We start from the raw sequence: 144,179 nt of genomic DNA, 5'->3' as shown, positions 1-144,179 counted from the left end.
AGTGTCATCCACAAACTTGTTGAGGGTGCAATCCATCCCATCATCCAGATCATTAATGAAGATGTTGAACAAAACCGGCTCCAGGACTGACCCCTGGGGCACTCCGCTTGATACCGGCTGCCAACTAGACATCCAGCCGCTGATCACTACCCGTTGAGCCCGACGATCTAGCCAGCTTTCTATCCATCTTATAGTCCATTCATCCAATCCATACTTTTTTATCTTGCTGGCAAGAATACTGTGGGAGGCCGTATCAAAAGCTTTGCTAAAGTCAAGATATATCACATCCACTGCTTTCCCCATATCCACAGAGCCAGTTATGTCATCATAGAAGGCAATCAGGTTGGTAAGGCATAACTTGCCCTTGGTGAATCCATGTTGACTGTTCGTGATCACCTTCCTCTCCTCCAAGTGCTTCAAAATGGATTCCTTGAGGACCTGCTCCATTATTTTTCCAGGGACTGAGGTAAGGCTGACTGGTCTGTAGTTCCCCAGATTCTCCTTCTTCCCTTTTTTTAGGTTGGTTCTGTTAGGGTTAGGTTGGTATAACTACGTTGCTCAGGGGTGTGGATTTTTTACACCCCTGAGGGACGTAGTTATGCCAATATAGGTCTGTTGTGTAGACCTGGCCTGAGTCAGATCCTTATACCATCATGCTGACAAGACAATTTAAGGAATGGAAAAAGAAGAAGAAAAAAACCCACAATTTGGAGAATAAACCTAATTTTGTTAATCCAAGAATTTTCCAAACTCTTTAAAATTAGATCTATTATAGCACAGTAAAACCTCTAGACAAAATGAGGAGGTGTTCTATAAATGGGGCTCACAGGCAGAGTCCATGCCTCACTGTGAGGCTGCCATATCATCATAATTCTTTACTGTTTGAATGAACTGAAATATGTAGACAGAGCTGGACAAGAAACACCAGGAATAGAGCACCGGAGTCCCAATTCCTAACTACTAACCTTTAATGCAAAGTGACCATAAAAGGCAAACAGATTAGGCAAATTCTGCTCTCTGTTATACCAAATGGGGCTTCCATGGGTGAATACTGGACCTTCATTTTTAAAAGCTCAGTTTTTCTTTTACTTATTCACATCGGGGAACAATGAAAGACGGGATATCACTGAGCAGTCTGATTTTTAAAAGATTATACTAAAAGGTGAATTTATGTACAATAACATTTGCTTACATTTTAGCAGGTTTTGCAAGTCAGTGAGCAGATACCCACAAGCCTGAGTGTCAGAGATGGGCCAAAACAGAATCTTCAACTTGAGCCCCTTTGAATTTCTGGGTCATTTGGAAATGGATCCCTAGATTCTAGATACAATGCAACACTGAACAGGCCTATCTGTCCAGTTTCACTTTAGAAATGGTCAAAATCTCAAGGGAACAGCTTGCAAAAATTTCAGCACCATCAAATCCAAACCTCAAGTTCTATCCCCGGTTCTTCCTCAATACCAAACCATGAATCTAAACTGGAGCCAAATGTCATTTCCTCAGCCCAGATGTATTTAGCATGAATGAAAATTATAAAGTGTGCAGAGAATATTAACATGTCTCTTATATCTCTGAGAAAACATTCAGTAACTGATCTCTGAAAAGAGCAGAGCTCTCAAAAACCTCCCATTCCTGCCACGCAGAGGATCATGTGCCCTCAGCATTAAAGGGGGTAAACACTCCTTAATATGCAGTGAAATCCATCCTCCCCCATTGTCATCAACCAAGTAATAAAATTCACACAGCTAAGTGAGAGATTGTTAATTATTTTATATGGTCATTCTCTCTTGTGCAACACTGAGGTCGGTTACGTGCCAAAGCTTGCTCAATACTTCACCCACAAAATCATGCACGTGCAGAGCAGAGAAGGACAGACCGACCGGTGGATTTCTTCAGGCCATGCCAAGCAGGGCACGTATGCCAATCGATTTATAACCCTAGCAGAGATCAGACAGCGGCGATTGGGGAGAAGCGAGATATTGTAGCATGCAGCAAGTACTGAGGCTAATTCCAGACCAAAGGGGAAGTAGGATAAGAGGAAATTTATGAGTAAGCTCTTGAAGTAATGAAACGAAAGTAATGTTGATTGGCCTCATTTACAGCAGTTCAAAAGCAGATTGTCACCACTGCAGCAGTGAAGGATCGAGGGACAATCATTTCTACGAGAGAGAGAGAGAGAGAGAGACAGGAGTTACCTTGAACGGGTTGAGAGAGAAGCTCCTTAGGCCCTCTGGCGACAACATGGCCTAGCAGTGTAAGCACATGACTAGAAGGCATTTAGACCTGGCTCTGTGACTGGCCCTGGGCACATCATTTAGCAGAGCTTAGCACACAGAGGCCAAATTTATGGGTCCCTTACAATGCTTAATAATAACAGTGACAATAACGGGCTCACTGCCTCATGTTCTCCCTCTGTAACATGAGGAGAGTAACAGCCACAGGAGTGGTGAGAGGAATAGCTGGTTGGTATTTGGAAAGTTCACCTGAAGATAAAAAGCACAATATAAGCACTAAGTGTTGGTATTATCACGGTTGTTAAACTAAGTCAAATGTTTGTGGAGGCAACTATTGTTTCTCCCTTACGAAAGGTAAACAGAGAGATCTGTGTCACATCACACAAAGTGAATTATTTAAATTAGTGCCTCTCAACTGCATGTGGCCAGCTAGGGCCCAACACTGCTCCCACTCCCACGGCTGGGCACCCACCACACAGAATCATGTACACCAAAACTAGTGCCCTTCCCCACTAACCCATCCACCCACCACTTAATGGAGATCATGCCTATTCCACCTCTTCTGGGGCTCTCAAAACCCTCTAAATGCACCCCTTTTCTGGACTCTCAGGAGTCCTCAGGCTTCTGGATCTTTCATGTGCCCTCATGACTCCCACCTGAGTATCTCAGCCCCTGGGTCCCCAACAGCCACGCTCTGGGTCCCTCAGCCTCCCCCTCTCCATTCCTTGCCCCAGATCTCTCAGAATCCCTCTTGGCCCCTTGTGGCCCAATCCCCTCTTTCTAGATCTCTCAGGGGGACGCTCAGTTATCCCTTATGGTTCCCCCCATGTCCCCATCTCTTTCAAGCCTCCCCTCCACTCACTCTGTCTCTCTTCTTGAGGTGGCTGCAGGGGGAGAAGTAGAGTTGGGGACCTGGCCTGGAGGGCCTCTATGGTCTGCCTCCCCTGTTCACAGAGCCCCGCAACAGGGCAGGCAGAGATGGCAGCAATTCCTCCTCTAGTCCCCTTCAGCCTGTGCTAGCACCATGGGGGGTGGGATGTGGGAGAAACTTTGGTGGCTGACGCAGGGGATGGGGCCAGAGAGTGAGGGGGGTCCAGGAGAGTTAGCGGGAGGAACAGCATGAGCCACAAGAGTGCAGCTGCTCCCCAACGAAAGGGCTGGAGTGCTGCAGGAGGAGAGGAATGGAGAAGGACATGTGATGTCTCATGAAATTCTCAGACTTGGCGGCGAGGGTGGCCCTAGGCATTTTGCCAGCCAAGGTGGAAAACATTTGTGATGTGTACCTCCACCCATCCCCAACACACCCAAAAGAGGCCACAAAAACCAAAAACAAAGCAGGTAGGCCCAGTGGGCACTCACCTATGAAGCCACCCTTAATATCCACCCCAGCTTCCCTGAGGTCTTGTTAGGCACAAGGATGCACTATAGTCATAGCTTAGATACTGAGAAATGAACATGACCAATTGACTTTAATAGGAGCAAGACTGGGCCCATAACTTTCAAATAGTCTCAAAGTCGTGAGCTTCACTGAATCTTTACTCCCACTTCAAGAAACAGACATATCCTGCAGCTCATTCATCTTCTCCCAAGCACAGCATACCTAAAGTCTTCAGAGAGCTGCTAACACAAACCTTTTAATACTGCCCTCTAATGCAAGGCAGGTGTTACACTTTAGTAGAATGACATGTCCAAGACCATATGATCACCATTCTCTTACCCCAGTCTGAGTAAGAAAGACCATTCTAAAGTACAGCAGCTAATAGAATCAACAGATCAAAATAAAACCTAGTGCATCACCTTTATTCTATCAGTGGTTCTCAAAGTTTTGTATTGGTGACCCCTTTCCCACAGCAAGCCTCTGAGTGTGACTCCCCCTTATAAATTAAAACATTTTTTATATTTAATACTATTATAAATGCTAGCGGTGAAGCAGGGTTTGGCGGTGGAGGCTGACAGCTCGTGACCCCACATGTAATAACATCCCAACCCCCTGAGGGGTCATGACCCCCCCATTTGAGAACCCCTGTTCTAGATCCTATTTTTAGAATGTAGGACAATTGCCTCCCAGATACTGTGTAATACACTAATCCAGAAGCAAGACAGAGGGAAATAATGCCACTAGGTTGAATTGATCACTATTGTAATTCCAATGAAGCCACTAAATTTGCCCTATTATGTTTATACATGAATTATACTGGAATACATTATTTGAATGTCATTATGTTGAACTATTTGGAAAACATTTGATACTTTTGAATTTGAACATAGCCATCAAACCAGTTTGTCCAGAAACATTCATAGCCAAATACCAGATAGTACTCAGTTCTGTGAAATCTTTTGTCTCTTCCAGGCTGATGTATCATGTTGTGACTAATTTTGCAGGTCACACTGCATTATGTCCTGAGCTGTAATCAAAGTAGCATGCCTGATAAAATCACATATGATACCATTCAGCACAATACATAAGATTTGAAATTATGGATGGGGAAATGACAATTTCCACATAAATACTGACTTAATTAAGAATGCAGCAAAAATTCACTCTATGTAAACACTTGTTGTTCAAGAATGCAGTATTGTAGCTGAATTCCTACACCTGAAAAAGTAGGTTTATTTCTTTAAGGTTTAAATTTTAATATTAAAAACAGATTTTTTAAATTAATCCTAATCTACAAATTATGACACAATCGGTTTATAATAATAATATAGCCAGGCTTATGTAAATTAGTGATTTCCTGTGTAGATCCCCATCAGTAAGCAAAATGAAGCCTAGAGCTGTGCAACACTTGGTGATTTTACTTTGCTGACCATTGTTTTGTTCAGTTCATGTGGGTTCGTTCCTATGGTGTTTCACTTTGAGTTTCAGGTTCTAGCAAATCACAAAACTCAAAATGAAATCCAGCTGAAATGACCAAGATTTGCCTGTGCTCATGTCAAAACCATCCCAAGCCAAAAGGAGTCAATCGCCTCACAGGTGGCTCTCAAAGTTTTGCAGGATTGGACCCTTATATTGTAAATTCTTTAAGGTAGAAACTGGTCATTTTTATTTGTCTGCAAAGCACCATATACATATATGGTGTCATATATATAATACCTAATAAGAATATTCAGAACACGGATGATGTTCTTTTCCAATATGTTATATTTGCATAAGTATATACTTATCCACAAGATGGCAGTAGAATCTTTGATATATCCTAGTTAGGTGATCAATACCTACATGCATTTTTAAATAAATGAAAGTACAACTGTTTGGTCTCAAATTATAACATTTAATATTGTAAGGTGAAAGTAGATTTATTCTGAAACAAGCACAGTAAAGCTAAACATGTTTGGAACATTCTTTCACCCACTTCTTATAATGAACAAAAGAACAAATCTAAATAATTTCATGGGCTGGTTATAAATCTCAATCAATTAATCAGAGCTTTTCATTCCCAAATTCCCAAACACTCCTCTCTTGATAATTGTCATCCCACCCAGCACATCCACACATGCTCCCTCTTTCCCTAATGTAGGTTTAGAAACCAGGCACATGGGACTGATACAACATGCAGATAGTTTTTTTAAAAATGAAATAAAAATAATTGAAGAGCAACAGTAAAGCAGTGGTCTTCGAATTCCACTGCTCCTGTAGAAGCGTTTGCTACTTCATTGCATATAAAATAATAACTAAGTTACCCAGAGATAACCTTCTCTTCTCCTTCACTGTATTGATGCTAGAGACTGGGCCAAACCAAAGCCCAACACCTCCTAACTATAGGAGAGTTTCAAAATTGATCAAGATCTAGGTCTCAGCTTTGTGACTCAGATCCATCTCTGAGGGATGCTAGGCCCTTAGGATAGTCCTGTTCACTCAACAATACCCTTACCTTATTTATTCACACTGAAAGTAAAAGTCCAGAGGTTGCCTGTGTAATGAATCTCCCTCAGTGGGATTTTATATAAGGTAGGATATCCCTTTTTATCTCTCTGGAGGGGATTATAGAACGCAATGAAAGTATCTCTAGAAGGTAGCTTAGTTCAGCCTGACTCCCTTGGTTTAGACCTGATGGGCAAGAGACCAGGAGAAAGCAGAATTATTATAACCGCTATCTTTATAACAACATCCCTTTCTTCATCTTATCAGGCTCTAACAGTCTCGCCATATTAAGTGCAGTTTGTTGTGACTCCAGCTTAGAAAGGCTGGAGTCTTGAATACTTGAAATGTTGTTACCATCATAAAAGGAGAAACCTTTTTCTTAAATATTTTTACAGAACAGCCCCCATCCAATCAGAGAGGAAATGCAATAAATCACTTGTAAGCAAGTAATATTCCTGGAACACCAGGGCACAAAAGGGACTCTTTCCCCATCAAACATGCTAGACATTAGGTTTGGGGAGAAGTTTCTTCCCTCCCCAGGCTTTGGAAAATCAAGTCACTTATTAAGGTGCCTAAATATGGACTCAAGGGCCTAACTTTAGAAACCCACTTTTGAAACATTGAATGAGACTTGGGCCCTCCATGATTTCATAATCAAAAGCAGAGTCAGGCTGGATAGGCCTTGACTTGCGATGAATGGGCCATGGCTGCTGCTGCTGCCAGCACAATGGACTGGCCAGCCATGACATGAGGCACTAGACAAGCCAGCCAGTGGTTAGATGTAATCACAAGGCATAATCACTGACCTGCTTTCAATATGATACCATAAAAATTCAACCTAAGGTAAATACATCTTGGAGGGTTAAGGGGTTTTTCCATCCCAAGGTTGAAAATATTAACACAGAAGCTCTGTTCACACTGTGATTTTTTTCCAGACAGCTCATCCACTAATAGAGGCTGCTATACATCTCCTCAATTAAGCAGTCAAGACATTCTGAATAATAAATGAGTACAGGAAGAACTCAGTGATGCAACTAGAACCCAAATCCCCTGGTTACCCTTGCAAGTGCTCTTCCAGTTGAGTTAGTGGAACAGTTCTGCAAGCTCAAGATAGGAGAAAATACTCCAGCTTTACAGTACATTTCTGTACTCACCCCATCTGGGCAAGCGAAACATTTTAGCGCTTTCTATACAGCACCATGTGCCCTTTCACTTGCTCTACCCTCCCAGCCACTGCACAGCCCAGAGGGGCTGATAATTAAAGGATCCAGTTCAGTAAGAACTGAGACATGTTTATATAAACATCGAAACCCCCACTCTTAGATGCCTCTCTTCCTTCTGCTCACAGCAGCAGTCAGTTCCTTGCCATCTCTGCAGCTGAGGGAACAGTCTTTAGGATGGCTGGTAGAAAAGCACTGAAAACAGATCGCTGAAAAGTCAGAAAGGATAATCAGCAAGAATAAGGTGAACGTGGCTAGTATAATAACCTCCACCTGTGCTTGGTGACTTTGTAATGTAACAATCCTCTTCCTTTTAATATGGGGGAAGAATATGGGGGAAGAAATAAAAAAGGAAAGAGAATCAACTTAGTTAACGCATCTGTAAAGGACTGTGCCATCTTATGTGCCTGCATGCAGCATGTCATCACATGCACCATGTGAACATGACTGGGGCCTTTGGACACTGCTGTACTAATTAACTTCCAGTTAGATCTGTGCAAAACAAGCTGTGCTTTTTGCTAGAGAGATTGTCAGAGAACAGCTATCAGAAAGGAAGTCTGTTTAACTTTCATTTCTTATTGAGTAGCAAAAAAACAGATAGACTACTGCCTATTGTACATGCACCTAAGGGCAAAGGGCGAGATAACTATGCAGTTTACATATTAACCTTATTAATGAAGCGATAACCTGATACAGCCTATTAGTGTGCATTTGATACATAAATAAGGCTAACGTAAATGTCAGGAAGGACAACCCATGTACATCAAACAAGATCAATTTTTTGTTTACAAGAAATTATGGGTCTTCCCCATTTGAGATGTTTTCTCAACATTTACACCTGGGCAAAGTGGATGTAATGGTAGAATTTTACACCCACTTTGGGTAACATTTTACACGTGCTTAAAAGACTACACAATGTGCCACACAGTGGAGACCCAGGCCCAATGACTACATCTATTTAGGACAGTGTTATCAAACAGTTCATTGTTTGGGTGGGTGGAGGGACAATAAGCAAATTCAAAACATTGGCTCTCAGAAGCCTGTAGAAGTAGCTAAACCCAGCAACTAGTCAACTAACTGTTTGATGATAAATGCAAATGTACTTAAAGTAAAACATCATTGTACCTCAGACGGGGGGAGGGGAGTTTATGACAATGGCACTCACATTTTGCTATGTGAAAGCAACATCAACTTTTGCATTGCAATCCACAGTTTATACTGAGTGTCCTTAGGAGATATAAATGGTGAAATTTTCTGCCTGTTTAAAACTCCATTGAAGCCAATGGAACTGCATCACTACAATATCATTTGACTGCAGTGAATGAGACAATTATGTAAATTAATACAAAGAATCCTGTTTTTTTATCCCCTTCTCATAGAATGATGGAAGATCTCTGATCACACGTATTACACGTCTTTAATGGCTTATCCTACTTACAATGCTGGAAGCTGCATTTTGCACTAGCTGAAGGTCCCAGGTGGGAATGCTACAGCATGACTCTCTTACAGCCTGGGGAGTGCAGAGAAACAGGACACAGCAGCTACATGCGCAGAACAGAGGCTGGAACTAAGTAGTAAAAATGTTAAAATTAGCCGATCAACCCCATGATGTGTCTACCTGATGGGAGCCCACTTTTCAAAATTGGGGTGTCAAGTTTGGTACCTACATTTATAGTTTCATAATAAAGTGCTACTCATTACAGATATCTACTAATGGTGCCTAAATTAAGAATTTTGGTGACTCTGGTGTAGGTACCTAACATTTAGCAGACAAATGTGAAAGTTTAATCTGGGTAATTTAGAAACAGGAATGTTTAGAATGTTTGCAAATAATTCGTCTATCCAGTGTGAACTCTGCATGCCACAGGTAGCACAAGGACCATGTGATGTGGTAGCTTCTCATTTTTTGCTTCAGTAGACTCATTTTTTATTGAATAGCAGAGTAAATATTTAAGTAAAACTAGTGTAAACTGTTGGCAGGTGTGCCATGCTAAGGAGCAGTCATTTACTTTTAAATAATTAAAAGTCAATATACAAGCACAGCATTCTTGTTTCGGTGCGGAATGTAGCACTGCAGCTCTGTCTACTCTATATGCTCTTTCAGAGCCTGATTTACTAGCAAAACATTTAGCCCAGCTAACTTTACAAAACCGAAGTTTTTAAAATTAGCCTACTTTATGGAATGATCTTAGGTGTTTTGGCTGAACAGACCCATTATTTCTATGCAATGCTAAATTTATGCTACTTGATAAAAAGGGCCCTGATTTCTTTTGCATTATGCATAGTGGAAGTGTCAGGATGACTTTGATGGTATTTAATTAAATATTTGGCAGTGTTTAATTAATTAAATATTTAAACATTAAATACTAAATATGATGTGATATCTGCTTGGTGGACATTATGTCTCAATAGCCATTAGTCATTTAATAGAACTCAAATTGGCCCTACAAGGCTTCCCCCAGCTAAGTGAGGCCTTAAGTATAGGCACTTTTGGATCCTCGTTAATAAGTAACTGAGGCTGGATTCACACTAAGTAGCCACACAGATATCCCTATTAACTGAAATGTTAATGACTCTAGCTGAGAGGAGGCTCTCCAGTCAAGACAGCAGAGGATGTACTGAGAATAAACTAATAAGATGCGTTGCTTTTTAGACTACAGCAAACTTTCCCCTCCCACCCCTGCTGCATTGTTAAAAATAGTAACACAAATGCTAGTCTACATAACACATTTGTGGCACTCCTTGCTAACCCAGCATCAGCAGGGACCGGCTGGACACCAGATGCCCAATGGAAACCATCTGCATGATTCACAAGGAAAAAGGTCCTTGTTACAAGCTCTTCAGTGCCACCTGCTGGCCTCTAGCTGAAAGAGCCACCGTTGGATGACTCCTGCCCTTCACATGAAAGAGTGGGAGCTCATGAGCAGAGAACAAAGGTGTAAAGTTGTATAGATGCGTGTGGTTTCCCAGCACATACAAATAAAATACCCTGCCTATTTTTAGGTTAGCTTCAGGGAATTTTACACCAGTTACATGGTCTAGAATTCACATACCACGCCGGAGCCATGTAAAGTGGCTGTTGTGTAAATGGGAATCTGGCTCTCTATTCCTACCACCTGCCATATTCTCCATAACCATTCGTTATGGCTTTAATTTATCAAAGCACTGATGCATGGGCCTAGCTTTAAGCATAGGAGTAGTCCCATAGAAGTCAACAGGACTGCTCAAGTACTTAAAGTTAAGCAGATGGTCAAACGCCTTGCTGAATCAAGGTATATCAAAAGAGACAGACTCAGGCTTTCAAACTGTTATGATATTCCCCTGCTAGAAATAATATTTTAAAGGCTTCTGTGGTCTTGCATTTCCTATTTCATTATTGTCTATTCCCAAGACAACCACCTGGGGTGAGGATTCAATGTTTTTTCATCCCAGTGATATTTGTGGTAACATTTATTATTTTTTGCCACTAAATCTGCATATTGGGCAATAGTACCAAATTATATATTTTCTGTTTCCTTCCTCATTGCAATTTCATCAACACTGCTTGCGTGGCAATAATTTCATGAACGACTCATCTGGCATGGGGGAATCCTGTCTCTATACCACCCCCGCCTTCTGACCCCAGCATAAAGAATGAGTTGGGCCAAGTGTGTAGCCCCTGCACACTGTGCTCCAGCAATCCCAAGCCAGCATAATGGCCTTTGGGGGATCCACTATAAATGAGTGTAATTTAGAAAAGCCCGGAGACGGTTCTGAGTACACTGTCCCCCAAACCTATTCCCAGCAACACCAGGAATTGGGGGAGGTGAGAGCACAGAGGTAGCTTAAAGTCACCTTTGCCCATCCCCTTCAGCAGCTTTTTAAGGTGTATTCCTTTTGGGTGAAGTTTGGTCCTGTGCCTAGGCCTTATGAAGGTCCTTTGCACAGGAACAAATTAAACTCTTAGGGAGGAAGCCATATACCAAGAAATTAGGCTCCTGGAGGCACTCACCTGTGTTTTAAACTTGGGACCAAATCCATATTGTTGTCCTCCAGTAGGGAATCCTGTCTGGTCTCTGTGTAGCAATTGTTCGATTATAGTCTCCTCTTTGCTGCCAGCATTTATCACAAAAGTGTTAACTTCTACAATTTAAAAGGAACTTGATTTGTAGGATCCACAATTATCTGTGAGTTCATCCTCCTTGGAATCAGTGCAATTAACAGTAGCTTGTTGCATGCTTTTCAGGAAACTACTTTTTTCTAAAATTTCAGCAAAGACTCAACTTAATAAGGGAATAAGTTCTTGCCTAAAAGTTGTTAAGAACTTGGCTCCCTAGACTTTCAGCCCTGGGTTTCTCCCAGACTTTGCTGTTTATAGTCTTTTCACTCTTCACCAACATATGTGCTCCTCTAATCTAATTGCATCTTTCTCTCCTAGAACTGGCAGTTTTCATTTGTTTTAAATACTGTTGTGTCTGCTCCTGGGATTTGCACATTGTGATGTACATAAATTTGTATAGAAATCAGATCCAGGTCTTCCATTGCAAAGATCTCCTTGATGGAGTTATTTATGAAAGAAAGGGCATCTCCTCCTCCCTCTCCTGCTATAAGACAAACCTCAGATTCAATTTTCTTCCTTCAGACCCTGCCAGTTTCTCCTGGATCCTGGAAATCTCTGTTTGATTTTTACTGATCAAAGCTTCGGCTGCAGATCCTCTGCTGTCAATACTCCCAGTCTAGTGCTCTGCTTCTGAGATTCTGTCTTGGAATCCTCCTCCATATCAGTAATATCATTTACTGTTTTCGGCACAGAAATCATTTGGCCAGTAAGGAGAATATAATTCTATAATATTTTTATTTGTGGCTTCAGGGTTTCCAACACCTGCCCTATGTCTTGGTCTAGAGGGTCTGATTCTAGATCAGAGCCAGCTGGTGAATCAGTCATTTTACCTTTGTATTTCATCCCTGCCAGCTTCCTGGGGTTCTTAGAAGTTGCCATCTCAGTACTTTGGCGGGGGGTAAATCAATCCTGGTGGTGGATTTCTGCTGAGGTAGAGCAACCCTCTGCCATCTTGGTCCATGTGACCTCTAGTTGCATCCATTTACATTTCAAGAAATTGAAACAGTGCCTGGAGCCACTGGGGTAGGCCCTTTAAAGTAATCTAAAGAATATAAACCATCAAACGTTAAGCAGCACATTCACTTTCCAAATTACTAGATAGCTGCCCAGTATGGATTTACTTTTCAATTTTAGTGGATCTTGTTTTGCAATGTTAAGTTGTCAGAAGATACAGTCTAAAGAATACAAAACAAATAGAAGTGCCACACTTAGTAATCATTCAAGCAACTAGCTCCTTCGTCCCATATTATCTGCACAGCCCACAGTGGAGTGAGTGGGTTTGAATTGCTCACAATCTGGTCCGCTCCCCTGAATTACTGCTATCCCAGTTCTTTCTTGTAGTAGCTTTGTATGCTTGTTGCTTGCTGTTAAAAGGCTTTTCATTTTTTGACAATTTATAAATATGTATTGGAACTGAAGGATGCGGGTGAAATAACTGCTGTTTCTTTTTTAAAAGAAAATTAAACATGCCAAACTTAGTTATTCATGCAAACCATCAGTCTGTTATCTCTGATTATGCAGGTGAATATGAGTGAATGAGTGCATTCATCAAAGTAAACTGTCAGAGGCAGGAACACAGTTTTAACCTACCCTTACCTATTTTCTTTTGTACTTGTATTTCTTTATCTTCAACAGGCAGTTCAGTTGCCTAATACTGAGAGTACCTATTTCTCTACAAGTGTATTTTAAAGGGATTAATCAACCTCGAGAAATTGGTCGAGAAAATCTGCACCTACACTATCTATTGCTTTAAAACATCATTTCATCAAGCTATTTTAAGCGCAAAGCCCGGAACATATGGTATTTCAAGAACAGAAGCTGAAAGCACAGTACATATGTATTCCTTCACACATGTATTCGTTCACGCAGAGAGCATTCAGAGAGTTTAAGTATTTCGGTAAGCCTCTATATGTGTGCATATATATGTATGTGTGGAAGAAATAAGCAGAAATAAACTTCACACAGAGAAATAAATGACACAGATTTATTTTCATCTCTGCTCCAACCTGCCCCATAGCAACAATGAAAGATTGGGATATGTAAACTTGAGAAAACAAGAAATATTTTATCAAATCATCTGAATTTATGGAAAGTGCCAAAGTTTACTCTCATTTTTTAAATCAAGAAAATCCATTCCAGCTGGTAGTAAGGCATGGCTTCAGCTCAGGGTGATGACCTGTTCTAGCTCTTGGCATTAATGCAACTCTCATTTCAACAGGAGGCAGCTACAGGCCATGAGACATGGCGGAGGGCATTTTGGCGGTGGCTTGTCACCAGGGCCGTCCTTATCCATACGCAAAGTACACAGCTGCGTAGGGCACCACATTTCCTGCTCCAGCCGCTGCTCCAGCTCTTCCCACCCCGCCCTGCCCCTTCCCCAGCCCACTCCACTGAGGAGTGCAGCAGGGCCAGGCCTGCACTCACTGGTGGTGGGAAGTGCAGCAACCTGGCCCACAGCCACGCTGCCGGTGAGTGTTGGGGGGCGGTTCCCCCCTGCTCCCCAAGCCAGCCCCACCGCCCTGTGGAGGCCTGGGGCCAGCCCCCTGTTCCCCCCCTCCTATGGTAAACTACACCAGTGGTTCTCAACCAGGGGTACATGTATCCCTGGGGGTATGCAGAGGTCTTCGGGGGTACATCAACTCATCTAGATATTTGCCTAGTTTTACAACAGGCTACATAAAAAGCACTAGCGAAGTCAGTACAAATTAAAATTTCATAGACAATTATTTGTTTACACTGCTCTATATATTATACACTGAAATTTAAGTACAATATTTATATTCCAATTGATTTATTTTATAATTTTATGGTAAAAATGAGAAAATCAGCTATTTTTCAGTAATAGTGTCTGGGAACACTTTTGTATTTTTATGTCTGATTTTGTAAGTTTTTAAGTGAGGTGAAACTTGGGGGTACACAAGACAAATCAGACTCTTGAAAGGGGTACAGTAGTCTGGAAAGATTGAGAGCCTCTGAACTACACAACATATGTGACTACAAGGGAGAGAATGTGAACCAGGAAAGGGTCCATGTCTGTTCTTGTTTATGGGCCCAATGCAGGTAAGCAGGAAGCGCACCTTTGATCACTGAAGCTGGGTCCAGTAGCCAAAGGGAAGAAAAGGATTACTTGTATGCTCACATCCTTGCTTTACAGGGGGCATGCACGGGGAAATGTGGTGATGTGGAATAGTGTAATTCAGCCATACTACATGTATCAATGTGTCTCGTGTTGTTATGAGCCTGTATTAAAAGCTTTGGTTTAAACTTCCTGCCTCTTTATTGTTTCCCAAGCACTTACGCGCCAATGGATTGTGTACCCAAACACTTACATAAGAACAAAACAGACGGCCCTGCTGCCACTCCACAGAGAGTGCAGATGTTAAGAGGAGTGGAAAGTACAAAGTAAACCAACAAACAATAAAGCAACATCACTGGTAATGGAGCTGCACATCACCACTGCACTTGTTCTCCTTCCCCCACTGTTGCATGGGAGTCGAGTGAACAGGAAACATCTGCCCATGCACATTTACATACTTCTATTCCAGGAGGGCATGGACTGGCTCATTGACCACCCCCAATTATCCAGTGGCTGCAGGATGTAGTAATGTGGAGCAGTGTTCATTGGAGATTGCTGCACCAGAGCAGCCAGTCTGCAGAGGCAGGTACTGGAGTCTGCTGCCTTCTGGCCATCAGGCTAAGCAGCCTCTCGAACAGTTTCCTCTGCTGTTGTTGGTCCTGCTCCTTCACCATCCTGTCATTTTCAGTGTACTTCACCTCATTCTCTCCTCCCTCTCCAGCATGTCTCTCTGCACTTCTGTGTGATACTCTGATCTGTGGCCAAAGTCCTTCTGCGTGTCCTGCAGCCAGTCATCCCTGAGCCTTTTCCAAGAGATATTTCACTGCCTGATGACTCATCAGCAAATTACTGGAGAGTAGAACTGGCCAAAACTTGTGACTTTTGGTTCATGAGAAATTTTGTTTTTTGGAATTTGGGTTCATTCCACATCAAAACTAAAGCAATTTGCCCAAACGTCTCTGAGAATCAAAAATTTTGTTTAGGAAACACTGAAACATTGCCTTTCCAAAATGAAATGTGGAATGGACATTCCTGTGTCTGTGGCTCAGGGACAGCTTGTTACCAAAGCTGCCTGACTCTAGTAAAAGCCTGCCTGTGGTTTGATAAAAATCCTGTCAAATCTGTAATAGATTTGGTGAAACATTTTGCTTCAGTGAATCGCCATTTTCTGATGAAATTCAGAACTTCAACCAGCTCTAGCAGAGATGTCTAGTAAGCTAGATAGAGGGTAATAGAAAGTTTGCCCTGCCCAGTAATCTCAGACCATCTTGAATTTCTCTTCTATGAAAAGCTCTCAAGCATCATCAACCAGGAATGGACTAAAATTTGGAGGAACAATAAACAGGATGCTGAACTAAGATGCAAACGCTTCATTACAACAGATGTGGCTTTTCAAATCACCCTGCATGGACAAAAGACTGGCAGTTACAAGGAGACTTTAAACTGCTCTGCACTTAAGACAGCTGCAGGTCATACAGTGGGACATACAATCTAGGCTATCTTAGACAATACTTTAATGCTAGTGTCACTGTGAGAATAAACAGACTGCAGTATGTATACAAATATGCATGTATGCTTATGCTGCATGTGTCCCTGCATCTGCCGGCATAGCTCAGTTTAAAATCCCAGCTTTGCACACACGCAACAATGTGTAATAGAATAAATCAGTAGTTGCATGTTTACATTTCTTTTCTCTGCTTGGATTCCATCTTGGATCATGTGTCCAGGAGGAAAGGAGAGGAAAGGGGGCCAGGAAATGGCCTCATTTCCACCTCAACTGAAGCAAAGGCCATCCCACAGCGTAACATCCTCCATGGCAATAATTACATTGGTCATAAACCAGCAAACCCCTCCCACTTATGTTGTAATTTCTCCCCATACAATAACAAAGATGGCAGCGGTGACTTAACCAGCTGCAGCTGTGATGGGGATTCCTCCCTGCTCCGTTCCCAACCTCCTCCCCAACAGATCCATGGACTCCAGGCCATCATTGTCCTCCAGTCCCCCTGCACATGGGGTCTCCAGACTCTCTGCCACTAGGGTCTCTTCTGGCCCCTCTGGTCCTGCTGGCCCTTTTCCAAAAATTAGCTCATTCAATGTCCAAAGCTCATCCAGCATGACTGTGGGCGCCGTACGCAGTGCAGAGCTGAGCACCTGGTCAAACTCCTTGTAGTCAGGTTAGGTTGAGGGGGATTTTCCTGACTTGCCATTGGTGTTTTCTTCTTGCGGTATGAAGTCTTCAGGTTTTTTAATCTCTCCCTGCATTGAATTGCCATCCACTTAATCCCTTCCTCTGCAGGCCTGGTGCTACTATCGCCCAGGTGATGATTTCAGGATACATCTCCCCAAACTGTGGACCTTACTGACCTCACACTAGATGTCCCTCAGAACCTTGGTGGGAGCTCTGGCCAATGAGAAGCATGCTGGGAGGAGGATCTCCCATATCACATTTCTGTTCAGGCACTGTCTGAGTGCTGTGCAGAAAAGGAGCAGGCACATGGAATGTGGGGTTTAAACACCAGCTAGCTACATATCAACTGGTAGGTGTCTTCTGGTGCAGATGAAGGGAGTAGGTAGAAAGGCAGGAAAATACAGTCCTTGGGAACTGTGGAAAGGCATTGAAGGACTATCAGCACCCGAGTTTTGTAACCTGGGTTAGAGCCTTCATCCACACTGCAAAGTAGGTGGGTTAGAGCCCAAATTAAATAGCAAAACTCAGGCCCTAACCTATAAGAACGTCGATACTGGGTCAGACCAAAGATCCATCTAGCCTAGTATCCTGTCTTCCAACAGCGGCGCTTGCCAGGTGCCCCATAAGTAATGAACAGAACAGTTAATCATTAAGTGATCCATCCCCTGTTAGCCATTCCCAGTTTCTGACAGACAGAGGCTAGGAACACCATTCCTGTCCCTCCTGGCTAATAGCCATTGATGGACCTATCCTCCATTAACCTCTCTAGTTCTTTTTTGAATGGTTATAGTCTTGGCCTTCACAAGACTTGGCTTACCCCCACCTGGCTAAGCTAGTCTGGGTTCAAAGCACATCTAAATCCGGGTAAAAAAGGTTTGTTGTGTGCGTTGACAGTATGGGGGAGGAGGGGAGGGTGATTAAAGCTAAAACACAGGTAAGAGCTGGGTTAATTCTGAAGTGAAGACACACCCTGTATGGGGGAGGTGCTCTTATTTCAATCTTTGTCCTAGGGCGAATCTGGAAAGAGTGATCCCCCCCTTCAGATGTTTTGAAAATACATGCTAGTTACCAGGGCTGGTCCTAGTAGGGGTCTAATTGGCACTGCTCTGCATTTGGAGAGGCCCCAAGCACTGAGAGCCCTCCTATGAGCTCCTGCCCTTAACTTGATGATCTCCTCCCACACAGAAATCCAGGGATCCAAATCCAGAGGGATCCAGGGATCCTCAGACTGTTAAAATGAGAATGGCCCAGTCCATTCTGAGTAACAGTATTTGGAAAGAGGAGTCTTAGTCTGAGCCCAACAGGAGGGAAAACCAGGAGGCAGAACATAGCTAAGTAGCACCTGTCACAGTGTCAGGGTAACCTCACCTGCCCCCCACCCCACCTCTTGGTCCATTCCAGGAGTGCCTAGTCAGGTATCCTAGCATCACCTGTCTCTGGGCAGGGACCTGTGTCCCACTCCCTTTTGACCAGGGGTTTTAAGGCTGAACAGCTCCCTGCCTTACACTGTGATATCCCCAGCATCTGTGTTGCTTTCTCTCCGAGGGCAACGAACAATGTTTTGCCCACAGTTACAAGTTACCAGACAGCTCTTTCTAAGCAAGCACATTTATTTTAAAGTATACAGAGAAATTATTTTTTTAAAATGTTCCTACACTCATGCAAAAAGCTTGCCAGCCATCACCCATCAGTCTCACGGGACCATAGTAGGTCAAAGTCTTTCCAATCCTCCTGCAAAGGTTGGGACTCCCTTGGATAGAAGGTCCTGTCCATTTGCTGGATCAAAAAGGCAGCCCTGGAGGAGCACAAATGCAGCCTTTTTATACCCAAACCTTTTATACCCAAACTCCTTTCTTTGTTTCCTACTCTCTGGAAACCCAGCTTGTAACAGTATATGCAAACCACTCCAGGAGCTGGTACTTCTCTAGAGTTGTTTAGCCTCAGTGACTCGCCTTAATCATCCTCCACTGTTTTTAGTTCTGGTAGGATCTGTGGTAACCCTTCTCCATGAAGAAGAACACAGTCATTCACAAACCATTCATAAATTTAATACAAAGCCCCATAAGATATTGCATGGGGTTGCTATGTCTGTCACGGTACCCTCCACATTACTTTTCAGAGGGTCTTTTGACAGCTGAGAGTGACTCTGTGGCAGGGAAAGGGGGATTGATGGCCTAGGTAATGCAGGAGAAAATAGGCCCTATTGGCTACCCTCTTACCCTTACCCTCCACCCAAGTCAGAGTGGAATCAGATTGACAGTGCAGCATGTGGGTAGTGTGTAGTGCTTCTGTCTATGCCCTACTTTTTCTGTGGAGCACTCTGAAGAGAATTACAGTCTCCAAGGTCCTGCCCCAGAACCACAGAAAGACAGACAGATTTTCTATTCTTATGCATTAACCTTGTGTCATGTACATTTTATTTTTCAGCTCCTTTATAAAAAAAGTCAATCAATCTGCCCCGAAAGACCTTTGACCTCTCCCTAAACACCCCAAAGTTACACACGTGAGTCAATGAAAACAGATGGCCTGGCCTCCATTTCATTTATTATTTGTGTCCTATTCATTTTTAACTGAATCTGAGGCGAGCACGGTCACCGCTTTTTATTGTGCATCGCACCCTCTGGCTGGTTTCATCAATGTCCACGTTAAAGGAGACTCAGCACAGGATAGAATTATTTCAGGCCCACTTGTTTTAAATAACCGACAAGGCAAAAATAACATTTAGGCAAAAAGTCAATCTACCATGATGCCTAACTGGCAAGAACGTAACTGATTTGCCCAGCAGTTTCTGCCTGAACTGTAACAGCTTGCAACAGAAACCAAGCTAGAGTACATGATCATAATAAGAGGCCTCTACCACCCTGGCTGTGAGCGTGTAACTCCCATTAATGTTTTTTAATACCTTTGTCTTTATCTCAGGGTGCACACACACACTGGGAAGGGCTGATTATTATTTAATGTGACACACTTGGATCATCTGTGCAAAATTTGCAAGTTAATTAATTGGTTACAAATCTTTTTTTTTTTTTTAAAGAACATTAATGTTGTATTGAAAAGTACTTCCTGCTTGGGTAATGTCAGGAGGCTGTCGACGCCTTCCTGCCTCCCACTGTCTCATGCCTTGCGGGCATCACTTTCACCATTGATTCAGCTCATTTTGGTGGAAGCGGAAGAGTAGAATTTTAAATCTTCGGTGGCATTCACAGTAAGCCACTGTCCCTACTGTGCTGCTGAAAGCATGCGACTCATGAGGAGTGTAATTGGCCAGGCACTTTCAGGGTGGAGTGGAGGGGAAGGAGGACTGTTTGTAATAGAAAAACCTCACTGTAATACAATATGACTTTTTGGCATTGGAAAAAATCCACACCATTATACCATCCATGATTTACACACTGGCTGAGGCAGTCTGACATGAAATTATTTAATGTTACCCTCCTCCCCCATTGTTGCAATGATTTGAACACTGCATATGTAGTCACAGTTTCCTTTCCATTCAAATCCTCTTTCTGACCTTCTTCTCTGACTCATTTCCAAGGTGCCCACTGACCTTCATGCTAATTTATGATTACTAATAGATAAGGATAATGTGACTTCTGAACTGTACTTTTGTGTGCACTGTACTACTTGATTGGCATATTCTGCATTTCTTGACTGGACTGAGATCATTTGAAATTGAAACAGATCCTGGTAGACAACTTTCAAAGCTGTCAAAGTGCCAATGAGTGTTTAGAATTGCACTTTAAGCACGGCAAGCCACTGCAACGTTCTATACACCTGTGACCAAAGCAGACTGAAAAGCACACATCACTCTTTTTTACCACAGACATATGCTACACGTCTCTTATTAGCTATTATAATTAGCCTTAATAGTATCACAGTATACTTAAGCATATTGTTGATATAGTAATTCTTTACATATTGTACTTGATGCAAGGACCTCACAGCACTTTACAGACATCCGCTAATTAACTCACACAACCCCTGTAACATATGTTTGTGGTGAAAAGGAGTTCTATTTTGAGCTAGGCCTCTGACTCTCCGGATAGCTTTTGAAAAGTCACTTTAAATCATTGTGACTCAGTTTACCTATGGTGGGTAACGTTAATCTGGTAATCTGAGTCACTAAGAATTAAAATGAGTTTTAAAAAGCTAGCCAGAGTCAGGGGCACAATTCAGAATAGAACTCAGGAGTCCAAGTCCTCATTCACCTGCTCTAACTATCAGAAAATACTACCTCTCTATGATTCAGTAATAATGAACAGCATATTTCGTACAAAAAATGGATTATTATTGGAATCTCATACATAAAGTCATTCATCCTGTAAGGACCTTGGGAATTGGAGCAGTTGACACATATCAAGACAGTGAGAGAGACAATAGCAAACATGCAAAGACATGGTGAGCAGAGAGGTATATGGAAATGTCAAGAGGGAGAGAGGCTAAATGGAGAAGTAACTCCTTACCTGATACACAGTTCTTTATCATTCAGAAGATGTGTGTACCACTACACGTTCTAAGCCAGTTTTTCAAATACCTTTAGAACACAGGGTGAGATTTTCAAAAGTATGTTAGCGAGTTAAATAGCTAACTCCCACTGACTTTCAATTGCTTTTGAAAATCCCAACAATACAAGTGTCCACTTTGGTTATTTGCATGCATAATTATCTGATTTGCATGCACAGTGGCAGCAATTTTGTTTGTAAATTAGGCACACAATTGCACAAAGATTTTGGACACACAGTTGCATGCCTAAATTATTTGAACATCTGGCCCTATAGTCTTTTGCAATGATTGAAGGGAAGAGCAATATTCTTTAGGCCTCATATCTAGTAAGTACTCTGGTGCCATTATTATGGGTACCATATAAGGATCTGATTAGGATATAATAGAAAATCAATAATGAAATAAATGAAGTTGGGTCCCACATCTTAGTGTAAGCATACTCCTTTTACAAGTTTTCTGCAGTGGGTTGCTGTATGAAGATTGTGTGAGGCTCACAGCTGGACAGAATACAAAGCACTATGTAAACTTTTCTCGGGTTATACAGAAATTGGCAACAGGCAGTAGTAACTGGTTATTCCTTTCATTCTGAACGGCTCATTCACTCCACCATCTTATTTAGTCACTGGTTTTTTTCCTAGAGTGACAGATAATATAATTGGCAATCGTTGTACAGACCTTGACACAATTACAGTTTCCATGTCATTAGATTAGAAAATACCAGTAAAAGTGACCAGAGGTTTTTCAAAGGGTAGTTGGAAATGTTGACTGCATGTATATGGAGAGACTAGGTGTTTCCACACACACAAAAGAGGCGGGCGGGGGCAGTCGGAACGCACGGCCAGCACACACTCAAAAAAACTTTCGGAGTATGAATATGCATCTTATCCATAGCAAAATAAGACAATCTTCAGCAGTGTTACCAAACATTCAGATTAATGACAATGCTTCTGTGAAAATGGCCTTGCTGAGTCAGAACACGTTGTTACGAGATGCCAGATTTTGTAAGTAAGCAAAAATGTTGAGCTGTCTGTTTGCTTTAAACAATTATGTCAGCTCTGCAAGCAAAATACATTCCCAATTGACCTCTCCACAACTGCTAGGTGGAGCAACCTCTCTGTGTCTCTTGGGCTATGTCTACACTATAGCTTATGTCAGCAGAACTTACGTTGCTCAGGGGTGTGAATAAACTACTGAGCAACAAAAGTTACACTAACTTAAGCGCCAGTGTAGATAGCGCTATGTCAGTGGGAAAGCAATACTTCTGCTGCTCGCAGAGGTGGTTTTATTATGCTGATGGGAGAGCTCTCTCTCATCGGCATAGAGCATCTTCACCAGACATGCTGCAGCAGCACTGTATGTGTAGACATGCCCTTAGTTTAACACAGATACCCTGGGCCAGCTGGAGATTTCCAGTAGGGAAGGAAGGAAGAGTGCAGCAAGACAGGGGTGTAGGATATGGATCCACCTGGGATGCTACTGGATTATTACAGTAAAGAGGAAAGCCTACAAGGCATGTTATTAATTTGTATTACACTGGCACCCAAGGCCTCAAGAAAGATTGGGGCCCGATTGTGTTAGGTATTGTACATGACACACAGTAAGAGACAGCCTCTGCCCAGAACAGCTTGCAACTGAAAGGCCAGATTTTCAGATGTATTCAGCATTTAGCAGCTCCCATTGTTCCCAATAGATTCTTCAGCACTTCTGAAAATTGAGCATCTTTATAAAGACCCTGATTTCAATAGGAAAATTCACACTGGTGTAATTACCTCAGTATAGTTACACAGCTGGAAGTTTCTCTAATGTAGACAGAATCTTCGGTGCCTAAAAGAGAGCTGAGCTATTTTGAAACCGTGGCCACTTACATAGATGCCTAAATGGGAGCTGTGGTCTTTTGAAAATCTAGTCCTAAATAGGCAATACAAAGGTTGGGAGAAAGAAGGTCATTATTAGTCACACTTTACAAATAGGGTTCTGCTGCAGAAAGAGATTAAATTACCTATCCACAGTCTAAAAGGAAATTTGTAGCAAAGCTAAAAATTGAACCAACATCCAGAGGGTTGCAGCCCAGTACATTAAGCACAAAACCAACCTTCCACTCAATGGAAGAAAATTAAAAGGTAGGAGAAATAGTCTGAGACACTAAAACAGACTGTCAACATTTGTTAGAACAAAATGGTCAGCTTTCATCACCATGCTGCTGTCTAAAGAAATATCTGCTGTCAATTACAGCAGCAAGTTTATGTCGTAGGTATCCAAGACAAACACCCAACCACTTTCTAAGGACTCTCTTTTGGATTTATCCATAACAGCCCAGGGCCAATCTTAACATAAGGATGTTTATATTAAGCCTAAACTATTTTTACAATGGCATGAAAGATATGGAGGAATAAATGTTTACATGGGGGAGTTATACCAGCATACTATAGTGGCATAATTATACTGGTAAAATTTGGCTGGTAAATTTCCTTATGCAGACAAGCCCTAAGAGCTTCTAAAGCAGGGGTCAACAACCTGTGGCCCGCAGTTTCCTGCAGCTCCCATTGGCTGAGAACGGCAAATCGCGGCCACTGGGAGCTGCGGGGAGCCATGCCTGCGGATGGTCAACATAAACAAAACGTCTCGAGGCCCGCCAGCGGATTACCCTGATGGGCCACGTGCCGAAGGTTGCCGACCCCTGTAAAGTATCTTTTACCTTGAGTTAACTGAATCAATCGTTCGTAGTTTACCTTTTAGGCTGATCCTTGATCCCTAGGCTAAACCATAACATTTCTAACCTGGGACAAATGTTTGGGGCATGTTCAAACAAGCCTTTAGAAACATGATAACTACCTTGAGTGAACTGGTAAACTAGAGCGAAACTTTAGCGTAAACATACCTTAAATATTCCATTGTCATTATCTTCACAGCCATTTAAACAATATGGTGGTATGTGGCAGATCATGCAGGGTGCAAAAGACTAGAATGCCAGAAGCCTCTTGCCAAAAGGACTGATTATGGCATAAAACCTTTTTGAAACCGAGCAAGGAGTGGAGAAAGTTTCTTCATTTCCACCACACCACAGCATCTGCAAAGTTCTGATCAGGAGGAAAAATGTATGACCAACCTAGGGAGTCGAGGCTGTTTGTATCTGCTGACAGAAATAAGTATTTCTCATTGTGAGTTTTCAGGTTTCTTTGCGGATTTCAGCCTCAGGCTAAGCTGTCTATACCACGGTAGTACAGCCATGTCAGGTTATGTGGAGAAACTAAATATCATTTATTTGACAGGGAAAGTTTCGAGTTTTAACTTTTGATGACAACACCTTGCAGCATGCTAGTAAAGGTCTTTCTAATGAGGTGCTCTACTTCACCACTAGGATTGCACCTCCTCTTGGTTGCTCTAGGGAATAGCTCCTGAGGTTGACGCCCCTTCCCACAGTTACATGCCATCCTCTGCCTCTCTCTCTCTCTGAGTCTGCACTCCCTCTCTTGCTCCAGGCACTGCTATGGTCTCTTCGGGACTCAGCCCTCCTTCTTTCAAACATACTCAAACACTGAAGAATTCCATTTTTTAATTACTGAAATTTGCAATAATAATATTCTTCATATTAGCTCTCCTTCTTTCAAACAACCTGGCCAGGCTACTCTATGGGTTTCCCCCTTCTGGGATACCAAAGTCCCCTTCAACGCTCCCGGGCAGTCTTCCTGTTCACTGCCTCATAGTGCCACTCCCGCACTGACTGGCAGGGGAACCCAGGCCCGCCCTGTACTTTGGGTTCCGGCTCAGGGCCCCTCTAGTAGTCAGGGTCTGTTCCCTTCTAGATCTTACTGCCTTTCCCTGAGCCCTATCCTACCTTTCTGCCTTCCTTTCCTCCTCTCCGGGTTTGCCAGCACAAACACACCTCCCTTCCCTCAGGGAGTGACTGCAGACTTTCCCAGCCACCCCTTCGGTTTCCATTTTCCTGTCTTTTACAGAATCCCTGCCTGTCTCTCACAAGTGAGCTTCTCTCTAATGAGCTTCCTCCAGCCTAAAGCTCCCCTGTTTGCAGTCTGACTAGCTGATTGGACTCACCTGGTCCAACTCAGCTCTTGCAGGGCCATAGTGTATTTTGCAAACGTACTGAGGTCTTAGTAACACAAGACTTCACTGCACCATTCTGCTAACCGTAAGAGAATGAGCTTCTCATACTGAAACTGTACATAAAGCCAATAGTCATTTAAGTTCAACCCAGAAAAAGAAAATGTGGATACATGGATATTCAGGGATTACTTAGAACATTTCCAGTGCTATGTTCAGGTGAAGAGAGAACACCGAGAAAATTACATAACACCTACATTTTGATAATCCTTTAACTTCTGGTATTTCAACCTCCCAACTATCATCAGATGAGAGGGAAATATAGTTTGCCATTGCCAGTCTTGAGCGAGTAGTATAGTTTAGCAGCATCCAAAAATTGTTCATAATCATCATAGTCCAGGAAATAGATCTAATTTGCTCAAAAATATTTTGGCAATTCACTGGGTAGAAAATTGCTATTTCTGCTCCAACATTGAAGAATTCCATTTTTTAATTACTGAAATTTGCAATAATAATATTCTTCATATTAGCTCTCCTTCTTTCAAACATACCGTTAGCTTTTTCATCTGGTGTAATGCATTGAGCAGACATAGGTCACTCTTGTTGCTCAGGGTCAGTCATTGTTACCTTCGGAACCAATTTCAGTGTATGACAGAGGATGAAGGTTTATGTATATTCCAGGACAAGTTGTTACCGAAATCAATAGCTTTTGGTAGCAAGAAATACTCACTCTAAATCTGTGCTCATCAACCTGGTTATACTGTAATAATTAAAACAGGGGTTCTCAAACTGGGGGTAGGGACCCCTCAGGGGGTCACCAGGTTATTACACGGGGGGTCGCAAGCTGCCACCTCCACCCCAAACACTGCTTTGCATCCAGTGTTTCTAATGATGTTACATATATAAATGTTTTTATATTATAGGGGGGGGTCACAGTTAGAGGCTTGCTATGTGAAAGGGGTCACCAGTACTAAAGTACAAGAACATGTTTTAATATGGTTAAATGTACATTTATATATCTAGGAACAAAGAATATAGACCATACTTACAGGATGGGGGACTCTATCCTGGGAAGCAATGACTCTGAAAAAGATTTGGGAGTCATGGTGGATAATGAGCTGAACATGAGCTCCCGGTATGACACAGTGGCCAAAAGAGCTAATGCGATCCTGGGAATCTAAAGTAGGAGTAGAGGGATTATTTTGCCTCTTATATTTGGCAGTGGTGCTACCTCTGCTGGAATTATTTGTCTAGTTCTGGTGCCCACAATTCAAGGATGTTGATATATTGTATGAGGGTTAAGAGAAGAACCACGGGAATGACTACAGCATTAGAAAACATGCCTAATAATGATAAGTGAAACAAATTGAACTCTTTTAGAGTCTAACAAAGAGAAGGTTAAGGAGTGACTTGTTTACAGTCTATAAGTGTCTGCGTGGGGATTAAATATTTAATAACGGGCTCTTTAATCTAGCAGGGAAAGGTATAACATTATCCAATGGTTGGAAGCTGAAGCTAGACAAATTCAGACTGGTAATAAGGAGTAAATTTTTAACAGTGAGGGTAATTAACCATTGGAACAATGTACCAAGGTTCATGGTGGATTCACCATCCCTGACCATTTTTAAATCAAGGTTGGATGTTTTTCTCAAAGATCTGCTCTAGGAATTATTTTCAGAAAGTCCTACAGCCACTGTAACACTGGAACTCAGTTAGATGATCAGTTAGTTGGTCCCTTCTGGCCCTGGACTCGGAAGGTAGAATTTATTGTGAAAACAAAGCAAATTGAGCATCCAATTCCACAAACAGACATACGTGGCATTCCACTAAAGAGAATGGTATGACACACAGGTACCAAGGGGTCCATGCTAGTGAATACATTTGCAAATTCAGAAACCTAGACAATAATGGAAGAGTGTCTTGACTCATAGATTAGTAAAAGCAAAGGCATCCTTACGCAGTGATTAGTCATCCCATAGAATTCATCATCTCAGAGCATTGACTCATTTCATAAAGCATAACAAACTACTCTCCAAGGGCAACAATTTGCGATGTCTGGCTCAAATCAATTCCGGTTAGAAACAGCTGAGAAGTAAAGGACTCCAAATACACACATACTGGTTGAGAGCTACATACCCAGGATTATCAATGCATTTTTAAAAGATACACAAAGATAATAAATTAGCTGCTTTAGAGTAATCTGTTGATGTTTTATACAGATTGTCTCCAGAAGTTTAGTGTCTCCTTTTTCAGTTCCTACTGGAATGCAATACCTTCACTGATCCGAATCAATAGCCTTAATAGGTAGTTTATGCAAGGTGCATCAACATGCAAGGTGCATCAACACTGATGAAAACTGGGTGCATAATTATCGACAGGCGCAGCTCCATCAAAGCAAACCAGAGTGGAAGGTATAACACAGACAAGGCCCACCCCACCACCTGTGGGCAGAAGGGGGCACTTGGGCTGTCCCATTGTGGGCAGGAGGGGGAGGATACACTGATTGGTCCTCTGTGCATGTCTGGAAGAGAAAGGACACATTGGGTTGGCCCACAGCTAATGTGTGTGGGCAGAGAGGGCATGTGGGCTAACCACCTGTGTGAGTGTGCGGGGAGCCATGTGCATGTGGGTGAGGGGGTCTATAAGACTCAGCTGTGTGTGTGTATGGTGGGGGGCGTGGAATATGAGGATATGGAAAAGTGATGGACTCCTATCTCCCAAATATAAATCTCATAGCCTGCTTCATGGTTTTAAATGCATAGAATAGATTTCCCACTCCTGCAAGAAAAGGCCTTATTCATTACATTGGCCCAATACAAAATAAAGCTAATACCTCAAGGACCTATCTTGCAGACACATGGAGACATTCTGAAAACAAGGACAAGTGGCAACCCTTCAATGATCTAACTAGCTGAAAACACTTCATTACTTTATATCGTAACATTATAATTCATGAGAGCAAGCCTCAAGCTAAGGCCCAGCACCCTTCTTCTTTTGAGCAGAGCTTTCTTGGCTTTTATTTTCTAATACAGACCTTTTCAAACCAATCCCTTCAAGTCCAGACCTTCCTCTCCTTCATTTATGATCCCTGTCTGTCTGCGTTCAAAACTAGTGCTGCTCTCCCCAGCCAGGATCTTTGCTGCAGCGACAGCCATTCCATTCCACTAAAGATCTGCTCTGGCATCTGCTCTGACAATGTTCCACTGCTCCTGAATAAAAGATTACATTGAAATCAAACAAAACAATATCCCCCAATTAAGCTCTTTCAATATAAATCACAATTTAAAGCAGCCCCCACATGTGAGCACACTGGAAACCCTTGCTAGCCAGCATTTGAAGCCTCCAGCCTGTCCACATTTCCCTTTGAAGCATGCCTGCTGGCTGCTCACTTGCAATTACAACTCTTTTCAATTTGTCTCTCTTTTTTTTTTTCATTTAAAAAGATTGAGAGGAATTTAAAAAAACCCTCATCCATCAGATTTATCAAATACAATTTCAGAGGTAAAGTCAGCTGCAGCTACACACTATGAGACTACACAGACAGCTGCAGCTATGAAAGGAACTGTAGTAATTCACAGCTGAGGTGCTCTGTCCTAAGTCTAAAGGCTCAATCCTACAATGAAGTCAATGGGGCTGCTTATATGCTTAAACTTAAGCAACAAGCTTAAGTGATTCGCTGGATCAGAGCCACAGTACTCGGCACTTCACGGGATCCAACCCTGATTGCACAGGTCTTGACCAGTGGATTTGGGGGTGAGTAGGTGCTGGATTTGTTATTTGTGTGTGCACATGTTTCTCACACTTCTTTAAATGAACCTGACATTATCATTATTATTTATTATTTGTATTGTTGTAACAGGCCTGTTAACTTTGTGTGAGGCTAGAATCTGGCAGATTTTCTGCCCTTCTCCTTGGATAAATAGCTAATAACAGAATAATAGAAAACAAAAGATTGAAATTATTTTTCCAAGGGGGGGGGGTCCAGACAGAAAATAATAGATAAATAAATAAATAATAATAATGACATTTGTGTGAAAAACCAATGTGTATATGAGCAGCATGGCTACTTCATTCTCCTGAGATAACAGTCACATGTCATTCAAGTTGGACAAAAGCTAGGATGAGAGAAAAGGACATAGGGTGAAATTCTGGACCCCACTGAAGTCAATGGCAAAACTTCCATTGACTTCAATAGGATCTAGATTTTACCCACTGTGTCAATTTTTCCCCACAGAGAAAATTTCAATTACACAGCAGTTCTCAAACTGTGGGTCGGGACCCCATTTTAATGGGGTCACCAGGGCTGGCTTAGATTTGCTGGGGCCTGGGGCTGAAGCCTGAGCTCCACCACTCAGGGCCAAAGCCAAAGCTCGAGGGCGTCAGCCCGGGGGGCAGAGCTGAGGTTACAGGTCCCCTGCCTGGGGCTGAAGCCTTTGGGCTTCAGCTTTGACACCCCACCCCGTCCGGAGCGGTGGGGCTTGGAATTTGGTCCCCCACCCAGGGCAGTGGGGTTCAGGTTTGCTCAGGCTTCAATCTCCCATCCTGGGGTTGTATAGTAATTTTTGTTGTCAGAAGGGGGTCACAGTGCAGTGAAGTTGGAGAACCCTTGAACTACACTATTGCAGAAACTGTGCAATACCATCTGAATGCATAAGCTGTTACACTATTAAATTGCTTATTTCTAAAGATAGAATTCTATAAATGCTGTGAGGGTTCAGTCCATTAACAGCACCCAACATGATCAGTTCTTTTTTTATATGAACGCTGGCACATTCCTACTTTGGGTTTCTTATGATCCAGCACATATGACAATTCTAATAAAAGACAAATGGGTATCTGTGGCAGCTATTGTTATAGTGTTCTTTAATTCACAGAATGGCAGTGTTAAAAAGTGATGTGTTTAAGCTAGGTTGCATTAAGAGCTGCTAAACAAAATATTTGCCGTGTACAACAAGAAGTCTTATTGGTCCTGCTTAACCCAGGTTCTACACTGCATATTCGAAAGCACTATCTATTGGCACCTTATCTATTTACATATATGCAATGTTGTTGAAGCTGTCTCAGTCCCAGGATATTAGAGAGACAAGGCGGAGGAGGTAAAAACTGGTTACCTACCTTTTGTAACTGTTGTTCTTTGAGATGTGTTCCTCATGTCCATTCCAAACAGGGTGTGTGCACCACGTGCACGATCGTCAGAAGGTTTTTCCCCTAGTGGTACCCGTCGGGTCGGCTGTGGAGCCCCCTGGAGTGGTGCCTTCATGGCTGTGTATATAAATCCCCGCCAATCCGCCACCTCTTCAGTTCCTTCTTGCCGGATATTCCAACCGGGGAGGCAGGTGGGTCTTGGAATGAGCAACACGTCTTGAAGAATAACAGGTATGAAAGGTAGGTAACCGTTTTTTCGCCTTCGAGTGATTGCCCATGTCAATTCCAAGTAGGCAACTCCCAAGCAGTTCCTCAGAGGAGGGGTCGGAGTTCACCGAGTTGTAGACTGAAACACAGCTCTACCAAATGCAGCATCATCCCTAGCCTGCCGTGTGATGGTGTAGTGCGACGTACAGGTATGGAGAGATGACCACGTCACCGCCCTGAAGATGTCCTGAATGGGGACCTGCACCAAGAACGCTGCAGATGAAGCCTACACTCTCGTGGAGTGCGCCGTCAACTCTGGGGCTGGAATCTTTGCCAAGTCATAGCACGTCCTGATGCTGGCCATGATCCAATATATATTTTTTGAGATGGGGTGACCACATCTGCACACAATATTTAAGATGTTGGTATACCATGGATTTATATAGAGGCAATATATTTTCTGTCTTATTACCTATCCCTTTATGTTTCCCAATATTCTGTTTGCTTTTTTGACTGCCGCTGCACATTGAGTAGATGTCTTCAGAGAACTATCCACAAGGACTCCAAGATCTCTTTCTTGACTGAGAATTTAGACCCCATCATTTTATATGTATAGTTGGGATTATGTTTTCCCATGTGCATTACTTGGCATTTATCAACGCTGAATTTCATCTTCCATTTTGTTACCCAGTCATCCAGTTTTGTGAGATCCTTCTGTAGCTCTTCACAGTCCGCTGTAGACTTAACTATCTTGAATAATTTTGTATCATCTGCAGATTTTGCCACTTCACTGTTTACCCCTTTTTCCAGATCATTTATGAATATGTTGAATAGGACTGGTCCCAGTACAGACCCCTGGGGGACACCACTATGTACCTCTCTCTATTCTGAAAAGTGACCATTTATTCCTATACTTTGTTTCCTATCTTTTAGCCTGATACTGATCTATGAGAGGAACTTCCTTTTATCCCATGACAACTTACTTTGCTTAAGAGCCTTTGGTGAGGGACCTTGTCAAAGGCTTTCAGCCCTGTAAAGTTCTTCATGTTGCTCCAAGGCACATGTACCGTGATCCCTAGAGATCACCTTTACGGGAGCAGAGCACCTGCCTATTCACTCCTTCCTGCTCAGACCTCCAAAAAGACTGCCAGTTGCCAATTCTCCACAAGAAACAGAACTGTGTTGACCAACTCGTTTTGTACAGGCTACCAAAGCTCTGTCATATGGTAAAGATTACCTGTCATTTCTCACCAGAGCTAAATCTGAAATAGCAAGCTAGAGCCAGAAAATATTTTAGGCTATTTGACAGACCCTGAGACATCCAACACTCTTGATCTGCTGCTTTTAGTATGAACAACCTCTGCAAAGACAAAGTGTAAAGACAAACAATACTTCATTATCTTTTGCCTCTCTCTGCAAATTTGTGCAATTCTGAAGAAAATTCGGTTGTATTTAAATTCAGATTTACAATTATTTTTCATGCTTTAGGTACCACAGGGAGATCTTATAGGATTTATAGAGGAAATAACATATTTAAATCGTCAATTTGCTGAAAATTTAACCATAACAGTAGATTAATGTTCAATCGATTCATATTCAAATATATTACCTTACTTAAAATCTGTTTTAGACCCTTCATGGTATATTCTCTTCAGAATGCATGAAAAGCATATACTCTTTACTGTTGATATTTCCTACGTTATTTTATTTGCTTTTCCTTTCATTATAAGCAAAAATGATGTTTGGCCACGCAGCCTTTTCCAGGACAAATGTCATAATTCATGCTTGCAGAGGCAATGAAAAATTAAAAGAAATGATGTTAGATGCCAACATTAAATGTCAAAAAATGATTTTAAGTGATTACTAATATGCTGGTGTGAATGCATTTTATTCAGAAAATCCCTTTTAAGCATATTAATCTGGGAATATTCAAATTTATTATGTAGAACAATATGGCATTAACATGCTAGCTCCTATTTAATGCTTTGGTTCATAGTGACAAAGATACCAATGGGAAATCATTAAACCAATATGTGATTTTTGCAGTATAATAGGTCTATGTTTGGAACTATTGGAAAAACTCACTGAGCTCAAACTGACAGAAAAATTGCAATGATCAGGCAAAGTACAGCAACATTATAAGTGTTAATAGATTTCAGAAAGCGATTTTATGTTAATTCAAATGTTAATGTTGTCCACAGCAGTTGAAAGGAATGCAAGTCTGTGAGACGAGATAGATAGTGTAGTCAATAAGAAAGCAAAGGGCACACAAAAGGCTAGCTTTTTGGTGCGGGATGGTGAGTTTTATTAATTATATTTCCTTTATAAATGTAACAATAACATGTCAGTAATCTACACAGAATGTATTTAATTGATGTTAATGATTTCACTGTTCCATTGTTTTTGCTGGTGGAATCTCTCCATGTCCACTCCGGCCAAAATTTGGCTAGACGGGTCCTGAGAATCCTTGCCTTTTAATGCTCTTCTCTCTTAGGGCCTTATCACCCTCCCAGTTAAGTCACTGAGTTTTGCCATCGAGCCTATAATACTCATACCATCTCCATACTCCCCTCTTTCATCCAAGTCCTCCCACGGCTACCTCCTCCAACCTGCTTTCTGAGTCTGTTAAAATCACTCACTAACCATTCAGCAGAGGCCACAAAGGATCAATGGATTTGCCTTTTCTCCCTCTTCTCCAACCCAAAGGGCTAAGCACACAGCCCCTGTAGACTTGGGAAGGGAAATAAAGGCAGTAATCAAATCTGTCTTCTAGTTTAGAGTGAAAAATTCTACTAAGGCCTTAGGGCAAGCCTGGACTCTATTGTCTGTATTACATATAACAGACTGATGGGTACAAACGCACACACATACACCCGAACACCAAAATGTTTGTTCTCCAACATCCAAGATTTTTTATGTATAAATCCAGAGTAGGATGATCTCAGTAAGTATAAAAGGCCAGCTCACCCTGTGACAAAAACAAAATCAAATGTGCAATTCTGAAGGCTAGATAGAGGCTGGAACTACGTGTGGGGGGCACCTCCTGACTTAAAGTGGTTTTCATTATATATAGGGTTTAGAGTTTGGTTCAATGGCTCTCAGCATCCCCACTATACAAATTATTCCAGCACCCCTGGATTGAGGTCCCTTAGAAAATATGACCCTTAAGAGTTCTTGTCCCTTTAAACTTTGCCAGTCTCTCAACTCCATTCACAGAACACCAGGCAGTAATACATGTTACTCTGAGTAGTAATACGTACTGTATGCACACTCGTTTTACGTTATCCAGGGTGGAGCCACTCCAACACCTCAGACCCAAGTAACCTAGCTTTATGAAAATGATCTGCAGGAATGTTATGAAACAAAATCCACTTTGCAATATGAGGCCTGGACACAGACCTGTAGCACAACTATATACAGGCTACAGTAGCAGCCACTATAGCACTTGCCTGACCTCTCAGGACCCTGCATGGCCCTAAACAGCCCTGTGGATGTATGCTCCTGTGTAGTTTGACTATTTAGTATGGTCCTAGTGTGCATACAGCTTGTGGTGCTCACAAGGATAATGGGTTTTAGCTGCTTAAACTAGGTGGCTTCTTTCTGTCATTTAACAAATAGATCTTTCACACTTTCCTAGTGTAATCTGAAACATAGGATAGCAAATGATGTGTAGAAAATTAACCTCTTCTTTGGTACCTATCTTGTCTTCTTGTCATACAGAACTCTGGGACAATCCCATGGGATCCTTTGATGGCCTGAACATTGTTCCATTTCCCTGGAGAACAGAGGTGGCCCAGACATTTAATAAATTGTTCTGTCACTGGTGAGGGAAAAATGTTTAAATATAACAAAATGAATTCTGAGAAATCTCAGGTGTATTTTGTTATGTTAGTAACTGTTCCCAACTGTTCCCTTTATGTTAAAGGCTTGACTTGTTTTCAGTTTGGGTGAGAAGACCATTTGCTTTTACCTCACAGTCCTTTTGCACTCACCCAAACTACTCATGTGAAAACACTTACATATGAAAAAACCGTTGTCTGGAGCAGTCATTAATCTACCGTTTGAAGCACAGAATACTAATAAAACAACTGAGGATAAACCAACCATTTCTCATTCTGCAAGATTTGGGTCCAAATTAATACCTCTCTCTCTGGCTGATTTGCCAGTCTTCGGAGACAACCACACTTCACGAATTGTGATTTAAAACAGAAGTTTTTATTTTTTGCTCCACTTTGCTAAAAACTATGCTCCAGTATGTGTGTAACTGGGCTTGTGGGAGACATCCCTAGAAACGTTAAACATTGAAAAAATAGAAAATGCACGATCAACAGAGCTGGTTGAGAGGACAAATGGATTTGCCGACTTTGAGGGGCCTCAAAAGGATATCTCACAACTGGACCTTACCAGGAGCTCAAAAATATTACTTAGACAACTGATAAGTACTTGGAAGGTTAATATTATATGAAAGAACGATTACCTGTTGAACTCATCGCTCCCAATAATTATTAGCATACACAAACGTTGGCTGGAGGAACACCTGTTTGCAGCAACTATAGCCTCTAAATCTTTGTAAAGTAGCCAATTAAAAAAGCAACAGCTCAGTAAAATACTGTACTGCAGTGGTACTCAACCTTTCCAGACTACTGTACCCCTTTCAGGAGGCTAATTTTTCTTGTGTACCCCAAGTTTCACCTCACTAAAAAACTACTTGCTTACAAAATCAGACAATACAAAAGTGTCACAGTACACTATTACTGAAAAATCACTTACTTTTGCATTTTATCATATAATTATAAGATAAATCAATTGGAATATAAATAGTGTACTTATATTTCATTGTATAGTATATAGAGTGCTATAAACAAGTCATTGTCTGTATGAAATTTTAATTTGTACTGACTTTGTTAGTGCTTTTATTGTAGCCTGTTGTAAAACGAGGAAAATATCTAGATGAGTTGATGTACCCCCGGAAGACCTCTCCATACGCCTCGTTGAGAACCACTGCTGTACTGTATTACTCATTTTGTCTTTCTTTTTGATGATGTAACTCTAGGACTCAGGTGAGAAATACTTTTTTCATACTATTCATTCTAGTTACCTGATCAGTATGTGTGAAGTGCACACAAGTGGAATCAGACCACAATAACTGTAGACATGGTAAGGCACAGCTGTTGCTGCTTCTCAATTTTACAAATGTATGGAAAAATAGAAAAGTACTTCCTGCAGTTTTACTGGTCCTATACGGTCATTGCAGTGGGTGCTTAACTTCCAGCCAACTTCCTGTATTTTTGGTTCATTAGGCTCCTCGCATGCACATTAGAAAGAGTTACGGGCCCAGATTCAGAGTTCAACTGATTTGCTCTAGAAGGGGTTGCAAAAACTTAAACTTGTGCAAGTAACTAATTTATTCCAGCTAATATGTTGCAGTTGCAGATTCGCAGTTTCAATTTTTCAGCTCTCTTTTATAGCTTCCATTTCCTTGCACTATCAAGGGGAGTCAGTTGGCTAATGAACGTTCTTAATTGTGCAAGAAACTAATTTTGGTGGGGGTGGGGAGGAGAGAAGGGAGACAAGTCTTGGAATATCTAAGGTTTTTCTTCTAGTTACACAGAAACTAAAAGAATCTATTTCTAATATAGAGCAATGCATGTGATGTTGAGCAATGTGTACATGGTCTTGGCTTTTCGTACTAGGAGCCTAATTTCTGTGATAATGCCACTTTCCTGAAATACTTTCCTTTTTTGGGATGAATACAACATTTCATATTGTTAATTAAGGGTTTCTTTCTATGTTGGTAAAACAGACTCAAGGCTACAAGCATAATTTACTTCTTAACCAAGATGTGGCATAGTTTCAGTGTCAAGGTTGGCTTTTTAATCTCAATTTGTACAAATACCCCAGGCCATTTTACTATACTTTTGAAATTCAAGAGACAACTCATTGTTGGCCCAGTATTCAAGTGTGTTTATTTTTTAAAAAAAGTCTTTTTATAAAAAGCTAAGACCCCTTGAAATATTCCCATGAGGATTTATTTTTTTAAATTGAAGTGGAAGTTATTTTTAAACAATTCAACATTCCCCTACTGTATGTGAAATAACAGGCATCAGGACAAAAAACAAAGTATTGCGGATTGTAATTACAAAACTTATTCTTTTGTGAGCCCCATAGCCAAACTTGAACAAACTTATCCAAGCAATCTTGAAATATATGGGAAGGGAAAGTCCTGAGCAAGTCATTGTGGATCGTTCTCTGAAAACATCCACTCAACATGCAGTGGCAGTCAAAAAAGCAAACAGAATTCTGGGAATAATTAAGAAAGGGATAGATAATAGGACAGAAAATATCATGTTGCCTCTATATAAATCCATGGTACGCCCATATCTTGTGGTCGCCCAATCTCAAAAAAGATGAGGTAGAATTGGAAAAGGTTCACAAAAAGGCAACAAAAATGATTAGGGGTATGGAACAGCTTCTGTATGAGGAGAGATTAATAAGACTGGGACTTTTCAGCTTGGAAAAGAGACAGCTAAGGGGAGATATGATTAAGATCTATAAAATCATGACTGGTGTAGAGAAAATAGATAAGGAAGTGTTGTTTACTACTTCTCATAACACAAGAACTAGGGGTCACCAAATGAAATTAATAGGCAGCAGGTTTAAAACAAACAAAAGGAAGTATTTCTTCACACAAAACGCACAGTTAACCTGTGGAACTCCTTAACAGAGGATGTTGTGAAGGCCAAGACCATAACATAAAAGAACTAGATACATTCATGGAGGATAGGCCCATCAATGGCTATTAGCCAGGATGGGCAGGAAATGTGTCCCTAGCCTCTGTCTGCCAGAAGCTGGGAATGAGCAACAGGGGATGGATCACTTGATGATTACCTGTTCTTTTCATTCCCTCTGAGACAGCTGGCACTGGCCACTGTTGGAAGACAGGATCCTGGGCTAGATGGACCTTTGGTCTGACCCAGTAGGGCCTTTCTTATGTAATGTTTACTGTTTTGTGCTTGACAAAGTTCTTTGAGAATGAAATGGATATTTCAAGAGATTGAAAAGTGACATTTTAAAAGGGGGTAGGGTGCTGTCAGAGGCAGATGTTTAATTTAAAACTTGAAGGGAACAATTATATGCAAAGTGAAGCAAATATTTAATTCAGACTGTTTGCTGATGTATTCCAGATAGTATGCAGAATGATCTAGTTACCAAAGCTATACTAATGCAAGAACCTAAAAGAGTTAATGTTAAAAGTGTGTTTTTATAGGCACTTTACATAGTACAAAAATTCAACAACTATTAGAAAATTCAAGTGAAAGGATCCATCAATCACACTTACTCCATCCAGCCTACTCCTCCCTCCTAGATAATGTTGCACTTTGAAATCTGAAGGGGGGGGGGGGCGCGGCAGCAGAGAATGAAAGATATACTTTCATTTCCTATTCAAGCAATCAATTTCTAGAAATCTGTTATTTTAACTTGTTATTCAGAAAGCTTTCCATTCCAAGACAATGCAACATAGCTCATTACCACTCAGTACATTGACTCCCATCTTCTACCCCTCTCTACATATAATCCATGCCCAAGTCAAATGAATTCAAAACACATTCCAAAAAAAATGTAAACTCTGCTTCATCTAACTCATGAAAACAGCTGTGTATTAGCATGGCCTAAGCTGTAGTGGCAGATAGAGGGGCTTGAGGAGGGCTATGATTAAGTGCACTCTGAACACAAGTCTCCTTTCCTCAGAAATAAGGCATTTTAAACTTTTTTCGAAGTTACCACCACTTATAGTTAGAACCTAAAGTAGGATCAGTATATAAAGTCAGGCTTCATTTTGGCTAGACACAACTGCTCATAGAAATTGAGTTCCGTGAGGTACAACTTACTTCTATCCACGTATCTTTCCATAGGGGTATAGAACATTTGCATTTATTCTCAAACATTAGGATGTCAAACCAGAAAGATTTTTTTCCTAATTGAAACTGAAAATTAGTGCTTGTCACATTTGCTGTGTTTGCTACGGTCTTCAATTTTTCACAATTGGAGAGGGCAGACTATTAAAGTCCTAAATTAAAAGTGTAAACATCCTATTATAAGCAGTCTGTCAGGGTTCCCTCCCCCCTCCGAGGTACAGATGGGGGACTCACATGAAAAAACCCCTAAGCTTATATTCCACCAGCTTAGGTTAAAAACTTCCCTAAGGCACAAATTCCTTTCCTTGTCCTTGGACAGTATTGCTGCCATCACCAAGTGATTTAAATGAACATTCAGGGAGGGGCCACTTGGAGCTCTATCCCCCCCAAGCCCCTTCACCCCCTTTCCTGGTGAGGCTTGAGAATAATATACCAACCAATAGGTTAATAAAGTGAGCACAGACCAAATCCTTGTTTTTTAGGACACTGAAAATCAAATCAGGTTTTTAAAAGAAGAATTTTATTTAAAAAAAAAAAAAAGGTAAAAGACTCACACCTGCAAAATGAGGATGGAAGATAACTTTACAGGGTAAACAGAAATATTTAAAACTCAGAGGATCCCCTCTGACTTTGCTTCCCAGTTACAAAACAGGAATAAAATTACCTCTTAGCATAGGGAAAATTCACAAGATAAAATGAAAGATAATCTAATGCATTTCCTTGCTATTACTTACAATTTCTGTAATTTTAGATGTATCTTTTTAGGAGAAGTTTTTTTCCTGCTTGGTCTCTCTCTTTGTCCTGAGAGAGAGCACACCACAAAGAGAGCACAAACAAAAACTCCCCGCCCCAGAGTTGAAAGTATCTTCTTTCTCCATTAGACTTTCTGGTCAGGTGCCAATCAGATTAAACTAACTGATTAACCCCTTACAAGTAAGTACCTCTGGCCAGGAGGGATTTTTGTTACTGCATACATAAAGGTTGTTACCCTTCCTTTATATTTATGACACAGTCAAATGGGGGTTTTGTATATGATGCTCATTACTTAATACTGAAGCTTTTATAGAAAGCATTAGAAATAATGACAGGAAGGTTTGCATTAAAAACTGATTTCTCATCAATTACAAGGTAAGAATTCTGAAATACCTTTTGTTCAGGTTTTAAATGAGTGTGAGGATATTTAAGAGTAGTACTAAGCTACATGCATTTTCACCACTCATGAGCATTTCTAACATTCCTTCCAATAAGGTCCAGGCCTCACTGTCAGTCATATCTCTGCCAGAAGTAAGAACTTCAAGTTGGTAGCTGCCAAATTGTTCAGCTGACATTTACACTTGTTCCTTTAACGTCCAATTTACAACCTTTCAGAGAAGGATCTTTCAAGAGACCGAACAGCATCATGAAGATAAAAATGAATTGTTTAACCATAAGCAGCATTATTTAAGACTTGATCAAGTCTATGCTTTTTTCAATGTATTAGGGCTTTAGATTTTATCAGATTCCCCCCCACCCAACATGCTAAATTACTTCCAAACACCAGAGTTACCAGCAAGCTTTAGTTTGAACACCAGGACGTTAATGAAAACCCAAAACAACTTGTATTCCATTCCTCAGTTTCATGCTGCTTCTGCTTAGTTTATGGGAAACTAGCATGAGTAATGCTGAAAGCCTCCCAGAATTTTCAGCATTACATTTGCAGTAGAAACTGCTCACTGACATTTTGAAAAACAAGTGCCAGGACGAACTGAAAAGCTGGTTTACATCTCCTCCTCCCTGCAATATGTGGAGGCAGAATATCAGTTTCCAGAAGTAGTCATTCAAAATATTTGAGAAAAAAATACACAATATGAATAGTCCCTGTTTTCAGTTGCATTCACAACTTCATTCTCTGGATGTTCACATTTCTGTATCCAAAAAGAGACTTAGTTCGCAGGGAAGCAGTTGGTGGTAACAGAAGATATCCTTACTTTCTTAACTCCCCCATGTTTTCTGTTTCAAAACAGCTACCTTTTACCACACTGATACAACAAATACACATAAAACCAGCTGTCTTGGACAGCATTTTTATTTAAAAATTGATATACAGAGACATAGCAGCATTTACGTAAAGAGTTTTTAAAAAGTCATCCAGTTGTAAGCCAATAGCTTGCAAAGAGGCTCTAAAATGTAGTCTTCCGCAGCATTCTCAAGCCCATTTGCCCCCACAAGGTGAAATGACCCCGGGATATCCAAAGACAGACACACAGACACACACACAGTTGCAGGTTTTAACTTCAAGCCTTTTTTTTTTTGAACAGTTGGTCACATCAAGTATTACCTTCCTTAGCAGCATTTGGAGCACTCTTCGGCGTTCTTTTAAGTGGCTGGTGTACTTGATCCATTTATTTAAAATATCAATAGTTAATAAAAATTTTCATATAGAAGATTCTTCTGTCACAAAAAAATGCAAGTTTCTTTTTTAGAATCCATAAAAGCTTATAAACTTCACTGGCAGCATTTCCATAATGGAGCAGGATTCAGAACCAGCAAAAACAGGCACTTCAGCTAAATTGTCTCTGATGTAAACAGTTTGCAGTCATATCAGCTTCAGCCCAGTGGACTGTTTCTTACTACTCTGTGGTGGTGTGAGGACACCACTGGGTAAAGGAGAAGTCCTATTTTGCTCAGCCAGCATGGCCTGATTTGCTTGAGCTTTGTCCTGAACAAGTAAAAAAGGTAATATTTAAGTTAGCGTGTTACAAAATCAACTTTGATATTCCAGCCATGCATATTAATAAAAGATGCAAAAGACTTGAGGTATTACTTAAATGCCCATTATTTTTCCAAAGCTATCATTCACACATTTAAACCTCTCTAGTTTGTTTTCACCAACCTATTATCAATTTAAAAATTCTTACACCATAGCACTGAAGTTGCTTCAAAGCTAAGACTGCCTCTGAACAACCAGCTGATAGCAGAATAAGTCTGAGTGTAACGCAGCAGCGCTAATTCTTCAATTTAGGTAATTTTCCAGTGTGCAGCTTTGCCTTAAAAGTATTACCAATGTGAGTCCAGAGTGCAATTTGGCAGGTTCCTATAGAGACCTACCAAACAACTTTACTGTAATCAGATGTATGTATTATATTGCTAGTCAGACACTGTAAATCAGGATAGATCTAAGTTAGCAGCATTTTGAATTCCCTTAACCACTATTAGATATAGACCTTACCAGGGTGTAAGAAAGCAGAATTTCAGTTGCTACTAAGCTTTAGAGGTGTTTTTATAATCTACTACATTTTAATCAAAACCTTTTTAATATAAAAGAATTAGTGAATAAAAAGTTAACTCCAGTTTATGATACATGGAGCTGTAATTGCATCAAGCAAATATATTCTGACATTTATTATATATTATAATTGCTTAAAACATTATTGCTTGACTTATTCAACTAGTCAACTGCCAGCAAACCTTGGGACCATAAGATATTGATCTTACTGGCCTATAGTGAGAATTTAGTCACTGACGGAGAAAGAAAAAGAAAAAGAAAAAAGAAAAAGAAAGAAAGCATTGAAAAATAAATCAAAAACAGTCATCCAAATTGGGGACGTGTTTTCTTTCCTAAAATTAGACTATTTATCTTTCCAAACATAATGGGGAAGCTCTATGTTCTATAATCCTTATGGAAAAAATAAGCCCAGTATGCAACATCTGAAGCATCCCAAAGCTGATACCAAGTTAGGGGAAAACCAAATTAGAGGGGGTTTTGTTTCTTTCTTTGACAAGAATTTGCAAGACGGTAGTATGTTTCTGACATAATATATACAAATTACTTTCAAGTGCTCTGTGTATTACACCATCACCAAGAGCCCACAATCTGAAGAGTGGCCCTTTTGTGCGAGGCACAGCACAAAATATGACAGTCTCTGCCTAAAGGAACTTGCAATTTAAGCTCAAGTTTGTCATCAGCTGCACTCTTAAGTATAAGTCCTTCAGTATATACTGGGTATCACTTTTTAAAGGCATTTAGTTTCTGAATTTGCTCTATCACAGAGGTGGGCAAACTATGGCCTGCGGGCCACTCCTGCCCGTCCCCTGAGCCCCTGGCTCCTCCCCTGCTGTTTCCCCTCCTCCCGCAGCCTCAGCTCACTGTGCCACCGGTGCAATGCTCTGGGCGACGAGCTCCTGGGGCAGTGCAGCTGCAGAGCCTGGCCTGACCCAGTGCTCTGTGCTGCGCGGTGGTGTGACTGGCTCCAGCCGGGCGGCGCGGCTGTAGTGCTGCCAGCCACCGGTGCTCCAGGCAGCGCGGTAAGGGGGCAGGGAGCAGGGGGACTGGATAGAGGGCAGGGGAGTTTGGGGTGGTAGTCAAGGGGCGCGGGTGTGGATAGAGGTCAGGGTGGTCAGAGGGCAGGGAAAAAGGGGGTTGAATGGGGGCAGGGGTTCCGGGAGGAGAGTGGGGGGGGGCAGTCAGGAAGGAGGGAGGGAGGCAGGCAGGCAGAGGCAGGGGTTCCAGGGGCAGTCAGGGGACAGGGAGAAGGGGCGGTTGGATGGGGCAGGGGTCCCGGGGGACAGTCAGGAATGAGAGGAGGCGTTGGATGGGGTGGCAGGCAGGGTAAGGATACTGGGGACGGTCAGGGGACAGGGAGCATAGGAGGTGGATGGGGTAGAAGTCCCAGGGGGTGGGGGGCACACCTGACTGTTTGGGGAGGCACAGCCTCCCCTAACCATCCCTCCATACAATTTCAAAACCCTGATGCAGCCCTCAGGCCAAAAAGTTTGCCCACCCCTGCTCTATCAGGTCACAAATTTTAAAAAAAGCCTTAAAATTCCTATACTCTGCAAGAGAATATGTAGTTTTTGCCTCTAGAGATTACACAAAGTGAAGATTAAAAAAAAAAAAAAAAAAAAGCATACCAGCAAATCCAAGCTGTTTATATGTGTTTGTATATTGTGCAAATCTTCAGAAGCTATGCCTCTGAAGTGCTTGAGTTTGGAGCTTCCTGCTTCCCTGATAGCTATAGCAAATGGAACCATCCATTTTACACACTCTTCTATATCATACCAGTCATAACCTGGAAGGTAAAGATACTTATGTGAGCTTTAGGTTAACTTACTTGTCAGACAAATATTTGCAACTAGAAAGCGTTAATTACCCGAAACCTTCTGCATCAGTTCAGATGAGGAGAAGTGGTACAAAGCAGAAGCAGCAAGTACTCCATATGTATATTCCAAGCAGCCAATATCGAGCACACAGAGATCCAAAAGCTATACAGGGAGAAGACAGACTCCTAACATGTGACAATCTCATATTACAAATGACAAGTCTTAACATGAGATGCATGGTGTTTGGGGACGAAGTCACCCTTACCTCTGCTATCTGTACAAAGATTTGCTGGGGATATTGTGGCAGCAACACCTCATAAAGCTCATTTAGATATGCAACTTGCATGTAAATATTTAGCCACGATACAACTGTCAGTGGATTTAAGTTCCAATTAAGAGCCTAAAAAAGACAGATATAAAGTTGACAAAAATGTTGACGAAAATGTTATTAGAATATGCATCTTACTCTTTACATCATTACCTAGTGTTGGTGGGAGACTGCATTCCCATTTATGGTAGCAGTGCAAAGAAAACAATGTTCTTTTTCCCAGTGAACCTGAACTTTCCCATGCAAAAAAAAACCTAACCAAACCACTTTATCTGTAACATTTGAGAAGTATGCAATTTCTACATCTTATAAGGCACTAGTTTTAACTACAGGAAAATATTACTCTACCAGAATATTACAACACTAATTGCAGATCTCTGCTGAAGTCAATCACACCATGTTTTGGTCCTTACAGAAATGTAAACGATACAATTTTATAACTACCTTCATAATGATCAATTCCATGCTGAGGATTTCATCTTCTGCACAAGCTCCATCTGTAACATAAGCAAACTGGTGCAACTTTGGTGGATAGATTTCCTGAAAGATAAAAGATCAAAAATATAAGTCAAGTAGAATGTAGATATTCCACATGTAAAAAAACTGAACATTTCAAGTTGTGTAAAACTAAAATCTCATGTTTCAGAGTAGCAGCCGTGTTAGTCTGTATTCGCAAAAAGAAAAGGAGTACTAGTGGCACCTTAGAGACTAACCAATTTATTTGAGCATAAGCTTTCGTGAGCTACAGCTCCACTCCATATGGCTAAATGCAGTGCGGAGCTGTAGCTCACGAAAGCTTATGCTCAAATAAATTGGTTAGTCTCTAAGGTGCCACTAGTACTCCTTTTCTTTTTAAAATCTCATTGGAGCCCAAGTGTTTGTTGACTCTCATGAATCATGGTAGTGATAAAAAATGGCTTCCCAAATAGCAAATTTCTTGTTCATAGTCTTCGTTTTCCATTTTTGATTTATCAGTCCAAGTCCAAAATAGAGTTTGACTGCAAGGGATACAATGCATATTCTCAGAGCTCACATCAAGATCTTCACGTCAGTTATTCCACCACCTCACAAATTCGCCTCTGTATTCCTACTGCATACATGGAGAGATAACACCTGCATATTCCTAAAAATGTTTATTCAGCCTTTAAAAAAAACCAAAAAAAAAAAAAAAGTGTGCCACCACATTTTCTAGGGGCCAGGTTCCAATCTTAGCGCGGGGGTGGGGGTGGGGGGGTGGTCTATTTTTGTGTCACATTACAAGAGGATTAGCCCTCTAGAAGAAATATTAGGAACAACACGGCCAATGACCTATTCTAGTTTCCCAAATGTAGGATTATAAACCTGGTGCCCAATGCAGATGTGGTATGAGGATGTATCTCTAGAGGTTATGGGATATATTTGGTCTAAATTTGGCTTGTTAAAAGAGGCAGTGGGGAGAGGAAGAAACGGACATTAACCCCAATTTAGCTTAACAATTTAAATGCTCTTTTAACATATCTGTTTTTTCAGACAAGTTGGCTTCCCCAACCTTCCACTCAATTGACAGGTATAAACTTTACCTTACTCACACTTAAAAATAAATAAATAAATATCTGATGAGGCCTTATGATTTAGAAGCAGAGCAAGGATGTGTGCCGAAGAATACCTTAAAGAATCAAATGCATTCCAGAGATTTCTATTCATCTTCACCTTTAAGAGTTAAAACCAGGAGAAAGTCACTTATTTTAACAGTTGAGTTATTCAAATAATTGAGGGATAACTCCTGAGTTAGGTCATCTTGTTCCAATGTCAGTTATGTTCTTTATTGGTAGAGTACTTAGAAGTGGTCTCTGTATCCAGCGACCAACCTTAAAACCCAAGGTAACTAACTTGACCTCAGTTTTTGAATTTCCTAGGAGTACAAAGGAATGGCATATTCTGATGTAACCTTATATAGGGTAAAATGGGCCAGAGGGGAATTGTAGCAAGAGTGGAGTCTTCTTTCTTCCTACAAACTCCTCCAAAAATTCTTTTCCCCTCAATGACTTCCATAAAGCAAAGATGTGCCTAGCACAGAAAAGAAGCAAGCATTTCCAAGCCACTTATGTTTAGGTAGAAGCTAAAGACTTTTACCTCAAGCTTTGCAGCTATGAATAAAGATGAAATGCCAATAAGCTGCAACAGTGTTTTTACAACATTTTGTTGTGTTGCCATAAACCGATCAAAGAAATCTTGTGCCAAGTAAAAAGTCTCTCTGTGAAGTTTGTAGACCTCACAAACCTGCAAGAGATAAACAGTAATGCATATTCATAAGGAAAGCACAGAGTACATACAAGTCCTTGTAGGTATCAAACCACCTCATGTACCTACAATGGGGGTTTTGTCTCAAGCAGCGTATAACATTTAATAAGACAAATCTAGGGATATATTTCATACAGTAGTTTTAATATAAAAAGAGCTGAAATCAAATATGGGGTAAGAAGGGTGGTGTCATGTCCACACTACAGCCGTAAGTTGACCTATGGTAGGTCAACTTACAGCCACCGCAGTGATGTCTTTCCATGGGACATCTGTGACCCTTCAATCCTAATAATTACTGCGGTGGCTGATGCCAGCTGAAGAGGGGCAGCATGAGGGGATGAGAGCCAGGGCTCTCAGCTTCATGCAGCTCTCTGCTCGGAGCCCAGCAGCCCCCCAGGCTCTTGCCTCCCTGCTCCCAGTCAGGAGTGGAAGAGCAGCTATCCAGGCTTCTCGGCTCCTTAAGCAGGGAGCCTTTGGGCAGTAGCCCAACTGGGAGTGGGGAGCCAGAGGCAGCTGGGCTCTAACTGCCTGGCTTTCTTGTCAATTTTCACACAATGTCTGCACAGACACTGCATTGCCCTAACTACACTGCCATGAGAGCGCTTATATTGGGCTTACGTAAGTGGAGTTATGTCAGTGTAGTATGGCACATCCATCGGTGGGACAAGGCTGTAGTGTGTAAAACAAAACAACCAACAAAAAAAACCACACACACACACGGGAAAGCATGCATGTTACAAGACCAGAGCATCAGGTCTTCATTTTCAAAAATATGTAGCCTCCCCAGAGTTCGTAACGGAAAAAAAAATTCTCACAAGTTGGTTGTGACTGAGAAGAACTCTTCAGTCTTCTAAGCCAGTAGGTGGCCAACAGGAAGATACTGTGCAACAAGAATGTTTAAAAATAGCATCTTTTCAATTCTAAGATTATCATGTTAGAAACAGTTGCATATCACGTAGTATACGCTGAAACTATTAGAATTATGACACATTAAGCATTACATCAGGGTTCCCAACTTCTCTACACACACCATCACTTCCCCTCCACCATAATTTCATCTTCATTTGTTTTGCTTTAGTCTAGAACACAAAATGCTGAAGTAAAACGTTTCATGTAAGTTCCAGGCAGAAGTAGGCATTCACATTCACTGAGTATAAGTTTGATAAACTATCCTTATATTAGATATGAAATTATCAAACTGCACACTTGAAACTTGGAACCATTAAGTTCTACATATTTGGTGCCAACACTCTGGTAAAATTTCTTAGATGTGCACTGAGTAAACAAGTTCCACTAATATTCTGGTGCTTTATGCATTATGTAAAGTGCATGAAAATCAGATCATACTAGGTTTTTAGAAAAATTCATGTTATTCAGGGCATCTCTATACCTACCTACAGCACACGTAAAGTGTTAACAAGAACAGCAAAGCTCACCTCCATTAGCCAGTCTAGAAGAATTGTTCGCATTTTAGGTTGCAAGAGAGGGTGCTTTTGCATATAATGTTTCTCTCTCACATACGTCTGTTCTTTGTTTAGCATGTTTTTCCATACATCATCTCTATTTGCCCAGCTAAGGAAAAAATATAAACATGTTAAGTATCAACTGTTAAGTGGTGAATGGGACAGACAAAGAAGGGGGAATGAAATACAATTACCCCAGAATTGGTAGCGGTGAAGTTCTAGATGGACTAAGTCTGAGGTGTACAAAATGAGAAAAGCCAATATTAACTGGCTCATCTTTATCTGGTGTGGGAATCAGCATATGGGGACTTTTCTGGACATCCTTATTCCAAGATGGCTATTAAAGGAAAGAAAAAAATGTTGCACTATAACTGGTTTTATAGTTTCTAGGGCTATTAATGCACACAGACTCCACACAAGACACATTAGGTCAGAGAGGTGATCACTCCTGTAGGCAGCTAAAATTCAGAACAAGTTTAAAGGTGTATTTTCACACGAAGAAAGACTTTCAATTGCTGAGCTTAAAACAAGTCATTTACCTTTCATATTTTGGGATTGAAGGTCACAGATGTCCCACAGAAAGACAAGTGTTCTCTATAAAGAGTTCTGTCGCGATGTTTTGGATGGAAGGAGATTTTGTGTGAAAATAGGATTTTTGTCTGGGAGTCGCATCACTTATTCCCCACCTGAAGTTCTAATCCTTTGGTTTATGGCATCACAATCCCAGCCAGATTCCCTGGCCTGGGCCAGGCACTAATGATCCAATGCCAGCAGACCAAATTCGGTGATGAATGCTGGTCACGTGCCACATGAGGCATGTTGCACATATGCTAAGACGACAATCAAGGATTAGGACTCAGGTGAGGAATAAGCAAATGAGATTCCCAGACAAAGAGGCTGCTTTTGTGCAAAATTTCCTTGGTAATGAACACAGCAGAGGAGGAATGCTGATTTTGTTTTGTCTTTCAAGATTCAGAGGTTATTGACTGCTCATCTTGTGAAGTTGGTTAAGCAGAAAGCTAACCTTTTGCCATCACTTCAGATATATGAAAATGACTTTGTATACATTTTATTTGCCCTAGGATGTTCCCTCTTAGAAAAGAACGAACAAACTCATAATAGCTAGTCCATTCATATACAGAATAGATTACTAACAAATCTGCAAATGGTAGACACCTGACATTCCAGCTATTATAACTTGTTATTTATGTATTTGGAACAGGACACAGACTTAATGCTACTTTTCTTTAAAGAAGGCTTATCTTGGCAAACTAGATTTTAAAAAAGCAAGACATTGGTATAAAGTTATCACACCAGTTCCTAAAGAAAGACAGAACCCATTTTGCTTAGCCCAATGTTCTGAAAGTTCACAAAGAAAGAAAATCCTATTACCATGAATAAACACATTTATTTTTATTTTTACTAAAACTTGGCATTTGACCTAGTACTGGAGGCAGCCATCTTACTGAAAAAGGAATGCAATTTGTATCAGTGGCAGGGTCAAAAAGCTTCAGCAAGTCCTCAACCTGCTTTAAATAGAAAACACTTGTTTTTACAAGTTAAAAATAAAAAGACTTATGAATCAGTTCCAAACCTGGGTTTTTAGTCTGCCTTTGTCACAACTAACAACGCTTTCCAGCACTAGATTCAGAATGCTCATAACCACGTTTTGGTTTATTCATAGTGAAAATTGCTTTGTACTATTTGAGCCACTGACTGAAAAAGCTAGGCAGTTTTCCTCTTCAAAAAGGAGGTCTCAAAATTGTGCATGCAAATCTGTCACAGGCATGTGCATAGCTATGTCTAAGATCCCAGTGCGGTTTGTGTTACTATTTAACTGGGGGGAAAAGATGTATCATTCAGAGTAAGATGGCAGTAGATTCCCTATGAACTGAAAGTTTAAAGTGTCACATCAGCACTTAATTTTTTGTCCTTCCTCTAAGTTACATTTTAGGTACACCTTGTTCTCCAATTACATGGCAGGCATGGATGACAGTCCTTTGAGTGCAGTTAATCAAACAGACTGTGGTTTGGATAAGAGTTAAGGAAGGAGAATTATACACTTTCTGTATAACGTGGCACATGCTTGGCACCTCAGAAAGACAAGGCCCCTGCCCCTGCCCCAGAGAGCTCACAATCTAAACATGTAGACAAAATGAGGGCAAAGGGGAACAACAAAAGGCAATGCAATTCATCAGTGCACTGAAGTACAGCAGGTGTTTTTAAGTAAAAAAATAAGTAAACCTCAACAGGATTGGAATGAGAGGACCTCTAAGATTTAAGAGCAAAATGATGTTTAAGAGTGAAATGATAGGTGAGGGGCTAGGTGTGGTCAGAGCAGCAAGCAAGGTACATTATCATAAGAGGCAGCATTTTAAATAGGCTAAAGAGAAGCAAGATGACCATCTAGCAAGCTAGTGAGGAAGAAGAGGTTATAATCATTGAAGTGAGGGATTATTATTGCTTAGATAAGGGTTTTTGCAGGGGAGATGGAGACAGCTACAGATTTTGTGACAGCACCAATTTCAGATGAGGAAATGTATCAAAAAAGTTGTATTACATCAACTGAGTGGACTGTCAAGTTGCCATTTGTGGGGGGGAGGGGGAAATGGGTAAAGGCTTAGGTAGAAAAACTAGTTCAATTTTTGCCAAACTTAGTTTAGGTTTGCATAAAGTAACTAGTCCCCAAATCCTGGAGCTGCAATCGGCTCCTCTGCAGGGACCCCACCCTTGTACCCAGGATGGCAGGTGCAGCTGAAAATCTTGGCAGCGTAGCAAAGGAAATCCTATGGTTCGTGGGCTCCTCCAAAGGCACTCTGCAATGCTGGAGCAGGAGCTGAACTGGGATGTAAGCCAAGATCAGGATTCAGCAAGAAAGGGAAGCCAAAGAATCTAGTGTGGAAGAGGAGTGGTTTTATATGTGAGGTCCAAGAAGTTCTTTGGCAAGGCTCAGATACTTCTATGATGGCTGCGGTAAAAAACCTGTATCTATATCAACAGGAAGGAGGAGTTGGAGAACTCAAGAAAGTTAATGGCTTGGCGGTAATAGGACACACAAAAAACAAAACAAACAGCAAAGGCAGATGAAGAAATCTAGCCATGAGTGAACAAGCAGCAATGTACAGCACCAAATAAAGTCTAGACCACGGCTGTATGTAGGAGGTTGACTCAGAACTACTGAGGGAAAGAGGAAATAAGAAGCAAAAGGTTGGATGGATCATCAGCATTGAAGCTGAAGTTACCAAACATGAAGGTGGGATCGGAAGAGAAAGAGGGATATAAACTTAGCCCTCCCCAACTCCGCAAAACCCAGCATGTGCTAGCAACTAGTGCCTGAAGCTGAAGGAATAATGCTGTTCTCCTGCAATTTGCCTATAGAAAGTGACACATAATGTAATTCTAGTTAGTTTCATTCACTGAAGGCACTAGGCCGTGGTTCTCAACCTGCGGGCCCATGGGCCGCTTGCGACCCAATCAACATACAGCTGCGGCCCATATGACATCCTCAGAGCTATACAGGCAGTATTGGATGTGGCCCACAATGATAAGTAGGTTGAGAACCACTGCACTAGAGTCAAGTATTATGGCACAGGAAAGATAGACAAGACAGTTCTACCAGCCAGCTTCAAAAAATGAAGAGAAATGTTAAAGAAGTCAGACAAGGGAAGGGATCATTGTGATTAATGCTTCAATTCCCAACCCTAAATTTGATAGTCAACATAATTTATAACCAAGATAACGTTGGCGACTAAGCTCATCATCCGGGTCTCCCTTTGGTATGTTGTGTGAAAAAATAATTTCAGTTTAAAGGACCTTTGTTTCACAAAACATCCTGCTAATGTATCAGCACGCATGTTAGTTACGACCAAAATCAGGCTGAGAATTGAGAACAGTGCCTGTTATCTTACTTCAAAACCAAATACAGAATTCCTGCAGTACTTGGCTTCCATCAGCCTGATATAACCACCCTTTCATTACATAAAGGGTAACATCATCCTAATTAAAAGCTCGGGCCTTACGTTCAACAGAAACAAACTAATGAATTGGGTATTAACATGCCATAAGTGGGATGTGAGAGTGATACTTTATACATGGAGCAAAATGGAGCTTCAACTAGTATACAATAGTTTATTTAATGCAATGTATTTATGTAATGCAGTGTATGTTGCACAGGATTTAAGGCTACTTGCACACTGAAGTTTGCTATGCTATTATTGTGCACCATCTTGCTTTCTCACTAGCAATCATACAAGCTTGCTCTACTCCTGGTGGAACTGCACACAGTCTCATTAGTGGCCTATGGCAATTTATATCAGAGAATAGCTTGTGTCACACCACATACCGAAGAGCTGCTGCTGTGCAACCAAATGTTAGCTTCATGGATTTGTCAAAGGATAACTGTTATAACAAAGTATCCACAGAATCCTCTCAATGTACAGACTGATACTCAGGTACCTCTTATTTATGAACTACAGAGTTGCAGGGCCTTATCAACGCCAAGTGGGTTTACAGAAAGCTAAGTCTTTAATTTACACTTCAGGAATTGGTGCTTTAACTGTATTTCAATAAGTCAATCATTCATGAAGGAATTGTCCCAGCATCTATTTTAAAAAAAAAAATCTAATTTTCATGTTAAGACAGGACTGTAATTCCATTTCTAGTTCTGGAATAAGAAGAGTTACAGTAAGAGCATTTTATACTAAACATTTCAACTTTCTTTCTACTGCCATTTTCGGGAGAGGGGATAAATATCTGGGTACATGTTATTAGAGCTTATTAGTAAGTAGCTACTGTGTAATATATATTTAAAAAAACACCTCAAATTGAGGGATGCTTTTTAGGGAGGGTGGAGAAAAGGAATTGTAATGAAGGACAGACAGCTCCCCCTTGTCAAAAGTGAGAAATTAGTTTAATATACTGCATAAAAGGAAGACAGACGGGAAGGAGAGATCCCCTCATTAAACGCTCACCATTTGAGCCCTGCTTAATATGTTGAGTGATAACTAGTATATGTGGTTGCAACAAGCAGAGACCATTCCAAACAATGATGTCCATCTGTTATGTAGCACTTCAGTCTTCAAATTTGCAGTTGCCACTTCTGGTTAGATGCACCGCATTATGCATAAGTAGGGCCCTACCAAATTCATGGTCCATTTTGGTCAATTTCACGGTCATAGGATTTTAAAAAGAATAAATTTAATCATTTCAGCTATTTAAAACTGAAATTCACTGTGTTGTAATTGTAGGGGTCCTGACCCAAAAAGGAGGTGTGGGGGGGGGGGGTCGCAAGGTTATTATAGGGGTGATTGCACTACTTCTACCTTTACTTCTGCATTGCTGCTGGCAGCAGTGCTCCCTTCAGAGCTTGGCAGCTGGAGAGAGGCGGTTGGTGGGCTGGAGCCTAGCTCTGAGGCAGAGCCACTGCCACTGCCAGGATGGCACGGTATGGTATTGCCACCCTTACTTCTGCACTGCTGCCTGCAAAGCTAGGCCCTCATTCAGCAGCCACTGCTGTCTGGCCACCCAGCTCTGAAGGCAGTAGCGAAACAGTAAATGATGGCATGGTATGGGATTGCCACCCTCACTTCTGCATTGCTGCTGACAGGGTGCTGCCCTCAGAGCTGGGTGCCCGGACAACAGCCACCACTCTCTAGCCGCCCTGCTCTGAAGGCAGCACAGAAGTAAGGGTAGCAATACCACAACCCCCCTAAAATAGCCTTGTGCCCCTCCCCCACAACTCCTTTTTGCCTCAGGACCCCCAATATGAGAAACACTGGTCTCCACAGTGAAATCTGTATAGTATAGGATAAAAGCACACAAAAGACCAGATTTCACAGTCCGTGACGTGTTTTTCATGGCTGTGAATTTGGTAGGGCCCTATGCATAAGTAACCTTATTACTGAATGAACAGGGTACTGTATTCCCCACTCATGACTTTTGTAGTTTAAATATCCTCCTACATGTGCATTAATTAGCTCAAATCCTAACAAGGAAGAGCATGTATGTATATTCTATTTCTTCATGCCTCAGCCAAATTTAATCTGCACATACCTTAAAGGTGTACAGTGAGTGAAACCTCACAAACTCAGTACACATCTCATATCGTGTATGGAAGTGTGGGGCAGTAACTGATAGCATACCCAAGTTTGTGAAACAAAGGAAGAATGGAAGTGGAATGGAACAAACAAATGAAGTTTAGAATACTAACGGTTAAAAATCAAAATTAAGTTATCTTAATATTATCACAGGGAGATTTAGAAAGCTAGCACTGCCTGCTAAGACATTGTTTCTCCTCCTAATCTCTACCTCTCCTAGGCCAGTTACTGCTGTCTATCTGAACAACCCTTAGTGCCTTTATAGAGATTACTATGCCTTACCTAGAAGCTTCAGTCCCAGCAATGCCACGGAAGTGTACATCCCCTAGTATACAACATAAAATTTCCAAATCCTAACTGTGCACCTTTTGATTTTTTGGCACTCAGAAAACATTCAGTGTCACAGCAACAACAAACCATTAATGGGCTGGAGGAGGAATACAGATGTCCTCTTTTCCACATTCATATTTAAAGTAGGGAGACAGCTGCAAGAGGGTCCAAACTGCCAGTTATATGGAAGTGGATAGGACATGTGTCCTAACTCTCTAATGAAGTAAATGGGGTTCTGTGCAGCTATCTACCCATGCAAAATTAAGGCCTTAATACATGAAGCCCATGCAAACCAGGACATTTAGTCATGCTATAGTAATACCACAAGAATTCGGACAGACCTCATCTGTTTTATGAGAATGTTAAAGATCCCATGTCACCTTGTGTAAATTGGGAGGGGGTTTCTCTTAGTGTCCCTGGACAAAAGTCTCCCCTCCCCCATTACCATGCAGCATGCTAGTGGTGATGTAGGTACAGAGTTGATGAAATGCTCTACGTTCCAAGAAAACTATATAAATTAAAAAAATTACAGTAGTATCAGTAACTATGTATCCACAGCCAAAGCAATTACCTGGCTTTCATATTGCTTTTTCTTGTTCATTTCCATTTTAGCAATTTCTTCATCAGGATCCTGTAAGAACTACAGTTGGGGGGGGGGGAAGAAAAGAGAGCCATGTGCTAACAAGAATACAGACTCCAGGCCAAACGCTGCCACTCTGAATCATACTGGTGTAAATCCAGTTGCTGCTCCGGGCACATTACGCCCGTGTGACAGAGCACAGCACTTGACCCAGTTAGTGTACACTCCAAATGCCACATGGACATTCACAATCCAGCAAGGGCACCAGAGGCCATGGTCCAAATAGTTCAGCAAAGAGAATCCACATTTACACTGGAATGACAGAGCAGGACTTAGCCCTAGAGGATCAAAGTGAGCCATTTTGTACTTACAGTGGCCACATCAGCTTTCCTCTTTCGGGCTCGCATGGCAAGATCAGCAGCACCCTCACCCTTGGGGGGAACCTTCTCATCCACGTAGTCACTGCCAAGAAAGAGAGATACAGGGCCATAAACCCCTCGAGGGAGTCTCCTCTGGGATCTGCCTAATGGAGATCGTGGCCTACCCCACTTATACCCCCCACACGCCCTGCAGGGGGCTGGGGAGAGAGACTCACCTCTCCCTGCGCATGGTGCCTGGATGGGACGGGGCGAGGCTGGCTCCGACCTTAGGAGGAGGGAAAGGCAGAGGGTTAGGGGGGGCAGGTCACTGCCTCACAAAGGCGAAGGCGGCAGCAGCTGCAGCTCCCCAGCCCCACAAAGGGCTCCGGACGCGCGGGCGGCGGTGGCCCTCATCGCCGGGCGGGGGGACCCGAGCGGAGTCCGCCGGGGTCGGATGGGGGGTGCATGGGGGTGGGGGGGATCGGATAGGGCCGGGACCTCCCCACCCCCCCTCGCCTGCCCCCTCACTGGGGCACCTCCAGGAAATGGCCGAGGGGGAGCCCCGGGCACAGGCACCCGACCCTCGCCGCCCGCCCCCGCCTTACCCCGGGGAGAGGGTGCCCTGTGCGAGGCGCTGCCCGGCGGCTGCGGACGGGGCGCGGGGCAGGGCGGGCGGGGAGCGAGGCGCGGGCGGGCTCCGCTGGGCGCCTCCTGCCTCACAGCGCGGTCGCTCCCGTCCCTGCGCAGAGAGCGGCCCCGGCCGAGCGGGACATTTAAATGAGAGGGCGCGGGGCCTCCTCCCTGCCCGGGAGCCGCACACGTGGCCCCGCGCGGGGCCCCGCCGGGAGCCGGCCGGGGCGGGGTCTGCGCGGGGAGGCGGCGGGGCGCAGGGGGCTTGGCCCGGGGGCAGGAGAGGAGGCGCGGGGGCCCAGGCTGCGCGGCCACCCGGCTCGGCGGGCAGCCGGCTCGGGCGGGGCCTGCGGGTGCAGGGGCGGAGCCGCCGGCCCCGACGCGGAAGCGGGAGGAAGCAGCGTGGCTTCCCCTGGATGTAAACACGGCGGCGGGGCCGGGCCAGGCCGAGGGGTCGCGCCGCGGGGCTTCTCCGGGAGGCCCTGCCCAGGTAACGGGGAGCGGCCAGGGCAGGGCTGAGGGCCGGACGCTCCCTGCGTTGGGAGGGGAAGAGCCTGGGGGGAGCTGCCTGGGGCGCCCGCCTGTGTGGGCTTTGCCTGCCCTGGGTCAGGACAACCCGACTTTCCACTTTAAATCGCATCTCTTCCCTTCCCTGGGTTGCCGCCGTCACTCGGGGCTGTACCTCTCAGTGGTGAACCACAGGAGCGTTCAGAGCTTGCCCCCCCGGGACTGACTGACTGACACCCCCTGTCTGTTTTCCCATAGGTCATGAAGTTTCTGAAGCTCTTTGGGCGATTAAAATCAGTTGTCATTGGGATGGTGCATGTGGGGGCATTACCAGGTAAAAAAGAGGTTTTATACTGATTGCAGCTCAGATAAGCCTGTGTCCAGTGAGTCTGATTTAATACCCCACTAACCCATGTTTGCTATTTCTTAACATGCAACAAGGTACAGAAGAGAAGTGGGGTGGAGCTAGCATATTGACATTCTTCCACATTGTCCAGCTTGCTGCCTCTTGCCTACCTCCATATGTCTGTAATCTAGCAAGGTAGAAATGCACTATGCACCATATGATCACAACATAAGCAGGTGCTGTTATGTGTAACCAGATCCAGCCTTTGCGTAGGAGTGCGCTCCCTGGACTTTACTTAAGTTGCACAAGTTTGTTGGCTGGATTCGCTCTGCTGTCCAGAACGTTAGAGTAGGTGACATTTTATGAGATCCCCATGTAGCCCTGGGTGAGCGGGACATTTAAGATCCCACAACCTGAGCTCTTGGGAAGGGAGCCAGAAGAAGTGCAGTCCCTGTTGTTGTGTGGGTTTTTTGCTTGTTTTCTTGTTGTTGTTTTTAGGGAATATTGGAAGTTAACCTTGTCGCTGAGCTCACCATTCCCATGGAGGGAAGGTGCTGGAGAGTGGCTGGGGGGAATTGAGAATTTATGGGAGGGAGTGGGAGACAAAAGATCAGGGTTTCTTGTCAGGATACAGTGACCTAGCTGGAAACCTGATAGCTGAGTTGAGCATGCAGGTTTTTCACTGGGACATTTGCCCTTGACTTCACAATGGAGCATCAGTAATATTAGCTAGTCAGTGTCAGGCAAATTCTTCAGGCCCTGCCCAGAGTGATCTTATGGCTGTGGCAGACAAATTGAAGGTGGAGCACCCACTAGGCTCGGTATTTTTAGAGTGGCTTCTGAGTTTGGTTGCCCAATTTGTGACATCTACAGCCTGATTTTCAGAGGTGCTGAATGCCTCTTCTGTTGGAATTGTGAGTGTTCAGCACCTCTGAAAATAAAGCCTAAAGTTAGGCACAAAAATATCAGAGGACACTTGAAAGTTTTTGGACTTCATCTTACCTTTAGGGAGAACAGACAGAAAAACAGCAGACTTCACTGCTTTTTGTCCGTTACTCATCAGTGAGTTATTTTGCAACAGTTTGCAATTGTAGTTGTATCTCTGTGTCTTGGATACAGTCCTGTGTAGTGAGAACCTTCCTTTTAGCACCAGTGCAGTTTTTAAATTGTCTCCTGTGCATCATTCCTGTTTGTGTGCCTCTGGGAAAACTGTCATGCAAGATTTAAGCTCCACTTCTCATGAATCGTTGGAGAATCCCTACCAAGCATCCCTTCCTGTCAATTTCTTTGGTCTTCTTCCTGTTAATTTCCCATCACTGGTGCAGAGTAGTTGCCTGTGACATTGCCACAGATTGAAATACATGCTTTGTCACTGGTAAAGAATGAGGTGTGATCACAATTACAGGCAAGAATGACAAGCTAGGTGCTGGTCTGGTTCAGTGTAAGGTTACGTTTGATATTCCTGAAGTATGAGGGCTTTTAAACCAGTTTTAGGAACTCAGTAGTCAAACCATGTCAATCAAGTTCTACTAGGGACAAGATACCATTAAGGTATGAGACATTATGCAACAGCCTACTACTCACATTATTTACTCTGCCAGTTTGTGCCTACTTTGGCAGTTCTGTCAATGCTTGCAATAATCTTAATCTAACTCTGACTTTGTTTTGATTTCTGCTTGTATCATGGCATATAACATTATTGTTCTTTGCAGGGACACCACAGAGCAGTTTGCCATTGACCCAGATCACTGATCAAGCCTGTCATGAGGCTGAGATTTACAAGGATGCTGGAGTTGTAAGTTTCATTTTTCTTCCTTCTATTTTGATTTTTGCATAAAGATATTGCTATGTCAGAGTACGACAAATGTTGGTTCTGTGGAGTTAATATTTTCAAGATCACATTTATGTTAGAGTTCTTGCCAAAACCTGGATCCAGACTGACATACAGATTGTTAGAAGGGGTTTGAAATTCAGTCCTAGATCCACATTTTGCAGATTGCCTCAATTTTTATAATTTTTATAATCTAGATCTCAGTATTCCTGAGCTTTGGAAGAATCTGGATTGGCACTTTGCAGCTCAGGGCCAATCACTTAAGCATGTCTGCAATCAAATCCTAGAAGAATCAGACCAGTTAAGGAAGTTAGATTGTCTTCTCTTGTTTTATGTTTGTACAGTGCCTACCACATGGGTTCCTGGTCCATAAATAGGTCTCTTAGGCACTATGATAACACAAATAATAATTAATATGATTAAGATAAGTTGGTTATTGCCAAACATCTTGTCAGCTTTGTTCTTTGATAAAATTGCTCAACCAGTCTGACAAAGCGGTATATTTGTTTGCCCTACATATTGTATTTTAATATAATTAAAGTGCTCTGTTTTGTGGACTTACTGGAGAATGGAGTATGCCCAGGCAGCAGATCAAGCACCTCCATTTCCCCTCTAAGCAGATTCAACCTGTTCTGGTTGTGCTGGCCCCTTTGTGTATATTATGCAGGGTACAAAAAGCACGTGTCCATTTCTGCTAAGTGTAACCCTCCCATGATATACCCCTGGCAGTTAGTGCTCTTCTACTTTACATATCTAGAAGAGAAGATATGAAAGGCCAGTCTCAGCCAAAGGCAACAAAATGCAGGTACTAGTGACTGAATTTCTGTGGACCTCAGGTGTTGTAATAATTTCCATAGTTCAGCAGATTTTTAACAGGGTGCATGTCCTTTTAAAAGGTCAGGGTATGTTTTAAACATTTCATTGCACTCTGTATCTATGTGCTGCTGCACTTTTTGCTTTGACTTGACTGGAGTGCAAGTTTCTGGCATGGCAATGATGCAGGGTCTCAGTGATTGGGCTTTAAACAGGGCTTAAATGAATAAATAGTCACTCCTGTGAAATACTTTTATTTTCTGCGTAACATTTTGAATATGTTTATTTTTATATAGTATCATAAATTCACATGGTACTTTACAGGCAGAGTAAAATTGAATCTAAGAGCGTAATCTTAAATTACAGAAAGCTAGAAATGAGATGCAGAACAACATTTAATGTAAAGGAGAGTTTGCACAGTATTGGATGGATAAACCTAGAAGGAGTCATGGTAAAAGTGGGGAAGGAGAGCCGGGAGCATGAAAGTGAAAGAATGAGATGAAAGAGAGTATTAAGAAGAAATCTGTGAGGAGCAGGAGACATGTCAGTTGTAAGAGGGCATGAGGTTATGTATGGCCTTGGAGGCAGAGACCAAAGTAGAATCTGAGATGTTAAAAACTTACACCCAAACCAGGCGAACTGCTCCATGGAGGCAGACCTCTGTGCCTACAAAGAAGGCCATTGGCTTCACAGAGTTTACTCATGCAGAGTTTTCTGGACTGATGCCTCAGACTGTAAGATAGTTGGGTCAGGATCTATGAGTTGTTGTTGTTTTTCGTCTTCTACAGCAAGTGTTCTGAACCTTTTTCTTTCTGAGGCCCCCCAACATGCTATAAAAACTCCACAGCCCACCTGTGCCACAACTGTTTTTCTGCATATCTAGTAGATTAAAATATATATTAAATTGATAGTTATACAGTTAAACACACACATATAATATTAAAAAAAAAAAGATAACATAGGCACAAAAATAAAAAACTGAATATTATTTCCTTTGTGTAAATCTGACAGGGTGCAGGTTTTGGCTTGAGGCCCACGCGGCGGGACATAGGCTTTGGCTCCTTAGTCTCTCTGCCCTGCACCCCAGTGAGTCTAGCGCCGGCCCTGAAACCTGCTCGTAGATCCCCAGTTGAGATCTGCATTCTACAGCACAAACTGCTCTGAGCACTTACTGAAAATACAACAGGAAATAAGTGACAGAATTAAGGCGACTAGAGTGTGATGTGGTTAGAGTGGCAGGAGAGGATAAGGACTAGCCGTAGGGCTTTGTGTAGAATGGCTGGGATAGGGAAGCTAGAGATTAACATTTTGGTAGAGGGATCGGGTACAAAAGTAATCTGTAGTTCTCTTAAAGCCACTGTCAAACATTCCGTTATTTGACTATACTGGAGCTTAAATGAATATTTAGCAGGGGGAATTTTGTTTCCTTTGTGTAAGGAGTTATACATTGAAGCCTTTAGGGATAAAACTGAAACAGCGTCACAAATACATTTTAAAAAATCTGGTGAAGAAAATGTAAACACTTTAATATAACTCCCTTCATTGGCGTCAGTTTTAGAACATCTTCAGCAATTTTAGACAAGTCACTAATATTGATATATGAGTTTGTGAAAAAAATTTTTTTTTGTTTTTGCCTTTCCTTGCTGGATCCTCAGTTCCCTTTCTTCAATTAATATAACAAATCCTGTACTGACTGGGCTGCCATAATTTGCAGTATCAAAATTGCTAAACTCTTCACTTGCAAGCTTAAAACTCGCTCTGTAGATAGATGAAAGGTTAATGCAGTAATTTCTCTGCATATTAAATCTTATATTCACTCGGAGTAGAAGTAATAGCACAAACATTCCACATAGCATTCACAAGTGTAGTAATAGTTACATCAAAACTATCTTTAGTTCCAAAGTTGAACACTAGAAATAGGCTTTACAGTTGAAACACCTTATTGCATTGTGATTGCAACACCAAACACGTGAGAACTCTGAAAAACAATGAAAACCACACACCTGTTCTTTTGATAACGAGGGTCAGAAATAGCTGTGAATATCAATAAGGAGGTTGTTATAAAATTTGTGCTGAGAACCCCGATAATGCTTTCCTTCTGCTACCCTGTATCACTTGCACCATTTTCTCTAGCACTTCGAATGGTATACTGGTTCTCATTACACTTCAAAGGATTGCTGGTTTCTGGATATTGAGAGAGCACTCCTCCTCCAAATTCAGCTTCTTCTGCGGAGGCAAGGAATCTATTGTCTCTCTCCCCATGGGGACTTGAGGTGAATGGTTAGACTGCCTCTTTACTTCTCTTGAAGGGTCCTGATGGTTCTCCTCTCTCACTAGAAGACGGATGTTCTTTAGTGTCTCAGACACTTGAAGTGTTGCTCAAATCTACCCAACTGCTGTCTGGCAACTACTTGTTGATAATTACTTGTTTACATAGGCAAGAGTGCCCTGTGTACCCAAGCCAATCAAGAATTTAGTATCTATGAGATAGAATCAAAGTCCTGAACAATAGCTATGGGTCTTCAGAAAAGGCCTTCCCCGCCTTTGATCCCCTACATCATTTGCATATAACTATTTCCTCCATGCTAAGAACCTTCACAATATTGTAACGTTTCTCTGGCTAAGTGAATTGGACATAACTGCTTTTGAGCTAGCTTAGCTTGAAGCAGCACCATCTATCGTAGGCATTCCTAATGTGGCAATTACCCTGGTAAGAAATTGACAAGAAAGCTGGCAGGCTTTACCACTGAAGTGACTCTTCCTCTTTTGGAAGAGGCACTTACACAGCAACAATGCCAGGCCCCATCAACCCTACTGCAGAAGTTGGATTTTAAGATTCATACTTTGGTCACCCACTAGGAAACACAGGGTGTTACCACTATTACTTATGAACTCTATCTACAATAGACCTTTATGAAGCATTTCTCACTAGGGCTATCACCGCTCCCACTGAAGATAAGGTTTTCGTGACTTCAAGGCTGGGAATTGTTAAAATTGCTTAGTGTAGACAAAGCTACAGACAGTTTAAATTTTCAGAGCACTCTATATACACAGCATTGATTAAAGGAAGTCCTGCATCTTTAGAAGGTAACTTGCCCAGTCCATTAGCAGTTTTTTAACATAATAAATATGAAGGATTTATAATGTTGGAGCACAATAATGAAGACAAGTGAGTGCTCAGATAGGAGGCCATCTGTGCTGAAAAATATCAAATACCATGTACTTGTATTGCCAAATAACCAGGTTGCCTACACAAGATTTTATAAGTGACAGATTCTGAGACTTTAAGTTCTCTGCAATTTTTCCAGTGTTCTGCTTTCATTTTAAGACAGTGTTTATAGCAAAAATACAGGGTTCACAATGTAAATCACTGGACTTATGTTAACTCAGCCTCACAGAAAGCTTCTACATTGAAACAACAAGGGTTCAAGTTTTCCTCCTTCACATCATTTACTTTAATTAACATTTACTTTCATCACCTAGTTGAGACTATTTAAATACTACAATGAAGTACAGGCAATTTAAAAATACAGCAAAATACTCCGCTAGCATGAGGACATTGCTAAAGAAACATTGATTATGTTGTTGTCGTCATGCTTTTTACCCATATAGTTTCCCAAACAAGTCTGTCTTGTTGCACTGGCTCCTTGTAAAGAATTTGGGGTTCTCCCTACCTCCTTTGTACTTGGAAAGTTTTACAGCTATGTGCCTAATTTGCATTAGTTTTTTGGCAGTGAAAAATGAGCACCTAGACATATTTTTAACTGCTGGTAAAAGCTGTTGCGTGGATATGGCAAGGAATGGTGGTTGGAGTCTAAGTGTAACCTGCACTTTACTCCTGGGAGAATTTTCACCCCTGCACATACGCAGAATTCATGTCCCTTGCAGATTCCCCTTCCCACCTTTTAGAAAATAGATTCTGCCAGGGAAGTGCTGCAGTTACTCCTTTTGCCCACCAGAGACTGCTGTGGCACCAAAAGAAAGGGCAGATGACTCCAGGCCGAGCAGCCAGCCATGGAGAGGGAGGGGGCAATGGCTGCCTTCCTCACAGCGCCCTGCCCACAGGGCCGGGTGAGGAGGCACAGGACACTGTGGGGAAGAGGGGCAAACAGACTGAGGCACATGGTGCTGCTAGTGGGTCATCTAGACTGGGGTACAGAAGGGCTAGTGGGGGGTCACAGGAGCTATTTGGGTGACACCATTGGGATGGGGGATAAGGGGTGGCTGAGTGGGGGTGCAGGGACACATGGGGATAGGGAGAGGGGGGGAGCAGGGACACACAGGGATGGGGCAGATGTGCCTGACTGAATGGGAGAGGCTAAGGGTCAGCCAGGGTCTGCATGGGGGAGGGTCCTCAACTCCCTAATAATCCCCACCCCAAAAAAAACCCCACCGTGTTCCATACTTCTCCCACCCACACCTAACAACCCTCCAGGTTCGTTCCCAGGCTCCTTCCCAGCAATTACTTCCCTCTCCCTCAGCTCCTCTGTTACCGCTGACACCCCCAAGCCTTTTCACTGCTTCTGAGAGGTGTGGGGAATACATTTCTGTACTGTAATTTAAATGAATTATTACTCAGAAGTCTATATTAATATGTCTAGTAAGGAATCAATTTTGTCAAAAAACATTTTCTGAATCTTTTTGGTTGTCTGTATTGTTACAGATATACTTGCTGGCAGGTATTTTGAAATAAATTGTCAAAATAATTGAAACTGGCATGATTATATTGTGTTATTTTGACAAATAAAATATGCAGAATTTTGCAGAATTTTAAAATATTGTGCACAAAATTTTTAGGCACAGAATTTTTATTTTCCCCAGGCATAATCCTTGTTTCTTAACAGTTTCTTAAGTCCCATCCACACTATAGTGTGGTGGAACCTTGCATAATTATTATCTGATATACCTTGATTTAGTAACAGAGTAGTACACAAAAAACCCCTTACATATCTAAGATAAACAAGAAATCTTTTTGTTCAAGTAGACCTGTTGAAGGAAAGCTGGTCTTGTGTTTAGGGTAGATGATTCCTACAAACAGAAAGTAGATCTTGTAGGACAGTGGTCTCCAACCTTTTTACGCACAAGATCACTTTTTGAATTTAAGTGAAACCCAGGATCTGCCCCACCCCTTATCCAAGGCCCCGCTCTGCTCACTCCATCCTCCCTCCCTCCGTTGCTCACTCTCCCCCACCCTCACTCATTTTCACCCAGCTGGGGCGGGGGGGTTGGGCTGCGGGCTCTGGGCTGAGTCTGAGGGGTTTGGAGTGTGGGAGGGGGCTCTGGGCTGATTCTGGGGCAGAGGGTTGGGGTGCAGAAGGGGTGCAAGTTCTGGGAGGAAGTTTGGGTGCAGGAGGGGACTCTGGGCTGAGTCAGAGTGTTGGGGTTCAGGAGGGGGTCTGGGGTGTCAGCTCTGGAAGGGGGATCAGCATTGGAGTAGGGGGTTGGGGTGCAGGAGGGCGTACGGGATGCTGGCTCCACGAGGGGGTTCAGGGCTGGGGGTGTAGGAGGGGTGCGGGCTTCCATCAGGTGGCATTTACTTGGCCGGCGACACAGCAGGGCTAAGGCTGGCTCCCTGCCTTCCCCGACCCCACACCACACCCAGAAGCAGCCAGCATGCCCTTGCAGCCCTGGGGGGGGGGGGCACGTGGCCCTATCCTCCATGACTCCTCTCTGCAGGCACTGCCCCCACAGCTCCCATTGGCCGCAGTTCCCCATTCCTGGCCAATGAGAGCTGTGGGAGCGGTGCTTGCAGGCAGGAGCAGTGTGCAGAGACTCCTGTCCCCCCGGCGTGCTGGCTGCTTCCGGCAGCGGCGTGGGGCCTGCCTTAGCCCTGCTGCGCCACCAGACTTTTAGCGGTTGGAGATAGCGATCGACTGGCAGAGGCTCCAGGATCGACCAGTCGAACGCAATCTACCGGTTGGTGACCCCTGTTGTAGGACAATGTGCCAAATGATTTCCTTTTATAGGGGAGCGGCTGAGGCTAAGCTAGAGGCATGGATTTGTCCAGAACACACCTGGGTGCTGGAAAGGAGATATAAAATGATGATTCCTAAGTGAAAGTTAGATTTCTTCTAGACTGTTGTTTGTGTAACTATATCAGCATTAAGGGAAATGGTAGACTCCCCTCTGTAGTTAGAAGGGTTGTTTTTTTTTAAGAACAAATATCCAATATCTAATTGTAACAAAAGGAGAGCTTTTTGGTATTATAATATTTTGCACACAACACATTTTAGACACGTGTACACATCACTCAGAATGAAAGGGGTTACAGGAAATATTTTATATGAGAAGGAAGGCAATTGTCTGAATAAAGAAGATGTAAATAATCTTAATATTCAACTAAAAAGAAATGCTAGAGAAATAATTACAAGAGTTTTATCTGTTCCTATCCAAATAAATTCTGTTTTGGAATATGTAATACTGTAACTGTTGCCATAGATTTCTGCTCTATAAGCTTAAGTTCCAAGAACTTTAATTCAGCATAACTGTTTTCTCTCCACCATTTTAATTAGCTGTCTGATAATGAAATCTGTTTTATACCCATATGAATTCAGTAAAAACACAAAAATCTGTGGTAAGTGTTATAGTTTTGACACAAAAATAAGAAAGCAAGCTTTGAGTTAATGTATCTGTAATTCAGCTCACTGTATTGCAGAACATATGTTCTCTTTTTTCTAATTAAACAAAACCTAATGTGCAAAAGAACACAGTCCTATCTGATGGTACCCAAAGAATAACATGTTATTAAAGTAATACCCAGAGCCTGTTGCATTGCCCAGGGCTGAGGGACACTCTGGTTGAGGAACAGATCTACTGAAGTGTCTGGGTATAAGTGTATTAAGGGGAAAGGGCTCGATGTTTGTGCTTTTGATTGGAGCTAATGTGTTTTAGTATCTTGTGCTGTGAGCTGTTATAATAATGGGAGAGGCTTTCATTTTTAGATTTTAATGAATAAATGACATACCATTTTTTTAATGCTCATAGAAAAATTTCAAAAGTTTTCATAAATAATTTTAATGATAATTTTCTGTCCAGACTGTTATCAATATAAAATATTTGTATTCTCTAGGTCACCTAATCTGCTGTATGTCTACAAACCACACAATCAAAAATTACCACTTGTGCTATTCAGTATATATATTTTTTCTATCATGAAGCACAGTGTGGACAGCATTAATTTGAGGCCTAGACATAGCCCTCTATGACTTCCCTCTCAAACTGTGGGTCAGCACATAGTCTGCTTCCTCACTTCTCAGAAGCTACTGTGAAATGCCAGCAACACAGTCCAGTCCCTCAAGTCTGCTATCTTCATAGGGGCAGCCATAGACACTGTTCTTCCTGATTGTTTTATGGTTCATGAGAATGATCTTGTGGGGTGGATTGAGGCTGGCCAGTGCATACACAAAGCAGTGCATCTTCCCAGGCTGTTTGTTGGTGGCGAGTATATTGTGAGACTGGCTAACGGATCTTGGGTGGAACTGAGAGGGGGATAGGAGACACTGATGTTGGGCTCATTGAACTAATGCTTCTTTTCTTATTCCATAGCAGTGGTCAGGACTTGGGAACCCATTCCTACCACAATAGCAATATGGGAGCGGGGGCTTCTTACCCTGGGAGGATAGGAGTTCTAGCACTTCTCCTGTAACTCTGAAGTGAAGAGGAGACTTTCCTGTAACTCTGGGATGAAGAAGAGAATTCCCATCTCATGAGTTCTAAGTATCTATAATATTTTTTAATTATAAACAAAAACCCCACAAACAACCACGGGCTTGGGTCCTTTTCGCCTCTCAAATGATGCATACACACACAATAAATTATTACTATTACAGCTCTATTAGCTTCTACTTCCTGTACGACGGTATAAACTCTTAACATAAATGGGGGTTGGTTTTTGCCTTTGGGTTGTAGGGTCTTTTATATTAGTTATTCTTAAAACTGTGTGGACTTTTGCCCTCCTACTGCTCAGGCAAATAAAAATCTCATAGGATAATTTCTCCCTCCGTGGTGATAATTTTTGTTGTGCCCAAGGTTCTGGCAGGTGACTTGAATCGCGCAGTAGGCAGCCACCTCATTGCCTGTGATCCAGGAAAAGGCCTTCTGTGAGATTGGAGGGTTTGGAAACTGCTTGCCCAAGGTGACTGCCTAACCATTTTTGCAGGGAGATATGCTGCCAGTGGGAGCAAGGAATCCTTCTACATTCTATCTGTTGTTCACCTTCTGGTTCCTCTTGGTGGCTGTTATCTGCTTTGTGATGGATCAGAGTTTAGTGCAAGGCTGCATTTCATGTGTGCAGATGATGCAGCCCTTGTGGCTCAGAGTGTTGATGCCCTACATCTTATTACTGAGTTCTCTGTTTCATGCAAAATCTTTGGGCTAACAATGAGCTTGAAGAAGACCTAACATGCACCAAGGCTCTTCAGAACCCATTCCAGATATCACCTTAAATGGTATTCATCTGGATGTTGTTGACCAACTTTGCTACATTGGCTCTACTGTTACCAGCAGTGTAGATCTTGATGCTGAGCTGACCAGTAAAATCGGCAAAGCAGCCCAGGAACTTTGGTCTTTTGCAAGACAGAGCCTGGAACAATAACAAATTGTCAAACTATAGTGAAAATCTGTATTTCTGAGATGTGCTTTATCCACTCTTCTGTATGGATTAGAAACATGGACAACTTACATCAAATATATCAAAAGACTAAACAGTTTTCATATCAGATGCCTGTATAAAATTCTTCAAATAAAATCACAAGACAGGCTGATAAATATGGAAGTGTTAAATTGTGCTGGTATGTCATTCATGGCAATGTTGATCAGTAAAAAAGATGAAGGTGGCTTGGACATGTCAACCGAACACCGGATAACTGGATCCCAAAGCGTGTGCTGTACTCTGAAGATTGCAAAGGGTCTAAAAAGAGAGGCAGACCGCTGCATAGATTTCAGGGTGCTTGCAAGGATGATTTAGTATCCTTTGAAATCTCTGTGGATGATTGAGAAATGCTGTTCTGGTTGGCTTGTAGACGGAGTGAGGCATTGTGAGGCGGACTGGATCGAGCTTTGTGATGACCAGCGTAAGGGGAGGAAAGAATCTGCTGCTCTGATTCAGAGCATTGCTAGTGTGTAGGTATGCCCTACGTGAGGATGGGACTGTCACTTGCGCATTGGACTGAGCAGCCATCAAAGAACTCAGCAGCGTATACACCATGCTAAGCAAAGAGCGACAGTGCCAGTAGCATTTCAGTATGAGAAGTTTTTGTTTCATGCACAAGACCCTTTCTGCCATGGCCAGACTATTTTTTTAAAAAAAAAAAGTAAACCGACCCATAGAGCTGGTCAGAAGTTCTTTGATGGAACATTTTTTGGTCAGAGAACGCCAATTGTGAAAATTGAAAAACTTTTTGCAGAGACTTTGACAAATTTGCAATGGAGAAATTTCTGGTTTCCTACCAGCTCATCCACCTGCTTTTTCAGCAGCCCAGGCTTCCAGGCTCCTCTTTTTTTCCGAGAACCTGTAAGCATTGGGAGCCCCAGCTCCTAAACTCCCAGGCTCCTTGATCCTTCCATAGCTTGCATGGCAGAGTACCATGGAATGAGTCGTCTTCGGGTTTTCAAATCCCAACTTACGAGGTTCCTGGCTCAGCAAGGTAGACTCAGCCAGGGTACCCGAGCTTTCAGGGTCTGCAGCTCTGGGACAGCCCACTGAGAAGACTGCCCCAGAGTTGGGACTCCAGTCTGTTTTTGAAGAGAGTTTTGAAATTTGAATAAATCCAGGTCAGAACAAATCCAAATTTTGAAATATCTTAAATCCTTTGCAAATTGGAGTTGCACAGCTCTACAAATGAGGGACTTTGACGTATGTGTGTGTGTGTGTGTGTGTGTGAGAGAGAGAGAGAGAGAGAGAGAGAGAGTTACCTTTCCTTTGACATCAGCTGGGTTCAGCAGGCTTTCTTGAATGAGTAGACTAGAAAACATTTGATCAAGTTGGGATTTCTGGAGCAATTATTTGCTGCATCCCAGAGAGTTTTATGGAATGTTTTAATTGTATAATTCTGAGAGTCCCAAATGGTGACTGATGGTTAGTCAGTCACCTTTATCCCACAGTGTGAGCACAGGATGAGAAGTGAAGGTGCTAAGCTGTTTAGTTGTGCAGTTGAATTGGACATGATTAAGAACAGATTTGAGGTTTCTTTATCAATACCCGTACTGTTTCTCATGGGAGATTAGGTGGTTGGGGGATCCTTGACTTGCAAAGCTGAGTCCTCCCAGTGAGGAAGCATCAGATAGTGAATGGCTCCATTAATTTGTTTGAGCTTTCAGACTAGGTCCATTGCTGAGTAACCATTTGTTAGCCAACTAATAAAAGTGTGACCTGTTGCCTCTAAGGAGATGTCTCCTATTTATCTAGGTATTTAACTGTCAGTCACCTGGGGACATCAGCAGTATCCTATTATGTTATTCTCCATCATATTTATTTTAGTATGGTGCAGGTATATGGTTTTATCACACTGTTTCAAGAGACTGTTTAAATGCTCAAATTTGTTTTCCCATTCCTTCATTTTAGGTGTCTGTTTGTGATGTCGGATGTTTAGTCTTTAACTCGGCCATCACATGCTGGCTGCACATTTATGATATCGTATCTTTTGTTTACAGAAATAGCTTCTGCATTAAAAAATACTGTCAAAATGAAAAAAATATACAAATGTAATATTTCCTTAAAAATATTTGTCTTTCTTCCTGGTTCTACATTCTTAAGTTACCATTAGCCGCACCATCATTGATTATTATTTCACTTGTTATCGTCCCTATGGTAAAATTTTCTTTGTTGAAATGCTGTCTCTGGTGCTTTCCAAACACGTTTAGTTCGGTTAAGACACCCTGATAGGCTAAGATCTCTTGGGAATAATCTCACTTTCCCCTAATTATGGAATTATAAAGAAAATAGGAGTTATGTATTTTTTTTTCAAATGATTCCCTTCTGTACTTTTAGAATTAAGTGAAGGTAGGTTAAGAAGGTCCAAATTCTTTTAAGAATCCTTATGTGAATGCAAAACATTAGATTTGAATGGCTCTTTCAAGGATATATTTTTAAACTTATTAGTCCTGGACATAATTATATATGATTTTCAGCTATTGAAAATTTTCTAATGTATACCATACTGATGATTAAAAAAACAACCACTGTCCCATATAATGTGCAAAGATGTTTGATGAATCACACAGGTTGAATCAGCAAAATAGTTTATAGCCACTCCATTGTTTACCAAATATATGTTTCTACCAAATGAGACATATAGTAGACAATAAAAAGCCAACATCTTCCGTTAAGCAACCTTGAATCCAAAATATGAGCAGTGTTGAAGTTTAATAACAAAGTTATAGGCACCTTAAAAATACTGTACATAGATATTTAACTCCTCCTCTTCTCCCTCAAATTATAGTCATTTGAAAACATTTTCACTGATACAGTAAAAAAACAAACCCCCAAAAAACCCCAAAAGAAACCTTTGTTTATCCAAAATAACTTTAGTTTCTTGATATTAATTGATTTGAAAATTTTCTTGATTATCTAAAGATGCAATTGTCCAGACTTATTGAATATACTCTATTCCATCTGAATAATTGAGGTTTGACTCTACAGTATATATTTTAAATTGGATTTATGATTTAACGTGTTCCTCTATAGTTCGCATTGTAGCACAGATTCAAAGGAAATCTAATTGACAAAGTGTGTAATTGAAATCACATTTATTTCATTTTGTGATTACAGATATGATATTGATTAAAGCATTTTTGCAAGTGGGTATTTGCATCAACAATTTACTGTAGATAATCCCTTCTTTGAAAAAACCCTTTAAATATAGTGTTTCTTTTTAATATAAGCCTTTGTCTAATATCAAAATAGCTATGATTTATTTGAAATGGCTCTTCTCAATTTAATCAGATTTCTCTATAATAATCTCCACAGGATGGCTTGATGGTGGAAAATATGCATGACCTTCCTTACACCGTTTATGTTGGGCCAGAAATAACTGCAGCAATGGCAGTCATTAGTGCTGCAGTGAAACACACCTGCCCACGTCTCCCATTGGGTATCCAGATTCTGTGTTCTGCAAATCAACAGGCTGTAGCTGTTGCTCTTGCTTCAGGTAATAGAAATGACTCATCATTTGGTACTGGTAATTGATGTGATATTTCCTCTCTGAAACTTGTGTGCTAACGTAGACACCCTCAGGAAGGAGACAGGAAGGGCACAGATCCTTCAGTACTCTCTCTCTCTCCCTCCCTCTCCTGAAAAGGCAGGAAGAGGGTTGTACAAAAGATGCCAACTTCATATTGAGATGGTCCCTATTCATTGCTCAAGTGAGAGGCAAATAAAGATTAATTTAATCCACAATGGTTAAACATCTGATTTCAGTTATATCTTGGGATACTCTTGTTAGCTACTGTAACTGAATTTTTGTAAATGAATGTTTTGATGGGGTAATTAATACGAAGATTTTATTCTTTGAGTGATTGCTCATGTCCATTCAACTTAGGTGTGTGTGCCAGAAGTTTTTCCCTCAGCAGTATCTGTAGGGGACTGGCTCTGGCGCCCCCTGGAGTGGTGTGCATATGTCGTGGTATATAGGGCTTTGCCAGTCCCCTCCACCCTCAGTTCCTTCTTTCCGCCAGTGACTGTGCATGGAACTGGTGCTGCTTCAGCTAGAGCTGTTGCTTTTCGTTCGTTCAGACTCTTTTGCCTCTTGCAAATATTACTGTATATAGTTTCCCTCTAATTTAGTTCAACCTTTTTGTTAAGTTAGAGACTTAGTAGGTCCCTAAAGGGACTTCGCCTCAGGATGGGGCATGCCCCAGTCCCCAGGCTTTAAACCTGCGGTCACTGTAAAAGGCCCATGTGAGCCAGCACTGGCCTCCTTCTGTGGCTCCAGCCAAGAAGCCCAGGAAGATGGGGTAAGGAAGATCTCCATCTTCCCACAAGGGAAAGGACAAGTCTGGGGTGGACAAAGGCCCTGTTTCAGGCACCTCCTCACCCCCTTCGGGATTCTGGGCCCCAGCTCAGGTTGAGTGGTGTAGCCCAGCCTGCAAAGGCAGAGGTCCTCGTCAGCTCCAGGTGCCGTCCACATTGGAGGCCCTCCAAGCAGTGCAAGACATTATGTCCCTCCCGATGCCACACACTTCAGCCCCTACGGGGTCCCGGTCCCAGGGTAAACCACCACAGTCTCCACCTTTCCGGCAGCGCTCCCCGTCGTGGGGGACATCCTCCCAAAGGTCGCCCTCTCGCAGCCGACACGCTTCTGACTGTGATAGGCAGAAGCTTCATAGCCCCATCCGGTCTCCGGACCTAGGACGAGGGCAGAGAGGCTTGAGGCACAGCTCGCCAGTAACCGGGAGCAGACCTCTGGAGGCACACACCTCCCGGCAGGAGTTTCGCAGTCGGCGCCCGGAATCTCCGTGGCACTGGTACCGTTCCAGGGACAGGTCAAGGGACCAACGGTACCGTTCCCCAGACTGTCGCCAATCCCTCAGGGTGGCATCACCGCGTGTGGCTGCATCTAGTTCCCAATCCCTCTCCACACTCGTGAGGCATAGATCGCCAGCCCGGAGTCATTGCGGATCCGCTGCGTGCCGCTGGTCGCCAGGGCCCCAATCCAGACGCTCATAGAGGTCAGCCACATCCAACTTTGGGATGGGTGACCAGTACCAGTCGGGACAGAGACACCAATCAGCCCTGTCTTGGTCGCAGGGGAGCGACCACTCGGGCTCTGGCTCAAGGTTCCCTAGTGGTGGGAGCAAGGTTCCCTAGCTAGGGAGGTAGCCGGCATGATCTTCCAAAGGTGGGGAACTCCCCAAGTGGATTTGTTCACCACCAGGCAGAACAGGAGGTGCCACAGGTTTTGCTCCAGATGGGGTCTGGGCAAGGGCTCCCTCTCTGATGCCTTCCTCCTTCTGTGGGCAAGAAGCCTGATGTATGCGTTTCCTCCGATTCTGCTCATCAGCAAGGTCCTAGTGAAAATCAAGAGGGACAAGGCGCAGCTTGTCATGATTGCCCCGCTGCGGCCTCACCAGCACTGGTTCGGGATGCTATCAAGCTGGTCAGCAATCCCTCCCTGGCTTATGCCGAACTGACCGGACCTGCTGTCACAGGATCACGGCCACCTCTTGCACCCCAACCTCACGTCCCTCCACCTCACAGTGTGGATGTTGCGTGGCTGAACCCAGATGAACAGGCCTGTTCGGACGGGGTCCAAAAGGTCCTCCTTGAGAATAGAAAGCCCTGGACTAGGCAGACCTACCTGGCATAGTGAGCGAGGTTCTCCCACTGGGCGGCCGAGTGGGGCATCTCCCTTTCTCGTTCTTCGGTGCAGTCGATCTTGGACTACCTGCTTCATTTAAGGAACCAGGGCCTGGTGCACTCCTCTATCAGGGTGCACCTGGCGGCCATTTCGGCATTTCATCCACCAATTCAGGAGCAGACTGTGTTCTCCCATGACATGACGGTCAGGTTCCTTAGAGGCCTCGAGAGGCTCTTTCCTCAAGTCCGGTCCCCAGCCGCTCAGTGGGATCTCAACTTGGTGCTGTCCAGCCTCACGGGCCCACCCTTTGAGTCTTTGGCCTCATGCTCCCTTTCCACCTATTGTGGAAGGTAGTTTTCCTGGTGGCAGTGATGTCAGCAAGGCGAGACTCCGAGCTATGAGCCCTGATTTCAGAACCGCCATACGCGGCCTTCTATAAGGACCAGGTCCAGTTCCGGCCCCACCCGGCTTTCCTTCCCAAGGTAGTGTGTATTCTCCACATGAGCAAGGACATCTTTCTTCCGGTCTTCTGCCTTAAGCTCCATGAGACTAGTGAAGAGAGGCACCTTCACGCTTTGGACTCTGAGGAGGGCTCTGGCTTTCTACCTGGATTGGACAAAGCCTTTCCGTAAGTCGACTCAGCTTTTCATCTCTACAGCTGATAGAATGAAGGGCCTCCCAGTGTTCACGCAAAGGATTTCTAACTGGATCACCTCTTGCATTCGAACCTGCTACGAGTTAGTGGGAGTCCTCCACCGCCAATCGTCAGAGCCCACTCGACTAGAGCGCAGGCAGCTTCAGTGGCCTTCCTGGCATGCTTCCCGATCCAGGACATCTGTCGAGCCACGACATGGCCCACAGTACAGATGTTCATGGCCACTATGCCATCACGCAGCAGATTGGGGATGATGCTGGATTCAGCAGAGCTGTATTGCAATCTGCATGTTTGTGAAGTCCTTTTACTTGCCTCCATGGGTATGGCTGGGAATCAGCTAAGTTGAATGGACATGAGCAATCACTCGAAGAAGAAAAGACAGTTACTTTTTTCCATAACTGGTGTTCTTCGAGATGTGTTGCTCATGTCCGTTCCACAATCTGCCCTCCTTCCCCACAGTCAGAGTTTCTGGCAAGAAGCAACTGAGGATGGAGGGGGCCAGCAGCGCCCTATATACTACAGTATACACGCGCCGCTCCTGAGCCAGTCCCCTACGGATACTACTGAGGGAAAAACTTCCAGCACCGGTGCATGAAGCGAGCGCACACACACCTACGCTGAATGGACGTGAGCAACACCTCTCTTAACCAAAATATTAAGCAATTTAAATTGTGCTTAGAAAAGTTAAATATAAATTCAACTTACCTTGCTACATGAATCCCGTAAGAAACAGCAAGGCTAGCAAGAGTTGTACAGTCTCCTCCTCCCTGCTGGAAGTTTGGTTCAGACAATTTGTGTTCCACTCATTTGTTTCTTGGTTTAAAGCTGATGGCTGAATTAACACTGAAATCTTGCATTTCGTATCATTACCTTTAAGTAGTGACAAACAAATCTCAGGTTATATCGGCATGCTCTTTTCTAGCTTACAAGTATATTTTCCGTGATCTATTTTATCTTCTTGCATTGCTGTATTGCCTTTTTCTTCCATGCTTCACAACCCACACTGTTGCAGGTAAGTTCTCAGGCTCCTTTGAACCACTGGAGTCTTTTAGTTACAGAGTCATGGTGAGTGGAGAGCAGATGCATCTTCTTATAATATCATACCATTTAAATGGTTATTTTTACCAGTTTTTGTTTCTAATGCTTTTGTAATATTTTAGAAACTTTCCCCTAATGATTTTATCCTTTTTGTTGAGAAAACACTGTTCTTTTCTCCCAGTATTTTGAATGGAGTTCATCTGAATATCATTGTTTTAATTTTAATACAAATGACAGTAACTTTGACAAAGATTCTTGTCATATCAGAATATTTTTATTGGTGATTGAGCTTCTCTGATTTTTTTTTTTTTTTAAAAGCTCAGCTCTGTAAATAATATCTACTGCTGCAGAGCAAGGCAGGCAGCACGTACCATTCCATGTCCATGAATTGTGTGCATGCAAAAATATGCACACACGCTTTCTTTGATGCACTTCAGATCACAGGACTCCCATGTAAAGGACCATTTAAACTGCTCTGACTGGTAGTTTGCACATGCATTTACCGAGATTGCCCAGGCAAGAGCAGTATATTCACATGTTTGTGCATGTATAGTTTTAAAAACCTGGCACTTTCTTTTGTAAGACCCACAAAATTAAAAGATGTTTAACTTTGTGTTTTAAAAATATTAAAAATACCATTCAGAAAATGTGGACTTGTCTATTAGAATGACAGCTATGATTTGGTTGAATTTCTCTCTGAAAATCTTGAGTCTCTTTCTTAAGAGAGTTTTTATTAATAGAAGTGTTTTGAACTGTGATTTCTTTTCAACATTTTAAAAAGTGAAACTGCATTTTTGCTGTTGATCTGGTTGGTAAACTAGCAAGCTTAATCTATTTTCATTGCTTCCCTAAAGCTTATAGGAAAAGCTATGGCTGCAATAAAAAGTAACTAACAAAATCCAGTTATCTTTTAATTTTTAGGTACAGTTTCCATATAGGGATACTTGGAAGTGCTTAAGTGCTTGCAAAAACGTCAATTTATTGTATTTCAAAAAATCTGAACTGGATGCTTTAAATTAACTGGGGTTCATTTAGGGACATGTTGCAGTACCAAAAGGAGAAGATATTGAAGGAGCAATGTATTTCTGACTTCTTAGTCATTGTTAACGAGGGAGAGAATTCCTGAAGGTACTGTTAGAGTTCTGTACTACTTGCTGTGTAACTGGGGGACTGGAGCTCTGAAGGACCTGTGTTTAATGCATTTCATTCAACTACTGCAAAAATGATTGTATCAAGCTCAATGAACAGGAAAGCAAGAAGAAAGAGGGAATCACTGTAATCTGAAGAGCCCCTTTCAGCAACTCTTCATTAAAGTGAATGCTGCTTGTAGATCCCTCATCTTTGGTCAGTATTTCTGTAATGATGACTGGATTGTGTAATGCTGCAGTTTTAATGGTCAATAGAGGTGACTATTAATAATCAGAGCATTGCACATTTTAGTCTTTGTTACAAAAACACTTAAAGATGTGGTACTTGAAAAAGCAGATGCAGCAGCAGCAACATCTCCTGCTATTATGCAGCCGTTTCATTCCCTTTGGGGAATGTGTCTGTCTAGTCTCTGTCGGTAATAATACCTTTGAACAGAATTGTGTTGGAAAACAGCAGTTGGCTTCTGGCTTTTGAGAAAATGTAAGGAAATCAGAAGAAGCACCAGCACTTTGTCACTCATACAAACATTTTGTCTGTAGGTGAGGAATGAAGCAGAGATGAACTTCTCAATTTCCCCCCCAGTATTTTAACTCAAAGGAATTATCAGATAAATCTGACATTGGCAGTCATATGGTGCTACATTTAAGAAAGTAAAAGGAAAGCACCTCCTCCCCTTTTTTTATTGTGTAAGAGTAATGGTCACAGAAAGGAACATGGACTAAAGGAAAAAAGCCTGTCATAAAATACACCCACTTGGTGGAACTTGGTTTCCTTACAGACCTATATATTTATTAATTCTACAACTCTTTAAAAGAGAGATCAAGGTGCCTGACAACATGCATCATTTTCAAGCAGCCTCAAGAAAATGCAATGGAGTCCGCTGATTATGCAGAAAACAATAACAGTTAGGTAAACAAGTGTAGACATCAGACGTGCCAAACCTGTGGGAAAAAATGCAGAAATTGGGCTTGTTTTTGGCTTAATTGGCTTGTGAGTTGCTTGTTGGCTAGTTTTTGGCTTGTAGCTTGTTGCTTTTTTTTTTTCTTTTTTTTAAATCGGCTTCTGGCAAGCAGGGGCCAGTGTGGGGGAGGAAGAGAGTCAGGGGTGCATATTGGGCCTGCCACCAGGGGGATCTTGTCACATGGGGTATGTCTACACTACGAAATTAGGTCGAATTTATAGAACTCGGTTTTGTAGAAAGCGGTTTTATACAGTTGATTGTGTGTGTCCCCACACAAGTGCTCTAAGTGCATGTAGTCGGCGGAGTGTGTCCACAGTACCGAGGCAACCATCGACTTCCGGAGCGTTGCACGGTAGGTGGCTATCCCACAGTTCCCACAGTCTCCGCTGCCCATCTGAATTCTGGGTAGAAATCCCAGTGCCTGATGGGTCTAAAACATTGTCGCGGGTGGTTCTGGGTACATATCGTCAGGCCCCCGTTCCCTCCCTCCCTCCCTCCCTCCCTCCGTGAAAGCAGGGGCAGACAATCGTTTTGCACCTTTTTTCTTGAGTTACCTGTGCAGACGCCATACCACGGCAAGCATGGAGCCCGCTCAGCAAACCGATACCGTATGTCTCCTGGGTGCTGGCAGACCTGGTACTGCATTGCTACACAGCAGCAGTTAATTGCCTTTTGGCAGCAGACAGTGCAGTATGACTGGTAGCTGTCATCGACGTAGTCCTGGGTGCTCTTTTAATCGGGTGCCTGGGCAAACATGGGAGTGACTCAGCCAGATCATTTCCCTTTTAAGTTTCGTCTCGTGGCGATTCAGTCCTACCGGTAGTGCACTGTCTTTTAACCTCCAGCCAGCAGAAGATGATGGCTAGTCGTCATACTGCACCGTCTTCTGCCAAGCACCCAGGAGATGATGACGGCTAGCGGTCGTACTGCACAGTCTGCTGCCAGCAAGATGTATAAAGATAGATGAAGCGGCTCAAAACAAGAAATAGACCAGATTTGTTTTGTATTCATTTTCTCCTCCTTCCCTCTGTGAAATCAACGGCCTGCCAAACCCGGTTTTGAGTTCTATCCTTGAGGGGGCCATTCAGTTTCTCGCAAAGCCACCCCCTTTGTTGATTTTAACTCCCTGTAAGCCAACCCTGTAAGCCATGTCGTCAGTTGCCTCTCCCTCCATCAGGGCAACGGCAGACAATCGTTCCGCGCCTTTTTTCTGTGCAGACGCCATACCACGGCAAGCATGGAGCCCGCTCAGACCACTTTGGCAATTAGGAGCACATTAAACACCACGCGCATTATCCAGCAGTATATGCAGCACCAGAACCTGGCAAAGCGAAACCGGGTGGGTAGGCGACGTCAGCGTGGTGACGAGAGTGATGAGGACATGGACACAGACTTCTCTCAAAGCAGGGGCCCTGGCAATGTGGGCATCATGGTGCTAATGGGCCAGGTTCATGTGGTGGAACGTCGATTCTGGGCTCGGGAAACAAGCACAGACTGGTGGGACCGCATAGTGTTGCAGGTCTGGGACGATTCCCAGTGGTTGCGAAACTTTCGCATGCGTAAGGGCACTTTTATGGAACTTTGTGACTTGCTTTCCCCTGCCCTGAGGTGCAAGAATACCAAGATGAGAGCAGCTCTCACAGTTGAGAAGCGAGTGGCGATAGCCCTGTGGAAGCTTGCAACGCCAGACAGCTACTGGTCAGTCGGGAATCAATTTGGAGTGGGCAAATCTACTGGGGGGCTGCTGTGATGCAAGTAGCCAACGCAATCAAAGATCTGCTGATATCAAGGGTAGTGACCCTGGGAAATGTGCAGGTCATAGTGGATGGCTTTGCTACAATGGGATTCCCTAACTGTGGTGGGGCCATAGACGGAACCCATATCCATATCTTGGCACCGGAGCACCAAGCCGGCGAGTACATAAACCGCAAGGGGTACTTTTCAATAGTGCTGCAAGCACTGGTGGATCACAAGGGACGTTTCACCAACATCAACGTGGGATGGCCGGGAAAGGTACATGACGCTCGCATCTTCAGGAACTCTGGTCTGTTTCAAAAGCTGCAGGAAGGGACTTTATTCCCAGACCAGAAAATAACAGTTGGGGACATTGAAATGCCTATAGTTATCCTTGGGGACCCAGCCTACCCCTTAATGCCATGGCTCATGAAGCCGTACACAGGCAGCCTGGACAGTAGTCAGGAGCTGTTCAACTACAGGCTGAGCAAGTGCAGAATGGTGGTAGAATGTGCATTTGGACGTTTAAAAGCGTGCTGGCGCAGTTTACTGACTCGGTTAGACCTCAGCGAAACCAATATTCCTACTGTTATTACTGCTTGCTGTGCGCTCCACAATATCTGTGAGAGTAAGGGGGAGACATTTATGGCAGGGTGGGAGGTTGAGGCAAATCGTCCGGCTGCTGGTTTCGCACAGCCAGACACCAGGGCGGTTAGAAGAGCACAGGAGGGCGCGGTGCGCATCAGAGAAGCTTTGAAAACCAGTTTCATGACTGGACAGGCTACGGTGTGAAAGTTCTGTTTGTTTCTCCATGATGAAACCCACCGCCCCTTGGTTCACTCTACTTCCCTGTAAGCTAACCACCCTCCCCTCCTCCCTTCGATCACCGCTGTCAGAGGCAATAAAGTCATTGTTGCTTCACATTCATGCATTCTTTATTCATTCATCACACAAATAGGGGGATAACTACCAAGGTAGCCCGGGAGGGGTGGTGGAGGAGAGAAGCACCAGGAGGGGTGGTGGAGGAGGGAAGGACAAGGCCACACAGCACTTTAAAAGTTTAAAACTTTAAAACTTATTGAATGCCAGCCTTCTGTTGCTTGGGCAGTCCTCTGGGGTGGAGTGGCCGGGTGGCCGGAGGCTCCCCCACCGCGTACTTGGGCGTCTGGGTGAGGAGGCTATGGAACTTGGGGAGGAGGGCAGTTGGTTACACAGGGGCTGTAGCGGCGGTCTGTAGTCCTGCTGCCTTTCCTGCAGCTCAGCCATACGCTGGAGCATATTGGTTTGATCCTCCAGCAGCCTCAGCATTGAATCCTGCCTCCTCTCATCACGCTGCCGCCACATTTGAGCTTCAGCCCTCTCTTCAGCCTGCTACCTCTCCTCCCGGTCATATTGTGCTTTCCTGCACTCTGACATTGTCTGCCTCCACGCAGTCGTCTGTGCTATGTCAGTGTGGGGGAGGACACCATGAGCTCAGAGAACATTTCATCACGAGTGCTTTTTTTTCACCTTCTAATCTTCACTAGCCTCTGGGAAGGAGAAGATCCTGTGATCATCGAAACACATGCAGCCGGTGGAGAAAAAAAGAGGCAGTAGTATTTAAAAAGACACATTTTCTAGAACAATGGCTATACTCTTTCACGGTAAACCTTGCTGTTAACATTACATATACAGCACATGTGCTTTCGTTCCAAGGTCGCATTTTGCCTCCCCTCACCACGTGGCTAGCCTCTCACCCACCCCCCCGGCTAACAGCGGGGAACATGTCTGTTCAGCCACAGGCAAACAGCCCAGCAGGAACGGGCACCTCTGCATGTCCCCTTAAGAAAAGCACCCTATTTCAACCAGGTGACCATGAATGATATCACTCTCCTGAGGATAACACAGAGAGATAAAGAACGGATGTTGTTTGAACGCCAGCAAACATACACTGCAATGCTTTGTTCTACAATGATTCCCGAGTACATGCTACTGGCCTGGTGTGGTAAAGTGTCCTACCATGGAGGGTGGAATAAGGCTGCCCTCCCCAGAAACCTTTTGCAAAGGCTTTGGGAGTACATCCAGGAGAGCTGCAAATGCCAGGGCAAATTAATCATTAAACATGCTTGCTTTTAAACTATGTATAGTATTTTAAAAGGTACACTCACCAGAGTTCTCCTCTTCTCCACCTGGCGGGTCCGGGAGGCAGCCTTGGGTGGGTCCGGGGGGGACTGCCTCCAGGTCCAGGGTGAGAAACAGTTCCTGGCTGTCGGGAAAACCGGTTTCTCTGCTTGCTCGCTGTAAGCTATCTACAACTTCATCATCATCATCTTCCTCGTCCCCAAAACTTGCTTCTGTGTTTCCTCCATCTCCATTGAAGGAGTCAAACAACACGGCTGGGGTCGTGGTGGCTGAACCCCCTAAAATGGCATGCAGCCCATCATAGAAGCGGCATTTTTGGGGCTCTGACCTGGAGCGGCCGTTTGCCTCTCTGGTTTTCTGGTAGACTTGGCTCAGCTCCTTAAGTTTCACGCGGCATTGCTTCGGGTCCCTGTTATGGCCTCTGTCCTTCATGCTCTGGGAGATTTTGACAAATGTTTTGGCATTTCGAAAACTGGAACGGAGTTCTGATAGCATGGATTCCTCTCCCCATACAGCGATCAGATCCTGTACCTCCCATTCGGTCCATGCTGGAGCTCTTTTGCGATTCTGGGACTCCATCATGGTCACCTCTGCTGATGAGCTCTGCATGGTCACCTCTGCTGATGAGCTCTGGCCAGCATGGCAAGCTGCAGGTGACCATGCAAACAGGAAGTTGAAATTCAAAAGTTCGCGGGCCTTTTCCTGTCTTCCTGGCCAGTGCATCTAAGTTGAGAGTGCTGTCCAGAGCGGTCACAATAGAGCACTCTGGGGTAGCTCCCGGAGGCCAATACCGTCTAATTGCATCCACAGTACCCCAAATTCGACCAGGCAAGGCCAATTTAAGCGCTAATCCACTTGTCAGAGGTGGATTAAGGAAATCGATTTTAAGAGCCCTTTAAGTCGAAAAAAAGGGCTTCATCGTGTAGACGGGTGCAGGTTTACATCGATTTAACGCTGCTAAATTCGACCTAAACTCCTAGTGTAGACCAGGGCATAGAGTGTTGGGGTTCTTAAGGATTGGCTTGTTTTGGACTTGTTTTGAAATGGGATTAGCTTGATTTTTGGGCTTATTATGAAAGTCAGGGTGCTTATTTACTGTGTGAAAGTTGGCAACTGTGGTGAACATCTGTTCTAAGAGGTTTCTGGAAAAATAACTATAGTAGTAAGAGAAAGTGTGGGGTGCATACCCCATCACAGGAGATAATAGCACTTTCCTACCTCACAGTGTAAATACACTAAAGATAGGGAGATTCTCAGATACCACAGTACTGGGAGCCATATAATTACCTTAGATTCATCTTATTCCTTTACTACCTATTGTTGCTTCTTCTTAGAATCAAACACTATAGTTGATGCAAGGCAAATGTGAGTTTGGTACACTGGGAGGGGAGAGAATGTGGGGGAAAGGGAGAAATGAAAGTCATTGTCTTAAATAGTGCCCCACAGTATGCAAAAGTTTGAGAACTGCCATTTTACTGGATTACCCAATAATGTTCTAAATTCACAACTGAAAATCATTTTTAATTGGGGCCTGATTTTGCACTCAAGCAAAACTCCCTTTCTATTTTAATAGGCATTCAATCTCTATAAGAATTGCAGGGCCGGATCTCTAAATTTGACCAATTAAATAAAAACTGCAGAAAGTTTTAGAAATTTATTTTAAAATTTGAAATTTGTACATCGAAATCCAAAGATTGTATCTTAGCTGCAATTAAGAGGTAGCTCACCATCCAGCTTACGGTTTTTTCCTTGTAGTGGGCCTAGGAGGTATTGGGGGGGGGGCTGTTTGTGGAAATTCAGTTTGTGTTGCTCTTGATGTATGCCTTGCACCTAGAGGCCACGGTGATGGGTTGCACTAAAAATCTTTAACACATGTTTTGACTAGGCTTGACAAACTACTTATCAGCAGAGACTTGCTTTTTGCGCTAGTGTCTGAGAACCTCTCAATACTGTATCAGAATAGACTTAAAATGTAATTACAGGATGAAATTTAGGAGAAATGTAATTTCTCTTTGCAGTTCAATTTCATCTTCAGATTTCAAATTTCTTTTCTAGGTCTGGATTTTATCCGAGTTGAAGGGTTTGTTTTTTCTCATGTTGCTGATGAAGGGATTATAAATGCCTGTGCAGGTGATCTGCTAAGATACCGAAAACAAATCGGAGCACAGCATGTTCAAATTTTTGCCGATATTAAAAAGAAACACAGGTAAATATGCGCACTGTTTACATATGTGTTAATGTAAAAATAATCTGATGTTCATTTTACATTCATCTTATTAATTACTCAGAAAGTGAATATTGGGAGAACTTTACTGCTCACGCAGGGTCTTGCAAAACTATTAAACTTGCACCTATAAACTGCAGCTTTCTGTATCTGTGTAATTTGCAGTTGTTTAACTTTCAGAATTTGTAAATGTCTTGTGTCTGACATAAGGTGATGCTTTATATCAGTTAGATGTATCTCCTTATTATGTTTACAAATAAATCATGTTTCATGAGGTTAAGCATCTAAAATAGCTATTTTAATAGCTAAGTTAATATTAATATTTTAATAGCTAAGTTATATGAGTGGCTACCAAATGTGACACAAATAAATCATGAGATTTTTGCCACATTAAAAGCTCTTATCCCTTTCCCTCTAATATTGGTTTCTTCAATTTTAAATCAGTGCTGTATGTGGATATGGAGTATGTTTTATGATTATCAGGCAGCAGCATCTTATGACAGCTATGTGAATTCAAGCTGACATTTCATCACAATTGTCACACAGTCCTTTCTGTTATTAGATGTTTCTTTGAAATTTAATTCAGAAAAAGAGAGAACCAAAAAGCTGTGTATTGCGCATATCAAGTAGCTTGAATTCAAGAAAGATTTGTGTGTGGAGTGTGGGAAAAGTCATGGAAATAGCTAGGTTTGGGGCATATTTAATATCTGGTTTAAAAAAAGAAACATTTCATTATAATAAATGAAATGCAGCATTTTCAACATAAGTTTAAAGGTTCCTTCAAAGCATTTACTTTCTAACTTCACTTCTCCATATTCTGAACATCCGTACAATGATATTTCTTCTTCTCCTGAGAAGTCCCAGAATGTGGTACTTCATGCACATATTCTCATCTTTGTCATATGAGACACTGATATTTAGAATGTACACTGAGTTGTTCATAGGCTGATGCAATGTGGTGTTTGTTATTTGCTTAGTTAATAGTGGAAAGGAGAATGTCATCTAACCAGTTTATGGGAAACAAATATTCATGGGATTATTGAACTAAAGGGCAGGGGTTAAAAGGCTGTGGTGGTTTCTCTAACAACAACAACAAAATGCCTGGCACCAAGAATTAGCAGTGTCCAATTCTCTAACTTGACAAACTGTTTCCCAGGTTATCCTCCGTTACTAGCGTTAGGGATTTCCGTTTCCTTTCACTCTGTTTTTTCCCTCCATATTTTTACATATGCACAACTTCATCAAGGCCCTGACATCACAATGACTTTCTTCTGGCTGCAAAAAGTTGTTTGGTATTCTTTTTTTAGCACAGTCACACTGCTGGAGAGGGTCATGGCAGAGTGAATATGCCAGAAGAGGCACTGCCTCTCAATATGACTGAAGCAAGTTCCTTCTATTCCATTCCCAGATCTGGTTGGCCCAGAAAGAAGGACACTAGTCCCAGGACTACTGGTCTTTTGTGGTTAGTGCTCTGTACTACCATAACAGGGTATCAGGTTACTGTATAATATTGTCTGTCTTAAATATTGTATTTTCTGATTCTATTGTGGAAAAGATAGGGGGAAATTATAAATGTAAAAGTTGGTGTTTCAAAGGCTAAAACTTTCTCAAATTTTTGAAGCTGTCTAAAGCTGAGGTTGCTGTAGATGTAGGTTTCAGAAAAAGAGGCTAGCTTACACATCTTACTGACAGTTACTGCTTAAAATTTGAATGGTACATCTTTGGATGCATGAAGCAACTACTGTTTGAAGATGATAGCGGCTCTCATTTTTTCCTCCAAAGACAGATATCCAGGATATAGTGCTTGCTAATGACTGAAAGTTAGTTCTTTTTGTTGGCCTTTATGAAATGAGATGATGCTCCTAGTCCAGTTCCTAGAGGACAAGGACCTGATTTACAGAAAAGCCGAGCACCTACAAATCCACTTGAAATCAGGGGAGTTCAGCATCTATGAAAATTAGGCACTCACTACAAAAGCTGCCAGCTCAGTTGGTACTCCAGGGTGACAGTCTAGCACATTTAGCAGTCACTGTGTAGACAGGGTGAGACCCAGACAAAGAGACAAGTGGGTTATGGGTCTAGGATGACCAAACTTTTTTTTTTCCCCTCACATTGTGTTTTTAATGTCAACTGTAAAAAAAAAAAAAAAAAAAAAAAAAAAGGGCACTTAACACTCAAAAGTCAATCTTCAGTTGTTCTGACAGCAGGGAATTGAAATACAATCATGAGTTGTAAGAAAACAAGGTGGATAGCAAGTATGTATGCTGAAAGTAACAACAGGTTATGTTTCTGCTGTTTACAGCGCTCACGCTCTGACAGCAGATGTCAGTATATCAGAGACTGCTAAGGCTGCTGAGCTCTTCCTTGCTGATGGGATTGTATTGACTGGAACAGCTACTGGAATGCAGGCAGATCCTAAAGAATTGAAAGGTGAGAGCTGTCACACGAAGGTCGGGCAACAACCAGTGAATCATTTTCTGGATTAAATATAGAGAGAAATCTATACATTCTCTGTTCTAAAAACAGAGAAACTTTCTTTCACCGTAGAGTTTGATTTGGTCTCGCACAAACCAGAGTGATTTGGGTTTTGGTTGGATGTACAGTAGCATGTTTATAAAAACAATTTTTATGGCATAAAAGTTAAAATTATTGTAAGTATTGGGAAAGTATGCTTGGTAACATTTAAGTGTTACTCATACTGGCATCTTGTAAGAAAAGGAAGGCTCAATTTCTACATGATTTTAATTTAAGAATGAGATTCTCCATAGCCTTTTTTTTTTTTTTTTTTAAAGGCTAATAACTAGACTAGTTAAAAATACTTACCTATTAACATGGAAAGACTATTTATAATTGGATTTCTCATTGTGAAACACATATTCCAGCAGCAAGAGAGGAACCTGCCGAGATTTGGACATTTCGGTGCAGTAATACTAGGGGAAGTGTAGCCTTTAAGAGTTGAAAAATAATTCTCTTTCTCTGATAAGTGGAAAAGTATGTGACATTTAAATTATTTTTAAAGGCGTATTTGTTTCTAAGAGAGATAACTTGACCCATGAATTCTGACCTGTGTAGATATCATGTATGGTGCCTGATGTTGCTATATTGGCACAGGTTGGAATTGTCTTCAACAAATTGGATTGCTCCTTTGTTACAGTTCATTGTGCTAAGGACTGATATTCCCGTAGATGAATGGCTTGAATCTGAGAAATGCTGAGCACCTGCAACTTTCATTTGAAGTCAGCTCCCATCGATATGACTGGTGTTCATCACCTCCCAGGATCAGGCTCTAAAAGTAATCATCATATGCTCAACCAAGACTGGGAACATTTTTACCAAAAATCATGTTTGAAGAAACAAGAAGGCTGCTTTTGTGGGTTCCATTCTTGCTGCTTTAAACATGGTTCTTTCTGGTCTAAAGACAGCCAGTCATTCATCCTTCCTTATTACAATTCTAAAGAAGAAAAGGCAGGTGATAAACATACTACATGTTTTACGCAGGTCTCTCTGGTAAATATGTATCAGACCACATTCAGAATGTTACATAGTTAGTGGAAATTTCCAATATTTATCCATATAATACAGGTTCAACACTATGTTGTTACAGGGCATATTAAACTTGACAAATTAGGTTTTCATGTGCATATACAGAATTAAAACAAAGCCCTTGCCAAAGAATAGATGATAAATGACTACATTTTAGCCCACCCTTAGGTAAACTGCAGTGGAAAGTTGGCTATGTATGAAGATAGGCCTCTTAAAGTAATAGATTTTCTAATTATTAAAACAAAAATTGTTTCATGAAACAGAACCTTCTGAAAACAATGTGACTCTAAAGTTTGACAGACTTAACCTTTGTATCATCCACACCCTTAAATTAGTTTTTTGTTTCCCCCTTCTTCAATGGAAAAAACAAATAAGTCTCAAAAAGTCGTAAAAAGCAGAAGGCAAAATTCTGTTCTAGGATGTGTGTAGCTTCCCTTGACTTTGGTGGGTGCCAGCTCACGCATCAGAGAGCAGATTTTGTCTTATAGTTTTTTACAGTGGGATACCAACCAAGCCAAACCATGGATTCTAGAATTTATGTATACATGCCAGTTTTATTCTCTTTCTGGCTCCAAAGAACAGAGATCAGAGAAATGACACAAAGTATACCCATTTGTGTGGCTCTCACTTTTGTGTCATGAATACAACAAACCTAGTATTCTGGGTTTGTTTTGGTTGGGTCACACAGCTAGGTGCTGAGATTTTATGACAGTGTGGCAATCCCTCATTTAAGAGGGTTGGTAGTTTTGAGTTGTTAATTGGGGAGGGACCTCTTGAAAAATCAGTATTCTTGGGTCGGAAATGACAGTTTAAGCACATCAGTGTTGGTAATCTCTCTAACAGAATCAGACCTACGGTCACAAAGTTGAGCGTTGGTGTGAGTGAATTTTTGCATTTCACAAGTTTCTGTGTTGTTAGAAGTACTGTGTTACAATGAAGACGTTAAGTGTAGACAAAATTGGACACTTTTCATCATGTTCCAAAATATATAATTTAAAACATTTTATGCCAACTTAAGCTTTGATCTGATCAGCTGTCTCTTGAAAGCAGAACTGAAAAGGCAGTTGAGATTTTGCCATATCCTTCTTCAGATTTGTTATGCAGCAATACAGAAATGCTAGTGCCTTTGTCTCTGATGTATTGAATTGACTGTGATTTGAGGTAGGAAAGAAGTGTTTCTGTCAAACAAGGAAACTGTGTGAAGGGGCTAGAATTTTGTTTAGATTATGTTGATACCTTAATTCAAGCCTCCTAATTGTGGTGATACTTTGCCATGACCAGCCCTGACCAAAGGTCTTTTCACATGATATTGTGAGGATCTCTCAAGTATTATTCTCTGTAAAACTTTTATAGATGACTATAGATACGTCGCTTTTTCTCTGTTTATGAGTGCAGGCAAGCAGGCTCCTCTGAGGCAACTACCAGTCCATTCCACACAGCAGCTGGCAGGCATTGCTTATACAGTCAGTGACTATTGGCCTCTCTGTAGTACCCAGCTACTTCAGTTCTACAAAGTACCTAAGCAGCACTGGTCTAGGAAGTGAGGGACCCAAAGTCCCTTGTGCTCTTGCACTCTGCCACTGTTGGGCCATTAAGAAGCAGGCATTAGAATGCTGGGCTTATGTTGCACTTAATTTCTTAGCAGACTATATTTCCATTTGAGAATGTGTTTATCTTTCAGATAGGCAAAATTATATTACAAAAACTTCTATGATGGGAGACTTGTCCAAGTCTAAATAGCTCAAGGCTTGCTTTTGGAGGATAGGTGCTTTCTTCTTTAGATCTCCAGTCCATATCCAGCCTAGGTTGGAAGTAACTAAAAAGTTTTTACTATCTGATGACTGTTTGTTGAACTGTGGGAAAATGAGTTAGTGGTCGCAGTCCAGTAACCGCTGGACATGTACCCATGTCACAAAAACCACCAGAGTAGATAGTAATAATTTGGACCTTTGTTGGCATTGTTCACAGTGGGGACATGGAGACCAATTTACCTTTCTGCACATGGGTGGTTCGCTTATGTTGGGTACAAGCACATTGCTGCTGCCCATGCTGTACCTGTTCTATAGATAAAGAGAGGACATCTGTCTCTAATCTGCACCTTTTACAAGCACTAAGCATAATGATGAAAAAAAGCCCTTTGAATTAAAATAACTAAAATGTGTTACAGTACTGCATATACCATAAACACAGTGGTGTGTATGGTACAATGATTATTGCATATGAATAAAATGTTAAAGAAAAGTATTAGAGCAAGTTATTGGGGCATTGTTTAGTTTTACACTGTTTACCTTTTTTTTTTTAAAGCTATGAATTGTTGACCTTTATTTCATGCAACTTGTGCATATCCTAGTTCAAAAGGTTTCATTATGCTTTGCTATTTCATCTGATTTTTATTAGACATGTATGCAGATATACTGTCACAAGGAAGAACACAGTGTCCTCTAGTTATAGTTTATTGAAGCAGAGGAATGTCTAAGTATAATTGTATAAACTTTGAGATCTTGTCACATAGAATACATAGTCACAAAATTATCTGAAAAAGTACAATAGCTTGCGAAGAGTTGGCTTAAGAGTTATAAACAAGGTTTTGAGTTTAGAGACAATTAACAAATGTAGTGATTACTGTTAAATTCTACTATGCAGAAACATCATACTGCACTGATTCCCATAATGCTGTTGCCTATTTAAAAAATAAAAAGTTAGAATTTGGGCAGTGATATAGTGCAAGTCTTATTAAACAACACCAAAATGTAAACCATTTGACCTGGATCAACATTATGTCTTACTGTGTGAAAGTATCTGTTTAAAATAATTTGAGTGACTTTACACTCAATTTGGTAACCAAATGTAATGCCAAAGTGGGCAGTAAGGATGATGTATGTTCCCTATCCTGGTACTTTCTGGCTGGCCCCACCTTCTGCACAGGAAAGGACAGATCTGTGTGTGGAGGGTCCAGTTCACACACAGATTACTGCAGGATGCTTGGGTCCTTTGTTATTTAAGGAAGCCTTTGAAATAGCACATTTCAGTTTTCATTGTCTTAGTCTTTGCTTCTTAGGGATTCTCTCGGGCCCATATGTCAGCTTAGATATTCTACTCTTCCTGCATGATCAGTTTACTTATCGACGTAGTATAATTATGTAGTGCCAGCAATGTGTCCTGTGCACTTTTCATAAAAACAAATACAGACTTTTGGCCAAATGCTCCTGGGAGAGCAGTTGAGCACTGCAACGCATATCTGTGAAAAGAATGTCATGTTAAATCTGTATTTGAGCCTAAGTAAAGCGGATATGGTACTCTTAATAGATAGGGCATTGTATAAATAAAATTCTGATTTTGTTTTTGTTCAGTAATATAGTGGAAAGCTAATGAATCTATTATTGTGAGCAGGACTCCTGTCAGGATATAAAATAGGCATGAAAAGGGCTATAGCCCGACTCATCTGATGTGTCTAATTCAGGGCAAGGCTTTCCTTAAAATTGTCTTCCACTGTAGGATGGTCTTATTCTTCTGTGTTTACAGTATGTAGGGTGACCAGATAGCAAGTGTAAAAAATCGGGACGGGATGTGGGGGTAATAGATGCCTATATAAGAAAAAAAAAACAAAATTGGGACTGTCCCTATAAAATCAGGACATCTGGTCACCCTAACATTATGTGACAAATGGTGTGTGTTTTAGATGGAAGAATGCTAGCACATCTGACCTAGAGGAAGCTTTAGTAGCATTTGTATAGGTAGTTCTTCTCTTGGTGAAGCAGAATGGAAGTAAATAATTAGTCTTTCCTGTAGCATCATTAACAAGTCACAATTCTTATGAAACTTTAAAGTAAACAGCATTTTCTTGCAGAGTTATATTTTACATATGTATCCTTCCCCTGACGCTGTAACCACCCACGCCAGCTTGTTATCACCAAGTAAAGCAATTTTTATATGTCTGTAAAGGTCAGAAATAATGTTCTACACCATTTTCTTTGAGGAAGCAAATAGAGCATCCTGCAAGGCACCGAGTCATTTTTGTGAGAACCAATTTGAAGTTAATGGTGATGAGGAAGTTCAGCACCTATTAGAATTGAGTCTTTATTTTTTCATAGCTAGATATTGACTTGTGCCTTTCAGAGACTTCTGTTAATCATCTGTCCTTTCTCCATAAAAGAAACTGAGCATAATGATAAATTTGTGATCTGAACAACAAACTACTTTCTCTGGACCTTGTATCAATTTCTGTCATATTAAAAAAAAAAAACCAAAAAACCTCAGAATGCTTACATCTCACAGTGAACACAGTCACTTGAATAAATCTTAGGGAAATTCACCCTTGTGCACAGGGACTGCACAAAGCCTGAAGAGGGACTTCAGTGTTGCATAAGTCTTGTCTTGTGCCCTGGGGTGAATTTCACCGTATGCAACCTGGTGAAGGTTCGACTTGTTAACTGATGTGTTGTTTCTAGATAAAATAATGTGCTGCTTTTATGTCCCACTTCCCTTTTAAAACAAAAATAATATTTACTAGCACTGCCTTTGGCCTGCAAATAAAGTAGATGGAGTTGTCCAAATAGTGGTCATAAGGACTGTTTGCTTCTCTACTTCCCTTCCCCTAAATTACAAGATCAACTAGAGAGCCTGTTTTTCCTTTTCCTTTCATGGGGAATAACACTGTTTTGCTGCCTCTTCCCTGAAGATCTTGTTCTAGTCATCAGTATAGCATAAATTCAGCAAAGAGACCTGGTAGAAATATACACTGCTCCAACTACCATTATTGTGATTTAAACTGATAACTACAGAATTGTAATGAACACAGCACTATTGAATAGTTCTGCCATTTTAATAATCTCACCGCCTCCACCCAAAAAAACCCATCTGTGCTGACATAAATGGAAACAAGAATAACGTCTTATTCTTGTTGCTGTTACACTTTAATTACCATCTAGAAAGATTTGTTTTTATTGTTTTCCTTTTGGGATGAGAGAGAAATTGATAACACAGTTAAGAATCCTTATTTTTATATTTAAGTAACTCCCACAGGAATAAATTCTGTCCCCAAGACACTGGGTTCTGACTTGAGTGATCTGGGTTCTATTCTAGATGCTACTGCAATATAAATGACTGCCTCTTTCTATGTGTTTGTACAGCACCTCGTAAAATGAGGCTCTGATCTCATTTGGATGCTAGGTACTGCTGTAATATTACTAACAAGGGAATCCAAGATGCAGAAGAACCATTGTACTTCTGCTGCGCAAGGGAGCTCCCTCAAAAGCTTAGTTCAGCAGAGGCTTCTTGGTAGGGTTGCCAACGGCCTAATCACACAAACCCAAACACCTTTCCCCTCCTCCTGTCCTGCCCCTTCCCCAAGCCCATGTCCCTGTCCTGCCACTTCTCCGAGGCCCCGCCCCCACTCACTCCACCCCCCCTTCCTCTCTCTCCCCCACCCTCACTCACTTTCACCAGGCTGGGGAAGGAGTTTGGGATGCGGGGTGTGGGCTGGGACAGGGAGTTGGGGTGTGGGAGGGGGTTGGGGTGTAGGGTGCAGGCTCTGGGAGGGAGTTTGGGTGCAGGAGGGGGTGCAGGCTCTGGGAGGGAGTTTGGGTGTGGGCTGGGGCTGGGGGTTGGGGAACGGGGTGAGGTGAGGGGGATGGCGCTTATCTCGGGCGGCTCCCAAGAGCGACCAGCACATCCCTCTGGCAGCGGCTCCTAGGCGGGGGGGGCCAAGGGGTCTCCACACGCCGCTGCCCCTGTCTACAGGCACTGCTCCCGCAGCTCCCATTGGCTGCAGTTCCTGGCCAATGGGACCTGTAGAGTCGGCACTCTGGGTGGGGGCAGGGCGCGGAGACACACACACACCCAGGAGCCAGAAGGACGTGCCGGCCGCTTCCGAGAGCAGTGCGGAACCAAGGCAGGTAGGGAGCCTGCCTTAGCCCCGCTGCGCCACCAGACTGTCAGTGCTTAAAATCTCCCAGTTTGGGTGCAGTAGCTCTGGGAGACAGATCGTGATTCCGGTAGACTCTCGACGAAACCAGGAGGATTGGCCACCCTACTTCTTGGGCATCTTTGTGCAGCGTGGTTTGTGGGGGCAGGAGAAGAAAGGGCTAGTGCAAGTGAGGCCAGAGGATTCACTGCCAAATAGTCATTGCCCCATGTGGAGTGGGGGTCACAAGAGTGGCCGTTAATTGTTTCAGTCCCAGGCTTTGCCTCTTCCTCAGCACTGAAACCGCCCTGTGATGCATGGCCAATGGTGGTTTCGTGTGACCCCAACTCTTTCTTTTGCTTGAATAGTGGTTTACAAAACAAATGCAGCATTGTTGTAGCCATGTTGGTCCCAGAATATTAGAGAGACAAGGTGGGTGAGGTAATAGCTTTTATTTATTCTCAGTTGGTGAGAGAGACAAGCTCAAAAGCTTACACAGAGCTCTTCTTCTTTTGTTAGCAGTCATTACAAGTGGTTTCTACAGACAAGCCACGTAATTCTTTACCAGAGAAACCAAGACCAGGTGTTGCTGACAGTCAGTATCATTTTTTAGCAAAGTATCAGTTGGAAATTGGATAAGTCAAGGCTGATTAATTTTGTGTCCCTATAATTTTAAGGGTGGGAGAAGGGAGAACGATTCTAGACTGGGCTTAATCCTATTGTTGGATTTACATATGTGGCTTTCTTCATCTTAGAAGTTGAACATGCTGTGAAGATTCCAGTGCTGATTGGGTCTGGAGTGACGATGGAGAATGCAAGGAACTACTTGGATGCAAATGCTTTAATAATTGGTTCATATTTCAAGAAAGAAGGTTATTGGGCAAATAGTGTTGATCCTGACAGAGTAAAGAAATTTATGGATCATATAGGTAAACTGAGAGAATGAATTTATCATCATATAGTATTGTGTTTGTGTAGAATAAGATTTGGCCACAGCACAACTTCTGTGGGGTTACCATACAAATCCAATATGATATACAGTACCATGCACAAGCAACCTCTATTAGCATTCATGGGAGTTGCATGGGAATTGGAATTGGTTAATACAATATTAAATGAGGAGAAAAAATCTTCTCTGTGGCTAGCCAGTAAATCAGGTGGCATTTTAAAGAAAATGGGTGTTCTCGGTTTCATTTGTAGACGGCACATTTCTGCAGCTCTCTACTCCATGTTCCAGTACTAAATTATCTCTTAGACGTTTTCAGGAATATATTCTTTCTGACAGGTAAAGAATTTGTGCAGCTTAAGAATTAGCTGAGTTTTGTTTTACATGTGGAATACAATAGGACACCCTAAGATTTCAGCCACCAGTACTGTAAATTGGGCAGGTCAGTTAGCCGCTGTGTGCCTCAGTTTCTCCATCTTTAAAATGGGGATAATAATACCTATTTTAAAAAATGTTGTAGGACATAATGAGATTTTGTAAAGCAATTTCATCTAATAAAAGTTACTATAAAAGTACAAGATATTTTTTTTCATTCAAACTCTATTTGTCAAAAAAATACAATAAAAATGCTGTAAATTAGTAAAGTCCATTTATTCATGTCTGAATACTGGTGACATTGTAGCAGAATTTTTGGAAGTCTTGATCCATCACTAACTTCAGACACTCAGCAGCTGCCCCTCCCAGTTTTAAGTGGCACCCCATCTATTTATCTCCTTGTTGGTCCTTTACTATGATGACCCATCATGAACTCCTTCCGTGATAACTTTCTCAAGATTATTTCCATCTCTATGGCTGATGTGAGCAAACTACATAAGTTTGTGCCTGTTGATTTCTGAGAGCAGAGAGTCCTCTTTTCTCCAATAATATTTCAAACATAAGAGTATATGCCAGCACCCCATTTCAAAGGCTTCAGTTTTCTTCTAGTCATCCACATCAGTTCCCTAAGATTCACTTCCATAAGTCGCTATGGAAAAAAATTATACTTTTCACCAGTTGAACCTTTGTATGTTTCGAGAGGCCACGGTTTTTCCACACTTTTATAAGGGAGGCCACGACTGAACAAGCCATCCCTAGTCTTCTTCCGATTTAAAATAGCCTCCTTGGTTGGACTATGAATGATCCCAGGTAATTAAATCAATCTACTTCCTCTACAGCTTGACCATTAATCTTGTTGTCCACTTGCATCCTGACATTAGTGATAGTGTCAAGATACATGCATTTTCATTTTTGCCCCTTTCAGTAGTACATATTTCTCATTAACTGTTTTTAACAGACTCCAACATTTGTTGAATTCCATTGATGGTTGCAACAAAAAGCATATCCTAGGTCAGTAAGAAGTGTTCACCAATGGAAATCCTAGTTCCTTCCACTTTATCAAAACCTTCAGGGCTTGTCTCACAAGAAATTCTGCATACATGTTAAAAAGACTTGGGAGGCAAAGGAGCATTCTGTCTCCATGTGCCAATGGAAAACCTCCTGCTGTTTGCACCATGATCTGTTGATGGTGGAGACTTGTCATTAATTCAGTTAGATGCTTTGGAATCCCCATGTCAGCCAGTATCCTCCAGAGACTGTCATGATGGATGATATCAAATTCTTTGGAGTAGTCAGAGAAACGCCTAATCAATGGATTGCTGAATATTTGCAATTTGATTGTATGTGCCTCGTCCCTCTCTAAAATCAGCTTGTGGTGATGGTAGTTCTGCTTCTGTCATTTGCTTCGTGCTGTCCTGAATTATACAGAGGAACACTTTACTCGCATGCTATATCAAGGAGATGGTACAATAGTCACTGTACTGTTATAGTTCCTTTCTTTGGTAAGAGCAGAAAAATTCCCTTTGTCCAATCATCCAGTCAATTTCTAGTCATTCATGCATTGTTGCAAATTTTCCACATGAGATCAATACCACCATCACCGATCACTTTTAACAATTCTGCTGGCACATTATCTACCCCTGGTGCTTTCCCAAGCTTCATTTTCATAAAAGCACGCACCACTTCCTCGCTTAGGATTGATGGCTCAAGCTCTGTACTCTCTTTTCTGTCATCCTGTATTGTAAGTGGCTCTGATGAGGCATAGAGGTTGGCACAGTAATCTCTCTGTGTTTGAAATCACCACCTTCAGTAAAAACACTACTGTCATGATCTTTTATTATGCTTGGTCGCAGGGAAAACTTCTTACTAAAATGTCTGACCACTGTGAACATACCTTTTGTTTTATTATTTTAATTCTCGAGTTCCTCACATTTTGCTCTAATGTATTTGCTCTTATCTCCTCTAGTCTGCCTTTCAATCTGTCTGCTCAGTTCCTTACAGCGTATTTTCTCTCCTGCATTCTTCAGTCTCCAACCTTAACCTTCTCTGTTAATTATGGTGCGGTCTGACACTCGCTTTTTGGAATGTGTGCTTTAGCGGCTTCAAGCATGATAGTTTTCATTTTATTCCAAAAGTCATTCAGGTTTTTTCTTCTCTTTCACATATGATAGTGACTCAAACCTGTTCTTTACAGAAGTCATGTAGTTTTCGTTGATTTGGGACAAGTGCAGACGCAGCGGACCTGCCAAACATCCTATCTTTTTACATTTTAATTTTATGTTTGAGGGTAACAGTTGATGGTCTGACCCACAGTCTGCGCTCAGGGAAGTCTTTGTCCATTGGACGCTTTATCTCCAGCATCTCTGTATCATTACATAGTTGATCTGGTTCTTTGTCACATCGTCAGGTGACCTCCATATATGTAAACATATAGGATGTTGGGTGAAGATAGTGTTTGTAATGATCAGATGATTACAGTACAGACTTCGACTAAACATCTTCCTCTCATATTGTAAACCCAGACCACTGTTTCCCTTTATTTCTTTGAGAGCTTACAACTCCAACTTTTGTGTTCAGATCTCCAATTACAAGGGTGATGTCTTCACTTTGTGTTTTAATAAGTGTCTCTTCAAATCATTCATAGAATGCCATAAATTGTTCGCTCGTCAGCTGCATAGAGGCTTAAACCTCTATGATCAACCTTTTAACTGACTTTGCTTGAAGGCAAATTGTAATGGTTGTATTGCTGATTGTATTATATCCAAGCACACACTTTGGTGTCTCCTTGAATAAAATAAATGCAACCCCTTTTCTCTCACTTTCTCAGAACCTGAGTATATACCACATACCCATCCATCATCATGAAGTGACCTCTACCATTCCATCACAGCTTAGATTCCATGTATATCTATCTTACATCTTTGTAAATGGCAAAGTTCCCTTCATACATATGCCTCACAATCCATGTTCCTGTTCTGATCATTCTTTTATGAAGGTTCAAGTTATTCTTTTCCTTGGTGCAAACATCAGGTACTGTACTTCCCAAAGGATTTGGTACAGCACCATTGTAACTGCAACTGGTACTCTTGATGGCCAGAACCTCCTCCCCAGGATAATTTGATGAGCCTTTTGACGTGGGAGGTATCTCACCATCCAGTGCCACACATGGATCATGTTGCCTTTGTTCTGCCATGATTGGTCTCATGGGAGAAAATACACGGGGTGGTTTCCTATTGCCTTCTCTCTGGTTTGTGGTTGCTGTTGCTTAAATCATGATTTAATAACTCTTCTCCCTGTTGATGGCATTTCCTCCATTGGAGGTCCCAATATCCTCCCCAGGACCTCATCTGTCTGAAGCCATTAGTACTTCCTGAGGTTTCAGCCAGTTGTAGGTGGTACAGTCTACTGCCATTACAGCATCAGGCTGACTTGGAAATGCTGTACCACAACCAAAATTTAAAAAAAAAAATTGGGAAATGGATTCACTTTCAGTACTTAATGAAGAGTAAGTGTAAATATTTAAATTATTTTAAATAGAGCTGCTTGACATTTTTGGGGAATTTTGACAAAATATTTTAGTAAAAAACATTTGAAATGAAGATTTAATGCTGTTTCCAGACCAGCTAATTCAGCTCTGCACCTCTCAGGATTAGTATTAGTGATGTTGCAGACTGCCAAGATCCTTCCTAATACACACAGGGATAATTATGATGGAAGCCTTTCTTGTTGTACTGAGAAATTTTCATTTTCACAAAGAATTCTTCAACACCGAAAACAATAGTGGATAGATTCAGCCATCTCTTAAAACTAATAAATTATCACGAATAAAAAATGATTTTCCTTAGCCAAAAAAAGGTCTAGAAGTCATTGTGTGCTTATGTAAAATCAGAGAATGATAGAAGTACTAAAAGATTTTTAAAAAATCTTTTTTGTTATTTTGGGTTCATAATGTGAAAATCTTGTGTGATGTTTTAGTGAGAATGATGTGGACACAGACATGTTCTACATGGATATATTTCAGAGAGGTGTTTCTATCTGAGCACCCAAGTGAAAGAGAAGAAATTTTGCATGATAGTATTTATTTATTATATATTTATAATGTATTTTGCAGATTCGTTGGGTTGGAAATGTATTTACTTCATGAACTATCATGTGAAAAACAGTCAAATGTAAATAAAAATGACAATTTCTGATTATATTTTGAGATTTTACTCTTTCATTTTTGATAGAATGTATGTGTGTTTTCATTCTTTGAGACTGTGAGTGAAATCTGTCCTTTGGAATCTCTCTCTTGACATCTGTGCATAGCTTCCATTGATGCTAATGTAGATTATGTTGTGTATATCAAAGGATAAATGTAAACCCTTTGTAAGCTGGTGGAGACCCACCCATCTCCAAATAAAACGGCACACTCATTGTAGAGCAAAAACATCATCTCCCAGAGGTTTTTTTTGTAAAGATAAAGGTAATTCCAAAAAACACAGCGTGAAACTCAACGTAAGCCTTCTCCCATGGTTCCTTCTCCCTGGACTTACCTGTCTGTCCCATGGTTCCACCAAAGGCTGTTGAGTCCTGTGACTTGCTGTGGCCTGTAGAAAGCTTCAGAAGCATGTGTGTCATACACGCACAGAGTTTCAAATCTTCGGAAATGATGTGTTACAAATGTCTCTGTCTGCAGTAACTTGCACTCCTTCCCCTGCAATTTGGTGGGACTGGTTGGTGTGTTCCCTCCAGAACTACAGAACATCAGCAGGGAAGAGTAGATAATGTCCTAAAGACGATACTCTTCCCTTTTCATACATCCCCAGCCCCCAAGCAGAGTCTGCATACACGGGCTGTGTGCAGAAGTATTGGGAAGCATGGGGTCCTTCATATGTTAAATTATTTTTCATCCATTTACACTCTACATATTCGCAAAAAGAAAAGGAGTACTTGTGGCACCTCAGAGACTAACCAATTTATTTGAGCATAAGCTTTTGTGAGCTACAGCTCACTTCATCGGATGCATCAAGGTGCCACAAGTACTCCTTTTCTTTTTGCGAATACAGACTAACACGGCTGCTACTCTGAAACTCTACATATTGTAACATATTAATCTATATGCTAGCCAGGATGTTCACTTTGTGTATTCTTTAAGTCCTTAATACTAAATTATGAGACCCATATTATATAGTACTTGTCCTGTTTACAAAGCCATATGCTGTATAAAATTAAAAAGCAATGTGTTTAGAATTCAGTGAAAACAACTGATTTCCATGTTTTAAAATTAATAATGTTTTTTTTCCCACCTGTGTGTTTCTGGGGAGGTTTCAAGCAATTCTGAACTTGCATATATTTCCATACCTGATTGCATAGTAGATGAAGTTCTTCTTGTAGTGTCACATGTTTTCTAGTGGAATTATCACCAACTTTGAAATTCATTGTTAAGAAAACGATGAAACTAGAAAGACTAGCATGTGAATAAAGAGCACCAGCTAATAATCAATCTAGTGTTGGAAACATTTTAAAGCAGTCAATTGGAAAGTGCAACAAATACATTGATAATGACTGTGCAGCAATGATAGTTTTTAAAGACACAGATTACAGTTGCTAAAAGTCACATTAATTACTGTGAAGGTGAAAATCTAATGTGTTACTGTAGTGTTACTAGAAACAAAGAAAAATAAAATTACTTGGCCTGATTTTCTACTCACTTATACCGTGTTAGTCAAGAGTAACTCGAATGACATCAGTGGAGTACCAAGATTCTAAAAAGGGGGTTAAGTGAGAGGAGAATCAGGCTCAATGTGTTTAATACCATTGCTGTGAACTAAGTGAGGAACACAACATGCCCTGTTTCTGTAATCGCTATTCTTAGGAACCAAGGAATCTGCACGTTTTGGCAATGTCGGTAAGGTCTAAAATGAAATAACATCAGATACACCGTAACCTTATAAGAGAGAAACCTTCTAGTGATTTTGTGTAATACTCTGAATATGCACTGAATGTGTCAGACAGAGCACCTCCACTCAATGATTGCTACCCCAGTGTAAAAGAGGACCAAGGCCATAATTTGGCCCTAAATTATTATATGAAAATGTATCTGCAGGATGTAGGGACCCATGTCAAAGAAAAGCTGATTTTAAAGCCCAAGAGGGTGATTGATCGCCAACTCTTTATCATTCTTTCTGCTGAAAGTATTTGTCTAGCATCATTAAGCATCTGCTTGTCTGTTGCACACAGATGCTGTAAATAGAATTTGACCTTTTTATGTAGAAAATGCTTGAATATTTAATGTAAAAATATTAAGTTATCAGGAAGGCTGTGTCTTTTGGGAAGAATGTTCAATTTTACACAAGTTCTCAGAGTACTGCAGAGCATGAATAACTTTGCAGCAGAACAAAGCAGCCAGTGTTATGTGTAGAAACTCTAGACGTGAATAACAGCTGTTCAAGAAGACTTATATTAAATATGTATTAATTAATTTGAAGTGCATCACTTAAATATGTGAAGAGATTATCTTGTGTTAATTTACAGTAAAACATTACAGTACTTGTTAGCTTCATTATAGTATCCTAAAGTATTCCTCTGCCTACACGGGAGCATTTTGTTGAGTATTGATTGTTTTCGATTTGCCCTTTAAAAATGTCAGTGGCCTCTTTCTTGTTGGATTTGTTCTTGCATAGATACTGCACTTTCTTCTGAGCATAGAATGGACACAAATAATTTGAAGCCAAACTGTTTGAAGAAACTTCAGACAAAGAGAGCTTGTAAAAATGTGGCTTCAACTATACACAGCCCTGTAATCACCTGGATTTCACACACAAATCTCACAGTTGCTTGTGAGCAGATAATAGGTGCACAGTTACCTCTTTGTACAGGTAAGGGCCCGTGCATAGGAGTTCAATATCACCTATTATTTAGGTGGCTATCTGGGAAAATTGGGCCCACATAATATACATGAGGTTCAAGGAGTTGATGGGATACTATAAGCACTGTAATTGTGAAACTTACAAAATTGGTTAATAATACATACTTTCTGTAGTTAAATCAATGTACAAACTTTAACTAATCCTCATTACATCTGTAGAGGTAAGAACATAAGAATGGCCATACTGGGTCAGACCAAAGGTCCATCTAGCCCAGTATCCTGTCTTCTGACAGTGGCCAATGCCTGGTGCCCCAGAGGGAATGAACGGGTAATCATCAAGTGATCCATTCCCTATCACTCGTTCCCTGTCGCAGGCAAGCAGAGGCTAGAGACACCATCCCTGCCCATTCTGGCTAATAGCCATTGATGGACCTATCCCTCCATGAATTTATCTAGTTCTTTTTTGAACCCTGTTATAGTCTTGATCTTCATAACATCCTCTAGCAAAGCGTTCCACAGGTTGACGCTACATTGCATGAAGAAATACTTCCTTTTGTTTGTTTTAAACCTGCTGTATATTAATTTCATTTAGTGACACCTAGTTCTTGTGTTATGAGAAGGCGTAAATAACACTTCCTTATTTACTTTCTCCACACCAGTTATGATTTTATAGACCTCAATCATATCCCCCCTTAGTTGTTTCTTTTCCAAGCTGAAAAGTCCCAGTCTTATTAATCTGTTCTCATATGGCAGCTGTTCCATACCCCTAATAATTTTGTTTCCCTTTTCTGACCTTTTCCAATTCCAATATATCTTTTTTTGAGATGGGGCAACCACATCTGCACGCAGTATTCAAGATGTGGGCCTATGATGGATTTATATAGAGGCAGTATGATATTTTCTGTCTTATTATCTATCCCTTTCTTAATGTTTCCCAACATTCCGTTAGCCTTTTTGACTCCCGCTGCACACTGAGTGGATGTTTTGAGAGAACTATCCACAATAACTCCAAGATCTCTTTCTTGAGTGGTAACAACTAATTTAGATACCATTGTATCCGTTTGTAGCTCTTCGCAGTCTGCCTGGGACTTAACTATCTTGAGTAGTTTTGTGTCATCTGCAAATTTTCCACCTCACTGTTTTACCCCTTTTTCCAGGTCATTTATGAATATGTTAAATAGGACTGGTATCGGTACAGACCCCTGGGGGACATCACTATTTACCTCTCTCCATTCTGAAAACTGACCATTTATACCTAACCTTTGTTTCCTATCTTCTAACCAGTTACCAATCCATGAAAGGACCTTCCCTCTTATCCCATGACAGCTTACTTTGCTTAAGAGCCTTTGGTGAGGGACCCTGTCAAAGGCTTTCTGAAAATCTAAGTACACTGTATCTGTTGGATCCCCCTTGTTGGCCCCCCTTAAAGAATTCTAGCAGATTGGTGAGGCATGTTTTCCCTTTGCAAAAAACATGTTGACTCTTTCCCAACAAATTATGTTAATCTATGTATCTGACAATTTTGTTCTTTAGTTCTATAGTTTCAACCAGTTTGTCCAGTACTGAAGTCAAGCTTACCGGCCTGTAATTGCCAGGATTACCTCTGGAGCCCTTTTTAAAAATTGGCATTACATTAGCTATCCTCTAGTCATTTGTACAGAAACTGATTTAAATGATAGGTTACAGACTACAGTTAGTAGTTCTGTAATTTCACATTTGAGTTCCTTCAGAACTCTTTGGTTAATACTATCTGGTCCTGGTGACCCTTCTACTGTTTAGTTTATCAATTTGTTCCAGAATCTCCTCTAATGACACCTCAAATCTGGGACAGTTCCTCAGATTTGTCACCTAAAAACAATGGCTCAGGTTAGGGAATCTCTTTCACATCCTCAGCCGTGAAGACTGATGCAAAGGAACTCATTTCATTTCTCTGCAATGGCCTCATCGTCCTTGAGTGCTCCTTTAGCATCTCAATCATCCAGTGGCCTCGCTGGTTGTTTAGCAGGCTTCCTGCTTCTGAGATACTTAAAAAATTTTTGCTATTACTTTTTGAGTCTTTGGCTAGCTGTTCTTCAAATTCTTTTTTGGCCTTCCTAATTATATTTTTACACTTCATTTGCCAGAGTTTATGCTCCTTTCTATTTTTCTCACTAGGATTTAACGTCTACTTTTTGAAAGGATTGCTTTTTGCTTCTGACTGCTTCTTTTACTTTGTTGGTATTAGCCACGGTGGCACTTTTTTAGTTCTCTTACTGTTTTTTAATTTGGGGTATACATGTAAAGTGGGGTATACATTTAAGTGTCTTTAAAAAGTTTCCATGCAGCTTGCAGGGATTTCACTTTTGGCACTGTACCTTTTAATTTCCATTTCACTAACCTCCTCATTTTTGTGTAGTTCTCCTTTGTGAAATTAAATACTACATGTTGGGCTGTTATGGTGTTTTCCCTGCCACAGGGATGTTAAATTTAATTATATTATAGTCACTATTACCAAGGCGTCCAGCTGTATTCACCTCTTGGACCAGATCCTCTGCTCTACTTAGGACTAAATCAAGAATTGCCTCTCCTCTGGTGGGTTCCAGGACCAGCTGCTCCAAAAAGCAGTCATTTAAGGTGTCAAGTAACTTTATCTTTGCATCCCGTCCTGAGGTGACATGTACCCAATCAATATGGGGATAGTTGAAATCCCCCATTATTATTGAGTTTTTTATTTTAATAGCCTCCGATGAAGTGAGCTGTAGCTCAGGAAAGCTTATGCTCAAATAAATGTTAATCTCTAAGGTGCCACAAGTCCTCCTGTTCTTTTTTCTAATCTCCCTGAGCATTTCACAGTCACTATCACCATCCTGGTCAGCTGGTTGGTAATATATCCCAACTGCTATATTCTTATTATTAAAGCATGGAAGTACTATCTATAGCAGGGGTGGGCAAGCTTTTTTGGCCCGAGGGCCACACTGGGGTTGCGAAACAGTATGGAGGGCTAGGTAGCCTGGCCCCTGCCCCCTCCCGCTGCCCACCCCCTGACTGCTCCCCTCAGAACCCCCAACGCATCCAACGCCCCTGCTCCTTGTCCCCTGACCACCCCCTCCCAGGACCCCCTGCCCCAACCACCCCCTTTGACCTCACCGCCATTGAAGCCCCCCTACTCCTTATCCCCTGACCGCCCTGACCCCTATCCACACTCCTGCCCCCGAAAGCCCCCCAGGACCCCTGCCCCATCCACCCCTCCCCACTTCTTGTCCCCTGACCGCCCCCTCCTGAGACCCCCGTCCCTAACTTCCCCCCTAGGAGCCCACCCCCTATCCAACCCTCCCTGCTCCCTGTCTCCTGACTGCCCCCCCTCCCCGAACCTCCACCCCATCCGACCATCCCCTGTTCCCTGACTGCCCCCCGGGACCTCCTGCCCCCCGCCCCCTTACCATGCAGCTCAGAGCGGCAGGACAGGCTTGTTGGAAAGCCTGGGAGGTGGGAGGGCGCAAGCCGCGCTGCTCACTCGGCAGCATGGCTGCGTGGGAGGGGGGACAGCGGGGGCCCAGCTGGGGGTGAGCCTTTCTGGCCAGGAGCTCAAGAGCCAGCAGGACGGTCCCCTGCAGGCCATAGTTTGCCCACCTCTGATCTATAGCAATTCTATGGTACAGTTTGGTTCATTTAAGATTTTTACTTGATTTCATTCTACACTTTCTTTCACATATAGTGCCACTCCCTCACCAGCACGACCTGTTCTTTCCTTCCAGTGAATTTTGTACCCTGGTATTGCTGTGTCCCATTGTTTATCCTCATTCCACCAAGTTTCTGTTATGGCTATTATATCAATATCCTCATTTAATACAAGGCACTCTAGTTCACCCATCTTATTATTTAGACTTCTAGCACTGGTATATAAGCCTGTTAAAAACTTGTCACTTTTTAGCTGTCTGTCATTACATGATGTAATTGAATGGGACTTTTTTTCATTTGACTCTCTCTCTCATCAGATCCTACCTGTATTTTATCATCTTCCTTCCTCTCCTCCTTACTAGGACATAGAGAATCTCCATTAGTAGATCCTCCCTAAGGGATGTGTCTGTCCGAACCACGTGCTCCGAACCACGTGCTTCTCTGCACCCAGCCCTTAGTTTAAAAACTGCTCTATGACCTTTTTAATTTTAAGTTCTAGAAATCTGGTTCCATTTTGGTTTAGGTGGAGCCCATCCTTCCTGTATAGGCTCCTCTTTTCCCAAAAATTTCCCCAGTTCCTAATCTAAACCCCTTCTCCCTACACCTTTGTCTCATCCACGCATTGAGAGACTGCAGTTCTGCCTGTCTACCTGGCCCTGCACATGGAACTGGAAGTATTTCAGATAATGCTACCCTAGAGGTCCTAGACTTCAAATTCTTACCTAGCAGCCTAAATTTGGATTCCAGGACCTCTCTCCTATTCTTCCCCATGTCATTGGTACCTACATGTACCACAACCAACAGCTCCTCCCCAGCACTACACATAAGTCTATCTAGATGTCTCAAGAGATCCGCAATCTTCTCACCAGGCAGGCAAGTCACCATGTGGGTCTCCCGGTCATCGCAAATCTATGTTTCTAATGATTGAATCGCCCATTACTAATGCCTGTCTTTTCCTAATAACTGGAGTTCCCTCTCCCGGAGAGGTATCCTCAGTGTGAGAGGATACCACAACATCATCTGGAAGGAGGGTCCTAACTATGGGATCGTTTCCCTCTGCTCCAGTTGGATGTTCTCCTTCCCTGAGACTTTCATCCTCCTCAACAGCACAGAGGCTGTGGGACCGTTCTACTGTGTCCTGGAAAGTCTCATCTATGTATCTCTCTGTCTCCCCTAGCTCCTCCAGTTCAGCCACTCTGATCTCCAAAGCCTATACACGGTCTCTGAGGGCCAGGAGCTCCTTGCACTGAATGCACACATACGCCACCTGCCCATAGGGGGGCTGGTAATAATACATGCTGCATTGGGTGCAATAAACTGGATAGCCCCCACTTGTGCTGGACTTCTGCCTGCATTCTCTTTTTACTCCTGAAGTTAGTTCCTTTGTTGAGGTTTTGTTTTTTATCAGGGGGTATTTTTGGCTTTAAGTTTAAAGTATGTATCTAGCCCTCCCTCACACACCCCGTCTAAATTCCCTTGCAAAACTCCTGTAAGCAGAGTCAGGATGAGCTCCACCCTGACATCTGGTGGTGAGGTGTGGCAAGTTGTGGAAAAGAACTCCAGGGGCTGATCTCATTTGCATAGGCACACCCACCCCACCTAGAATGAGGCCATAACTGCCCAAGTGGTCACTTTGGCTGTTGTGGGATCCCCAGTGTCTCTGTTATTGGGGCAGGAAGAATAAATTGTTATTACCCTGATTATGGGAACTGTGCTTGGAACTGTACTTGGCCTTTTGTTATGATGGAGGGACTCACCATCAACTAAGTAGCACTCGCTAGGCAAGGGACATGGTTCCAAAACTCTGAATTGAGAGAGACTTGAGACAGGTATTAGTACTTGGTGGTGTGGGCCCCTTTGTGAGGGTCTGGAACACCAATTGCACCTCTGTCTCTCTCCACTGTGGAATGTCAGAGCTAATTTTGGGTCTATTCAGAGTCTTGCTACAGGTACTGTGCTGAATTCACTTTGGCCTTATGGTGCACCAGCACTAAGGCTCCCAATACTATGAGCTGAAATCACTGAGCACTGTGTCAAGTAGTGGGGAGCCGGAAGATCTAGAGTGCAGTGGTGCTGTTCGTGGATAGGCTGGCAGAGCGTTTGTGAGACGGCGAGGCGAGCTGTGCAGAGCGGAGCTGTTCGTGAGACGGCGAGCTGTGCAGAGCGGAGCTGGTCGTGGTGGAGCGGAGCAGAGCCCTGTGGGGCAGTCAGCTTCAGGACACGTAAGGTGCCCCTTACCTCTTTCCCCCACACACAGGCACATTTTAGCCAGACTGGGGAGTAACACTATGCAGATGAACTTTTGAACTCTGGGGCTGGACTTTTTGGACTTTGGGTGATTTGTGGATTGCTGGACTCAAGAGACGTTTGGGTTCTGGGACTCAAGAACCCGAGGGAAAGGATGTGGCCCAATTTGCTGGGGTGGGTCTTTGCTCATGGTTTGGTTAATGAACACTAGTTGTGGTGTTTCCCCAATTTAATGCTGATGTCGTTTACCTCATGTTATTAGAGATTCTCTGCTACACCGAGACTCTGTGCTTGTGAGAGGGGAAGTATTGCCGTTTTGAGGTGCCCAGGGGGTGTGTAAAATTTTCCCAGGTCACTGGGTGGGGGCTCGAGCCAGTTTTGCATTTGCTTTGATGAGAGGGAACCCCTGTGTACTGAACCCAGCCCTTGCTGCTATCAACTTGGCCTGGCAGAAGGGTTACACTCCCATTAGCTGCTCCTCGCTAGCTTCTCTGGTCGCTTCAGTAGGTGTTTTTACCCTCAGTTAGAAATAGGGAAACTGGGGTAGAGAAGCTAAGTAACTTTGCTGAAGCCCCACAAGGAAGTCAGTGTATGAGTCCCAGTTGGGAGCCCTGAGTTCCTGGCTTTCAGTCCTATGCGCTAGCCACTGGATCATATAAAGTGTTGTGTAGAACAGGACCCCATGTAGTCCTCAGCACAATGGGCCAAGTTCCACAGCAGCAACCCCTAAATTCTGTGGCAACATTAATTTATTTTGTCACCATTGAATACTCTTCTTTCCCATCCTCCAGCCCTGACATTAATGCACACAGCAATGGCATATAGTTTGGAAATACTAATGGATGTAAATCACTGATCATTTTCAAGGGTGGGTTTTTTGTTATGCTTTCCAGGGGGCCTGGAGCCACTTTCTAGACCTCAACTCCTGCACTGTTCTCTGAGCTGCCTAGCTCACCAACTTGCACTTCTATCTCCCTAACTACAAGCTGGAGACCAGCTCTGGCTTCCCAGCCTTGCTCTGCCAAGCTCCATGAAACAGTCTGGGGAGCGTGCATAGTAATCCAGTCAGCTCCCCCTTGTGAAAAAGCTGGCGAGCCAGAGGAATAGGGAGTGGAGTAGAAAACACAATGCTGAGCATTTGGCTGCAGCAAAATGCTAAATTCCGTGGCATTCCTGGCTGAGGTGAAGGGGGATGTTCACACCACTCAGAGCTATCGTTTCAGGCTGTTTGCAGAGGTAGGCAAGTGAGACAGCATCTGTTTACACTTAGTTCACATTTTCAAGATTATTTCTACAACCATAAACACTAGAAAGATGTTTTTTTAATGAAATCTGAGATTCTGAAGGATTTTCTGTGACAACAAGGGGTTAATTCTATGGTACATTTCCTCACCATAGAATACATGGAGACCTGTTTTAGGAACAGATTTATCTGAAACATAGGAATCTTTAAAAAGAAACCATTAAAGCATTTGTTATACTTAAATTAAAATGCATTTTTAATAAATTCACAATCTCTTTCCCCATTCCTTCCACTAAGCCTTTGCAAGTATAGCCACGCATTGCTCTGTATTCACTGTGCCAGAGCCATCTGTGCTCTCTAGACTGGAGGCTCTTCAGAGAGAGAATGGCTTTTATCCTGTGTTTAACCTGTTTTAAAGAATGGTGTCCTGTGATGGTGCTATATAAATGATAAAGAATAAGAAAAATAACTCCTTAGAAGCTTGGAAATTATAATAATTAAAAAGGCAGCACATCCCTAAGAAAACTAACTGACAGGAAAAAAAAAATCACAAAACAGCCCAGTGCACCTAACAAACATAACCCTAAACTTAGGCTACATAAAAAAGACATGAGTACAAAAATGCAGGCAGAAGACCAGCAGCAGAGTGGGGCTACCCAGTTTATTGCATTGAATGCAACATGTATGATTTCCTGCCTCATAGGCAGGTCGTGTGTGTGTGTGTGTGTGTGTGTGTGTGTGCGCACGTGCAGTGCAGTGCAAGCAACTCATGGCCTTCAGAGACAGTTCAGGCTAATGAGGCCAGAGTGGCTGAACTGGAGAAACCAAGGGAGACAGGTACATAGAGGAAACTTTTAGGGACATAGTAGAGCAGTCCTACCACCTGTCCAACAACCTGTGTGCTGTTAAGGAGAATGAAAGTTTCATGGCAGAAGAACATCAAGCTGCAGCAGAGGGAAACAGTCCTATAGTTGGGACCCACCTTCCAGATGCTGTCATGATATCTTCTCTCACTGTGGATATCCCTCCAAGGCCAGGACTCCAGTTATTAGGAATAATGAATAACTCCAGTTATTAGGAAGAGACAGGCAATAATAGTGGGGGATTCAGTTATTAGAATCCCCATTATTAGTTGGGTTTGTGGTGACTGGGAGAACTGCATGGTCAATTGCCTGTGGGGTGCGAAGGTTGCGGATCTCATGAAACATCTAGGTAGCCTTATAAGTAGTGCTGGGGAGGAGCTGGTGATCTTCGTACATGTAAGTACAAATGACCTAGGGAAAGGTAGGAGAGGGGTCATGGGGTGAGATTTAGGCTGCTAGGTAAGAAGTCCAGGACCTCTGTGGTAGCATTCTCTGAAATGCTTCTAGTTCACGTGCAGGGAGAGGAAGACAGATCTAAATAAGTGGATGAGATGATGGTTAGGGAGAAGGGATTTAGGTTTATTAGGAACTGAGGAATCTTTTGGGAATGAAGGCGCCTATACAGGAGGGATGGGCTCCACCTTAACCAAAATGGACCCAAACTACTGGCATGTAACACTAAAAAGGGTGTAGAGATTTTTTTTTAAATAAGGTCTGGGGGAAGGCTGACATGCGGAGGAGCACATGGTTTGGTCAGAGGCATCTGATAGGGATGAATTTAGTAAAGGGGAAACTCTATATCCTAGTATAGAGGGTAGGAAAGAAGTTGGTAAAGTACAGGTGGGAGCTAGTGAAGAACAGTCAAACGTAAAAGAATCCCACTTAAACATAATACATGAAGGCAAGTAACTAAATATTGAGAAAATGTATAAGTGCTTACATACAAATGCTAGAAGTCTATATACTAACTAAAATGCCTGGCATTAAATGAGGATATTGACATAATAAGGCATCCCGAAAACTTAGTGGAATGATGATAATCAATGGGGCACAGTAATACCAGGGTACAAAATATATAGGAATGACAAAGTAGGCCATGCTAGTGCAGAAGTAGCACTATATGTTTTAAAAAAAAAAAAAGCATGGAATCAAATGAGGTGAAAATCTTAAATGAATCAAACTATACCATAGACTCTCTATGGATAGAAATTCTACGCTTATGTAAAAAGATCAGAGCAATAGAAATATATTACCAATCACTTTACCAGGATGGTGACAATGATTGTGAAATGCTAAGGGAGGTTAGAGAGGCTACAAAACCACAAAACACAACAATCATGGATGATTTCATCTATACTTATATTGACTGTGTAATTGTCACTTCAGGACATGATGCAGAGATAAAATTTGTAGACACCATACATGACTGCTTCTTGGAACAGCTTCTTCTGGAACCCACAAAGGCAAGGCTATTCTAGATTTAATCATAAGTGTAGTACATGATCTGGTCTAAGAGGTAACTATAGCTGAACCACTCGGTAATAGTGACCATAATGTAGGGGGAGAAATATAAAAAAATACCCCACCATAGTAACATTTAATTTTAAAAAAGGGAACCACACAAGAATGAGGACACTAGTTAGATAGAAATTAAAAAGAGTATTCATAAGGGTGAAATGCCTGCAAACTGCCTGGAGACTTCTTTAAACACCATAATTGAGGCTCAGACTAAACGTATACTCCAAATAATAAAAAGAAAAGACAGTAAGAGTACAAAAAGAATGTCACTATGACTAAACAGCAGAGTAATGGAGGCCATTAGAGGCACAAAGGCATCGTTTAAAATTTGGAAGTCAAAACCTAATGAGGAAAATAGGGAGATTTACAAACTCTGATAAGTAAAATGTAAATGTATAATAAGGGAGGCCAAGAAAGAATTTGAGAAGCAACTTGCTAAAAACACAAACACTAATTTTTTTTTAGGTACCTCAGAAGCAGTAAGCCTGACAAACAGGCAGTGAGGCTGTCAAGGTTCCTTCCCCAGTCTGAACTCTAGGCTACAGATGTGGGGACCTGCATGAAAAACCCCCAAGCTTATTTTTACCAGCTTAGGTTAAAACTTCCCCAAGGTACAAACTATTTTACCTTTTGCCGCTGGACTTTATTGCTGCCACCACCAAGCATCTAACAAATATATAACAGGGGAAGTGCCCACTTGGAAACGTCTTTCTCCCCAAAATCCTCCCAAACCCTACACCCCCTTTCCTCGGGAAGGCTTAATAAAAATCCTCACCAATTTGCATAGATGAACACAGACCCAAACCCTTGGATCTTAAGGGCAATGAAGAAGCAATCAGGTTCTTAAAAGAAGAATTTTAATTGAAGAAAGAAAGTAAAAGAATCACCTCTGTAAAATCAGGATGGTAAATACCTTACAGGGTACTCAGATTCAAAACATAGAGAATCCCTCTAGGCAAAACCTTGTTACAAAAAGACACAAAAACAGGAATATACATTCCATTCAGCACAACTTATTTTATCAGCCATTTAAACAAAACAGACTCTTTCTCTAACTAGATTGCTTATTAGCCCTTTACAGGAGTTCTGACCTGCATTCCTGCTCTGGTCCCAGCAAAAGCAACACACAGACAGAGAGAACCTTTGTTTCTCCCCCCCTCCAGCTTTGAAAGTATCTTGTCTCCTCATTGGTCATTTTGGTCAGGTGCCAGTGCGGTTATCCTAGCTTCTTAACCCTTTACAGGTGAAAGGTTTTTCCTCTGGCCAGGAGAGATTTAAAGGTGTTTACTCTTCCCTTTATATTTATGACAGAGGCCACTAGACAATAAAGGTTATGTGTCAATAATAGAGATTTTAGAACAAATTGATAAACTAAACAGTACTAAATCACCATGACCACATGGTAGTCACCTAAGAGTTCTGAAGGAACTCAGATATGAAATTGCCAAACTACTAATTATAATATGTAACATATCACTGAAATCAGCCGCTTGTACCAGGTAACTGGACAGTAGATACAGTAACATTGATTTGTAAAAAAGGGTCTAGAGGAAATCCTGGCAATTGCAGGCCAATGAGCCTAAATTTGATACCAGGCAAATTGTTGAAACTGTAGTAAAAAATACACTTATCAGACACATAGATAAACATGATTTGTTGGGGAAGAGTCTTTTATAAAGAGAAATCACACACTTTGAGGGTGTTATGACATTACATTTCATATTCCTTATGCAAATACTCTTATATGCCCATATTCCTTATGAAAATATGCTTATGATATGAATATGACATAACCGAGATATCTCATATGAGCCATCTTGCATAAAGTATATCATTGGAAAGGTTATGATTTACTGAATGTGATTATCAAATTTGTATACCAGTATCATTTCTGTATCTGAAGTTAGGAATATTAACTATGTATCTTTATTTCAAATGTGTTACTGTGGGTGTCACCCCCAACCAGTGCTTCAGGTAGAACAGTGGAAAAGCCGGACAGGGCTAATGGGCCATTAGCAGAGACAGTGGACTGTGAACGAGTGTAGTCTTCCTGTGGACACTGGAGACAGCCTATGAGCAATGGCTGCCACAGCCCTTCTGAGACATGGGTCTTTTCACCTGATACTAAACATTACCTTGGACTTCTTGTAACTTTCCACTGGGAGTCAAAAAAAGGATTCCCGCCTTATGTAAATTCTATTTAGGGGTGAGGAGGAAGGCAAATGGGAGTCCTCCTCTCCATGGCTGTCTGCCTGAGAAGAAAGACTGCAAAAGCCACCTGAAGGGAAGGCCAGGTAGTCCAGACTGAGACAGGGGTCCAGTCTGAAAAGGAATATAACTGGAACTCTGAACCACAGAAACTTTGCAACCTGCCTAAAATAACATTCAGGGTGAGAATTTACATTTTGTAACCTGTTTCTTAAGTATATTGAGCTCAGTTTGCGTATTTTGTTTTATTTGGTCAGTAATCTTCTTTGTTCTGTCTGTTATCTTAAAACTTAAAATTCACCTTTTGTAGTTAATAAACTTATTGCTTGTTTGTAATATAACCCAGTTTATGTAATTTCTAACTGAGGGGGCAAGAAGTGTGCATACCTCTCTTCACATTGAGGAAGAGGGCGGATTTTTATGAGCTTGCACTGTGCAGATTTTTCTATACAGTGCAAGACAGTATTATTTGGGGTTTATCTCCCAAAAAAGGGTTTGCACTTCAGTGCTGGGGGAGTCACATGACTAAATTAATCGGCAGTACCTTTTCACTCAGCACACAGCTAACCTGTGGAGCTCATTGCCCTGTGATCTTGTGTTGGCCAAAAGTATAACAGGGTTAGAAAGAGTACTGGAGGATAGGTCCATCCTTGGCTATTAGCCAAGATGGTCAGGGCTGCAACTCCATGCTTGGGGTGACTCTAAACCTGTGACTACCAGAAGCTAGAAGTGGAAGACAGGTGTATCACTACATAATTTCCCTGTTCTGTGCACTCCTCCTGTTGGAGACGAGATTCTGGTCAAGATAGACCATGGTCTGACCCAGCATAACAGCTCTTATGTTCCTGCAGCTGAGCTGTCTCCTATCTGAATTGTTTCCTTACACTCATGATGCTTGTGCACACAGGTTTCTTAGACTAGTATTGCTGAGGATTTGAAAAGGGCAAATCATTGGACTGGGATGTCTTGTTGCAGTTAGGTCTCTCACGTCTCTGTAACACTGATTCTTCTCCACTGGGGTTGGGGGATGGAGCAGAAGACTATCCATGCTGCATTGCATTGTCCCTGCAGAGCCCAGTGCAAAAATCTGGTTTGGAGTGTTATGTTTCTCTGGGTCCCCTCCACGTGTGTTATTGAAGCACTGCAGGGAAACGTACCCAATATGCCTGGCATCTACAGGAGACATTGTGCCTGGGGGAAGGAGACCCATGGGAGCTATGTTTAAGAACAGCTGTTACTGCAGACAGCCCCGTCTCAGCAAATGTGTATGGGGGATCTCCTCCTCTCATGGCTACCCTGGATCTACCCAATGCCTGACGGGAAATTCTGCACATTGAACCTTATGGAATTTTCCTGTCTGTCCTTCCCAATCTCAGCCCCCTTTCCCTCTCCCAATGAGAGGAATGATTTGACCCTTTGAAACGTTTACTTTGGGGGGAAAACTCATTTACCAAAAAAGCTAATTGAAAAAAGGGACACACATTGGGTCTAACCACCTCAGTCATGTCCCTCCAACATGATGAATAGTTCAGAATCTTCTATTGATAAATCTATGCTCACTCAATAAAATCTTGAAACCAGTATGTCACTTCACCCCATTCATATTCCTGACTTCTTCTCTCAACAAGAAACTTTCAGACACTCACTTGTTCTAGCCCAGACAGAGCTATTAAATACTTATCTCAGATTATTCTTCAGCTGACAGTGTTACCACTCCTCTGCTCTGTATGCTAGTTTAGATTGATGCCTTTGGGTCACTGAAATATCCCAGCCCTCATTATAGATGACTCCCTTCCTCCCCTATGCTTTATTCACATTCAGTGAACAGTTGTCACTGCCTTTCATCCTATCTACAATCTGCTCCACATACAGAAAACAGACACAGCAGCTGAGGCACAGGCCAGAGCAGAGGGGTCTCCAGCAAAATGTTAGAGAGTAAAGGAGGAAATCTTTCCCGCCTGTAGCCAGGCAGCTAACTGAAAACACATGTTCCTCAGTACAAAATTTGATAACCTTTCACCTTGGGCGACCCAACCTCCATTTATTTGCTTACAGTTTGAAGTTGCAGAAGTCCTGGTAAAGCTGTGGGGAGTGTGAGTCTCTCTTTGTGGAACCTCTCTAGGTGGGCAGAGATGTGTGAGGGGAATCGTTTTGGTGTGATGAAAAACAGATTTGTTTTATTCAGACTTGGTTTTGTGTTCAAGCCATCCAAAAAGTGACTTTGCTGCTTTTGGCTGAGATGACTCCCCACCCTTCTCCACTTAACTTTCCCCCTCCGCTCCCCACAAAATCTGGGGAGGGAAAGCACAGTTCCACAAAGTGGAGCCTATGGGCAGCGAGCCACTGCATTTCACAGGATTTCTTTTTTCCCCAAGGACAAAACTCCCATTGAAATGAATGGGACAGAGATTCCATTCACTTGATTGGGATGCTAGATTATCATGTGTTCCTGCTCCAAACGATGTGCTCTGTTGAAAGGATTTCATTGTTTTTGAAACCAGCATCCAACTTTGCAAAAGCAAAATCAGGGGCAGATGCAAAATGTAAGAGAGAGGAAATTTCAGAAGGGTGCAGAATCCCCTTCGTTAGCATACTCAGTGGGTCAAATTCAGCCCTTGTGTAAGTGGCCCACTGTTTACAATCTCTCAATCCTCATCCAACAGTTTAAAAATTGTAAATGCAACTCCCCTCCCTAACCCCCCCCCCTTTTGTGTGTGCTAATCCGATTGCTGTGCGTAGTGAGATAACAACAGGTTTGTGTGGAACTGTGGGGTATAATATTTAGCACCATTCTAGTGCATCACAGACAACATCTAATTCATCCCTCAAACACACCCCTTTGAGGTCTGAGATAGGCATGGTAAGTATTACCATTCCCATTTTATAGATGGGGAAACTGAGGCAAAGAGGCTAAGTGATTGGCCATGTCTCCAGATGGAGTCTGTGTTAATGTTAGGCACAGGAAAAGATTTCCCCACCCCCAAAACTGCCCTTTTATACTTTAGCTTTATCCCAGCTTCCTGTTCTTTCACTTGTACATATACATAGACTAAAGCATACTATGCAGGGGAACTAGGAATACTACAAGGGCAGAAACTGACTTAGTAAAGACATTCTTGTGATAAACAAAAGACTCTTTGCACCAGATACATATAAATAAATAGAAAAGCAGATGGGCTTAGAAATGGAGTGAAGAATAGAGATGGGCCCTGTAGCAGGGCACAGGCCCCTTCTGCCTTCTTGCACTACAGAAACCTGCTCAGACCCTCCTGGTTGGCAATGCAGGTTGTGCTTTTTATTTATGCTCCCTCCTACGGTTTTGCTCAGCATTACTAAGTACAACATCCCTTCTATCCTCAGCCCTTTTCCCAGGGCCCAAGAGGAGAAGATTTCTCCCTTCCTGGAGACCTCTCTGACTCCATACTCAACTATCCCTCCTCCTCTGCCTTACAAGTCTTTCCTATGCCTTTTTTATCAGTCCTCAGATGGTGGGCTAATCAATCCTTTAACTCCCCCAGCCTGCCATTCTGATTAGCGAATTAATTATCTTTCATTCCCAATCAGACTTCTCTGGGGGAGCCAATTAGTGCCAGAGTGATCAGAGTGCTGGCTCACTTGCCAGCTCCCAGCTCTCTCTCACAGGCCTTAGCTGGGATCCAAACTGCCTGAAAGTTCAGTGGGTGAGAGGATCTTGATTTTGTTTCTGGTTAATCTCTAACAAAGAGAAAAAATAAGGGAAGCATCTGGTGGGAAATAATATTCAACTTGTGGTTTCTAGATGTTGTTCTGGGAGGTATTGGCTTCATGACTGAGGTTCCAAAAGAGGAGGATGTGTGCTGACCCTTCTCTCTTACTGTGCTCCAGTGTGTCCGTATGACAAGGCAGCAGGACATTACACTGCTGCCAAAATGCAAGGATAAAAGGAACAGATCTCCAACTCTTTGTTAAGAGTGACCATGTTTAAATACATCCCTTGTGTCAAAACTATATGAACTTTTATCAGACCTAGAACCCAGTCCGAGAGTTCTGTTTTCTCCTTTGAACCCTTTCTGATAACCTCTGGCCGCACCCCAAATAGGGTAGGGATATAACCATCCTTTCAGCTTGTATGGGAGATTTTCAAAGACACAAAGGTACCTGCTTGTCTTCCCTTCAACCTTATTGAGAAAATCCCAGGTAGATAAGGAGGCAGAGACTATCAGCATAGAGGACTATTTGACAGAGATCTAAGGATTAAATTCCCGTTTTGTTTCAGTGTGATGTATGACATGCAGGTGGATGGGACAGAGCGGAACTGAGATGTAGTAGTCAAGTGGAGGTTCCTTGGGCCATTTGGCCTGTAAAGGGCAGTAAATTAAGAACCCACAAAGGGAAACTCTTGTTCATACCATAGTCAGCCTGTGCAATTCACAGAGGCAGATGCTGCAGCTGAATTTCAAAACAGGACTGGAGAATTCTTTGACCGTTAGTAACATTTCTACACTAGCAAAATGAGAGCTAGGACAATGATGTGAGTAATTCAAGGTCACCTGCAGGGTTCAGGAAAGAATTCTGTTCGCATTGATCTATTAGCTGGGTGCAATATGGGATTCTCCCTTCCTCTGCAGAGTCAAACACTAGCCATGTCTGGGACAGGATAGCTGATTAAATAGCTCAACAGTCTAGTCCACGATGACAATTCCTGTGTAACTAAAACCAGGAAATATAGAAGAGAGAGATTGCAGGGTTAGTAGTGGCTTGTATTTTCAATAATTTATCAAGATTCGAGAGTACAGATTTCCTTTGGGGAATATTAGTTCTTAGGTTTACAAAGTGCCTCAGTTGTAAATACCCATAAAAATGACAATTTGGTAAGCTGTATTTATTCTTAAGCGGGTCAAAGGACATTAGCGTATTCCTACTATATAAATCTGTCAAGTACAGAATTTCTTCATGCTCCCAAATCACAAAGGCACCTCTTATAATTCTGGAGAAAATGTACCATTGTTGCCAATCAAGGATAACAAGCAAGCATATCAATCCCTGCCCAATAACTTTTGCCCTTCTCACCAAGTTTTTATCACTGAAACTGGATGCATCAAGGAACTGGCTTTAATATACACGTACAATGCAGATTTATTATAGGAGGAGAAATACAATCCAGCCTTACTACCCAGATTACTGTTTTAGCACTCGTTTTACACCGAGGCTCAGAGTTATATTGGCACCTATTATGATTCTTTCTGCAAACAAGGTTTGACCCCAAATTTTTCAGACTTCATTGTGTACAGGCCAAAGTCTTAGCTGTGCCCAGCAGATACCAGGCACAGCTGAAGTGTGTGTCTGTGGGCGGGGGGGTTACAAAGGAATTAGATGTGGCTCCTTGATTCTGAGACCAGTTCTGTGCCAGTCTTGACTCTGGCATATAAGGCTGCTCTTAAGCAAGCTAGTTAGAATAATGCCCTAGGGGCTGCACACCAATGGGGGATTGTGGAAGCACAGGAGAGCTCTGGCATGTCCCTGCTCAGCCCTAATATGTCTTGTATGTCCTCTTTCTAGCTAGTGTGACCCAGCTACTTTTGAGACCCTTTTTGCCAGGAAACAGTGCAAAGGGGCCAGATCACAGTGGACGATCTGGCCTACTACCTCAGTATAGCTCCCTTGCACTGTCGGAGCACCATAGTATTAAAGCTTCAGGATATACATGGCATTTCAAACTCCATGGCATGAACTGTGAAATAACACTTTGGAAGGCAAGGGCATCCTCTGTGCTATAGTGATATAGAAGGATCTACCAAACACACTCCTCCACTGTAACAGATCCTCCTGGATTTTTAGACATGAGTCTTGTTCAAACTATCACTGAAACACCTCATGCTCTTTAGGGCATAAACAAAGAACTGCACCAGGGAAAAAACAGACAGGGCCAAGGCTATCCTGGGTGTAACTCCACTGAAGTGAACCAGGTTTTTTTGCTCTAAGTGTGCAAGGTGTATATCCTAGGGCGTGGCCAGCTCTGCCTTATTATTATAAGTTTTAAAGTGTGGTTGGGCTTTTACACATCTGTGCAAAATAAATTGGACCTGGTTGCTTCTTTCACCTCTTTGCAGTAGATAAGTACATAAGCGGTCCCTGTGCACTGTAGGTTGCAGGGGCTACTTCCTACTGCCCTCTGGTGAGGCAAGACATTTCAAAGAGTGCTGGAAGGGTAGTGGGTCCCTGGCCTGAGGCCCTTCTCCATTCTCTGATGGTCAAGTGAGATGGGGATGTATGCTGAAGTGGTGTAACAGCAGGCGTGCTCGTCTGTGCACTGGGGAGCTCCCAGGGGGGATTCTGCCACAGAGAGCAACTGGTTCTTGGTTCTGCCACCTCCTGGCCTCCTCACAGAATCACAGAAAAATCAATTTGCCATTGAGCCCCCGCACAGGAGTTTCTCTTTGTTTCAGGAACAGGGTGGAACAGTCTTGCAGAGCTGCACCTCCCAGTTGGCTATCAGTCTTCCCCATCTCATCTGAGCCTTTCTGGGGGAAAGTCAACAGGTGCAGAGGAGCACACGGGTCAGACAGAGCTATCCCTTAAGGGAGGATTTGCTAAAGGGAATACTCTATATCCTAGGAAAGAGGATAGAATAGAAGTTGATAACTTACAGATAGAAACTGAGGAGAAACAATCAAACAAAAGAGAGTTCCATTCAATTATATCACATGAAGGCAGATAACTAAATATTTTGTAAGTGCTCATATACAAATGCCAGAAGTCTAAATACTAAGATGGGTGAACTTGAGTTCCTGGTATTAAATGAGAATATTAATATAATAGGCATCACAGAAACTTGGCAGAACAATGATAATGAATGGGATATTGTAATATCAGGTTACAAAATATATAGGAATGATGGAGGAGATCATGCTGTTGAGGGAATGGCACTGTATGTTTAAAAAAAAAGCATAGAGTCAAATATAATAAACATCTTAATTGAATCAAACTGTATCATAGAATCTCTGTGGATAGAAATCCCATGCCTGAACAATAAGAGTATAGCAGTCAGGATATACTGACCACCTGACCAGGATGATGACAGTGATTGTGAAATGCTCAGAGACATTAGAGAAGCTACAAAAACAGAAAACCCAATAATAACGGTGAATTTCAATTATCCCCCCTATTGACTGGGTATACGTCACCTCAGGACGGGATACAAAGATAAAATTTCTAGACACCATTAAAGACTACTTCTTGGAGCAGCTTGTCCTGGAACCCACAAGGGGAGAGACAATTCTTGATTTAGTCCTAAGTGGAGCACAGGATCTGATTCAAGAGGTGAATATAGCTGTGTCACTAGATAGTAGAAACCAAAATGCAATTCAATTTAACATCCCTGTAGTAGGGGAAATACTGAAGAAACCCACCACAGGAGCATTTAACTTTAAAAAGAGGAAACACACAAAAATGAGGAAGCTAGCTAAACAGAAATTAAAAGGAACAGAACAAGGGTGAAATGCCTGCAAGCTGAATAGAAACTATTTAAAAACACCATAACAGAGGCACAAACTAAATGTATACCAAGTGAAAAAAACCAAACAGTAATAGGACCAAAAAATGCCACCATGACTAAACAGAAGAGTAAAAGAAGTGGTTAGAGGCACAAAGGCAGCCTTTCAAAATTGGAAGTCAGATCCTACTGAGGAAAATAGAAAGGAGCATAAACACTGGCAAGTCAAGTGTAAAAGTATAATTTGGCAGGTCGAAAAAGAATTTGAAGAGTAACTAGCAAAAGACACAAAAGCTAACAGCAATTTTTTTCAAGTATATCAAAAGTAGGAAGCATGCCAAACAATCATTGGGCCCCTGGATGATCAAGTTACTAATGGAGCATGCAAGGAAGACAAGGCCATTGCAGAGAAAGTATTATTTACCCCTTCCCAACACAAGAAACAGGGGTCACTCAATGAAATTAATAGACAGCAAGTTTAAAATAAACACAAGTATTTCTACATACAATGCACAGTCAACCTGTGGACCTCATTGCCAAAGGATGTTGTGAAGGCCAAAAATATAACTGGGTTTAAAAAAGAATTAGATAAGTTCATGGAGGATAGGCCCATCAATGGGTATTAGCCAAAATGGTCAGAGACGCAACACCATGCTCAAGGCAACCCTAAACCTCCAACTGCCAGAAGCTGGTACTGGACGACAAGGGCTGGATCACACGATAATTGTTCTGTTTTGTTCATTTCCTCTGAAGCATTTGACATTGGCCACTGTCGAAAGCCAGGATACTGGGCTAGATGGACCATTGATCTGACTCAGTATGGCCATTCTTATGTTCGTATGTATAAAATCCTTAAAGACCTTTATTTCTGTACATTTGAGAAAAATAAAGGCAAGTTCACCCCCTCAGACCAGTGATAGATTTGGCCCTTTGTCTTATTTAAAAATATATATATATTACTAAGGGAAGCACAGAGATCCATTTTGGGGGAGATGGCTCCTTTGCCCTGAATGGGAATATCTTTCTTAAACCCATATGAGTTTAAGCCAGAAAGTAATAGGAAGGAAAATAATTGTGAACCAACTTGAAGTCAAAGGGAGGCAGTAAAATGTTTCCCCCTTGAGGGTCTAAGCTTTGGAAATGCTGAGCACCTCAACCCTCATTGAAATCTCTCAGGATCAGGGCATCAATGACAAATGGGGCCCTGTGTAGTATTTCCTTCCATGAAATTCTCACCTTTCCAGGTAAATACACAACTCTCATATTTGCTAGATTAGTGATGAATCATGACTTTATCCTGTCCATGTGAGAGCCTTTTTTTTTCACCTTCAAACATTTAACTTACTTGCAGAGTTGACAGAAAAGCAGATTTCCCCTCCCCCCCAATATCCATTTGCTTTGCCATTTATCTACTTTGATCTAAAATACAGAACCTGATGGATGCCCTAGGTAAATCAAACATTTTCTGTCTGCCAAAACAGTTTTGCAAATGCTTATTTCATGCCATTACCATTTTTCTGTTTCTTGCAGTAAATCAAAAAGTATCACCCATTCATCCACTTTAAAAAAGTAATGCCTTTCCTTTGCATAATTACACATACCCAGTGGAGATATGTATGCACAGTAAATCTATTCCTTTAAAAGGTTTTGTCTTAAGTACAGCCGTGACATAAATTGGTGTAGAGCAAATTTATTTATTTAATAGGTTGATTCTTTTAACTGGTCTGCTAACTGTTATACTTCCATTGTTTGATTTTGGGAGGGGGGTTCTTATTAATACATCTGATTTATTTACGCAGTAGATGTTTATGTAAAAAGGTCGAACTCCATGTAAGACTTGTGGAAATTGGTAGGTGTGTGTCATTTATTCTCATTACACCTTTATTCTTAACTGGTGTTCAGGAGGTCTTCACCGTATCTACAATAGATCCTTGAGAATTAAGTAGCTTAATAAATGTGATGAGCAAAACCTGAAGGGAATATGAGTGCAAAAGAGTGTGCGTTTGGACATACTTTCTAGATGGAAGACTAATGTAACCCATCCACAGTGTTAAAGGGATATACGGAAAGAAATCAACAAAAATAAACTTCTTCCAGTAATAAGTGTCCTGCACAGTATTTTGGCAAAATGAATATACAAAGGAATCTGTTCATCTTCCTCATGTAAACTTGTTCATTTTTATAAATTGTGTCAAATCTAAAGCAGATGGGCCCAGCTGGTGGAAGCTGAGGAGTGAAATGCTGAATTGTTTAGCAGATCCAGGTTTATTTTTAGGCTTTATAGAATTATCTTTAGTTTCCCAGTAAGTGAAATTGAAAGGAAGCATCTTAAAAATTAAATTGTAAAAATTAACAAAACTAGAGCAACAAAAATCAGCAAGACACCAGAGCCTACCTGCAGCCTAACTCACAAACAAGTCCTTTCCCTAGTGTATATGCAGTTGTGACTATGGCTCTGACCCTACAAACACTTATACGCATGCTGAACTTATACATGTGAAAACTCCCATTGACTTCAGTGGAACTCTGCACACATGTGTAAAGCACAAGGATTTGCAAGATCAAGAACCTAGTGTTATTAGCAGTGTCATGGAGAACTGGACCAAATACCAGTGTAAATAAATTCTCTGTGGATAGAGCCTTATACTTTCCATGCTACCAGATGTGGAGGTGAAATTCCAGGTACCTCTTTTTCTTCAGTTATGCCATGAAAAGATGCTGCTGGAACATTGTTTTTTCACAGTGAACTGCAGGTTTTAAACCTAAAAGAAGGTAATTTTATGAAGATTATCAAAACTCTGGAATTTTACAGTGTCCATTTCAAAATGTTACCTTCTCCTACCGGCTTTAGTAGAACTGATGGTGCTGTCTTTCATGCAGTTGAAAAGGACACATTGGTTTATGATCCAAGGCAAACCTGAGAAAATGTCCTGGGCATGGGACGGAAAGATGAATATAATAATTAGAGATCTGGCAAGGGCTACATAGATCAGTGAGAGAGAAAATATCACGTTTCACATCCCTTGTCCATTAAGGTCACTCTTTTCAGATTTCAGTTAAAGTGGATCTGATTTGTTGTTGTCTTTGCTGTTCTCTTTTTCCAGTATACGTATATCTGAGGTTGCCAACTGTCCCTTTTTGTTCCACCACTGACTAGCAGTAGTTGTCACCATATGGGTTAACGACAGCATAGGAGAAGAATAATTAATGCTTAGGGTGGAGAGCAGGGGAAAAACCCATGAGGAAAACATCCAGCTAAAACTTTAAGGGAGAGATCCTCAGGTGGTGTAAAAGAGTGTACCTGTATTGAAGTCAACAGAGCTATGCTAGTTTATGTCATCTGAGGATCTGTCCCTAATTCTTCTGTTTCAGCTGAATTCCAGCCATTGCATCACACACTTACGCTGAACTGTCACAGCAAACATCATTTTTACAGTATTCGGGTGTATATGTGAATGTCACCAGTCAAACCATTCCCACTAACTTGGGCAACGTACACTTCCAGGGAGATCTTATTTTTTGACATTTGGGGTGAATCTAACACTCATGAGAGCTGCTGGATTGAGAGTCCTGGAGACTAAAGGCTCTTTGGGACAGAACCAGCTCAGAGAGTGACAGCATAAGCCTCCCCCCACAGCTCCACCAACATGTTTCAGTTGTGATGCCGGGGGGCCACCTCAAAAGGGGAGAAACTAGTTTAGAATCAAAGCATGTTCATGTTCAATCTCTTTTGAGATTATTGGCAAGAGTGCTAATTAGAGAGATGGGTTTTGTGATGTGCACATTGGGGCAGGGACCATCTTTTTGCTCTGTGTTTGTACAGCACCTGGCACAGCGGGGTCCTGGTCCATGACTGGGGCTTTAGGTGTCACAGTAATAGAAATAATAATCATGCACTGGGAAATGGACTGGGGCTACCAAACCCGTTTCACATAGGCCGCTGAACCACCAGGCCATCAGGCGGCAATGCTCTTCTGTTGCTATCAGCACGCTGTAGCCTGGATTTGAATTGGTATCTGAGGCCCCAGTTCAGCAAAGCACTTAAGCTCATGCCTGTCTTTAAGGATGTGCTTAACTTTAAATCCAGATACGTGCTTGAAGTTAAGCATATGCTTAAGTACTGCTGAATCAAGATGCAAGTGCTAGTGGGTTCCCTATCCCATTACCGACCTTCAGCTATGTAGTCCCCCAGGATGGACCTGATTCTATGCCCACTTCAATCATTAAGAGTTTTGCCATTGACATCAATGGATTTAAGAGCAGTTCTATTATTCATATCTACTTATTAATTACATGTTATTTATAATTACTATTTAGAGCTTGAATGTGCAGCCCTTACTCATGAGGAAGCACTTACTCAGGTGAATAATCCCATTTGATGCCAATCTCCATTGAGTCCACACCAAACTAAATTTTCTACAATAGGTCCCTTACTGGTTATGCGTCTTATTTATACATGTTCCATTCCAATCTTTCAATCACTACTTAGATCCCTTCTTTTAGGTTTTATTGATTTGTAGGCATTTTAGATTTATTGATTATCTGTCTAGCTCTCACTAACTCTTTGTAGCCATGCACTATTGTATGGTTCTCCAAGCGTATGTAGCAAAAAGTTTTAAATTGTTAAACAAGTTTTATTATATTACCTCTCTCAAGTGCTTCAGATGTTGTTTTAAACGTGTATTTGGATCAGTGTGCATTGCTTTCGTGTTTAGAATTAATTTAAAATATTTAGTATAGCAGCTAGATTGCCTTGTTAACAAGTGCTTTACTGAATGTCATGATCTATAGCACACCCTAGTGATATCTGGGAATCATGAAGTAGACCCAATCATTTCAGCTTACTCAGTGGTGAAACAAAGCATACAACCCCACTGAGGGACTTATGTCACTTAAAAGGATTCCTTCAGCTCTGACTTGGGAAAGATGTTTGAATTCTTTTGTTTCTAGGAAGACAGAAAAAAAAAGATTAGATTTAGGAAACTATAAGACTACAGTGTATTCTTCTGTAAACACAGCATCTATTAAATAACTTCATCTCCTTTTCTGAAAATCTGAAGTGCTGGGCATATTCTGATAACAGAGCACAGGGAAAAGCAGCAATAGCTCTGTGGAAAAAGAAAAATGATCATTGTTTAAGTCTCAGGACAGTGTACAGAGAGGAGCAGGATAAAATGAAATCATTATCAATATTTTGAAGGAGACCAATGCTTAAGATTCTGCATGGGGTAGAAACCAGAATGATTAATATATTTCTGTTGTCTTATAGTGCATTACAGCTAAAATATTCAAACTAAAATTAGGCAGTGTAATACCGATTTTTGTACCTGAACAGGTAGTCTGGTTTTCAGAGGTGCTTTGGAACCTAAATATGGGTTTAGATAGCTAACTGATCCTGCAAAGGGATATGAATATGTTTAACTTTTAAGCAATATTGAACTCATCTTTGGCAGGATCAGAATAATTTGGTTTCTTTTTAATGGTGTGAATTTATGGCTTATGAAGAGTACTGAATTGTTATTGCTCAGCATTGTTATCTAAGAAAGGCAAGAAGGTGTGAAAGGACAGAACAGAGGTAAGAGTGATGGGTACTGGGAGAGAAATAGATGGACAAGGCCTGTGAGATTATTTGAAACAAATTCATGGAGGATTTTACATAAATGGGGAGCTGGTGGAACTGTTTGAGGATGGAAGAGATGAGCTTGAGAAGGTCACAGAAGGAAGTTAAAATAGTCAAGATGAGAGAAGATGAAGAGCCTGTCAGCAGAGGTGGATTTGAATCAGTAATACACCTGGGCAATCTTGCAGGAAGGGCACACATACATTAAGGAATGAGAGAAGGTTTAGGATCCAAAGATCACCTATTATTTATGGTTAGTGAGGATGAAAAGTCAAACATATACAGATGCCCACAAAGGGAGATTCCGGAAGGTAACTATAAAAGGCATAAAGAAAAGGAGTACTTGTGGCACCTTAGAGACTAACAAATTTATTTGAGCATAAGCTTTCGTGAGCTACTGCTCACTTCATCGGATGCATTCGTCCGATGAAGTGAGCTGTAGCTCATGAAAGCTTATGCTCAAATAAATTTGTTAGTCTCTAAGGTGTCACAAGTACTCCTTTTCTTTTTGCGGATACAGACTAACATGGCTGCTACTCTTAAACCTATAAAAGGCATATGGACCTTTTCATATGGACTCAGGGAAGGACGTGTAACAACAGTTCAGACCCTAGCTCAGAGCTCCCAAACTTAAAGTCTCCAAACAAAGTCTCTGAGCCTATTCAGGCTAGACTCCTGAACCTGAGAGATTCCACTGTGGCCTGCATGGCTTCTAATTCCCTCTCTATTCCTACCCGACTTCATGTTTACATAGCCCAGGCAAAGCCTCAGAATGGGGAAGGGGGACCTTCTTGATTACATCTAGGCAGTCTTAGTTGTAGGCTTCAGCCTGTCCTTTAAAAGGGTAGTTTACTTCTTCACAGTAACATTGAATTAAAGTCCCAGTGCACTTCCCTGCTCTAACAAAAACTGGACAGAATAGTAATTGTAGAGACTGACCCTGATCCGGGCCATCTTTGTCACTTCCGTGATGCAAAGGGCCCATAAAGCTGGTCTAAATATTAGCTGTCTCAGCAGATTCCCTACGACACTGCCTTTTGCCCCCCAATTCTGGTTCAGGGGGCATGCAGCTGAGGAAAGAAAGTGCACAGCCAAAACCCACTGCACTCTAGCCAGCATAACCATCCGTGAGGCTGCTCTAATTTACGCAATGGTCCAACCAACACCAGATGCCTCAGAGATTGCAGGAGCACAAAGCAGAACATGGCTAGAATCAATGATCTGGTCCCATGTCTTTGTTATGCCTGAGAAAGATATTAGCCTACTGTACAGCAGGGCTTATGGTGGATTACTGTCTGTCTATCTATGCCCCATACTCATCATGGTGTCTGTCGTAATTTGGGGAGGGAGAAAACTTTACCTTCAAAAAACTCTGCAGATGCCAGGTTATCTAAACAATAATGGAAATGAGCATTTTGTTTTACGTAAATAGAATTGAAAGTTTGCAACAATTTATATTCCTTATTTAAATGAAATGCAAATTATTTTGTGAAACAGGGAAAAAGCAGCACAACAGAAAACAACACAATTGTTTCCAAGAGCGCTACACATTTATTTCAAATCCACATACAATATTTCATTCACGCTTAATTATTTCCCCAATGCTAGTATAAGCATTACTAGTTCCCTTTGTCTTCCTGATTTTGCATGCAATGTGATTAGCAAAAATGCTTGTGCGCTACCAACTCCTGTACATATGGGGTTTAGCCTCATTGTTTAAGGGGTGGAGCAACAAGCGCTATAAACATTAGTGCTGCCAAATTTGTCACACGTGAGCCCTCAGAGATGTACAAATAGCACTCATTTCATTTAAATCCTCTTCCATATTTTGCCTTGCTACCATAACTGCAACTCTATTGTCTGGATGTATTATTTGAAGCAGCTTTTCTCCCATTGTTTGTGTACTGTAATCCTTTAGCTTTCTGTAGTCATCGTGAGAAGCTTACTTGAAAGAAATCACTTAGCTCTCACAGATCACTCTCTCCAAACCTGCTGGTAAAGGAACAGGCCATGACGAAAGCACGAGACCTATGATCTTTCTGAAGAAAATCTCTTCTGTAGAGTTTATAATTTGTTGCTTTCATGGGGCTCTATTCTCAGGGTTTGTGCTCAGCATTATCTTTCCTCCCCTGTGGATTTTTCACCAAGGCACGATGGGAATGTTAGCTGGAAAAAAGAGAAGTAATGCTCACTGTGAACATGTGCCTAATGCACATTTTACACACAGATCAAATACAGGCAAAGGGAGACATCTACAGTTCAACAGAAATTAATAAACCTTGTTTATTCTAATCGCAGCAGAATCTCAGCCCTTTATCCTTCCGTGGTGTAAAAACTGGCACATCGGGCTGTGAGTCTTTCAACAGGATTTGGAAAACTGAGTTCCAGTCTGCTCAGTACAGACATAAAACTTCCCATATAGCTTTTCATAAGAGAAAAGACTGGCCCCAATTTGGCCAAAATTTTCTCTTTCCAACTTAAGGTTGTCTGCTTGGGTGATGCACTCCATCCCAGAGATAGCTGCATTTCGTTGGTGACATGATTTCCTGTATGTGGATTGTTTGTACATAAAATGCTTTGGAATCTTTTAGGTTAAAAGATTCTATATAAATGTAAGATTTTTATTTTATTTACTTAACTAATGTGCTTCAGTTTTCCTCTAATTAGTTCCTAATTCCTATTTAGTATGTCCCCCAAACTGAGGACCGTGGAGAGCCAGTGATCTATAAAGCACTTGCTGGTAGTCTGTAGAGAGCTGGCTGGTCAGGTGGTGTTGACTCTCTTTGATTCCAGCTGCTAAATCACATTCCAAGATGGCTAAAAAGTACGTAAACACTTTCCTGCTGTTGCCTTCCCAGGTAAGCGATTGCTGTGGTAGCCACAAAGTTGATCCTAAATGGGAAGGGAGGTTGTCCATGGGATTGCAAATGGGATGGGAGGTGGCCCATGAGACAATCTCTCTTTAAGAAAAGATTGACACTGCAAGAGGAAGCTCTGAGAGAGCTTGAGAAACTCCTCTTTTAAGGCTTTGCCACAGCTCTGTGCTCAGTTCATCAGTGGGAGTATTTCCATGGGCTTCAAGAAGCTTTGAACCAGGCCCTCAATGTACCAAAATAATTTTATTCGACCTTGTTCATCATCTGGCAATGAGGTGCATGTGTGTGGAAGGAATGAGCAGAACACATGCTTACCCCCATGTCACACAAGAGAGCTAGCACCCACTGAAGTCAATGGAAAGATTCCTCTTGGCTTTGGATCAGGCTGTTAGTGCATATTTCTAGCAATAAATAAATAAATTAAATAAAAGTTGTGTTTACTTGGAGCTAGGGTTGTATGTACCTATCACTGAAGAGGAAAAGCCTTCACAGAACATGAATTACTCTCAAAAACCACAAACACTAGAAAGCCTGGAAATTCAAAGTCAAGGACACACTTAAAAACCCCTTAAACACTGGAAATGTGTTGTTAAAGTAATCGCAAATATCTTAACTCAGCCCATGTTGCACTAGACGAAGACATTCTGGTGAAGGAATGTGTGATAAGAACTTTAAGATGAAAACTTAAATCCACAGCATCTACTTTATTTGCACAGTTTGCCTGTAAGGTTGAACTCTGGGGTACACTTTTCTCAGGTATGTTCTGGAGAGGAGTGGGTGGCAGTGGATCAGGGAATAGTCTTTTTTCCTTACCTCTGAAAGACATGGAGATATATGTATTTATGTGTGTTTATTAATGATACTCTATTTAAATGCAGCCAAAGGCACACTTTCAGCTATAGTTTGTGCACAAGTACCTGGGTACATGCTGCTTCTGCTGGTTCAGAACACTGGCTTCATTCGGGTTCATATAGCTTTTTTTGAGAGAGAAGCCCAGTAGTCATTCTGCACTGGTAACATGACTCAGCAATCATCTAGCAGAGCAAATGCAGAACAGCGTAAGTGAGTGACACTATAAAGAAGAATTTTAGAAAGTAGAACGGAGTTATCTGCTCTGGAATTTAGAATGTGAAAAAAAGTTCCATGGAGTCTTCAATAACCAGAAATGGTCAGGATCATAGTTCTATGTCCATACCATCCCTGGTATTAAAATGGGGATAGACTCAATACTGACTGAGAGGTCGGAGTGCCAGCCTGAGGCAGTGAGTCACCAACACCATTTCTGTAAGAACCTGGGTCTTCCTAAATAATTACCCTTCCAAATACTAATTAGGCCTGTCCCCTGTTTAGCTTATGAGATCTGACAAGATCACAGATCTAAAACATCAGGATCAGGAAAACAAATTAAGGCTGCAATCCCACTAAAGGAACCACTCACGTAGACTTTTAGACCCTTGTGGAATCACACTAAAACCTGTGGGTTCCATGCAGTCCTGAGTGTCTGTACAGTGGATCCCTTTGTAGGATCTGGTCCTAAAGTTCCCTACTAACCTCACTGACTTTGGTAGCCTTAAGCAGCAATCTTTGCATAGGGTTGAATTATTCTTCAAATATTTCTCCAGGACATTAGGCATAAACTTGCTTTTCCTTAAAAGAAAAGAAGACCTGCTTCTTTCTCACTCTTTCGCTCTCTCATTTTAAAACAAACTCTTTTTGCACTTAATTCAAAAGATAATTCCATGCCCCATTAAAATTTGAGTTGCTTTATGTGTATTGCACCGTGTCCCCTGGGTAGTAATACTGTGTTGCTCACTATTATTCCAAAACTCTTGTATATATTTTTGGATCATCCTTCAAGATTCGAGTGACATAAAGGAATTCATAGTGTTTTGTGACCTTCTGCACCAGTTGTTTATCTTTTTGGCATTGAAACTGATTTTGCCCATCTTGGCACTCCATCACCTGAGTGTGAAGCAGATCAAGAGAGAACCTTTTATAGCATCAGCAGCAAAAGTGGGATGATTTAGCTCTCTCATACTGTTCTTCAGAATCACCCAACAAGCTGATGAGGCAAACCGCTTCTTTGCTTAATACCACAAAAGGTGCATAGAAAGCACTTCATATGCAAAACCTACTGTATCACTGAGTTATGTTTAGTGAGAAAACACAGTCTAATGCAGTGGTTCTCAACCTTTCCAGACGACAGTACCCCTTGTAGGAGTCTGATTTGTCTTGCGAACCTCAAAGTTTCACCTCACTTAAAAACTACTTGCTTACAAAATCAGACATAAAAATACAAAAGTGTCACAGCACACTATTACTGAAAAATTGCTTACTTTCTCATTTTTACCATATAATTATAAAATAAATGAATTGGAATATTAATACTAATAATTTCAGAATATTAATATTTCAGTTGTATAGCATATAGAGCAGTATAAACAAGTCATTGTCTGTATTAAATTTTAGTTTGTACTGATTTAGCTAGTGCTTTTTATGTAGCCTATTGTAAAACTAGGCAACTATCTAGATGAGTCGTTGTACCTCCTGGAAGACTTCTGCGTACCCCTGGTTGAGAACCACTGGTCTAATGAATATCTACTGCCAAATGAGAGGAAAAGAATTGCCTCTGAAGCTTCCCTATGATTACAATGAGCCTCAGTAGTCCCTTTGCTGTGTCCTGACTAATGATAGAGTCACTTGCACTATATTATTTAGCCACTCAATGAGCATCAATGGGAACTTCTAGAACTTTTGGAAAATCTGGCCACATCTGAGGATGCTTGAGTATGGAATTAGGAACCTAACTATAGATTCATGTTTTCAAAACTTTGATCTCTGTGTTGTATAGAGTTCTAGACAAGGTGTAGCTCTTGGTAAACAAGGGAGACAAAGCTGGAATTGAAGCCATGAGGAAGCTCAGTTGTAACTGTTTTCTATAGTAAATGTCTTCTGTTTAAGAAGGACTGTGATTCCGTATGTCATGACACTACTTTTCACTCACCTTTTCTTTCCTGGTGAGGCTTTCCTTGTATTGATGTTCCAGAGTGCACTGTGCTTATGAAAATCCAGAGCCAAATTTCAGGAACTCTGCAATTTCATAAATGCATTGTGTAACCCACATACCTCCTGGGTGTGGTGTTCTGTCCCATCTAGTGGCACCGAGACCACTTAGAGAGAGAGTTAAAATGAGTCTGCTCTACATCCTTAGCTAAGAGCCAGCTGGCTTTTAGCTCATGCGGTAGAGGCTCATGCACTACGCTCCAGAGGTCCCCAGTTCAATCCCACCTGACAACGACCGAGGTCTGTCGGTGTTACAATTGCATTGAGGAAGTGGGAAGACTCAGCTTGCAGATGAGGTTGAGTGAAGCCATGTAACGGAGCGTACTGGAACCTTTCAGAGTTGGTGCCGCTAGCCCACCTCTTAGTGGGGCTTGGTCCTTTAAGGCCATGCATTTAGGGTAGTTATATCATCCGACCAAGAAAGACCCATGTTACTGTAGGCAAGTTTATTTAAAGGGCAGCCTTCCTTTTCTCAGTACAGAGCAGTGTCTCCCAAACTTCTGAAAGCTGAGCCACTCTTCAGAAATTTAAGACAACTGCACCCCTGCAGTCCTGTTATGTGTTGTTAAAGACCTACTCCTCCTAATTAATATATCTGTCATGGCATCTCCTTCTGTTACCAGGGGTTCTTTCAACCCAAAGCTCTTGGTAACTTTTACTCTGTGCGAGGTGGTGTCAGGAAATAAATCAAGGGAAAAATGGCTGTCCGACCGCTAGATGGCTGGCACAAACAGGACTACACAAGAGTGCTTTCACTTAAAGCTAAACTTTACTTAGTCTCAAGCACTTACACAGGTCTGCAACAGGTTAGTAAAACACCCCCAACCCTCGATAATTACCGAAGCTGAGCGTGGCTTTCAAATGGCACCATGACAGGCTTCTGCTGGCCAGGCTTCCGTCTGCCGGTGGGGACCTGAAGATGCGTCCAGAAGGAGCGTCCCTGAAGAGCCCCTCCTGAGAAGTCCAATTACCTCAAACTTTTTCCCTTTATTTATACATTAGTAATACAATGACATATCCCTTAAAGAAAACTTGCTAAGCAAGCAGGTTTAAAAAGGTCAAACAAGACATTTCCTTATGGTCATCAATTTACCACATGTGTTGTTTGGGGTTTTTTTCCAGAGTGTCCATGCCTTGGGGCCCTGACAAACATTCCTGGGGCACATATATACAGACTTCTTGTTTTTCTAAAATACATGCATCAGCAATTTCAACATTCTCATCAGGAAGGGCGTGGGGTCAAGCTGCCCTGTCTGTGGCACCCAAAACCACCTCCCCTCCTGCCTTGGTTATGCTGAGGCCGCTGCATGACCAATTTACGACCTGCTGACTTGGCTTCTTTTAGCAATAAGCAAGAATGGCTCAGTACAGCCTGTTGGGGACACTGGGGCATGGCCACTAGGTAACTCGAGGGGATGGAAGACCACGAGTGTCAATGAAGCCCCCTCGCACTAGGCCCAGGTGTCCTTCCCCCCCCCCCCCGCCCCCCCCACCTGGAGGCACTCGCAGCAGTTATGCTGAGGATCTGCAACAATATGTTGCAGAGTCAGACTGCCTGAAACGAAACAAGGCCAAACAGGGCAGATATGGAAGAACAATGCTGAATAAAGCAGCTTTATGTATAGTTTAACAAATGATACAAAAAACAAGGGAACTAGCTGGTAACTGGATTGGCTGGCTATATGGATACTTAGGGCAGCTTGCTATTGGATAAGTGTGCTGAAGAAAGGAGGTATAAAAGCCTGTGTAACTTCCTGCTCTGTGTGCAGGATTTGAGATTCTATTCTCCCTGTACCTTTTTGCAGCTGCAAATAAACTTTTCTGCTTCTCCACCCCGTTGTGATTATTGGGTGACGCACACCGGGCAACGAACCTTGCTGTTGTTTTGCCTCTCGGCACTGGGTGCCGGCAACAAGCCTGCTAACTTGACTACTGTTAGCAACATACTATAGCGGTTCAGGCACTTTACTGGTTTGCCAAAATCTTCCCGAACACTTCCTCCTGACTACTCCTCCATGATTCCCACTCCCACACACATTTTGGGAAACACTGGCAAGGATCTTCATAATATGACACTTCTCTCCTTTTTGACATGCTTTGACAAGCAGTGAAATAGTTAACAATATTGACATTTAAAATATCACCATTAGCATCTGAGTTAGAGCCCACTGAAATGATCAGGGAAGTTCACCTCTCAGAGCTATTGTTTCGGGCTGTCTGAAAATTCAGGTAGACATCTCTATATCAGCTACACTCCTGACAGCTTTTGAAATGTTTTCTTTACAACCATGACAGCTAGAGATTTATTCTTTCTTTTTAAAAGAAAGCCTGAGACTATGGAGAACGATTGAAGGTCTTTCACACATACCCAGGAAAACACTAGGGTAAGGGGAAATCTGGGGGAGAGTTTCTCCAGCCAGTGCTGCCCATGCTCACGTAGCTCCCTCTTGGTCACATGATCCCCCTGGAAACACAACCATCCTAAATGCCTGGTCTGAAAGGGCTGAGACCCAGTAGCAAGCGGGCTAGGAATCTCTGCTTTTTTGAGAGCCAGCACACTCTACTACAAGGAGTAGGGGATTATTGGATCCTGACATTATCACTGAGTAATGGATAGGGTCTCAGCAGTAGTGCTATTTCTTTTCCATTATCCCCTGCAGAAGGGCAGAGATCCTTGACAATGGCAGTAGGCACTTCTTCCCCTTATGATATTTACATTAAGTGTTGACAGCCAAAATATGTGGCAAACTCAACTTGGTTGCTAGTGCATGGTCCTGTCTCTTGATTGTTCTTTTCTTTCTGTTACATATTAAGCTGTATAATTCCTAGTAACTCTGGAGGGAGTAGGGAAAGATACCACAAGTATGACTGGGAAAATAAATAGTGTAATGCATTGACATTGGAAAAGGGAACAAAGGAAGACAATGCAGCAGGAACAGAAATGAAATATATTTTTAAGAGCCAGGAGCACTGAACATTTGGAGATTATGGAAAGGTTTTATCTCACAATGGGGCTGCCGTGAACTGCTGTTGTTACTGCCACTGAATTCCAAGTAAACAAATGTAAATTCCTGCTGCTTCTATGATAGGTACTGATGAAGGCACCCAATCTATCTAGACATGCATTAGACAGGCAAGACTAAACTTTGGTTTCAAGTTAAACAATGAAAAAACAAGAAAAAAGATTGAAAAATGGGTTTTCCCTCATTTCCCCATATGCACTATGATTACTCTTTTAAATTTCAGGACTGTTTAGAATAGTCGCGTAGTTCTCTAAATACACAATGCTAAATTCAGTGGACCTTTGCAAGTTACTATAAAAGACCATGATTGAAGTCCACTATCAGCATACAGCAAATTGTATCATTACCGTGCTTTTCTAATTCTCTCCTGCTTGTCCTTTGCCAGTAAGCCTTATGGGACAATTTTTTAGAGGTGCCATTTTCTTTGCAATGTTCATTTGCATGCACAAACTGGGTCTTGCATAATTGCCAACTTGCATGTGCAATTAACTGGTGTACAAATACAAATGTTCTTTTGCAAGGAAGTTCCAGGGTTTTAGGGGTATTTTGAGTGTGGATACATTTCTGTAGGTGTTCCCGATGTGCTTTGTTTTGAATATGTGACAGTCTAAGTCCTTCGTTGTGTACTTATTAAGATCAGAATGATTACATTGATGTAACTGTGAGCATGGCTTTACAAGTTAAAGGTACTATTCTCCCCACTGTAACTCTGTCAGTCAACTCATTTCTGTGGTCCCTTAAATAGCTGATTAGATCAGGGCTCTTCCTGAAGGTGCATAGAAGGGGAACATTTGATATAATATTTTCTACACAAATTGATGCCTGGCACCATACAAAATTGTAGGTGCCTGGCACATAAAACCTCCTCTGTGAGTCTGAGGCCATAGAAACTTTTATCACACAGTGCATAAGGTTATATTTCTTCTTTAAAAACGAGGAAATTCCTTCACAAAAAACATTATCTGAAAATTTACATTTGCTGAAAACGATATGGACATGTAATACTAGTTACATACTTTAGGTAGTCCACAATTTTTATACTTTGGACTACATGCAATATATTAGTGATGTATGTGTCAAAAGAGTTCATACATTTTATTACTGAGTCAGAGCTAAGGTTGTTAAATGGAATGTTGAAGGTGAACGTTCACATTGATGCTGTCGTCTGATTGTATACATTATAATGGCAACGTGTAAGTAAATTAAATTAATTGGTACTGTAGCGAAGCAATGTGGTCCCCTGCCACTCCGGAAAGGGACGAGCCCCTCCCAACACCAGAGTGGGTGGAGCCAGTGAGTCCTGCACCCACCCCCAGAGGTCAAGGCGTAGGACAGGAAGTATAAAAGCCCGACCCCAGCACTCACTGGAGGAGCAGCCTCCAGAGAGGCCAGATGCCTCCGGCCTAACTCCCAGCCAGGAGACCGTAGCGACCTATGGCAGACCCAAGGACTGGCCTGGCCTGCCGACGCCTAATGCTGCCCAGAGCTCAGAGGAGCTGCCCAGCCTGCCCCTCTCCAGTTACCCAGAGGACCTCATGGTGCTCAACCCCCGCGGAGGACGCCGTCCAGACCCAGGTACCGCCGGGGGTGAGGGGGGCTGGAAGTAGCCTGGGGGCAGCCAACCGTAGTCTGGCTGCAGCATTACCAGAGCTGTCATAAATATAAAGGGAAGGGTAAACCCCTTTAAAATCCCTCCTGGCCAGAGGAAAAATCCTCTCACCTGTAAAGGGTTAAGAAGCTAAAGGTAACCTCACTGGCACCTGACCAAAATGACCAATGAGGAGACAAGATACTTTCAAAAGCTGGGAGGAGGGATAAAAACAAAGGGTCTGTGTCTGTCTGTGTGATGCTTTTGCTGGAGACAGAACAGGAATGGAGTCTTAGAACTTAGTATGTAATCTAGCTAGGTATGTGTTAGATTATGATTTCTTTAAATGGCTGAGAAAATAGCTGTGCTGAATAGAATGAATATTCCTGTCTGTGTGTCTTTTTTGTAACTTAAGGTTTTACCTAGAGGGATTCTCTATGTTTTGAATCTAATTACCCTGTAAGGTATTCACCATCCTGATTTTACAGAGGTGATTCTTTTCTTTTTTACTTCTATTAAAAGTCTTCTTGTAAGGAAACTGAATGCTTTTTCATTGTTCTAAGATCCAAGGGTTTGGGTCTGTGGTCACCTATGCAAATTGGTGAGGATTTTTACCAAACCTTCCCCAGGAAGTGGGGTGCAAGGGGTGGGAGGATTTTGGGGGGAAAGACGTGTCCAAACTCCATTTTTTCAGGAACCCAGATAAAGTTTGGTGGTGGCAGTGGAAATCCAAGGGCAAAGGGTAAAATAATTTGTACCTTGGGGAAGTTTTAACCTAAGCTGGTAAAAGTAAGCTTAGGAGGTTTTCATGCAGGTCCCCACATCTGTACCCTAGAGTTCAGAATGGGGAAGGAACCTTGACAAGAGCCTATGTCAGTGTGTTGTGGCCAGGATCCCCACTGACACAGCAGCCAGCCTTTGGCTGCTGCTAGGGCCCCAGGCTGGGACGCAGTGGAGTGGGTGGGCCTGCATCCCCCCGCCACCCAACTTGTGGCTGGCAATCTCCCCCTCTCCCAGGCCCCTCTGAGTCGAGAGCCTGGGCTGGTTGTTTACTTGCCTTTGCTCAGCCCCTATCTGAGGGCCTGAGCCACTGACGCTTGGCTGCCCCGGCCTGATCCAGGGGCTGGGCCTGCTAATTATATAGCTGTTTGCTCAGCTTCTGCCTGAGGGCCTGAGTCACTGACTCTCTGCTGCCATGCCCTGACGCCGGGCCTGGGCCTGCTAGTTAAATACTGTTGCTCAGCTCCTGCCTGAGGACCTGAGCCCTTGACTCACTATTGACTGCCGACCATGGCCAGGCGCGAATAACTGTCTGTGTTTGCCTCTACTGCTGCCGCGGCGAGAGACTCCCACGGCCAGGCTAATTCACCATCAACAACTGGAAGGAAGTAGCGAGGTGGTGTGGTTCCCCGCCACCCCGGAGGGACAAGCCCCAGCCAAACCCCTCTACAGGTACTTTACAAGTTAAATCTTTACAAAACCTTACAAATGCTTAGATTTTCTTAAAACTATTGCTGTAGTTAAGTATTTTTTATATATGTTACTTCAGCAAATTTAACACTGAGTTAACAATGATTTTTGTCTGAAGTAGCTGCTAGATACAAAATTGTCCTTCCATTAATATTATACTTCCCAAAGGAAGCTTTCCCACTAGACACTTTTGACCTACAATTCTGATATATGTCATATTTGCAAAATGCTCTCCAGAATAACCCAACAGGAAACAACTTCAGATTATACTTTCATGTGCTACAGATCATGTCACCTCCAGTTAGGAAGACAATATACTAAACTTCCAAGGAAGGAAATTACTAGGGAGCCAGAGATGAGAACAATGTGCCTTGAATTAACAAAGCAGACTAAACTCTGCCTCAGGTATGGCGCTAGTTATTGGTTAAAACTGGACCACGTGATTCTGAAGTATAGTTAGACAAATCTATGTTTAAAGCACATAATTTGATAGAAACTACATAGAATGAAAATATTTGTCAGTTTGTTCAATTTAAAAGCTTTTTTCCAAATGGCAATGTAAAACAACGTAACAGGGTTAGAAGGTGTTAATGTAGCCACCAGAGGGAGCCATCTGTGTAATAAAAGCAGTTTGAGAGGAAATCGTAGTTCATTTATTGTACTGTATACTTTTCTGTTTCTACAAGAACAACTCTTTGACTTTTGTGCTATATATTCCTCAATATCTAGTCAGCCTATTCAAAACGTTTGATGGGAATTTTTGACATGTAGTGTTAGAGTGAATAGGTTAGTACTTAGACTAGAATATTTCTAAAATGATAGTGTATTACATATGTCATCCGGTGCAGTTTGGTATACACATACCGGGTGAAATTCTGGCTCCAGAGATGTCAATGGCAAAACACCCACTGAGTACTTCAATGTGGCCAAGATTTCACCCATGGTGCATATATATTTACAGTAGTGCTCATAGCCTAACTAGGATACATTCATCATTACTGAATATTTGTATCTTTGTTTTGCTGGTGTTTTACTCTAGAAAAAATATAGCAAGTCAATGAAATGTCCAGTCACCTGCCCCTAATAAACTATGAATATTTGTCCTTTATTGGAGTTTTAAATGAGCATTTAGTTTCCTTCCCCTGAATATTGCCAGACTCCAGTGCTCCAATCGCCTCCTTCTTTGGAAAGCTGCTTACAGTTAGAATTATTCGCCTTTTAAACAATTTACATGACATTTTGTTTTTGTTCTTTTTTGTTTTGTTAAATTAAATGCCTTTTGCATCTAAGTAATAAAAATCAAGAGCATCAGTAGGCCTGTAACATTTGGAGATGTTACACTGAGAGGGTTATTTTATGTGATCATATAAAGCGTGGGAGGTTAAGAAGTCCCAAGTATAACCACAGGGAGGGAAAGAAAGACACAGAGATGGGAAGCTTTATTTCTTATTGGTTTCCTCGTTCATTCTCTCACTTCCCACAGAGGAGTCTAATGGGAGATGGTTTACTTTAGCATCAGAGAGATGGTATTATAATAAGGCTTCAGTGACAAAGAAACAAAAACAATCAGTTAATAATCCATGCTTTGGAAACACAACCTAGTTTGTTTGTTCGTTTTTACATTAGACAACTTTTTGTAGATTTTACTGTTGTAAAGAAACATTGTGATGTTTCGGGAGCCATATGTGACACAGCTGTCCAACATTCTTTTAATTCATTGTTTGCTTGATTGCATATGGTAGTGTATCAGACTATCACACCAAATGGATGACTGAAATAAACCTGGATGAAGGGAGGGCAGAGGTACCCTTGGATGAGCCTGCTTGGTCTAGGGACACACCTTGGTTGCATTTTTGTTTGTTTGTTTGAGTCGCTCAGCTAAAATTCAGGGGGAGGGGAGGGTTAAGAAAAAAAACATGAAAACCCTCTCAAGTCATTTTTTTTTAAATTTCTTCAGTAAATAACACTAAGGATCTTATGTGTGACCAGAAGTAGCAGATGCTTTCCTGGATGCTTGGTGCAGCTTCCCAAACAAGGACCAAGATCCAACAGAATGCTCAAATTCAGGATGACCTCCTCAGGCAGGCAGGACTTAAGGTAAATGCTCCTGGACTACACAATGAGACCACTCAGTCCAGCTCCTTGTAATCCTGTGAGCATTACCAGAGGTCTCTCGGCCCGGGTTTTGTTGTGTAGACTTTTGAGTTCTTTGTTCTTGTTGCAGCATTGAGAAGGGTCCCTGCTGGAACCCTTTTCTGCCATCTTTCTAGAGATGTCCATACACACTGCTTTATTCTGGTGATTTTTGGTAAGGGCTTTCTGCACCCTTGCTTCTCCCCAGATGGTGAGAAACTCAGTGATTTCTGCACAGCTCCATGATGCTGCACATGGCATTGTATGGTAGTATAGATTGTAGAATAGTAGTAATACCCTACTCAAATGTTGAGGTATGTGAATCCAGGAGCAAATGGACCGGTCCTGGCTTCTGGACAGCATTTGAACAGGGAAGCATCTGGGTAACATGACCTCAGAAGAGTGGAGAGTACTCAGATAAACCGGCTGATCCTGATGACATGCAAAGCAGAGTGGGATAGCAGTTGGCGAACTGCCACCCTAGTGCAAATGAGCATTTGGGTACATGAACATTAGTCCACACTAACTCATCCACAATTAACTTAATCCGCTTTCAATCTGGATTGTGGAATACATATTACTTGGTCAATTAGAGTGCTTTGAAAGAGTGTCATGTATATGAAGGTCATTTGAGTATGTACTGGGTAAAGTTAGTGCAATTTAAACCTCCCATGTAGACAAGCCCCAAGTGTTTGCAGAATCGAGACCTTTAAAATACCAGAGAGATAACATTTGATTAGGCTAGTGACCTTTTCTTTGCATAGGAGTGTAAACAGAGTATGTTACTTCTGGCTTTGCATATCTCGTTTTATAGAAAAATAGTGCTATATTCAGCCATAAAGAATTCAGATCATTAGTGCTCACATTTAGTGTTACTCCACTGTTTGGGCCATTATAGCCTAGACCATCTAAAGATTAATAAGTCTACTACAGCCTTAGCTAAGTGCCAGGTAGCTCTTAGCTCATACAGTAGAGGCTCATATACTAAGCTTCAGAGGTCCCAGGTTCGATCCCAGTGTTACATGTGCACACAGCCAGCCAAACAGGTCTATTTGCAACAGGGTGGATTTGATTTAAATCACTAGTCAGGAAGACTTGATTTAATCATGGATTTCTACATAAAAGTGCATTCTTGTTGGTTGTTATAACCTTAATATATATTCTTCACAATTCAGAGACAGATGTAGATTTCATTTTTAGAAGGTACACACTATACACTTTTAATGTGATTTAATTTGAAAACTTTTCAGATTAGTTTTACAGCTATATCAGAAAATGAATGATTGGTTATTTCATTTACCAAAAGGTAATTGAAGCAGATATTTATGAAGTCCCTCGGAGGTAAACTATCTTCAGTTCAACAGGTTAATCCTTAATATTTGGAGGATTTTCTTGCCATACTGTATTAGGAGGAGAACATCACCAGACAGACATTTAAACTGTTTTATTTAACTAAAACAACAACGTTGGGTATTCTGGATATATAATATTTTAACAAAACAAGCATATGAATTTTTGAATTTAGTTAAACATTCAAGTTTTTTAAAATCAGGTTTGTTTTTGTTAAAATAGTTTTTAACTGAAATGGTTAAATGAATTTTTTTTTTAAAGCAACAAAAATTAAATTGACTGTGTCAGCTTGGTCAACATGAGAAACTTAAAACATTGGCTTCTGCAGCTAACTCGGTCATCTTCACCTTCATTTTCCTGTTTGTTCATAATCTGGAAAAGAAAAACAAGCGTTTCTGCTTTTTCCGGTCCCAAATGATTTCTCAATTTGGAACAAATTAGTCCAAAGGAAGAAAATTTTCTTTCTACACCGGCAGAAGAAGCTACAGCTGTTAAAAGCGAGATTACCGCTTCAACAGTCTCTGAGTCCAAGTGCTTAAGTGACTTCCACCAGTTTGCTGGTGTGACTTTCTTTAAAACATCATCAGCAAACATATATTTCTTGAATGGTTCTTATTCCCAAACTGGGTCTCTTTTACGGCCTGCTGCCATTATAGATTTTCCCTTCTAGTGAGAGAACGGTATGGTAGATTTCAAATCAATGAAGGCTACACTCAGAAAGATCTCAAGACTTCTGGAATATGCTGCTCAAACAGTTCCACTTTTGTTTCTAGTGCCTGTCCCTCCCTTCTCACATTTATCTCCAGACTTCTTCTCCTTGTCCAGATCTATTCCGCTCCCAACAATCATCTATTCATTGAACTTTTTGAAACTTTGCACTTTTAGAGAGAGGTAACGGATTGACTCTGTGTACACAAATTTGCAGATGGACAATAGGGTTGAGGTCTGTTATAGCTCACCTCTATATATTATTTCTTTAAAAACATTTTTGCTGTTAACAAGCATGTTATCTATGGAGATGTAATCCAGTTTGAGAACCGCAAACCTAAACATCTCTGATGGTATCTTCTAGACTGAGCACTGAGTCCCATTGGGTAGATAAAGATTAACCTAAATAATCTATACAGAAGCCCCTAGAACCTCATAAGATTGGGTCCTTAATCCATGAACTATTGGAACTCATTTACAAAACTTTTTTTAAACATTACTTGAATATATTCTCATACTATAGAATTAAAATTTATAATCTTTATTCCATGATGAGAGATCTTTGAGCTATAATGTATCTTAATTAAAACTATCTTCAGATAGGTTTTTTCCTCAAAAAGCATTTTATCAAAAAAATCAGATTTAAATTAAAAAATCCGATTTTTATTTATTTTTTTTTAATTCATTGATTTTTATTCACCCTGATTTGCAATCTTAGAAAAGACAGGATGCCCACCAACCCTGTTAAGTCTTAAATGTTCATTCCACAACAACATGAGAGCAACTGTCCAGTTTGACAGGTCCATTTCAGATGGGTTTAAGATGAAAAGTGGAGTGAAGCAAGGATGTGTTCTTGCCCCTACACTCTTTGGAATCTTCTTCTGAGTACTCTGGAACTGTGCATTTAAGGACATGAAAGATGGAGTGTATCTTCAGACTAGATCAGATCGGAAACTCTTCAAACTGTCGTGAATTAAGTCAAAAAGGCACTAATCAGGGAACTTCTATTCGCGCTGCTGCTGCCCTCATAGCCCATGATGAAGATCTACTACAAGAACTCATGGATGAACTGCCTTTCAACTGCTTGTCAGGCATTTGCTCTCACCATTAACATCAAGAAAATGGTTGTATTAGGACAAGGAGTTCCACAAGATCCTTCATTTACCCTAAATGCAAACCAGCTAGAAGTAGTCCAAAAGTTCAGCTATTTACGTTCTACAGTGACCACCAACCTCTTACTAGATGGAAAACTAAATGTTCGCATTGGAAAGGCTGCCACCACCACCTTTAGCAGACTAACTAAAAGAGCATGGAACAACTCAAAGCTGACCATCAAGACCAAAATGCTAGTGTACCAAGCTTGCATCCTCAGCACTCTCATGTATGGCAGGGAAACATGGACAATTTATGCTCATCAGGAGAAAAGGTTAAACAGTTTCCCCCTACATTGTTTATACCGGCAAAGATAAAGTCACCAACGCAGAGGTTCTTCAAAGGGCAAATTTACCAACTGTGAAAGCCCTGCTCAAGCAAAGACAACTGTGCTGGCTGGACCATCTGAGTAGGTTGGAAGACGGACGCATACCCAAGGACATGCTATACAGGGAGCTATCAGAGGGAATAAGAACAGGATATCCCAAACTTCATTATAAAGACACATGTAAGTGAGATATAAAGGAATTTGGTATTGATCCTGACCAATGGGAAATCTTGGCAAGTGATCATAACAAGTGGTGCCATCGGGGTATCAAAGTCCATGACAGGAGCTGGTTCCTACAGCTTGAAGAGAAAAGAGCCAAAGATCATGCAATCTCAGATTGGACTATTCAGTCACATGAGACATTGCAAACCATCTACACCATAGGCTGTAATTCCCACATCTGGATTAGTAGATTAAAGGATGCCAACAATGTGCGCACACTATCAACACCTGCCCCCTCGGTGCTATTGCCCCCACAGTGATTCATACAGGCTGAAAAAAATGTTTTCCAGTAGCCGGGGCCTGCTCCTGGAGTGCTTTGGGTGGGGGATTTAGTCTCTGAAGGCTGAGCAGGCAACAATCCGGGGGGGGGGGTTGTTGCTCCCTGGGGCTGGGCACCTGTCTGAGCCCAAGCTTTGCAAATCCCTGCATTCCCCGGGGCGCTGGGGCAATACACAGTAATGCTAAGGAGGACAGCCTGAGGGTCCTGCTGCTGG

The 144,179-nt window shown here is 42.0% G+C and overlaps 2 protein-coding genes across 6 annotated transcripts; one reads left to right on the top strand and one right to left on the bottom strand.

Annotated features, from left to right (window-relative positions):
* Nucleotides 1–39,137: 39,137 nt before the first annotated feature.
* On the bottom strand, nt 39,138–55,694 carry CCNE1 (cyclin E1). Of its 4 annotated transcripts, XM_074968689.1 has the most exons (12): nt 55,632–55,694; nt 55,263–55,312; nt 55,039–55,129; nt 54,659–54,727; nt 47,857–47,999; nt 47,636–47,771; nt 46,032–46,178; nt 44,364–44,459; nt 43,857–43,991; nt 43,642–43,753; nt 43,403–43,560; nt 39,138–41,210 (listed from the first exon to the last, which is right to left on the bottom strand). In XM_074968689.1, exons 2-12 carry the CDS (start codon nt 55,274–55,276, stop codon nt 41,088–41,090), a joined length of 1,224 nt encoding a protein of 407 aa, XP_074824790.1. In that variant the 5' UTR covers nt 55,277–55,312; nt 55,632–55,694; the 3' UTR covers nt 39,138–41,087. The 4 variants fall into 4 exon arrangements, with proteins under 4 accessions (XP_074824790.1, XP_074824793.1, XP_074824792.1 ...); XM_074968692.1 differs by lacking the exons at nt 47,857–47,999; nt 54,659–54,727; XM_074968691.1 differs by lacking the exons at nt 54,659–54,727; nt 55,263–55,312.
* A 337-nt stretch (nt 55,695–56,031) lies between these two features.
* On the top strand, nt 56,032–94,237 carry LOC141996853 (uncharacterized protein F13E9.13, mitochondrial-like). 2 transcript variants are annotated; one of them, XM_074969158.1, is made up of 7 exons: nt 56,032–56,146; nt 56,422–56,497; nt 58,222–58,304; nt 71,119–71,299; nt 83,161–83,311; nt 85,632–85,759; nt 93,530–94,237. In XM_074969158.1, exons 2-7 carry the CDS (start codon nt 56,425–56,427, stop codon nt 93,718–93,720), a joined length of 807 nt encoding a protein of 268 aa, XP_074825259.1. In that variant the 5' UTR covers nt 56,032–56,146; nt 56,422–56,424; the 3' UTR covers nt 93,721–94,237. The 2 variants fall into 2 exon arrangements, with proteins under 2 accessions (XP_074825259.1, XP_074825260.1); XM_074969159.1 differs by lacking the exon at nt 56,422–56,497 and having other exon boundaries at nt 56,046–56,146.
* Nucleotides 94,238–144,179: the final 49,942 nt, after the last annotated feature.

Source organism: Natator depressus, chromosome 12, assembly GCF_965152275.1.
Source record: "Natator depressus isolate rNatDep1 chromosome 12, rNatDep2.hap1, whole genome shotgun sequence".
NCBI classification, from domain to species: domain Eukaryota; kingdom Metazoa; phylum Chordata; order Testudines; family Cheloniidae; genus Natator; species Natator depressus.
The sequence above is the reverse complement of the archived record's forward strand: the minus strand, read 5'-3'. Positions and strand labels throughout refer to the sequence as shown.

Bases quoted from the DNA above. Each gene is read 5' to 3' on its own strand.
- LOC141996853 (XM_074969158.1), top strand. From the start codon at position 56,425: ATGAAGTTTCTGAAGCTCTTTGGGCGATTAAAATCAGTTGTCATTGGG. The intron at 56,498-58,221 runs GTAAAAAAGAGG...TGTTCTTTGCAG, and splicing joins GCATGTGGGGGCATTACCAG to GGACACCACAGAGCAGTTTG. The intron at 58,305-71,118 runs GTAAGTTTCATT...TAATCTCCACAG, and splicing joins TTTACAAGGATGCTGGAGTT to GATGGCTTGATGGTGGAAAA.
- CCNE1 (XM_074968689.1), bottom strand. The intron at 48,000-54,658 runs GTAATTGCTTTG...TTCCTTTAATAG, and splicing joins AAAAGCAATATGAAAGCCAG to CCATCTTGGAATAAGGATGT. The intron at 43,754-43,856 runs GTAAGGGTGACT...CTCCCTGTATAG, and splicing joins TCTTTGTACAGATAGCAGAG to CTTTTGGATCTCTGTGTGCT.